Genomic DNA, 132028 nt, shown 5'->3' on the forward strand with positions numbered 1-132028 from the left:
ATGAATATGATTGATTATCTTGCCCACAGTTTGGGGACTCGTGTGTCTCACCTCAGCTGAACAGTCACCTTGCAGAGAATGAGCTGTGTCCAGGTGTTGTGAGCAGGTAGAGTCAGACTCAGTGAAAGTCACACCGCCCTGTTAAGTGAAAGGCCAGAGATATGGTCAAAACAAACGAAGCACTGATGATACATAAACTCCACCACACACACACACACACACACACACACACACACACACACACACACACACACACACCACCATGCAGCTCACTGCTCTGCCTGGAAGTTATTAGAATGTTTGTCATTCATCCAGCTGCACAGCTGAAAGGAATACTTTCATCTCAAAATCTGCTGTGTTTGTTTAACAGGAGGAAAAGTGTTACCTGAAGTTCACTGATCAGTATTTCATCACAAACATCTGGAGTCTCTGAAATGCTGATAGTTTTTTTTTTAAGCGGGTTGCGTGTCAGCGTCATGGCAGACATGCTTGAATATAAATGCTTGGGAACAAAGAGATGCAAAATTACCACATAAACAACACAAAACAACCAAAAAATAGGTGTAAAATGACCAAGAAGAGAGAAAAAACTACAAACAGGCAGAGGACACCTACAAGACAAGAAACCTGCAAAATTATTGCAAATAGACAAAAATAAAGTCACCACAAAGAGACACAACCCAACCATGATAAGATGCAAAACAACCACCAACAGACATAAAACTACAAAGAGACACAAACTGACCACAAATAGCTACAGATGGGAAACAACTACAAAGAACTGCACAATGACCACAAAGAGACCTAAAACAACAAAAAACAGACAAAACAGCTACAAAGAGATGCAAAACAACTACAAAAATACACAAAACAACCACAAATAACTGAAAAGAGATGCCAAATGACCACAGACAGCTGCAAAATAAGTACAGAGAGAAGCAAAACAACACAAACAGATGGAAATCAACTACAAAACAACCAGAGAGTTGTGTAAAATGACTGCAATGGTACACAAAACAATGACAAACAGGCTGAAAACAATTACAAAGAGACACAAAACAAATACAAAGATGTTAAAATGAACCTGGAGAACCAAAATGATTCAAATTACAGAGTTCAGTTCTGAGTTTGGAGACTGTTAGGTAGGTCTACTGGTAGAAGTACTTCATCAATGTCACATCACAAAGATGATCTAAAATATACATTATAAAGGTGGTAATGTGTATAATATGTGTGTAGTTGGAGTGATAATGTTGGCAGTTTGATATTTAACAGAATACTGAAGCAGCCTCTTCATCTCTCTGTCCGTCTCTTGATTGGTTTCCTTCCCTGGAAATGCCTCTTCATCACGAGGAATATCTCTCCACAGAGTGAACCTGATGAACAGAGGTGATACATCAAACCACCAGCCTGTTGGCATCACACACGTTTTCTTCTCAATGTTCAATTCTACAGTGAGTTAGAGAAATGACAGACAGATGAAATAACCAGTGACTGTGGACTCGACTTTATTTGCTTAAACTTTGCCTGAAACATAGAGCAGACATTCCCGGGCTGTGTGGTAATTTAACATGTGTCTGCAGACTGATACTGAGGGTCACTCACCTCCTGATCGGTATGGATGACACTGCAGGGGTCCATCTGCAGACCTGTTGATTTAGACGTGGTCACAACAGAAATAACTCAGGGGGTCAAACCTGTGGCACACTTCTCATCTTACCGTGAACTGAGAGAGGACGGAGCAGTCAGACAGCAGGAGGACGGACGGACGGATTCTTTTTCATTATTTAACTGGAGACGTGGAGAGTTGCTGATCATTTTCTTTAAGTTTAACGACTAGGCAGATATTTTAACCCTTGATTTTTAATGCATTACACCCCATGGATGGAGGGTGGGGTTTGTGTTTGGTTTGTGTAATCTGTTATTAAAGCTGTAAGGTACATAACATTATGTGAGTCATATGACTTTTGTGTCACGACTCGCTTCAGTGACGTAACATAGTTACAGAACACTAAATATGGCCTTATCCTAAACTGAACCAAACTGTGACCACTTCACACAGTTGATAATGTTATAAAGACTCTTCATATCAGATACGGTCGATAAAGGATAACTTGTGCTTCAATATCAGATGCAAGATGACAATTTGTCAGTATGAATGTGTTGCCAAAACCTGTCCCTGCTGTCCCCTGCAGCTTTATGGGGTTTATTTTGTCCATATGTCCTGGTTTTATTGGCTCGTTTGTGATCAGATCACTGGATTGGCTACTAAAATGCAGATGAAAGGTTTGTATATTAATTCAACTTGTACTCAGTACTCAACTATGATTTTGAAAGTAACCAAGTAGATTACATGGTGAAATGACAACTTAAGCACAAGTAAAATTACAGACTTGAAAATCTACTCAAAAGTACATGTACCCCTAATTTGAGTATTCGTAATTAGTTACTCTCACCCAAAAAATTAGTCTGAAGTTGTGTAGAAAAACAACATGTACCAGCAGAATTACTGATTGATACAATAATAGGATTGGAATGAGTCCAGTAAATCCAGTGAAAAGGATCAACAACAATATATGTCCACTTTCACTATGTCCCTGTGTCCCTCTCATTCAGTTTAAAGCTGTGGTTGGTACACAGTCACATGCTGCTGTAGTAGATGGCAGTAGCTGTGCGTTGCCATAGCAGCAGCTCCACAAGACATTTGGGAGTTTAAGGTTCAGTATGGTTCCCATGCCAACCCCCAACAATCTCCCCTGTGGCTGTGTGCGCACAACGATTGTGTACTAACACACACACACACAAGGCACACTCCCATCCTTGCAACAGTTGCCCACAGGAGGACACTCTTGTTAATTTGGCTCATTTTTCCTTTTATTGATGGATGTAGTAGAAACACACAGGTAACATGGAGGGAGAGAGAGAGAGATGACACCCCTGCTAGAGCAGTGACATCACAGTGGCGTGGGATAACCTGTCTTTGTTAAAATATTTAGTAAATTAAAGGAGGGCTGTGGCTTCACCCGGTCTCACTGTTGGGTGTGACTGTGATGTAAATGGCAACAACAGAGGTGTTGTGAAGAATATTGAACACTTGTTTACAATGAAAACTTCACCAGGTTCAGTCGTCATTCATCCAAAAAAGTCTATACACAGTGCATGTGAGGGTTACTTCAAAAATGTATTCTGATACAGTTACTAATTACCTGTTAAAATGTAGTCAGTAATGAAATCCAAGTATCACAATATTAAAGTAAGCAACTTGATTATTTTCCTTTACTTTTAGATTACCTCAGCATAAATGAAAACGAGTAGAAGTCCCAGGAGTTTGAGAACCAGCTGCAAAATGTATGTTATCTGCTTATCGGTGGAAAAGATGGCTGATACCGATAACCATAAAAATGCAGAATATCGGCCAGGGTGATTATCGGTTGACCCCTAGTTGAGATGACTTGTTTTTCTTGGTTTCCATGATGCAAGATCAGGTCAGCATCTGAGGAAACAAAAAATTCATAGGCCCATGGGGTCTATCTTGCCCGATTAAGCTAAAGGCCACTGTAATATATTAGTGTCATGTTTAACCTTCATGTTTTGTTTTGGATTAAGGTCAAAGTCAGTGTCACATATGGATTCCCCCAGTGTTGCAGGATCGCATGATATCATAATGCACATGATACATAATGTGGGCAAGGCATAAACTTTGTACTGACCGAATCTCAGATGAAAAGCTTTAAAATTGACCAAGTTATTGGCATAAGTGTGTTTTTAGAGACAGGTGTGTCAGGCGGCCATTTTGCAGCCATCTCAAAAGCGTTGGTCTCCGAAATTTAATCAGTTCATGTACCTGTTATAGAGTGTTAGCACACAAGAATCCGTCCACCCGTTCAAAAGTTATCGCGCAAACAAAAATCTGTGACAGACGGACAGAGGCATGGACTCACATACGTAGCCCTTAGTGCTACCAGCCTACACCCGAAATGGTGGAACATGGATGGCCAGATTAAGGTACTGTGTGTATACATACATATATAATGAAAACAAGTAAAAGTTGATGCTAAAGCGTCAATTCTGCAATCGCAACAGTTTCATACAACTGTGACTTTTTGTGTTCCCTACACCTGATTGAAACCATTGATTCATTATAAATCCTATTTGCAAGTGTCCCAGGAGTTTGAGAATTATGGCTCTATTGATACAGTCTACAGTTAATGAGAAAAGATTGCAAGGAAAGAGCTATTACCTTTATTACCTAATAGTATCCAACAGTTATTGAAAAATATATCAAAGTCAATTAATCAGTTCATGTACCTGTTATAGAGTGTTATAGAGCACACAAGATTTGGTACAAATCCGTCCACCCGTTCAAAAGTTGACACGCAAACAAAAATCTGTGATGGAAGGACAGACAGATGGAAGGACGGACGCACGGACTCACGTACGGCCGGACAACCAGAGAACAGCACCTTCGGCGGGCGGAGGCATAAATATGGTGAATTGTTCAGCCCAATATAGGTTTTTAGGGCTGCAACTAACAATTATTTTCATTCTCGATTGATCGATTAGTTGTTTGGTCCATAAAATGTCAGAAAATGAAAAATGTTGACCAGGGTCGGGGTGGGACTCATTTTCAGCCCGGGGATTTCACCAGACCAGCCCTCATGCACGCGCGTGCGCGTAAAAAAGCGTTTTTCCGTTTCTCCGATACGGCATTTTTACTAGAATAATGGCTTGGTTTTTATGGCGCCGCGGCCGCCGCGGCCCAAGAGCACAGCGGCCGTTCGGTGATTTCCCCGGTACTCCCTATGGCCACCCCGAGCCTGATGTTGACCAAAGTCCAAGATGATGTCCTCTAATGTCTTGTTTTGGCCACAACTCAAAGATATTTGGTTTACTGTCACAGAGGAGTAAAGAAACCTGAAAATATTCAAATTTAAGAAGCTGAAATCAGAGAATTTGGGCATATTTTCTTAAAAATGACTCAAACTGATTAATCGATCATCAAAATAGATGCAGATTAATTTATTAGTGGATTAATAACAGATTCATCATTGCAGTATTTTATGGTCATTGCTATGTTTATTAGTTTGTCCAGCTGTTCCTTCCTTTATTTTGTGCAATTGATTGATTGATTGATTTAAAGATTTAAGATTTAAGTAAATGTTTTCCACCCAGTGAAACATTTCTTCACTAGAGGTCATGATAATGAATTGGCAGCTGTGTGCACTGTGCATGGTAGGATATTGTTCTTTATTTTAAATTATTAATCTGACTAGTAATCCCCATTTTTACTTAATGTATCTAATTGCATCTTGTTTCCATAACTCTTATAGAATACAGTTACCTTTTTTGTATCCAGATTACATAATCCCATTAAATGTAATCTGTTACTCCCCAAGCCTGAATGTGATATTTTACCTGGAAATCCAAAATGTGTCAAAACATATTTTTGTGAATGATCTGACCTTTTTGTCAGTGTTCTGTAGCGTTTCTGATGCCTGACTTTGGCAGACTTTTAGCTGATTTGGCAGATTCGTCTGGTTCCCAGGCTAATGAAGCCTTACCTTGCAAGGCAGAATCCATCTTGCCAGGCTCCAAGCTATTTGTTCGTGTCCAAACAAGAGGTGGTACAAGCCAATCAGCATCCTCGGAGGGACTACTGGCAGTTGTGGGCATTTTAGACAGCGAGAAGTGTCCATGGAAAGTGACTTGTGTCAAAAAAAACAAAACAATGGTGGCTCCTGAAGAGGTTAGTGTAGATACTGTGATAGCATCAGTTCTATCAGAATGGGAGAGTATTTCTTCACTGAAAGAAGAGCAAAGAACGACACTGAAGGCTTTTCTCCCTACAGGCTTGGTTGAAGTTAGATTTGACAGACAGATGGTCCATCCACTCACCTGCCAAGTATTTTTTAAGTGCCTGCCCTTTTCCAAGAAGTTTCTATGGACAGCTTCCCACATGGTTCTGTGTGACAAACCATCTGTCATGTCAGGTTAAATGAATTCAGCTTCTTTCAGATATTCTCTTTTTTTCCTTCTTTCGTCATCCGTGTGGCTGCCTTCCTCCAGTCCAGGCACAGGAGTGATAATCTTGCTGATTTTGTGAGAAAAACAGGACAAACTGTGATTTGAAAGTCCCAGTACCCACTCTCTCTAAACGCTGCCACTTACCTAAGGCCCAAAGCAGCTGCCAGCATTTCCTCAACTCCCTGCTCCACTGAGACCTGCCCAAAACTGAGGAACAAAACAGCTGCCTGCTGGCTGTGTGAGACATCACTCCATCATTATACCTGTTTACTGGCTGTGGATGTTAATAAGTGTGTGTTGCACTGCTGAAATGACACTGGTGTGTGTGTGTGGGGGGGGGGGGTTCAGTGTCATGTTTCAGAGTGTGAAGCTGAGGGGCTGCATGAGATGGATGATGTCATAATTGGCTGTGTCTCTGTTATTCTGTCCACCTCCTGTAAATCACATGTGCCGCTGCACAGGTGAGTCACATATGTATTACCATGGTAACACACAGATAGTTATAAGGTCTAAGTGAGCCGTCTGTTAAATGATGACAGTGAAAGCAGTAATGATTCTGAATGTGTGTGAACAGCCAGCAGGAGACGGAACATTTAGTTTATTTATTTCAACACAGCATCACCTCGTTGTTCAAAACTGGAATAAATACTTTCAAGGAACATAAAGGGGTAGTTCACCCAAACACTGAAAATTTCATGTAAATCTGATGATAACTGTCACATGAGGCTTGCTTCCTGTTGCCAGTAGGTGGTGCAATGAGTAGAACTCCTGATTGGGATGTAAATGTAATCATGAAGGGACTCTTATCAAACATGTGAAGGGGCTGATTGGATCATTTATACTCAAATTACAGTAACTTCCTGTTTCATGGTGAGATGTCAAAACTCAATGCCACACCCTTCAACAGAAGCCAAATCTTTTAATAACTTTTGAGCACAAATTAGTCTAGTTGGCACACACCAATTTTGAAATCAATCTGATCAGTTCTCTAGGAGGAGTTTGTTAAAATACAGTGCGTGGAGAGCGCCAAAATTGACTATGAAACTCAAAAATGGCCGACTTCCTGTTGGGTTTAGGCTGTGGCTCCAAGAGGCTTTTTTGTACACCTGGACATGATACATAATACTTCATTTAAATATTGTAAGGGGTGCGATGGAGCCATTTTGCTACACTGACCAAATATTGTCCCGTAGATGTGTTTAGGCCAGGTATCTGATCAAACATGTTACGTTTTGGGTGGATTCGACCACGAGGTGCAAAGTTACAACTTCCTGTTTTATGGCAAAACATCAAGACTTGACACCACGCCACAGTGATTTCCTTCAACATAGCTAAAACTTTTAATAACTTAACTGTGTAACTGTGTAACTGGTACAGTGACTGATACAGAGCAAGGGGGACACTCACCCCCCAGCAGCTGCCTCAGGAGGTGCCCTCAAGCTACCGGATTTGCTCCTTGATTGGCTCCTTCGAACATGGAGGCCAGGCTCAGTTCTTCACTCCATAATCTTTCAGACCTCTTTCACAGCAACTGACACAAGTCAGGTGCTATTTTTGACATCAATGAAACATGCAGTTTAAATACACTTATGCAAACAATTCCGATTACAGTTATATTCCAATTGTTATGTGAAGTCTTAAAAAGTCACCTCTCCTCAATTTCATTTATTTATACATGATTCAAGACTCAGAAGTGAAATTATTCATTTGGTAAAGACAAACTTGGCAATGTTTAGAGTTAACTATCAACAATTTTATGTTCTCAGCAGTGTCTTTAAAAACAGTTCAATTTGCTGAATGTGCCTCACACATTTACCTCAGTCAAAGTTACTACAGCACTCAAAGGAATGGAGGAGAAATGGCAGAAATCAGTAGAAGTAGAAAGAGACATTTGGTCTCACTGGTTTCAACAGGACATTCATGTAAAAACCTGCTACAGCTGATGTGGGCATTGTGGACTACAGGAAATGGTGGAAAATGTAATTTTTTTTGTTGTCATTAGAGTATGATGAAGTCTGTCTTGTGCAGACTGGACAAAAGCTTTAAATACACACGTGAGTTCAGGTCAGAGCCACAATATTTGGGACAGCTACAAAAGTAAAAGAGGTTATCCTCCATTTGTCACCTCTAACATTAACACTCAGAACATTTTATTTAATTAATTCTGGAACGTACCTGTGCGTCCATAAAGTGTCTCTTTCATGGAGCAGCTGTCTCTGTGGCTGAGGAAGGAACACACTGTTGTGGAGGCAGCAGTGAACAGATATAGTGACCAAGTCAAACCAAATAACACACAAGGGGAAGACAAGATGAACGACAACTACAACTAATACAAGGCAAAAACTAACTAAAGCCTGACCCCCCCTTCTGACTCAGCAGCACATGGTTTGGTCTGATGAGCTGGCTTTCATATTTAAGAGGCTCCACCCCTCAGACACACCTTTTGCTCAACCAGGAAGTGAACCGCCCCCAACAACCACAGTAAGTCAAAGACAAAGAAACACGTGGTTAATATAAGAGAAAAGAGCTGGTTTAACCCCACAGTGTGAGAATGTGTGTACTAGCAATGGGCAAATTAAGCTTTTGTGAATTCATTACTTGAAGCTTTGGTGAAAACCAGTGACCTCACATTCATATTATACACCTTGTCAGTCTTAAAACATTTGATCTAAATAATTATCTATCTCTATCTAGCTCTCGCTTAATGTGTGCATTTATGTATTTGGGCAACATGGCAGAGTGAGTGCTGGACAGGAAACAATCAAAGATTTATTTAGAAACAAAATTTTATTGACTGTTTTTGGACTGAGGTGGTTTCTTTCACATGCACAACTACTAAAACACACGCATGGTGCATTGTTTTGAGTGCATATATAGCGGGGAAGCCCTTTCAAAATTCAAACCCTTGTCTGTCTGTCAAAATCGATATGTGTACAGAAATGTACCAAAACTGGTCAAACTTCTGGTGTTAAAATGTTTAAAGGGACATTCATCCCCAAATCCATTTTTTCCTCTCATCTTTTCATCCATCCAGACAATTTTGTTGAGTTGCAGAGTTGTGAAAATGTCTGTCTTCTCTTGAATATAATGGAACTAAACGGTATTAAACAGCACGATCTCTTTCTCCAGTTTCATGTAGGAACTGTTTTCTTTCAGCAGGCGTATCTACAGGTTTTGGTAGAGTTATTTTAAAACTGCATTCCAAGTTACTAATTACCTGTTAAAAAATGTTGTCAGTAACCTAATCCAAGTATCACAATATCAAAGTAATGTAATTTGTTTAGCATCAATATAAAAAAGCCCTCTTTAAAGGGCTATGAATGTCATATCATATGTTCACGCCTGGACTGTTATCAACCATATGAAGTTTCAGGGAGATTTGAACATGTGCACCAAAGTTAATACAACTTTCTGTGTTTTCTTCATGGCAACACTGCTTGACAATATGTCACAATCTTCACAATATAGCCTTACCAAGGTCTTGAGGCCTTTCTGACCAGATTTGAGTTGGATATGGTCAAACTGCTAGGAGGAGCATGTCGGAGCCCAAAACATGTCATTTCCTGTTGCCAGCAGGAATGACTATGCAATACAATGCAATGACTATGACTGAATATGTCATTTAGATGTGTTCAGGGCAGAACAGTGTGAAGTTTGGTGTAACAAAGCTACAGCAATTTCACATGTCATGGTGAGACATTAAAATCCAATGCCACACCACAGCTACACCGTTCAACGATAGCTAAATCTTTTCATAACTTTTGATCACAAACTAATCTGGACGGCACACACTGATTTTGAAGTCATTATGATGAATTCTGTAGGAGGAGTTTGTTAAAATACAACACATAGAAAATGCCAAAGATCACCAAATTCAAAATGGCCAGCTTCTTGTTGGGTGTAGACTGTGGGTCACTGTGGACATTTTTGTGCATCTGGACATGATACAAGTGTGTTCTGATTTTCGTGCAGGTCGGTGGAATGTGCCACAGAGGTTGCTGTTTAAAGGGCATGGCCAAGTCATTTGACCATGACCACTGCCAAATGTTATGTCAGACATAATCTTTCACCGCGACTAACATGTGTGCCAAGTTTCATGCACCATCGAGTATGTTTAGCCCCTCAAAAATACAACTGAAGAGGATGAAAAAGAAGAAGGTGCTCAGGCCCTAATTAGGCAGCCCCTCCAGGATTTTGCAGATTTTGTGATCTTTTTTCAGATTGTTGCAGCCTAAAATGTCTGATTTCATTGCGGCTTTTCTAAACAATTGTGATGCATGTTGTAATGTTTTCAGACATTTTTTGCAATGAATTTGCAGGAGCAAGTGAAAATTGCAAAGAAAAGTGTTTTTTTTTTTTCTTGTTATAATTCATTATTAATCAAAGACAAGTTATTCTGGCGAGAATTAAAATGCAGCCTGTTCTTAGTGTTCTAAACAACCTTGCCTAAAAGTCTTAGGATTAAAAAAAAAAAATCCAAAAAACATATTTTTGGAGCTCAAACTCAGTCAAAACAGCAAGCACAAAATGATAACATATAAAAGTGCACAGAACATTAAAGGGATAGTTCACCCAAAAATGAAAATTCAGTCATTATCTTTTCACCCTCAGGCTGACTGAAAGTCAAGTTTAGTTTTTTATTCCACAAAACACTGCTGGAGTTTCACAGGAAAACAGCACTGCAGAATCTCCCAAACAATGGAAGTGAATGAGCGTTTCACTGAGATGTAATTGTATGTTTGCACAGGGGACTGCAATTATTAGTTGACCTCACAGGAAGCGGTCAAATTTGTGCACAAGTTGCAGTATTTGGATAAAAGTGCAATGTTGTACAAAATTCAGTTCCTCCAGGAACTTGTGATGTTGTGATTGCAACAATTCACACAATTTCAACCAATCCCCATGAATTCTGTGTGGCCTTGCAATTTCATCCAAACTCTGCAACTTTTCCGCAAATTTGACATCAGCCATGTACATCTCATGAACCCAGTCAATGTTTTGTTTTATTACTCGATAGTTTTTTGCATTTATATATTTTTATTTTGTCACAGAAGGTTTGTTGTTGTTACTGACAGTTTATCAATGCTTTGTGCACTTCGTCATCTACAAATGAACTTGTACTTGTGAGTGTTTTTGGTGAGGTTACTTAGAACACTCAGAACAGAGTATGGTTTTGTTCTCTCTAGAACAAGTTGCCTTTGGTTGTAATGAATTACATATTCATTATTTTGCAATTTTCACTGGGTACCACAATTTAATGACAAAAACATGCCTAAAAATATTGCAACATGCAGTGCAATTTTTTAGAAAAGCTGCCATGAAATTACACATTGAAGGCTGCAACAATCCCAAAGACAGCCCACAAAATCCTGGAGGGACTGATCAGGACAATTATATTTAACCGAGTGTGTCAGAGTGACATACAGTTTGCAGAGGGGGGGTTAGCTGTTATGTGCTGACTCAGAGAGACCACCAGCCTGGGTTTGACCTGCTGTGTCACGCTGACATGTTGGGTGGAGTGTACTGCTCATCTGCTCCGTACAACACTGTAGGAAGTGCATGTCTTTTTTTGATACAAACACTGGGGATGCAAACTGATCTTGAATCAGGTGGAGTCGGGGAACAGACATGATGGTGTGTTTAATGTCACTGCAGCAATGTGACATGAGAAGGAGCAGGTTTCATAAATCTGCTGCGTGTTCACTTCACTGACAGCTCGATGTGAGGAATTCAAGTGTTTGCACAACAGCTTGAAACATTCAGCTCGAGTCAAATCATTCATTAGTGCTAATTAAGAGACGACAGGGATTATTAAAGAGGGAGTCTGAAATGATGAGGAGGGAGGTTTGAAGTGTCACTGCGCACAAGAGGAGGGAGGAAAAGATGAGGAGGTGTTTGTTTGGAGACGGTGAGTCATAAATTTAGCATCTGTCAACAGATAATCACAATGGCAGGGGGCTGGAGTCAGTCCCTGTTGCAGGAGACAGACAAAGACGAGGAACACCCAGGAGAAATCCCTGATGACTCATAGACAGACTGACAGACGCTCTGATCCCATTCACACCTGTACTGGCTACTCAGACGAACCAATTCACTTGTATGTGTTTGGACTCAGGAGAGCAGACCCAGGAGTTTCACACTGAAAGATGTCAGTTAGAACCACTGAGCCAGCTTACATTTTCTTCAATAGTTTTAAAGAGGTATAAATGTTTATTCATCACAAACCTCAAGGATAAACACACACTGTGATCTGTGCAGAGAGGCAAAATATCTGCCACGCAAATGTTATAGCACGATGAAATAAATGTTTTTTAAAATGAAACAAGGCATTTTATGATATTTATAAGAACCTTATGTGCAATTCATCTTCATTATTTTTAAGATTGCCATCTAATCATGAGTGTAGCTCTCTTCACAGCAGCACAGACACAGGCTGATTTCACAGCAGCTTTTCTAAAAAGTTGCAACACATGTTACAATGTATTTAGACAAAAAGTTGAGATTTTTTTATTTTATTATTTATTTATTTATTTGCATAATTCAAGTTGCAAAGGCAGCTTGTTCCAAAGAGAACAAAACAACACTCTATTTTTAAATAACCTCACTAAAACCACGCCACAAGAAGCAACATCTTTTCAGAGCTATAAACAAGCACAAAATTAGAAAAACAAGTGCACAGAGCATTCATGAACGTCAATAACAGTCACAAATGTTGTGTTCTGTTCAGTACCTGTAATAAAATAAATAAATTTAAATGTGAATTAGATTGAAAATAATAAAACAAAACAATGATTTGATTCATTGACATGTATGTGTGATGTTTTGTGTGGTGGACTGCTGTGATCAGGAGAACCTGCAGGAAGCTATGATAATTGGTCAAATTTGAAAAAAAGCTGAGTTTGGGCAAAATTTCAGGGTCACAAAGAATTCACAGGGATAAACTGAATTTGCATGAACTGTTGCGATCGCAACATCACAACTTCATGGAGGGACTGCTTCGTCATGCCATCTCACCATCAGGCCTTACACTGTGAGAACTATATTCATGAATAAACACAGTATATATAGCTTATGTTAATTTTTACCAGGTACATATCAGATTTTACCAGGTCAGTTTTCAACCTTACATCAAATGAATTATTTACATCTTCAGCTGACTGGGAATAAATAAACAAACATGACACAACAACTCAAAATTCTAGAAAGAACATTCATGGAAGATTTTAACTCGATATTTTAAGATGTCACAAATTCAAAGTGAGTATAAAGAAAACTCACCCTGGAGACGTTGGAGAGAACGTGGCGAGCAGACAGCAAACCACAGTCACATACTTTGGTCAAGTGATAAAAGCACGTACAAATAGGTATGTGGGTATTGTGTGTGTGTGTATTTGTGTGTATCTGTGGTATCCAGTTGTTATATAATAAATCCTCCAATGTAAATTTAAATCTCTTGGTTTATTTAATTATATGCTATAAAATAAATACTTTTTTTTACGAATCTTATTTTTTATCATTACTATATATCATTATATATTATGGATTATTTTCGGATGTTGTTGTTGCTCTTGTGTTTGGTTTTGTTTAATTTATGTATTTATTCCCTTCTTTACCCTTACTTTTTCATTCTTGATGTGTATGTTTATCTTTTAAAAAATGCAAATAAAAAAAATGAATTATTTATTTATTAATATATTTATTGGATGAAATTTCCTCAATCAGTTGTTTTTTCCAACTTTTCAAAGTGTCATGTAATTAGTAAATTCAAAATGTAGTTTGGGTGTAAACAAATATGAATACTTCTGTTTCAGAAAGAGCATGTTGTACATGACATACAAGACCTTTACGATCCAGAACCTTTTATCTGTGGATAGAAATACAGGTCAGAGTTTTCATATTTAGTTGCACTATTCAATGTGTTTACATCACACATAACATTTTGTATCTATAGCTTCATAGTCAGAACTAGGCTTGCCAATATTTATTATTACCTCTTCCAAGGCAGTTTAGTGCCAAACAACTGTTCCAGTTTCCAGGAGACTTGGTGGAAGGGTGTAACACAGGCCGAGGAAGAACCGGCGGATCTGAATAGCTTACCTTGCGAGGCAGCAGGATTCACATGATCATGCAAGAATCCATCTTGCCAGGCTTCAAGTTATCTGTTTGTGTCTGCAGCATCCTAGGAGGGACTACTGGCAACTATGGGCGTGGTTTCAGGTGTGATGACAACGAGAAGTGTCCATGGAAGTGACTCGTCTCAAACAAACAATGTCAGCTCCTGAAGAGGTTATCTTAGATACTGTGATAGCATCAGTTATATCAGAACTGGAGAGAATTTCTTCATTGAAAAAAGAGCAAAGAACAACATTAAAGGCTTTTCTCCATGGAAAAGATGTTTTCACTCTTCTCTGACCAAGTTCAGCAAGAGTTTGATCTGATTGGTTGAAGTAAGCCCATGTTAGATGTGATAGACAGATGGTTCATCCAATCACCTGCCAAGTGTTTTTTTTTTTTTTCCAAGTGCCTGTCCATTTCCAAACAGTTTCTAAGAACAACTTCCCAGATGGTTCTGTGCAACAAACCATCTGGTGTGTTGGGATAGATTAGTGGAGCAGATACACAAATTAAATTTCAATTTACTTGTTGTGACATAAGTCATTTGGCCTTGGTGGAGGTGTGTGCTCTCTGAGTGCTTCTAGTTTGTTTATGAATTTGACCTTTTTTCTGAGGTGGATTGGATTGGATTGAGGTGGAATTGCAACCCTATACATGTAAATACATGATATACATACAGTGCATATCAAGTACAGACTGGATCTTCACACATTCAGTGGTGGAAAGAGTACTGAAAATCTACTCAAGTACAAGTTCTGTCACACTGTGAAAATAATACTTAGTTACAAGTACTGATGTTAGAAGTATTTCTCACAAAAACTACTTAGAGTATTAGTTACTTTTAATCGTTGATGTCACAATTAGTTCTCCAAACTAGGGTTGCAAAATTTGTGGTTTTTCCTTAAATAATAGTTGGAAACACTTACAATCGATTAATTATTAATCTATAAGATACAAAACATGTTTCTGTTTTGTGTCTTTTTTTTCTCATTTTAAGTCTATGTTTAACTTTCCTTATTCAACAAATCTATCCCAGACAAAACAAAGTCAGATGAGGTGCAGTTATTGCCATGAATATTGATTAAATATCCATGAATACATCTTTACTTGGTTAAATTTCTAATTAATTAAATTAATTGATTAATGACTAATCATTAACATCCTCACTCCAAATGTGTTTTGTTTTGTTTTTCTCATTTATGTCTTTGTTTTCATTGCCCTGTTTGTGATCAGATCACTTTATTAGTTATTAAAATGCTGATGAAAGGTTTGGATATGAATTCAAATTGTACTCAGTACTCAACTATGATTTTAAAAGCAACTATGGAGATTACATCTTGTAATGCATACGTAAGTATGAGTTAAAAGTACAAGTACCCCCAAAAACTACTTAATTACTGTAATTTTAATATTTGTAATTAGTTACTCCCACCCCTGAAAACATTATATTTTAATTTGTTATCACATGTCACATTATTTCTTTTTCTTATTTTAAAAAAACTGCCACTAAACTCATAATGTAACAAATTGTTACAATATAAGCATAAAGTTATTGCAATGTTATTACATTACAGGCAGACTATTCAGTTATTATCACATATGATGATGATGTTCAGGAATGATGGCATCTCATATTCTCAACAGACCCTGTACCACTTTATGAATCAGTTGAGAAACTGGAGGTCAGGGTTTTTTTTTAATTCTTAGTTTGCAACACTGTAGAATGGATGCCTTGTGCTATCCAAGTTAAATGGATTAGAAGTGTTATTTTTAAATAAAAGATTTGTGTGTGCAGTGTGGAGGCAGTGAGAGCTGCTCAGGACTGAGTGTGTGTGTGTCACAGTAATGATCTCCTGCTGCAGAGAGCAGCATTAACTGGATTAGCAGTCCTCCTGGCTAATGAGCAGGAGGAACTATCTGGGGGGTCTGACCTTCCACGCTGCTGTGAGTAGAGCCCAGCCTGTCACAGTGTGATTATCAGCATGACACCCTGCTGCAGACAGCCAGACCAGGCTGGAAACTTTACACCTGATGGAGGATGTCATGGAACCACAGGAGCTGCATTTCTGCCTTCTTACTTGTGTGCTATTCAAGCAATCAAAAGTGTTTGATGTATTCTTGCTCCTAAAATTAATCTTTCATATGTATTTTTGCTTTCAGATTTACTATATTGTATTAAACAAACAACAAGTTCTTGTCCCAACTCCTCACATACCTATGTTTTGTCACCACCCCTCAACATGTCATGCTGAATGTACACTTTAGCAGCTGTAAGAGACACTGCCTGAAAGTCTTTTTAAGAAGTCTGGGGTTACATTAGCACTTTAACCGTGCCTGAAACTTTGAGCCCATTGAGGCCCAATAACAACAAAATTCTGTCCAAAACCCACCTGAACCCAACCCTCATCAACATATTTCTGCCTGAACCCATTTACAGCCTGACATTCCCTCTATGCACCAAACAGTAGGAGTTTTCAGTGAGAATACATGCAGGGAATTGGAATTGGCAATGTCAAAAACAAACAAACAAACAAATAAATAAATATGTACTATATTTATTTATTTGTTTGTTTGTTTGCCCGAACCTGACAAGAGTCTGTGAAATATGAGAGAAATAAGGCCCGACATGACCTGACCCAAACTTATCAAGTTCGGGCAAAGATCAAGAGATTAACAAGTCTCAAATGGGACTCAAACCTCTGTCTCCTGGATCAAAGTCCTGTGTTCATTTGAGGCATCCATCCATCCCACCTCTTCCATGTGTGGACTTTCTCCCTCTTTATACTTCATCAACAGCCTGGTGTGTCTCATACATCCATGGATGGGTTTACACTAAAGTCTACATTGAATATCTTATTAAAGGGATAGTTTTCCCAAAAATTAAAATTCATTCATTATGTACTCACCCTCATGCCAATTGAGGATGAGTTGATAATGCTTGAGTGTGATGCATGCAGTGTTGCTGGTGACAGAGAACAGAGAGGAGATGTAGAGGAGCAGAGTGGATTGATAAACTTGTTTTTAGTAAATATACACTGAATTTGATGCCTGAGACATGTTCTAAAAAGTTAGGAGAGGAGCACATTGTGACACTTTCACCCATTGATTGTTCAGTTTCACCTCAAGATGTTTCCACACCCTCCTCTGATGCAGCAGGCTGTTTGTGGGTTGTTAATGTAATAATACCATTATTCATGAGTCCCTGCTCTGATTGGCTGACAGCACCATTAGTCCCCCCTCCCTCCTTTGACAAAACAATAGCTGCTTAACCAGAGAAAAGATACTTGTGAGTATACAAACAAACCTGGTTTAGAATTATTTACACACTAAATAACATGATTTGATCCCAGTGTGACGTCAGGTGGAGGGGGTGGCAGGTCAGAGCAGTGAGCTCAGCTGGGGGAGGACCAGTTTCATAACACGTCTGACACCAAAATAAAAAAAAAAAAATTTGGCATGTCAAGATTTAAAGAGATTAACTTGCCTTCACTTCAATATAACTGGACTAAATGTTACTCGGAGTGTGTTGCTCAAACTTATTTTGAGTAACTGGGTCATGATTAAATATAAAATATAAACACTGTACGTGTTAAACAAGCACAGTATATTACACAGCAAGAGGAGTTAAAAGACACCAAAGAAAATATCTTTCAGGAAAAACAAAAAATGTAAAGAGAATAAAGTAAAGAATGTTAGAGTAAAAGGTTCCACTGTGGATAAAAGATCAAGACAGATGCAACAGATGTTGTTTCAGAACAGCTGCGATAGATTTTTTCCAATTATATGAGCTCAGTCTCACATAAAATAAACATTTCTTTTTACTTTTTACAGAGCTAAGTGCCCAAGTGATTCCACTCTTCAGGCTAAGCTAGGCTAAACCTGTTTTGGACTTGTACTTCCTACTCATGTATGGATTAACCTATTAGGGGGATCTGGGACAAAAAAATGTCCCCCTCTGTACATTGTGTGTGTACCCAGGCTGCTCCATGTTCCCATCAGGTACAGTGCACAAAGACCCAGACACCAATTAGTGTCCTAGGCTGGAATAATACAACATGACCCCAAGTTTTCTCTGTGTCATTTGGTCTGTACTAATTTAAACAGATATACATGTAGAAATATGAGTTTTAGGCCAGTGGTTCCCAACATGTTTTCCTCGGAGCCTCCCCGAGTTATTAATTTCAAAGCTTTATTGTCAAAAATTAGCATAAACTAGAATTGTTTCCATTCTTAGAACATTTACCTTTGATGTTTCTTTTCTAGTCTAAATTTAACATTTTCTTTTCTTTTTGTCTTATAAACACTCATCCTAAGAATAGTAATGGCTATTTATCACAGAAGTATGACCTACTAAGTAGCCTACTATTTTTGAGTGAGGACACATCACATGCAGGCCACAACATCAAGTAAAAGCTGTTTTAGCTGAAATAGCCCCTCAGTGCTTTTATCATCAAAACAGTGAGCCCAGGGCTTCTGGGGCTCCTGGGGTTCTGAGGTCTCAGGGCAGATGCTCACTTTACATGGCTATTAACTCAGCTCTATGGACATAATCTGAAATGTTACTCATGTGTAATGTTTAGGTTATGTGTGGTTTTGTTCATGTCTGATAAAATAATAGCAGGTCAGGTTGATGTGTCGCTTAAGTTACTCATCACCAAGCAGTGTGGAAACCTCAGTGCCAGTGTGGCTGCGGGTTTTTGGGTTATCGTCTTCTGCAAAGTTAACAAGGTTTCCCCATGTGACCTGATGCACGTTTCTGCTGTTACAAGCAGAAACCTGCATAAGGTCACATGGGGAAAGATTTTCATAAAGACTGGGGAAAATAGCATGTTTTGATTGTTTGGACTAGAATACATAAGGAACACTACTGGGAATATACAGGATAATGTAAAAACCTGAAATAAATTCATAAATAAATAAATAAATAACCCTTTAATTGTTTATTGATCACATTTTGGTAGTCAGTATAATTTCCAGCTGTACCTCAGAAAGATGCTGGTCTAGTTTTTAGCTGTGATCAGACTGTCAGATGTTTGGGTGTGTAACCACAGTTTTCATTCTGATTTGGAAATACTTGACACCACACACTCCTTCTGTCCTTGCTCAGTGTTGGCAATAACCATGAACATATATGACATCATAACTAATATGTTGACACAATAGCTGTGAGCCACAAATATTCACTGGGCATGACCGTCTGTGTAAACTCACTGTTTAAAGAGCAACAAGCTGGGTCTTCAATGAAAAGATCACAGATGACAAAACATGTCTTTTACAGTTACTCTGCCACCGACATGTCTTATTTTGACAATAGCAAAACTCAACCGAGGGTAAACCTCATGACTAGGTTGCACCAACAAAGACTGGATTTAGATAATTAGAGAAAGGATTTAGAGAAAGAATTTAATATAAGGTTAGTTCTAATCAGAGTTTAGCAAAACTAGGTTTAAAATACACTGTTAAGCAAAATTAAAAGTTTAATCCATTTGGACATGCTTGTTTACCCAGATTCAAATGAATGAATAAATAAATAATGCATTTGAGTGCTGTCAGGAGGGGCTGCTCTGTAATCCTTTACAAAATATTGCATTGCTTGCTAGCTAGCTACAAAGTAAAAAAGAGCTATATTGTTCGCTGACCAGCTAAAAAGTTAAAAACAAAACATTACATTGTTTGCTAGGTAGCTAAAAGACAATGTTATATTGTTTGCTGGCCAGCTAGAAAAAACTTGCGTTGTTTGATAGCTAGCTAAAAAGTTAAAAAAAAAAAGGGGGTGTTAGGGGCTATAGTGTTTACAAGCTGGCTAAACAGTTAACATATTACATTGTTAGGTAGCTAAAAAGTTTTAAAAAGAAAAAGTTATATTCTTTGCAAACAAGCTAAAAGACTTGAATTGTTTGCTAGCTAAAAAGTGAAAAAAGCTATGCTATTTGCTAACTAGCTAAAAAGTTAACAAAATATTACATTGTTTACTAGGTAGCTAAAAACCTTTTAAAAGACATTGTTATATTGTTTGCTAGCCAGCCAAAAAGTTGAGATGTTTTCTAGTTGGCTAAAAAAAAATGTTTAGGCTAGATAACCTACTCAGGATGTCTCAGCAGACTATTTGGCTCAATCTGTCTCAAAAAAGTTCAACCTCAAGCCTAAAACTGAAGTTAATCCTAGATCACAATTTAAACTGTAGGTTAAAGTTTTGTTGCAACAGAGTTCAATTTAATCTAAGTTTACAATAAAAGCAAAACTGAGGTTTAAAGAGAAGTTTAAATTTAATCATTCTTACTTTTAAGCTAGTTTAAAAAATTTGGTGCAACAAATAATTTAAAATTAAACAGTTATTTAATAAGGTTTAAAAATCAATCTGGTGTAAATCAGCCTTATGAATTTGGAATAAATAATACATTTTGAGTTTGATAAGCTGTTGCAGTGTTTGAGCTGCTTTTCTCTCTACTTTTACTAACTGACATATGCAGTAAGATAATGCTGGGGCGTGCAGGGATTCAAGTAGTTTGTATGTACAAATGCTGTAAAGACACTGTGATTCATATTAAAGGTGTTTACATGTTACAGTATCATGTTGTTCCATGTGAATGAAGTCACTGATCTGTCCCTCCGCTAATTTTATTTATCACCAAAACAGCCAAACTTGATTACTGTGATTCAATTTGTGTGCACAAAATGGAGCAATTATGTTTGACATGGTATGATTATAAGGTCAGTGTGATCAATATGTCAATGTATTATCAGACACTGGAGAACCCTGGTCCTAATGGTTCCTTAAAGTGGTCTGTTTGGGTTCCAGCTGCTCTTTGCTCTATGATGTCATAACATCAGATTTAGACTCTGTTTTCAGTGACACATCTTGCAATTAAACGTTAATGATGGTGAATTAAGATACAGTAGCTAGCAGTCCCAAGGCATAAACAAAAACTCTTCTGCCTTCAGTCTTTCCATCAGATGTTGAAACCTAGCTGCAGCGATTTGATCCCATTCAGCAAATAGTTCATCCTTAAAGGAGAAATCTGTAATATATTTACTGTAATAAATAATAACATGACCGCAATGTGTCATCAGAGATCAAGAAAACATGTTAAGTTGAAATATTCGTTTCACATGACATAAATGCTGCAGACATGGTGTCCTCCTTTAAAATTTCCATTCTGGACTGAAATAACAGTTTCGTATGTCTATTTCACATTAATCAGAGTTCAAATTGATGCGGAATTTTTTGTTGAATGAGTAAGTGTCTGCTTATGAGTCATAAGAAATCATAACTAACCTTGCAGGAGGAGTAGATGTTTATAACTATTAAACTGATCAAAATGTTAATGGAGTTTGGGCTTCACTTTGACAGACAATATTGCTCATGTGTTGGCTGGGGTTCAGAGTTGTTCTTCCACAATAAACTTTCTTTATGGAGCTGGCTTTGTGTGCGGGGGGCACTGTCATGTTGAAACAGGATAGGGACAAACACAAAACAATATATTTGTGAACCAGACAGCTAAACAATGAGCTGAAACTCACAATAAAGCTCCATAACCCTGAGAGGGGCTGCAGATTCACACTGGTTTCAGGTTGTCATTGACACAATACTATTATAAAAACACTGTCACACTGACAAACACCTTGTTTGAGGTGCCATTTTCACTGCACTACTCCTCATATCTAAGCAGTGGAGGAATGTAACTAACACCTTTAGTCACCAACTAACTACAACTAAAGACACAACATGCTAAGAGGCTAACAAAATGGTATTTACACCATGTTTTTAGCCTGAATTTTCACTGTAGATCCTTAGCTTGGAGCCACATTCACATACAAACTGTCTGAACTGTGTGTGTGTGGTGTGAAGGTTGTTGTTTTTTACATTTGAAAACTGGTCACCATTCACTTCCATTGTTTGGGAGATTGTGCAACACTGTTTTCCTGTGAAACTCCAGCAGAGTTTTGTGGACAAACAAAATAAACCCGACCCTCAATTGACCTGAGGGTGAGTAGATAATGACTGAATTTTCATTTTTGGGTGACCTATCCCTTTAAGCTTTTAGAGGTTACTTAAATTGCTGGGTGTGCACTACAGTTTCTGAGACATATGTTAAAGTGTGCTCTGTCGGAGTGATCACACATGGGGCCTAGAGGGCACAGGTGTGGGGAATAAATCACATAGATGAGGGCTTTTCAAAGTCTCAGAGACTGTGGGCCTCAAACAGATAAAACTTGCAAAAAGTGCTCCTCTTAGTTTACATGCTTAGTTAGTTTTGTTCAGTTCCTGGATGTCTGGGATCAGTTATTCTGACACTCAACAATCCAGCCAATACAACATGATATTGCTGTCTGACATAACTTCAGACCACACCAAATGCATTTACGTCTGTCTAAAGGCGTTTACTAGTTTCTGACTCTATAAAAACGGTAAAGTCCTTAATACTGTATCTCTGAATTATCTTTTCAACCAAATCACACACATTTAGACTATTGTGTGTGAACTTCCATTCACTGATCCTCCCCTGAAACTGAGCCCTCCTGAGGAGGCCCACTTCCCACTTTCAAAACCTCTGAAATACACCTTTAGTACGGCAGCCATATTGATATGAAATAGTAGGCTAAACACAGGTGTTAACCAATGATACTAATTAAACTCCCATTTCATTGAATGTGGGAGAGCCTTTCCAGTGAGCATAATAGCAGCACTGTGTTTGACCTGAATGGAACAGAACCTCAATTAATATCACTGGCAATACCTGTGCTTACTCTACTATTACCAGAGGTGGCGAAAGCACACACATTCTGTACTCAAGTAGAAGTGCAGATACTTGTTAAAAATAAGATTCTGGTAAAAGTAGAAGTACTGATCCAGCTTCTTTACTGCAGTAAAAATGAAAAGATACAGGATCTATATTATACTCAGAGCATAAAAGTAAAAAGTCATCTGCTGAAGGACATTTCTACTGACTGTTTCTGTGCAAAGCTAACTGAACATCAACTTTTCTCCATGATCTTGTTACGTCTTTCATCTTGTTACCTCTTGTTACATCTTGTATGTAGTTTTCATCTGGTCATGTAATTTTCATCTTGTTACATCTTCTTGTGTCTCGTTACATATTGTTACATCTTGTTTCATCTTGTTACAGCTTGTTATGTTTGTTACATCTTGTACATAGTTTTCATCTGGTCATGTCAGTTTTGCCTTGTTACACCTTGTTACATCTTGTTACGTCTTATGTCTTGTTAGCAGAGGACTGACAGCCTCAGTACATGGAGCAAATGCTTCACCAACTGGGTTTTTTTTTCCTTGGAGCCCCCTCTTCTTCACTTTATGAAAAGCTGAGCCTAACAACCTGCACACACGTGTATATATGGCAAAGGAACAAGTGATTATTTCCAAAGCTTTAGCATTCAGTTATAAGTGTGCCCATGTCTTCAACCTTTACCTTTGATAAATGTTGCTTTTCATTTTTTCTTTTAACAAACCAACAGAGTAACCTTACATACACTCATAATGATGTATTATCACAGAGCTTGAGAGGTCACAGAATGTATCCTTTAAATTGTTTTGTATACAGACATTTGTATGAATTGTGATTCTAATTAACATGCAAATCTAATTTTGGCAATGTCAGATCAGAGAGAGCCTTGGGGACCCCATGTGATTTTTGGCACCCACCTAAGGGGGGCCCAGACCCCAGGTTGTGAACTGATGTTTTACGTAATTTTCATCTTAAGTCCGGTACATTGTATTTGTCTTGTTACGTCTTTTTATGTTGTGTTTGTCTCGCATTAAAACTAAAGTAACAAGCCTGTTTTGAAAATGTAAGGAGTACAGATATTTGTGTTAAAATGTACACAGAAAAAGTAAAAAGTTTACAAGAAATACTTGAGTAAAGTACAGATGCCTGAAAAATCTACTTTTGAACAGTAATGAATATGGCTGCTGTGATCAGGTTCTATTCTGTTTTGGGGTTTGGACCACCTTGACTACAGCACACTAGACCTTTTAGGAGAGAAGTGTGAAAACTAACTCAACCTAACCTGGTATTAACTGTTAGACCCCACAGCATGGCAGCAAACACCGAGTCACAGCTTCCCCACGTGAATACAGGAAGCTTCCATGCAAACACACAGACAGGCAGACAGACAAACAGCACACACAAAGAGTATTGGTTGGCCTGTTGGTGCAGTTTCACCCACCGCCCCTCCCCTCGCCGTCCCCTTCTCTTCCTCCCAGAAGAGCCTCTAACGTCACGCCCTCTGTTTGGGTATTGTGATGTCTTCTCGCGACATTTCACTCGCCGTCAAAAAAACTAGAGAGACGCGATCGATGACATCTCGCGAGGTCCCCCTCGGAGGGAGCCCACCCTTCAGTGATGCCGACTGCAGTGTGTTTAATAGCAGCGAGGGAAGCTTTGGGAGTCTAGGAGGAGCTGCGGCAAGGTCGAAACCAGCATCCTGCTCTGAACCACGGACACACAGCGGAGGTGGAGCAGCGGTTAGCGAGTCACGGTAACCGGGGGGTTCTGGATTTACTGCCGCGGAAGAAGAGGGAGGAGAGCGGCTCAAAGTTTCCAGCTGTAGCCTCATGTTCGGAGGCAGCTAACGAGCAAACCTCTCCGTCACTGTATTGCCGCCGCTCTCCGCTCGGCTCACCGGCCACAGCAGCGTGTTCTCCCGCTACATTGGAAGCTCCTCCCGGGCTTTCACACTTCCTCAGTTAGTTTAGCGGGCCGAGCCATAACGTGGCTGTTCTCCTCACGGTTTCTCGTTCACTGGTGTGTTTTGTGCCATGTCAGCGCCATCCTCCGCGCCTTCCGCTCCGGCTGACAGCGCCGCCACGGAAAATGATTTTCTCGCCCCGGATCCGGGGCTGAGGCCGCCGGGTCCCACGCCCAGCCAGAGCCGCTTTCAGGTGGACCTTGTGGCTGAGGCAGCGGGCGCCGCCGAAGATAAGTCCCCGAGCTCCGACGCCTCCACCACCGTCCCATCCAGCGATAAGGCAACCCCCACCGCTCCCGCAGATGCTGAGCCAGTGGTCGGCGGAGAGGAAGCCAAAGGCCGGTTTCGGGTGGTGAACTTTGCGGACCCGAGCGGAGCGAGCGGCGCGGCCTCTCCGGAGGCACCGCCGGCAGCCGACGGGCTGCAGAACGGGGACACGGTGATGAGCGAGACCAGCCTGCATTCATCCACAGGCGGCCAGCATCACTATCACTATGACACCCACACCAACACCTACTACCTGAGGACTTTTGGCCACAACACTATCGATGCCGTGCCCAACATCGACTTCTACCGGCAGACAGCAGCCCCGCTGGGGGAGAAGCTCATCAGACCCACCCTGTCAGAGCTGCACGACGAGCTGGACAAGGTAAGACAGCCGCCACACATGGCCGTGAGAACGCGGACTGAGACAGTGGGGTTTAGCGCTTATAATATCATTGTAGAAATCAGCTTATAACGTTAATGAGTATGGGTAATAAGAAGGAATGCACAGCATGTCTATCAGAGGACGATCAAGTTCTCACGTCCTTAATCCATCCATTCAACCACAGCCTACTATAGATCCATCCGTCTCACTCCAGCTCATGTGTTTGCATTGATATTGTCAGTCTGTGCACATGTGCGCACAGAAACAACATGTGCTCCTTCTAGGTCACAGCGAGCCTCCACACTGCTTTGTTTTTTCACAACATTGACAGATGTATGTATTAGGAGAGAAGCTCAGTCTTACAGCAGGTTAGTGCTTTATCTAAAAGACTGGAGGTCAGGTGGTGCTAGACGTCCAACTGCTGTTTATATATGTCTGCACTGGCATTTTCTTTCTATTATGAACAATGAACTCATTAAAGGAGCAGTTTCAGCCAGTTGTAATTGGTCAGGTGCTTCTCTTGTGAATGGCAATCTGACTGAAAGACATTTTTTGTTATAAGCAGCCACTTTGTAGGATAATATTGTGAAAAATGAAAGATTCCCTCTAGGTGTGTATTAAGACATACATAAATAGTCTGCTTGGAACAATAACGTGTGCCTGGGGCTGTGTATTAGCAGGCATAAGGTGATATGACTCATATCTCCATACAAAGGACTGGATTCAATATATTATGATATTATGTTGCTATTTTTAAATCAATTTTAGGAAAATTGCTATAGTATAAAGGACAAACCCCTATATACATAACATCTGTTAAAGAAGTTTATTACTATGCAATCAGGACAATGAAGATGAATAACAACACTGCTCTGCAGCAGTTGGAGGTTTAAACACAACACAAAATGAACCACTGCCATGAATCTTTGCATGTATGTGTGCATGTACAATGTTTTTGAGAATCAACACAGTATCAACATAATATCACAATATTTAGGTATATTTATATTTTCTGACATTCCTGTGTTTGTCTGATGTTTTTACACACAAAAGTATGATTACCACGTTAAAGTCCCTCCAAAGGTATCAACTTCTTCTACCTAATTAGATTCCTGAATATATAAATAGGCAAGTTTTGGTAATTTCTGAAGTTGTCCTACACAAGATGTCTCTTATTTGACTGTGAGGTCCATTCTCAGTGTATATACACTGGCATCTTCACATTCCTACATCAGACTTGTAGAAGTTATAAATTGGTTTTTCAAATTGATTTTTCAAACTAGTTGTGATGTCACAAATCATGCTCACAGGCCCGCTCCTTAAAATCGGATTTTCAACCAGCTCAGAGAATGGATGTAAAACAGTCTCCTGTTTTAAAGCTCTATACATACATCATTCTATAAAATGAAGCTCAAACATCCAACTGAAGAACAAGATGAAAACAGAATTTTTGAGTGGAGGGGGACTTTAATAGCTTCATCTTAGGTGTTTTTTCTCTCCTGAAATGTTCACCAGAATTAGCTTAACCTTGTTTGTGTTGGTGCTTGAACATTACCACAATATGATAGTTGGTAGTCACCACCATGGACATTCATGTGCTGCTATAACAGCTCCTACTCTTGTCTGAGGGTTTTTCACCAGAAAGTAAATGTGGCTGCTCCCAGTCAGCCACAAGAGCATTAGTGAGGCGTTAGTGATGTTGAGGCAATGAAATTTAAAGAATGTTTAGCATGAAAGGGACAGTTCAGATTGTTTGAAGTGGAGTTGTATGAGATATAGTCAGTGTATTACCTACTGTAGATGGCGGTCGATGGGTCCCCAGTTTGGAGAAGCAGCAGGAGTACCAGTGTAGGAAGCTAAGAAATGTACTGCTGTGGACAGGGTCACCGGTGATACTTATTGTATACACCTAAATAATCTATAAGAGTTTAAGTGTACACTATATTTAGGGTATTTTTTACTGCTTTCATCAGGAAACAGTCACAATGTAAGCCAGATATTGCTTTTTCCAAAGCAAGCAAACTCCATTGACAAAATCAGTCATTTTATCTCACAGAACACAGGAGTTGCCTCAATCAGTTAGTTTGGTCATGTTGTGCAACTTTGGTGGATATAAAGTAACCCTTTAAATTGCTAAGGTTACACAAACAAATCAACCAATTGAGGCTGCAGTGGACAAGCAACTAGGGGTGTCCCGATCCGATATTGATATCGGATATCTGTCCAAAAAATGAGTATCGGATTTTATCGGACTGCATCTAAAATCTCTGATATAAGCACTCCGATAAGCAGTCCATTTTCTGCTTCAGCACTTCTATCAATCGGTGACTCTGGTTGCTGACTATTGTTCTTTGTTTGAGTAACATCACTTGATCAAGCCTTTTCTAACATTCCACACTACAAAATAAGTAATAAAAGTATGAATGATTCGTGCTGATATCGTATCGGATTGATATTGGTATTGGCCAATACTCAAGGCTGCAATATCGGTATCGTATCGGAAGTGAAAAAGTTGTATTGGGACATCCCTACAAGCAACTCTCCTATTCTGCCAGGTTAAATGACCGGTTTTATCAAATGAGTTTGGTTGATTTCAAGAGCGCAATATGTGGCTTTTATAATGGTGGTTCCTTTCAGAAAGGTCTGTCTGACCATGAGGTAAAATGGTGAAAATATAAGTATCTCATACAACCACACTTCAAAACATCTGCACTATCCCTTTAAGTTTTCACATCAGCAGAACTAAGGAGGTTCAGACAAAACAAACCAAGACTGAGAGCATGTGGGCCGGCATGTCCACATACTTTTGGCCATATGGTGTAAGTTGCCACTTCTGATCCATCTTCTATGTGGGCCTCAAATAAACTCTAAAAGAGAAGTAAAAATTTAGAAATTTGCCAGAAGTGTGTGGAAAGTGTGTGTGTGTTGCAAAAGCATTACCATGCATGATTTTTTTTAATCTGTCAGTTTGTCTGACTCAGTTTGACATTGATAGCCTTCAATCATGTGCCATCATGCAAGCGGTTCCCCCAGGCAAGCTCAACGGCCACCAGCTCGACTGATTGGTTTCTCCTCTGTGGCTGTTATTTTCAGTGAAATCAGATGCTGTGTTTGGTTGGAAGGACACTCGGGTCACAGCTGCATGTGACTGATGACGAGCCGGCTCTTGGAGATGATTTTTAAGAGTCATTTCTGCTGGAGCACAGTGAACTGGAGTGTGTTTATCTGACCCCAAATAGCCTTTAATTGTCAAGGTTAAATTTTGATAAACCTCAGAGTGACTGTTGGCAGCAGCAGCCTGGCTAATACATCACAGCCCTGATGAATTTGCACTGGTAACTCACTGTGGAATAGAGAGCCTGTACTGTAAACATCAGGGCTATGAATAGAATACATTCATCAAGTGCAGTGCGTAATACATAGCAGCCCCTTTTTTTAACTTTATATCCCCGAGTGCTTTTTCTAAATTAGAAATACAGTTCTTTGATGCAGCTTGAACAGATAATTATCATGACTGATACCAGATCTGCATAACAGGGGCATTGTGTGTTGATGGAGCTGCTTGACCGTGTTCTCTTACATGTGTCATAGTTAAGTCTTTTTCCACAAAAGAACTTTGTTTCAGAAGTTTGAAGAGTTCACGTTCATGTTGTCGATTGCCATTTCCAAATACAGAGTATAATTGTGTTTCTCACAGCCCAAGGTGCTAACAAAGACATATATCTAAATATAAAAACAGAAACTTAGATATTTGGGGTTGATACCAATATGGCCTTGTTAAAAAATCTGATAACTGTTTATTACAACATTATAACACAAAAAAATAATAGAACTGCCATGATTAATCAAATACTGATAATAATTAATAAATTATTAATTGCTTTTTAAACTGATTGCCAAATATTTGGATAATTGATTAAGCAGTTTGAGTTTTGAGTTTTTTTTTTAAGTAAAAAAAGGTTAAAACTTTCTAATTCTAGCTTCTTAAATGTGAGTGTTTTCTAGTTTCTTTTTGGTTTCTGAAGAGGTCATCGTAGGCTTTGGGAAACACAGATCAACAATTTAAAAATTTTCTGACATTTTATGGACCAAACAACAAAATATTAATCAAGAAATGATCAACAGGTTAATTGATAATAAAAATAATTGTCACTGGAAAGACTTGAAAAATGGGCCCACAGGTCAGCATGTGGATGGATCTATTTCAGTGTTTCCTCTACATTCATTTAGGAGTGGCGGCCCGCCACTCCTAAATCCTAGCCGCCACTCCTTCAAATTTCTTTTTTTAAAAATTATTATTATTGTTGACGCAAATACACCACCGCCGCATCTCTCCACCTTCAAAACAGACTCCTGTCGGGTACTTGCGAGCACTAAGGTAAACTGCAGATAACTATCTTGCTCAGTATGGAAATATACTTGCGCGTGCTCATTTGCATGATGCTAGCGTTGTTTGGGGAGCGTGGTCGTCAAGCACCTAGGCGACAGGGCAGAGTCAGAGGAGCGAATCCCCGAATTTTAAATGAACAATAAAGCAGCGAATTACCGGCCGGAGAAGAGGCAGACGTAAGTTATTAGCTTGAGATAACTCGACATAGATTTTGCAAGTTAAACAGACGTTCACAATATGTTGATGACCAGCTAACATTACGTAACTTATCGGTACTTTAAGTTCATTTGGCCCGGTGCCAACTCAGTGTCGCTAACATGAGTAAACTAATTGATAGTATTAGGCTAACGTTAATATCTACACACCATTATGTAACAACTGACTGCATTTTTCAGATGAGTTTATTGAAATATTTCTCTAAGAAGAGAAACGGAACGCCTGCCCCCACTGCTGAAAAAAATCCTAGAGGAAACACTGTATTTTTTGCTGAAGTGACAAGATTATCACAGGGTTAATTAATTGATTAATCAAGACAATAATCAACAGATTATTTCAACAATGAAAATGATCATGAGTTGCAGCCAAGAACTTTTTAGTACTGAAAGCTGGTATAGAATGTCTGATCAGATTGATATTCTTGTTTTTGTATTCTTTGATTAAAAAGTTACTTATATGAATCATAATATTGCCAATTTTATACAGGATTAGGTATATATTATATAAGTATAGTTCTTGTATAGCCACTTGTGTAGAAAACATTTAATAATTCATGTCATATACTGGTGTCGAGCTTTCCAGTGTAATAAAACATGTCAGTGAGGCCATTTTGTAGCTGTAAGAAGGTGTGTTTTTTTTCAGTCTTGATGAAGTTTTCTTCTGGTCTTCTTGCTAAGCTAGACAAAACAATTCAGAGAAGTGTCTCTGTGCTGAGCGTGCAGAGATCAAACTGATATCAGCCCTCTTATCTAACTCAAAAACCCTGTCAGAACCACAAAGAAACATGTTCAACTCTGAGTATTTCCTCAAAGTGAGTCTGTTTTTCTTTGTGCATTTTTGTCAGTAAACTGGTCGACTATTGCAGCTACTCCTCCTACTAAAAGACATTCATATTTATATGCTGCTGTAGTTTAGGTGCAGTGTCACATTTATTGCAAAAATCATGTGCTGGTGTGAAGTGACTTCCTCTTGATACATCTTAGAGTCATCACTAGTTACCTGATTGTAATGCATGAATAAAATGAATAATGATAACAATAATAAAATAACTGGCTCCCTGCACTGTTTACAGTTTTCATTATGTAAACCCCTGATGTTTTGGAGTACCAGTGCTGCATGTATCCTAACGTGTGAGTGGACAGATGAACAAAATGCAGTTCTTCAAGGGATGTGAATGTTGGAAAGTCGCCCGTTCCAGTAGACACATTATTTTTGTATGACAGAAAATCAGCCTGTACAGGCTTGAAATTGGCCTAGTTTAGGTCGTCAATCACAGTGAACAACATTGCTTCTTTTATTGTGTTGTTAACTTATGACTGTGAGAGCACATCAATTTCAGCATTCTATATTAAGTTACCAAACAACAGAACAAACCGGTTTGATGATCACTGTGATGGATAATCAAATGTAGGCAAGGATCATGTCTCTGCAGGCTGGTGTTCATAGTGTGAAGAAACAGTGAAAACAGATGACTGTCTGGATGATGAGAAATACATCTTAACAAACAGAAATGGATAGATGTATAAAGGGTCACTGGATACAGTGTTGGAGACAGGCCTCTGTTAATTCCTATGAGAGCTGCTCGGTGGCGCATGAAGCCAAACAAGTTCAACTTCCAGGTGTAAAATTACCTGGATCTTCTGCATATGCTTCCCTTGAGACTTCCCCCAGCTCAAGTGCTCAACTTCCGGTTTAGCCCTCAGGGGATAACATGTTTAACGTAACAGTCTGAATGTAATTAGACCCAGTGGATCAAATTCTGATAGTGATGTGAGTCATTTTACAGGGACTTAGACACTCAAAAAATGTATCCACCATTTTACCGTAGCCTTTTTCACAACTAAGCTTATAGAAAAAAGTCTTTTTGGGCTGCTGTTTCTACCACTACATTTGTCACACAGAACTATCTGAAGTTGTTTTTTACAAACTGTTTGGAAAAGGACTGGCACTTTCAAAAAAACACTCAACAGGTGATTGGATGAACCATCTGTCTATCACGTCTAACATGGGTAAACTTTGACCAGTTAGGCCAGACTCTTGCCAAAGCCAGTCAAGAGAATGGTGAAAACATTTTTTCCACGGAGAAAAGCCCTCATCATCGTTCTTTGCTCTTCTTTCAATGACGAAATACTCATCTATACTCGTTGTCACACCTAAAACCATGCCTGTAGATGTCAGCAGTCCCTCCTCGGCCACTGATTGGCTGCATCGCTTTGGTGTGGACACAATCTGATAACTTGAAGCCTGGTGAGATGGATTCTTGTGTGATCTTGTGAATCCAGCTGCTCTCGCAAGGTAACAGTGCACCTCCAAGGGGCTTGGATTGGGCCAGTCCAAGATCACTGCAGTGCCCCAGCAGTCACATGATGGTTTAGTCCACATGGCTCACATTCCAGTGGCAGCAGCAGTCATGGACAGAGGAGAGTTAAACAAAGAAGCTGGCTTCATGCTTTACATTGGCACAATTACAGCCAGTAGAAATAAAGAATGGAACCACTTGAACTAAATCACAAATACTTTCTGCTTTTACATGAACCATTCATGCTCCTTCCCAATGTGATGAATCTGATGAAATCATGCTGAGAAAAATCATCTCAACAATGTTTAGTAGCTGTTCTGGATCTTCATCAGCCAATAATATGCTCACTTATCACAGAACTGTAGATTTTCAATACCATTTTTCCTGAGCACCTCAAGACTGTGTCAAAGGTCAAGAGTAAACCTTGAACTTCATTCTTTGAGTCAACATGTATGAGAAGTCCTTTTAAACTGGTTACAAATGAAAAAATGTCTTTTGAAAAGTTGCAGTTTGGTCTTTTGAAGTTATTTCAGATGTATCCATGAGGGGTTTACAGTATTTACTCCACCCACTTCAAATCTGTATGGACAGAACCAAAGAAATGGATTTAAACATAACAAATGAGGTGATACAATGACCAAGACAGTTTCTTTTTATTAACATGTCATGAGTGCTGGTTTCCATCCAACCAGAAGTGTTTCTTGTCAGGATGTTGAGGTGATTTTGAAAAGCGACGACTAACTTGCTTACTTGAGTCCACACCATTGTGAAAAGTGATTATTGTCAGTAAATCATGAGTAGTTCATGTAGTAGTAAAGCAAAGTAAGTAGTGATGATGTCACTGACCTTGTTTTCAGTTTATCAAATTAGTGAGGTGAAATATCAGGCTGTTCAAGGGAAGGCCATCATGTGGAATGTCGTGTTAACATTCCACAGTGAGATATGCCTCTCGTTTTCCACTTAAATTATCTTTCTTACAAAGCCATCACAATGAAGTGTGAAATACTGTTAGTCCTGAACCCCCAAAAAAACAAAACGACAGGGCCAATGTAAGAATTATTGCTCAGCTGTAAAATATAATATTTTTTTCACAACTCACAAACACATTTGAACTTATCAACATGTTTAACAGCCTCAAAAAATAGGCATAGGAATCATCGATACCAGTGCCCTTAACGGTCTGATCAGTTCCCTTATTGATACCTGTTACATTCGAGCTGACAGTCCACTAGGACTGATGATATATTGATAAATCTATATAGTGTGATAGAGGCTAGATATTCTCTCAGATTTTAGATTTATCTTTGTATTGCAATATGGCTTATGTGCTGTCTTTTCATGGTCTTAAAGAATGCATTACAGTAAAGTCCATGTCATTAATGATCATTTATCAAAAATCTGATTGTGTTAATATTTTGTGAAAGCACCAACGGTCATCCCTACAGTGTTGTTGCAGTCTTGATTGATTTTTGCCCAGTACATCCAGCCCTAATTAGTACAGCTTGCTTTTCCATTTAGGTTTTATTGCTGGTGTTTCCTGTTACTTGAAAATCATTTTACAGACATTACAGCCAGCACTGTTGTGATCTTTGTGTAGACAAGTCACGCTTTGGACCATTTCTTCCTCTCCACCATGGCTCCTTGCTGAAAGTGTCCAGCAGCGTAGACGCAGGAGTTTGATGTTGTTTTGCAATGCCAAACTGTCAGAAAAATAAAACATTTTATAAACTGTGACACTGTGGTCACAGTGTCTTTTAAATGCCTCTGTTGCCATAGTTGACTACTTAAGTTTTTTGACATGTGGTGGAGAGAATATATAGATGTGGCTGCTGCTGTTCATTGCACTATGTCTCCATGTTGTCTCCATGTTGTCTCCATGTTGTGTTCATTATTTTCCTTTTAAACACAACTAAGTTACGGACATGTGGTGCAGAGATGAAGACCCTTTTAGACTTTTAGGCAGTGATATCATTGTCCATGGTGATGTTTTACTGTGGGCATCGTCACATGCTGATTAGGTAGACTTAACCCACCCTTATGTCTGACTGGTGCTATACATTCTGACTTGCATGCAAATCTACAAAGACATTTACTGCCCTGAGCCATCCTGCTATGACTGGAAATGGTATGACCATTAAACCTATCGATACACAGGATATGATGCAGAGCCCAGTGGATTGTGCAGGCTGTTGCTGTATTGAGAGCAGTAAAAAACAGCCAGCACAAGTGTGTAAGTAGTTCCTGTCATGGGCATTCTGTAAGATTGACTCAGTTATAAAGAACTGGGGCTATTTTCTAGGTCTTCATCAGTGAATTTATCAAGATAATCCAGTGAGTTTGCTCCCTGGAACAGATTAGATCTGGAGATGTCGAGTTCTTCTAGTTTGTCTCGTCTGTCCCTCAACATGAGCAGGATGCCTTTCTCCAAGATTGCTTCCTCCAGTCAGTTGTACAGTAAATGAAAAATGGTGAAAAGTAATCTCCCTTCTCTTAATCCCTGAAACAGCTGATGAGCTGTTCCCATATCCAGCCATCAAGTAGTTTGTGATGAAAAGCTGCTCTCATATTTTCTCAAGGTTGTGTAGCTGACAGAGGGCTGCTATTGTGTTCCACAGTCAGAATATATTGGGTCTTAATGGCAACACAGAATCAGGAGTGGGGCCTGTTTCATCACCACTAAATTACTGCTGCTAGCAGATATGCATGATCAACTGATGGGCGGCAGGATTTAATTAGCCGCTGTGCTTGGCTCACATTCATGGACCGTTTGGCTCAATATCTGGGAAATAGCTTTTGGACTTTGAAATTCAGGGGGTTTGTGTTGGTTTGAAGGTCGTGGTGACCGTGGTGTTTCCACTGTATCATGTCTAACAGTGAAGAGTTTCCCCTTCGCTGTCCCACACGCCCAGATCGAAATCTGGGATGGAAATTCCACTGTACCGATTGACTGCGGCCCATGGACTTTTTCACAGCAATCAATGAGTCATCCAGTGTGCTCTCAGGGTGGTTAAAGAGACTGAGTGCTGCTGTGTTTCCCTGATCACTGCTGGTCACTTCAGGTTCATCATGTAACCTGATAAGGGCGGTGATGGTTTGCTCCACTAGAAGAATATTGGGTGTAAGTGGTAGTTGGAGGGCAGGATGTCTCACTGTCTTGGTGTATCGGGCCCTTGATCAGGCAGCAGCAGCCACTCCGGCAGTGTGCTGTGGGTGACAGGGCAGATTTATTCCATCCAGAGCAGCCAAGCAGAAATGCGTTGTGCTTAAATATTGATGCAACCCTCAGTGCTGCTCCAGTGTAGCAGCTCCACTGTGTCTGAAAAGGCTGCAGCGTCATGTGTGGTGATAGCATGATCTCAGCTTTTTGAGGAATTCAGCTAAACTTTGTTTGAAAGCATCATATCAGCTGTGTGATATACAATAAAAACATTTCTTTGACATGCTCTTATGGCCCATGCACACATGGCACAGTTCTTGTGCCAATTGATTATTTAACCAATAGTTTCAGCTCTGTGTTCAATATCCAGCGGAAGTTAGAGGCTGATTGTTCCCTTGTTCAGCTGAGCTGCCACTCTTGCCAGGCAGTGGACAGTCTTGCACTTGCTCAGTTGATTGACACATTGTCCCTGGAGCCTTTGACACATGCACTCTGTTCATAAGACTGAGGAGGCTCCACCACACAGCCCAGCTGCCATCTACACCACCACTTTTTAACTGACAAATGATTGATATGATTGAGAAATTTTAATCACATCGTTAAGTACTACAATGGCACTGTTTGATTGTAGAGTGATGACTTACTTGATTTATTTTTTTAATTAATATCAAATTACTGTCACAGAAAAGTTCTTGGTTTGTTTTTCTGCCACAAAATAATTAGTCATCCATCAGAGATTTTGCCATATTGTTCATACTGTGGGTGCCCCCCCCCCTTAATATCACTGGCTGCATTCTTCTATTGTGGGAAATGTGGCAAGCCAGAATAATGCAGTATTACTTGATTGCTTTACATTTTTTGCACCAATAATATGAAGTAGCTATCTTGATTTGTCAATTATTTAATTCACCAGATGCAGGGTTTGTACAAGTGTAGCAGCTGGATTCATGAGATCATGCAAAAATACATCTTGCCAGGTACAAGTTATGAGAGTGCCTGTCCTTTTCCAAATAGTTTTGAAGGATGTTGGTTCTGTGTAACAAACCATCTGGCATGTCAGGGTAGGAAATCCTTGAAAACGTGAATTTTAATGTGGTGTTTTCAAGGTTTGAAAAGAGTTTGAATTTTGGATAACGTGCTTGAAAACTGCTTGAAGTTGTAATTGCATTATTTTCGTAATATATTGCTACCTGATTGAATAGTTGCTACTTTAGGTAAAGAAATATGAGTCGGATATTGGCTCAGCTGGGTTTTATAGAGTGCCAAGTGTACTTATACAGGTGATACATTTTGAAACTTTAAACAAGGGCTGCAACTAATGATTATTTTCATTGTCCATTAATCTGTATGTTTGGTCTAGAAAATGTTGATCAGTGTTTCCCAAAGCCCAAGATGATGTCCTCAAATATCTAGTTTTGTCCACAACTCAAAGAGATTCAGTTTATTGTCATAAATAGTAAAAAAAGCATAAAATATCCAGATTTAAGATGCTGGAATCAGAGAATATTGACTTTTTTTTTCACAAAAAATTAGATTAATAGATTATCAAAATAGTTGGAAAAGATTTTATAATTGACTAATAATCAATTAGTCAAGTAATCATTGCTAATATGAAACATAATTTTAGTTGTTTATAGCACAATAACATCAGATTTAATGTGTGAAGGAGTGAAATAATCATTTTAAGTATATGTATATAAATATGTAATTTACCACAGCTGTAAGGTGCTGGAAAAGCTTGAAAATGCACCTTGAAAATTTTTGATAAGTGCTTGACTTTGTCTTGGGAAAATGCGTAAGAACCCTGTAGATAATTCACTGGCCCTTCCTGTTTTTCTAATGTGTATGATGCTATATGTATCCATTAGAAATTGTAAGTTACACCAGTCAGCTAGTATAAAAAGAAAACACTCAAACGAGCAATCAAAACTGAGCACAATTTATTAATTGATAAGGTTAAACATTGTCCAAAGAATATTGCATGTATTGCAAATCATGTTTTAAAAGCAGATGAAAAGTGTGAAACTTTACACCATTATGAACTTTGTACGTGATCTTATAAATCATGACAACAGCTCAATAAATGGGTTAACTCTCAGACTAAGCAGGATCTCAGCATCTGCAGTTTATGTTTACTTGTAGCAAATGTTTGCTGCCACACAGTGTGGTTAATGTTAGTAGTGTTAGCAGCAGCAGCCTGCTCTCTTTTCAGGTTAACGTCCACGTGTCTGTGCTGAATGTGGTTACACATTACTCCAGCTGAGGGGTTGTATGCTAGTTTATTTTGAACTTGACTTCATACAACCTTATTTTCATTTTCTTGATAAAAATGCTGCCAAGCTGCACTGGTTTTACAAAATGTTATGTGCCCTACTAACTTCTAATAGAGGTCTGCAAATCATTGAGTGAATTCCCTAAAATGAATCTTATTTATTGCGTTAGTCCCATTCGTCTCTGTCTCCTCAGGTCTCCCTCACACACACTGCGGGCTAATGCAGTGCACACTAACAGTCTTGTGATTGACAATTTAAATGAATCATTTGTTGTAAAACAGCTTTGTTTTAATATGTGGATACAGTTTTGTCTTTGCACAAATTATGAAAATGTTTACCCTGTAGCTGCCTGTTTGACACCTGTAGCTGCTCTGTTTATGCAGATTATATTAAGATCAGATATCATCCGTGATGACCGGGACTATTGCATTTTCTGTGTTTTACAGTCGCTAAATTTCCAGTGTAAAAAACACAACACAACACACAAACACAATTCTGCACATTCTTTGAGTTTGTCTATACATCCTGTCTACATATGGCAGGTGAAACAGTCCCTCCAGGAAGTTGTGATTGCAACAATTAATGCAAATTCAGCCGATGCCGATGAATTGCGTTCATCCAAGTTCCACCAATCATAGCAGCCCCACTTTTTAAAGATGACAAACCATCCTGACCCAGTTCACAACAGGCCTTATCAATAAACCATTTGACCATTTTTACTGCCATTTCCACATCACCTAATATTAGATTACGTGCATATACACATTAAATATTTTATCAATGACACATAAGTGGATTAAAGCTGAGTTAACAGCCAAGGCAATTTACTGTAATAGATTTTTGAGTTTTGAATCAAACATATCTTTTTAAATAAGCTAAAAAAAAGTTTTGCCTACCTAGTTCTTCTTTAGATAAACTTGAATCTTTGATATTTAGAAACTCAAAAAAAAAGAAGACTCGGACTCAGACTGTAGTGCGGTTTTATTCTCCAAGCATACAACTACAGTACATATTTTTATTGCATATTTTTTTACTGCATACACTACAAAACACAGCTGTTTTAAAAAGTCTGCAAAATCCTGGATAGACTGTTGAATGCAGCCTTCGTTCTTGGGTACTCCTATTGTTTTCCCTCTTGTGAACTGGATAGAACATCAGACACTGTATATCCTTCCTGTTCCCGCTGACACTGATTGGTCAGATATCACACACACACTGCATGAATGTGAATAATGTCTGATGCCTCGTCTGTAACTAAATGGAGCCTCAGATTCTGTTTAGATTCCACAGTTGGACTTGATGCTGAAATTAATTAATGCCCTTCTTCGTTGACCCACATTATTGTTACACACACTGTACAGTCAGCCTCCAGCAGTTTACATCAGCAGCATTTGGGTCACCTTTAAATATGTGTGTCCCTCATTCACACACAGGGGCTTGATGAGTCATGGTGAACATGGTGTGATCTGCTACATGTCAGGTTTTACTCTAACATCGGTAATTAGCAGTGATCCAGTGAAATTTAACTGTTTCACTATCAAAAAACATCTGAAACGGTTTTCATTAAGAACTCTTTTCATCCAAAGAACGTTTATAAGAAGAAAGTGTTCTTCAGGGATTGTTGAAACCCTTGAAGAACTCTTTCATCAAGGGTTTGTCAAGGGTTCTTTGTATCATAATATAAAAAGGTTCTTGGTAGAACCCCCTGGTTGGATTCTTCTTGGCACCCTTAGAGAAGTAGAAAGTTTCTGGATAGAACCTCCAGAGAGGGTTCTTGGTGGAACCATTGCACCATAAAAGGGTTCACTGTAGAACCTCTCACAGGGGGTTCTAGGTTATGCCTTTCACAGAGGGTGTTAGATATAACCCTTTGTGTTGGTATTTAGGTAGAACTCTTTGAAAGGGTTCCAAGTGAACTTGAACCTTTAACAGGAACCAGAAATGGTTCTCCTACGGGGACAAGCTGAAGAACCCTATATGGTTCTAGTTTGCAACTTGTGATGCTGTGAGAGAACATGCAATATAAATAAAGCTTTGATTGGAGGTGGGGGCAGGGTTGCATTTGGTGTTGTTTGGTAAATGCCAGTTTTTAAGAATTTGTAAGTATGATTAATTGATTAATTGATGGTTAATTTTACCAATGATCGATTAAGGAAAGAGTTAGCTTGCAACCCTAGCTGGTATAAATGATACAGTTTTTTCAGTAAGTGATCAGCATGGCTAACTGTTTTCATAACTTGAACATTTTTTCAGTTTGTGCAAGCCTTCTACTACAACAGTCTTATTGAATAGGTGACAAAATAAAAGTTTTTTTTTAGACTGTATTCTGCCCTGAATACATGTTTGATAATCACTGACCTGTGCCTGCAGCACTGAGTATAGCAGGGCAGTAATTTTTGTGAATTTTAGAATGCTCTTCATAAAGCTCTTGGAGGACAGCTGGTGTTTACACACAAACATCTGAGACTTTTGTGTTTTTTGTGTAATTAAAAAAGAGAATTTGTGGAAGGTTTTGGTTATTTGTGTAACCTCAGTTCTCAGGAGGTACATTACATGTGCTAATGTGCACAGATGTTGTAATCCTGGTGCAAAGCTGATAGTGGGATGACATGTTGTCAAACCAGTGTGGTTTGTCAGTATTTTGATGTATAAAATGATAATCAGGTTGTGTGCAGGCTGTGTCAGCCTTCCAGTAAACTGGAATGTAGCCATTCGGCCGAGGCAGTGTGTATAACCTCATTCAGCTCAGGCATGTGTGTGTGCAAGGAGAGCTGCTGCTGCTGCTAGCGCTGCTAATGTTAGCTACACTTACGAGACAGGTAGCTAATGTTAGCTGTGGAAACACATTTAGTGAGTTGTTGACAAGTTCTGTTAGATAATGTTAATGCACGATACAAAGTTCTACAGAATCATTGGGTTATTGTAGAATGTAGAGCTGCAATGATTAATTGATTATTAATCAATGTATTAAATTAACCAGCAACTATTTTGATAATCGATTAATCATTTTGAGTCATTTTTAAATTTAATTCTCCGATTTCAGCTTCTTAAATGTGAATATTTTCTGGTGTCTGTACTCTCAGTAAACTGAATATGTTTGGGTTGTGGACAAAACAAGACAGTACAGGACAACATTTTCTGCTTTGAGAAAAACTAATCAACATTTTATGAACCACACAACTAATCGATTAGAGTAGTTACAGAAAAGACTTGGAAAAATAGGTCCAAACATGTGGAGCACATGGGTGTACACTGACAAGATGGTGACAGGATTTATTAATCAATTAATTAATTGAGAAAATAACCAACAGATGACTCAACAATGAAAATAATTTTCAGTTGCAGCCCGAGTAGACTGTGATAAAGAGTTTGTAACGCCTCTTAGTACACACAGTATTTTTCAGACAGTGTTTAACCTTACAGGTTAAAAATAAATTGTCTCAACTTTAACTGTTTGAGTGTTTTTTTTTTTTTTTAGTTTTTCACTAGGTGACTGGTCTAAACTAAAGTTTCTGTTTAATCAACAGGGAAATAAGTTGCCAGGAACATTTACAACTACTTTAACCTGTATTTAGTCTTAAAGTCACAGAGAGGTTGAGGCAGGTTGGTACATTACAGAAAAGTTTGTAGTCTTAATCATAAGTTGCATTAGAGCCTCTTCAGGCCAGTCAAAGCTGCGTTTGTTGCATAAAGTCTGATAAATAAAGGGTCTTGCAGTATTGCGTTATACCTGTTAGAGGCTGACTGCTGAGCAGCTGAACAACATGTCCTGATATTTGTCCAGTGGACTGATTAAATCAGTTAATTACTACTGAAACTGGAGTTCAGGCTCACACCCCTGTGAATGTTTATGATTGTGAAATTTTAGATTTTTCTATATGAAAAAGAGGAAAAACAGGGTGTCAGCTGCTCTGCTGTGACCAAATGCTGCCTGACAGACGGTGAGCTACAGATGTTGAGTTGCTGCTCTTTACAGGAGATGTTGTGAGCGTGCACAATGGAACCTCTGTTTGAGTGTTACAAGATCTTTTTTTTTTTTCTTTTGAGCAAGTCTGTCCCTCCCCCTGGTTCTACTCTGCCATGCTCCCCCTTCTCTTTGTTTGCTGCACAGATCAGATCATCGTACACAGAAACAGGAAGCAAAGGACGCCCTGGGCTTCTGCTGTGGCCTTTGACAGGAGAGGGAGTCCTTTTGTCTCAGCATCAGCCATGGCTGATGGCCTTACAGCTGTTGTAACACACACGCACACATGAGCAGTTTGCCAACTGGAGCTGGACTGAATATCACTTTTTTTTTTTTTTAACAGTCAAAGCTTGTATTGCAGTTTTTGAATGAAGCTTTGAATGTCATATTTTATGACAGTCTTGTATTTGAATGAAGTGATTCATCAGATTAAATGTTAACAATAAAGTTAGTCTTCTTTCTTAGAGCCAAAATAGGTTTCCTCTTATTGTGGTTATATAAATGTAATTCATAGTGCTTTTAGATTGCTGCTAGACCTCCCAATTAAAGGGACAGTGCACCCTAAAATCAAAAATGCATATTTTCCCTCAGGCCTGTAGTGCTGTTTATTCATCTAGATAGTTTTGGTGTGAGTTGCAAAGTTTTGGAGTAGATGTTGCTTGAAAAAAAAAAACTTTTGAAAAATTTAAAACCAGTGTCTCTTTCCAGAAATGATGGCCTACTCAAGATAATCCACAGACCTTGTTGTGAGCACTTTCATGTAGGAACTGCTTTCTTTGCAGTAGAAAGAAAGAAGTTCTGGTAAATTCTACTGCAAAAAGTAGAGAGAGAGTGAGTAGTTCCTACATCAAACTGCTTGTAACAAGGTGTGTGGATTGTCTTGAGTAACTGGGTCATAATTTCTGGAAAGAGGTGCTGCTGTTGAGTTTCTCAGCTGTATTTTTTGGTGCTTTGAGCACCACAAACAGAGTGCCATTTAGTCCCATTATATTGGAGAGAAGGAAGACATCTCTATGGCTAATGTCTCCTAAACTCTGCACCTCACACCAAAACAGTATAAATGGATAAATAGCACTACAGACCAGAGGGAAAATATGTATTTTTTGATTTTGGGAAACTGTTCCTTTAATACAGGTGTATGTCTCCCTTTGTGTGCAGCAAGCAAGAGAGCAAACAGTTTTTAGACTGCAGTAAAACTGCTTTTTTTGAAAGGCTGAATGTCAGTAAATATGGACTGAAGCAGAATATTTAATTAGATAAAACCATGTTGTGAAATGTTGGAAATGTCTTTTTGGACTGTACAACACTCTGGAGTTACTGGATCACATGAGTCAGTTCCAATCCTACGCAGCCATCTGTGGAATCTAATTCTACAAATAGAATAATAGTAATAGTATTAGTGTAGTCTAATATTTAATTGTGCAGAAATACCAGTTTTAAACAGAATGAACAAACATGCAAAAAGAACCTGCGCTGCATTCAAATGTTCCTAGAATCTAGATCTAGAATTCAAATGTCAGTGTGACATGAATGAAGCTTGGAACTTTTCCGTACAGCCCTGTTGGCAACAACTCGTAAAAGTGTGTGTGCTTTTTGTCTGCCGAGGACCTGGCTTCCTTCTTATCCCCACATCCAAGTGCGTCACACACAGCCTGAGCTCAGAAATAGCACAACAACCCCGCCCCCCCTCCTGAGACCATTTGTACCAGCTTCCATGTACAATAATTAAACTGGGAACATATGGCAGTTTGTTTTTTTTTTCCTTCTTACCTTACAATAAGGTGAGGTGTTGGCAACACGGACAGATTCAGTGTAAAGCAGGCAGAATTATTCAGACATGAGTGTGTAACTGGTGAGTCTTCAGGTCATCCAAACAGACGCTCTGTTCAGTATAAAGTCTTATAATCAAGTTTTAACAGGACAAACAGGAGAGGATCAAAACAAGGCTTTGTATGAGTGACAGCCTACATTTCCCATCATGCCCAGGGTTGGACTAAGTACTTCAAGTAGCTGTTTTTAGATGATGATAAATTGGTTGATGGATTATTAATTGAACATTACTACTATTTTGATCGATTAATCATTTTGAGTCCTTTAAAAAAATGTGAATATTTTCTGGTTTCCTCACTCCTCTCTGACAGTAAACTGAATGTCTTTGAGTTGAGGACAAAACAAGACCTTTGAGGACGTCATCTTGGACTTTGGGAAACACTAATGGACAATTCTGACATTTTATACAACAAACAACTAATTGATTAATTGAGAAGAAAATCGTCAGATTAATCGATAATGAAGATAATTGTTAGATGTAGCCCTTGTATTTAATTCATTATTATTATTATCACATTTGCTGAGTGTAATGGTAATGTTCTCACCACCTCATAATGAATTTGCACTGTCCACTGAAACACTTGAGAGCTTTTAATTTGAAACCGATACAGGAAGTGCACTTTGATGTCCTGATTGGCTGGAAAATCAGTTTATACTGTACATGTAATTTTGAGTGGTGTTGGTGCTTCAGATGGAGTGGTTGGTAGCAGTAGCAGCAGTGAGAACAGATTAGCTCCTGTCAAATGTACTCCAATTTAGCACTGTGGTTATATTGACTCAACCAGACATGCCAGGGTTTAACTATAACGGTTGCTCGCTGGCCTGAGGCCAGTAGAAATCCACTCTGTGACAGTCCATTCCAAAGCTTACTGTCCTGATTAGACCTGTGCCAAAAAATTAATGAAAACTTAATGTAAGGAACATATTTAGGCTGTATGTTTAGCCTACATAATGTCATTCCTGACTCGACCCTGACACTTGACACCAAACTCCTCATGTTAGTGACCGTTGGGACATGCAGACATTCCAACCAGTCATATTCACAGCCCTGTCACTGACACTGACATGCAGGAATCTGGATTTGAAAGTAATGTTGAAGAATAATTAGAGTGCTTACAGTTTTTTGTGGGTAGCTAACCCAACACCCAAACCCCCAACACCTAGTCCTTACCATTATCAAGCTGGTGAGTAAAATCTTACTGCAACTGATAGGAATTACAGACAAAATGACAAAAATAACAGTCTTCAAAGAGTTTTACTTTAATATAGCAATAAATAATCATTATATTTTGTCTGTTCTATTGCATCAGTCTGATTTTATAAGTTGAATTTACGAACTATAGTTAAGTACAGTTTAGCTGCTTATAATGATACAACAACCAGGGCTGGGAGGGTTACTTAGAAAATACAGTTACTTATCTGTTAAAAATTGTAGTCAGTAATGTGATCCAACTGTCACAATGTTAAAGTAATTTGACTTGATTGCTTTCTGTTATGGTAGGATATCGTTCTTTATTTTAAAATTGTAATCCTGCTAAAAATCCCCATTTTTACTGAATGTATCTGTAATTTGATTACAAATTTTTTATCTTTAACTGTAAAAGAATACACTTTTCTTGTATCCAGATGATGTAATCCTGTTATTTGTAATCTGTTACTCCCCAAGCCTGTCAACGATGTAAAACAACTTATGAATAGAAATATATAAGTCCAGTTGATTTAAAAAAACATTTGAAAAACTGACAGTATAGAGCCATACATGCTATAGTCCACTTTGCATGTTGGAAAATGTTGAGTTCAGTTGTAATGAATCCTTTTCAGTGATGCACATTTGATGAATCTGAGATCCAAATGGAGCATGTGGAGAATGTGTGGAATGTCTATGAAAACACTGAACAACAACACATATTATCAAAGTTACCCATTTCATATTTCAGGAATCTCCACACACTGTGGCCACATTGAAAGTGGCAGAAAAAAAATGTGGGTTACAATAATATTTTTTAAGAGCGTCCACAATTTTCCTTCCTCTGCTTTCTCACAACAGTGGAATTTTGTCCCCTTCAAGGAGCATGACAGCGACGACCTTCATAATCACATTTCCTGTTGCCTGCAGCCCTTGCTCACGCAGCCCTCGGCGCGGCACGACAGATCGACTGTCCTCTCCCAACACTGCAGAGCTCAGCACTTCACACGGCACATGCACTATTTTCACTTAGGGGCTCAGTCACAGCATGAGGGATGAATGTTGACATCACTTTCTCACATGATAACACCCCCCCCCACACACACACACACCTCACCCCCACCTCACCCCCATAGAGTGGCACAACAAGCTCACTACGGCTGCTATGAATGGGTGGGACTGTGATACTGGAAGAAAAAAACAAAGAAATGTGCAAAAATAACTGTCAACAGAATCGACCGCGATCCGGAGCAAATAGTGACCATGGACGATAACAATGTGACCAGAAATGGTCTTTCCTGACAAAAACATCATGCTGAAAGATCAAAGTGTATATATATCTAATGTTTACTCAGGGGAAATTAACTGAGCACTGTCTCTTTGACAGCAATGTCCTGAGTTCACATTCACACATGCTAAAAGAATATACAGTGCAATGTTAAAATATCAATAATAACAATGAAATGATGAAAGATCAGATAAAAAATACCTCGCAGACAGTGTCAGACATTGCCAACTCCTACTGTTTGGTATAAAGAGGGAAGCTCGTCAAGAAAAATGTTGGCCTGTTGGCAAATTCAGGCTGTAAATGTGCTAATGAGGGACAAGGTTGAGTTGGGGCAGAATTTTGTTGAGCTTGGGCCTTTTTGGGCTCAACTTTTCAGTCACTTTCAGTTCTATCATTTTGATGGAATAACAGGATCTAATTTTTCCTCTCAGTAAAACAGTATACAAATTTCAAATGTTTAATTTTTGGAATTTACATAGTCTTTATTCGTTTGGTGTCCCAAATAAAATCTCCTGCCACCCTAACCCAGTCTTTGGGAACTGATGTAGCAGGCACTTAAAATGATGTATTGACACATCTCAGTCCAGTGTCAATACCTCTTTTAGTCCATTTATTTGGTCCTTAAAAACCCCACTAAAGGCTACTTTACTCAGTTCAGCACTGATCTGAGGGGTTTCATGGGGTGTAAATTCCTGTGAATGTGTCTGGTGACAGATGGATTTGGGTTTTAACAGCAGAGATTTACACACATTTTTAGTTGTATCTTAGTTTTTGTACAGCTCAGCTACTTGTGTAAAAGGTTAATTTAGGTATTTTAGTGTCTAAGTGACCAGTCTGGACATCAGTTACTGAACTTGGTCCAGAGAGGGAGCACTGCAGCCATCAGCTGTTAAATGGGCTGCAGCATCCTTAGGGGCAATTTCCAATAAAAGTGTTTGTTTTTGCCACTGACAGGTTCAGATTGTTATTCTAAGTGTATAGCAATATTATGCAAAGGATCCCTACAGAGATAGAGGTTTTTGTAAAGAGTAAGATCTTTTTTTTTTTTAACCACAAACAGCTGTTTTATTGCTCTCACCAAAACCACCAGACTCCATTTACAGAAACGGCAATCTCAAGTCAATAGAAACAAATGATAAAACTCACCAAGCCAACAATCAGCAGCTCTGGTTTGATTGAAATAAACCCTTGATTTAAAGCAGTCATTTCCAAACACTGGGTCGTGACCCATAGATGGGTCACAGGTGATTATATTTGGGTCCCCAAATAAACTAAAGATTATGGAAGAAATTCTGCAAAATCTAAGATTTAAGTAGCCAAAAGTGTCCGGCACTATGAAAACAAAAAAAGCTGAGAAAAGTCAACTTTCAGGGTAACAGATTTTTGAGTTTTGAGCCCAACTCAAACTTTTTTTTTAAAATATTCAGCAACTAACAATGCTTTTGTTGAGATAATTTGCTCCCAAAAATAGTACTGATAAGTGAAAGTGAATAATGGTTTTTAATTTCTGTATGTGCATGTGCTCCACCTCTTTTCACGTTTGGACCTATTCTTCTATTGACAAGATTGTGACAGGATGAATTAATTGATTTTCATTGTTTTCTGACATTTTATGGACCTGACAACTAATTAATAAGTGGAAAAATAATCAGCAGATTGATGTCTAGTTGAAAAATAGCTCCATACATGTGAAAACAGGTGGAGTGCCCAGACGTACGTCACACCTGCTCCACCGGTTTTCACGTTTGGACCTATTTTTCAATTGACAAGAGTGTGACAGGATTTATTTTTCCATTGACAACCTTGGTTCGCAATATTTAACTCATAAGTTTTGAAAAAAAACTTGTTCATGTATGTACACCAAGACTTGGGTATCATACTGGCAAGGACAGTATCCATCTTAAGGAGCGCTCTTCCCTGTCCTGTTTTGTCTCTTGTTCCTTTCACTAACCTCCTGAGAAGAAGGTCAAGGTTCCCAGCCCTTAATTACTCACCTTGAGCTGAGGACACTTTGACAATACGAGCTTTTGTGTGTGTACATCAGTTAACATACCACAGTCTGCAGAGCTGACATGTGTGTGTTGTTCTGAAGGGAAGTGTTTGAAGAACAAGTCAAAGATGTTTGGAGGTCAGTCCGACGTGACGGCGGTAGCCCCTCTCTCTGCTTATTGAGGCAGCCTGTTTCAGGGGGAGGGAGCTAAGATCAACTTCCTGTGAGCTTGTGGTTAGCATCATGGAAAATTGGCAGACATCCTTTATATACATGTTTACAAGCCGCCACATGTGTGCTTGTGTGTACACATGCAAGCCGTATGGCAGGATGTGCCAATCCGGTTAATTTGCATTCAGTTGCAAAGTTAAGTCTTTCTCTGTGGCCCACTTCTGTAAACACATGTATGCAAAGCACATGGGATGGAAAGTTAGACGTTAACAGGACATAGGAGCTAAAATACCACTGGAATGTTACAGAAAACCACATTAATTGAACTGAGAGTTGTGTTTATTGATGGCAAGTGTTTGTGCTTGTTGTGGACACGATCTTCTGCTTATAGTCATAAATTAGTGGGCACTCTTCTCAGAAGGACTATGTCCAAGTAAAATTTTTTTCTTAGCACCAGCATCTTTTTTTCCGTCGATCCTAAAGAGGACTGAGCGTATACGGCAGCACATATCCACCGGGAGAAAACTGTTGTGCCCAGCATCTGACTTTTTTGTGGGGTTGCTCCAAACACTTCTAGTGGAAAATATCTGAACTTTTTAAAAAGGAGCCTTTGTTGTCACTGTCTCTTTTTCAGGCAACCAATCATCACCCTGGTAACCAAGAAACTGAAGGGTATGCTTGTAGGGCTGTGAATGGGCTAACGGTTATTTTCATAATTGATTAATCTATTGGTTTCTTGATTAATCAATTAGTTGTTTGGTCCATAAAATGTCAGAAAATGGTGAAAAATATTGGTCAGTGTTTCCCAAAGCTCAAGATGACGTCTTGCTTTGTCCACAACCCAAAGATATTCATTTTACTATCAGAAAGGAGCAAAGAAAGCAGAAAAAATTCAGATTTATGAAGCTGAAATAAAAGAATTTAGACTCAAACAGATAATCATCTATCACAATAAATGGCAATTAATTTAATAATTGATTTATAACCATAAGCCACTGATAATCAATTAATTGTTGCAGCTCTAGAGGCTTGTTCTGGCTGTGTCTGTCTTTCCTGAGCTTTATTTCAAACAGACATAACAGAGTCATTTGTGGCACCAGATCAGTGTTTTGGCAGTTGTTGTGCTTTTATCACCCTCCACGTTCTAAGCTTGTCATCAACCCTCAGTTAATGGGGCGTTAAGTTACCTAGCCAATATCAATCATAAAGTCAAAATCGTGTGCATTTTGTCTTTCTTTCATCACAGGAAAGCTTCACTTTTCTGCCAGGAAAAATGCACTGTTTATGAACACAGGGCCTAAACACACAAAACTAAGAACATCATACTATGAACAGTGTGGTGAGGCTCAGTGTACACACCAATAAGGATAAAAACAGCCTACAGATAGATCAGAATTAATGATGACGCATAACAGGAACAAAAGGTCAAAATAGGTAAAACTTTCCCCTGGCTAAAAGGAACTGAATAAGATAAGCAAATAAACTTGACTGCTATTGCCAGCCTTTGTGTGTTCATTGTTAAATCTGTCAAACCAAGAGCAAAGACTTGATGTGTAAGATTTGAACATTTCTGACGTGGAGACCCCTACTAGCAGTTTCAAAAAAGACAACGCAGCAGACAGATTTAAATAAACACCAATCGATTAATCATTTAATTTAAACCATACTGATAAGAAAAAAAACACTTGAACAAGTCATCATCAGCAGGATAAGAACTACCTAAAATGACAGTTCAGATTCCCCCCATGTGTTGTCCCTGACACTGTCAACTCCTAATGTTTGATATGTAGATGGAAGCTCATTAAGAAAAAATGTTGGGCTGTAATCAGATTCAGGCGGAAATATGTTAATGAGGGATAGGTTCGGGGTGGGTTTGGGCAGAATTGTGTTGGGCTTGGGCCTTTTGGGGCTCAACTTTTCAGGCAAGAAAACAGAGTAGAGTGTAGATCCCCACCAGGAAATGCATGGTGATACAGTATCATGACATGTTTTTTTTTAAATCAGTACTTTTGCCTACAATATTTATAGCCTGAAAATGTGATACAGTCACATCAAGTCTCACAAAAAGTCTCCACTTCAGATTCACCAGCTTCGGTAAATCCTGACACTAATAATGGGCCATCGTGCTTCCCTCATTCTCCTCCCTGCCAAACTAAAACGGTTAAATCTGTGTTCCCAAAACTGCCTCTCTGTCCAAGCCATTCACAGATGCTGTTACCTCTCTGAACAACAAAGCTCCTCACTGTTCACAGGTGCCTCACTCGTCACTTCTTTCACGCTCACGCCGGAGTCGAATAGTAATTCGACACAATTCCAAAACAAAAATCTCTGCAGTGTGAGGCCAAGCCATTTTGGTTCTATCAACAGGCCTCAGTGGGCAGCAGGGAATCCAACTCTGGGAGAGTTTCAGCGCAGTAAAAGAATAATGAACTGAGTGGTGGGAGGTTTTTCCAAACAATGGTGAGACGTCTGAGATGGTGGACATCCGATCGTTCCTCCCCATCACTGATAGAGTCATGCAGGGAGGGCGGGGGACTGACAGCCTGAAATAGGTATCTGAGAATCCATCAGCATCAGGCTGCCTCAAAAGATGCTTACCACTGCAATGAAAACTAATATGTATATCGGACACAGTGTACCAGCAGACAGTCTTATTGAGATATTATTATCAAATGGTCAAAGTCTAACTAGCCAAGCTAACAGCTAGGGCTGCACAAATAATCACAATATGGTCAAGTGCAATATCCAAATCACAGAACCAGAACCAAATTGGACACTTGTGAAAATGTGTGACAAACAGCATTATAATGAAGTGCTGTAGTGCTGCAGAGATGTCCTGACCTAAAAATCTTGTTCTCAGAATGTAAGAAAACATGTTTATTGGGTTCAGACTAGAGCTGCAACGATGAATCAATTATTAATTGATCATAAAATAAAATTTTATTTGCCAACTATTTTGATCATTTTAATTTGATAAGAACAAGAGCACAGAAATGAGCAAATTAATCATCGTTATATATGAATCACATAATAACAGTCTTATCTTTTGTCAGGAGCAAAATAAACATGAGTCTTTCAGCTCCTGTAGTAAATGATGCCGTGCAGTCGGTTACCTTCAGCATGTGGCTTTTGCTTCAGAGGTGCTCGACTCTTGCGCAACCCAACACAATCCTCTGTTGAGTAAAGCTAAGTGCCTGTAGTGATGTCTGTTTTTCCATGTGGAGTTCAGAAGGAAACTGGCAGTTCCAGCCTCACTGACATAAACAGAAGCCTTATTTGTTTTTTGATTAGGCGTGTTGCGTCAGTCCTGATAATTTATAGGGGACGAATTATGTATTCAGCAGAACAGTGTTTCCTTGAAATGAAGCGTTGTGATTCATTGCTCATCTCATGTCAAGTCACACTGAGGGTTTGTAGTAGGTCTTGAAAGGTTTCTTGAAACATCTTTTGACTTTTTGGCCATCTTTGTCAAAGGTTACCTTCTAATCTAATGACTGAGATCTAATTGCAACACGAGGTTCTCTTTTTTGTAGTGATGTCCTTCGTGGCGAGTCATGGTACAGTTTGCACTGCCGTGCTAAGCTCTCGATGCTTTGTCATTGTTGTGCAAAGCCAGCCTTTGTGTTGCTTCAGCCATGTAGATAATGTTCACTAACTCATCCTGTGTCGTCTGCACTGTTCTCTGTGCTGTGCGTTCAGCAGTGAGACTCGGTCTCAGATACAGTACTTGAGTTTCAGTCAGAATGAGCAGGGTTTTCTCACTTTTTAAAAATTTTGACTGTCTAAGCCTTGAAGTGCAGGTTCCTTCCAATTAAAAACACTCCAATTTCTTTGCACAAAGAAGTTATTCAAAAATGGCTGCACCTTACAGTTTGTAGGACTTATAATTAGGACTAATTATTAGGACTTATTATTAGTGGATTGCAAAACCATAAAAGATACAAGAAAGAAATCTTTGAAAAGGGTTTCCAGCTCCGTTTTTGATTTGAAACTGGTCTGGCTGTAAACCTTTAGCAAGCAAAATGGATTTATCTTTATTTGTGTTGCAAGTAACGATTATTTTCACTGTCAATTAGTCCGCTGATTATTTTCTAGATTAATCGAAATCATTAATCCTCTCACAATCCTGTCATTTGAAATATAGGTCCAAACATGCAGACCTATTTTGTCAGGTGTTTCCTGATTATTTTCACGATCAATTAATCAGTCGATCATCTTCTTGATTAATTAATTAGTTGTTTGGTCCATAAAATATGTCCATACAATGTGTTTCCCAAAGTTCAAGATAACATCCTCAGAAACCAGAAAGAAACTAGAAAATATTCACATCTAAGAAGAATCAGAGACGTTTATTTGAAAAAAGAAACAAACAAACAAAGACTTAATCGATTAATCGTTGCAGCTCTACTGTGTTTCAGCTCCAGTCACTCTGTTTCTGTTCCAAATAAACCCAGTGGACTAAATCAGTCATCATTTTTGACTGATTTACTGTTCTTACAGAACGTCTACTGATCATGAACATGATACTGAAAAGCCAGTACTTCCACATTCCTGATCTTCAACATCATTAGTGTCAATAAAATACATCAGTTAAAGCATTCTTGCAATCCTCTGGAGAATAAAAAGAGAAAATACAGCAGAACAGCTCAGCTGCTCCTCCTGTGAGGAACAGTGAAGAGACAGAGTCAGGCTGGAGTTGACATCAAGTCTGACCTGCTTCTACAAATCAACCAAACAGATGCTCCCTGGTTGACAGTGTCCCTAATGCCACACAAGGGCGGTAGACCTTAATTTCTGTGTTACATAATGACATCAGCAGCATGACCTGACATCACTCTTAGCTAAGAATGTAATGTCCCATTGCCCAGCTGTTTCAATCATTTGTGCCAGGAGCAGATTTAATTGTCTTTGAAACCTCATGCCACAAAAAGGTACGCTACAGCCCAGTTTGCTTTTCAAACAGTTCCAAAAGCCACAGTCATTTTAACAAATTTCATTAAATCACACATGTGGAACCAAGCCTGGTTGTTATTTTGTGGCTTGGTGTTCAAACTTGGTACTGAAGCACCAAAAGCTGTCATCAAAAGTCTGGTTTTAGTTATAGCCTCGTTTACTCATTCATTGGTCAGGTAGTCTCTGATTGGAATCACTATTCTGCCTGCTTTATTTAGTGTTTCATTCATGTTACTTAATGATTGACAGCTGGGTGTCATCCTACAATCACTGACAGATTGTGGTAGGTTTGGTAGGGATGTGAGAACTGAACATGTTCTAAAACAATCTGATAAAAGAGGCAGAATTTGAATTATCTCTCGATCTTTCCTTTATTTCATACTTCCCACAACACATTTGTCACTTTTATTACAACCAAATGCATCACCACGGATTGCTTTGAGGAGAGACCGTCTCTATGATGACAGGCTTTTCACCATGTCCTCGACTGTGACCATTCAGAACTAGTGACTTTTGCTTTTTAAGGTACTGGGCAACACGTTTTACAACCCAGTTCAGTTTAAACACAATGAACCCTCAAGAATCAGACCAACCTGCAGACCTGGATGGTGTCCACATATTGGACATATATTGACAGAATTCAGTCAGTGCTGAAATTAAGTTCAATATTTGATAAACTGACATGAAATGAGTCAGTGATTATGTGTCTTCACCTGTTCTGTGTGAACATGTGTGTGTTGCTTGCCTGTAGATTTCTTTGTAGCCATTAGGCCAACATCTGTATCTGCTGGAGCCCATTAACGTAGGCTGTGCGTCATTACCCAGAGCTGGATGATATCATTACTTCACTTTAGAGGGTCACTGGTCTCCGGCCTCCGGTCTCTGGACTCTGGTGAGGTTTCTTCCAAAGAACAATGAGGTAGACGGCAGAAATGTCAAATTAAAGCATGGACGTATGAGTCATGTAGAGTCAGAGACTTACAGTTAGTACACACTGTCTGTGTCATGGCCTGTTGGCTGTTAAGAAAGGAATTCTTCCTTTAATTTCCTGCTTCGTCCTGTGTGTCTGTGTACACTGGCTATCTTTTGGACTGATCCCAACACAGCTGCTGCCAAGAATTTTATTTTTAACTTGACTGATCTCTGTTTGATCTTTGATACCTGGCATTTAGTGTGATTCCAGCAGACTGTTTGCACTGTTTACTCTGTTGGCTGAACTGATAATGAGTGTACTGTGGGGCTGGGCATGGTGTACATCCTCCTATTGTCTTAGTATCTCCGTAAAAGAGGAGGGTGGGACGGTAACTAATGCAGGTACCACATGTTATCTGAAGATACACACTGTCCCTGCTAATAAATTCATGAGTTCCCCCTGAGAAGTGTTGATAAAATCTAAAAATGTTTCACCTTTGATATGCTTTGTCTGTTGTAGTTCTTCAGAGTGATACTGTGTTCTCTTATCAAACTTGCCTCTTCAGAGTGAATCAACCTCACACCTGATTTGTGTTCATTAAGTCAAATTATTGCAATTATTTTGACTGATATTGCAATATCAGCCCTACTTACAATCATGAATCACAACTCATCTCAGGGGGCTTTACAACCTTTACAGCCAAATTACTGCTACAAGCTGTGCAACATTTTTTATTTGATTTTTTTTCAGGGATTGATGCAAATATTTTAATATATTGCTGGCCCCACAGGCTACCAATCTGCTAAATTTGGTGGCCAAAGTACATTTACCATGATGCAAATCAAAATTTGTGTAAAAACAAAATAGAAATACACAATTAAATGCAACTTGTGATGGTGTTTTTGATAAAGAACCAGCTAAACTTCTCAGCAAGGAAACTGGCAGCAGACACTGCAGTACATTTGGTCTTTAGATGTGTCGGATTCTAGCCAGTGCTTCCATCACTCCTACATTTTCATTGCCATTTTGTTTTTTTTTATCATCTGCCTTTTGTGTTTGCTTGGTGAAACCACACTTCAGTAACCCTGACATATCTGTAGCTAGCCTGTGATGACTGTTCACCGTTTGAATTAAATGTTGAAGTAAAAGGCGCAAAGGAATCAGGATGTTTGTGGAACTGTGACATGTTGGCTCGCAGTGTGGAGATAAAACTTGGTGGCCACTTACATGGAACATTTGGTGACCACAGAGTAACTGTTTGTGGCCATGGGGCCATGGTTATGGTGTCATGTTGAACCCTGCCTTGGATAAAAATCCCTTCAATAAATTTACCAAATAAACAGATCATCGTTTTCACAAGACCTTAGTCTACTTTAATATCAGCAAAATTATTATTCAGGACATCTCTAATCTTAATCCTATCAACCTTTTGATGCCAGCCTTCAGTACTTGGTAAATGTTGGAGCAATGGAAATATTTCATTCCATTCCTCAAAAATGTTGATGCTTTGATGTTGTGCCCTAATTGGAACCTGCAGCACCAGGAGTCGGTTATTCTCTGATAAAGTGTGTAGAGAGCCAAGTCCTCCTGCCCCACTTCCACACTAGCTCCTGGCCCCTGGCATCAGTTCCATATTTTTTTTTTCTCCACAGGTTTTTATGCCTCTTGCTTAAATGATTGATTTTAACTGTGCAGGGATAACAGAACATCATGATTACTCAAATATTGAAAAAAAAAAAGATTGCTAATATCTTTATTGATTTTATTTGCAAATTTGACTGTTGCCCCATTAATGGAACAGAATTCCCTGACATCATGTTTTGGCCTTTAAGAAGGCTGATGAATAAAACCCTCAGTGGGGAGAGGGCTCCTTTTTTAAGTGTAAAAATAGATTTGGAACAGAAGCTTTCTCTGATGTGGCTCTCTACAGCCCGTCTAGCTGCCATGGCCAGATCACAGCAGTGTTGCTGAGTCATTGAGAGGACACAGGCAGGGTGTTCATGTTGACAGATGGTCCAGGTGAAGTGATGCTGAGTGATGCTCAGGCTCTGCCTCCCTCAGCTCAACTCTGCACATGCCAGAAGCCCGGCGCTCATGGATAATTTATAACACTCATTTATACACCCAACAGAGCGTAACAGAGCCACTCTACTGAGAGACGTTCATTTACATGTCTGTCATGTTCCTCTTTATCTTACACAAACCTTGATCCATTTTCTACACATTGTCTCACATCAATAATTGTCAATAAATTATCCTCGAGATCATTTCCTCTGGGTTTTTCCTGGCTCAGAATGGGTCTTTGAGGGGGTGACTGCACATGGCAGCAAGCATGATCAGTCCATGAACAGTAAAGGCAATGAGTGTGTTATTAGACACAATTACCCTGGATGGTAAAAAACTAAAAAATACTACAATACCAAAAATTCCTGAGCACAGGAAGCACTGATGAAATGTGTTCATTTGCATGGTCAGTGTTTGACACTCTCGGGATATGGACAAGGCCAGAGCTGCGTCACCACACTTCCTTCCTTTCCACTGCTGTAAAATGACACAGTGGAACAGGATCCATAAATCCAAGGTCATCCATCTCCAGAGGAAACTGCTGGAATATCAAATGAAATGCAAACATAACATTTAAAAGACACACTTTCAAATCGAAAAGTAAATATGAAATTGCTAGCATTTTCCAAGAACTTTATTTTATTGGATAATATGCCACATATATTGTTTTTAACGGGGTTACATAACCTGCCCCTGGCATGTCAAATCCATTATGACCGCATTGTTCTAAAAATACAGCAGGTATAGACTCTGTGCGTACTTCTGTCTGTTGGCAGTGGAACTATATTGAACATTAGCAGCATGTCGATGGCCTGCACAGTGAATAAGTGAAGTCGATGCTCCCTCTCACTCCGAACCACAAGCGTTTCTCTGACTCTTTTGAATGGTGATATCTGCCACTGTTAACCAAAATCTTCAGTCATACACAGCAGTGTTAAGACCCTTTTTAGAGAGAGTTTTGGGAATATTTTCTATGAAATTCCACTCCACATTCCATTCCAGCAATACCTGGCCAAAATTGCCAATCAAACAGGCAGATAAAAGACTGGCAAATTTAGTCATTCCACAACCAGGGCTACATACTGAACTAGTTAGTTAACTAGTGACTAGTGAAGTTATTGCCTGCGTTTAGACAATTATTTAATTCTGAAAGTATCCAGAAGACTATGGTTTTAATATGTGTACAAAAATGAAGGGAAAAACATGCAAATGATTCACAGCCATGTCTGCAGTGATTTCCTATAGCCCAACTTTGTAGACAGTGATGGCTGTGTTGATATTAAAGATTCACTGTGAAGTATTAGACGTCCAGTCACGCTTTGGAGCTGTTTTTTAATGAGAGGGTCCAAAAGACCCACATGCCCACGTGCACAGTCCTACCAGTAGTGTCACACTATTCCACTGATCAGCATGCAGAGACATGCTGCAGTGTGCCAACAAAGACTGTGAAGAAGAAAACTGCAGGCTTATAAACAATGAAGGAAACGATGAAACTCTGCTGGATTTAAAATACATAAAATAATCAGGAGCTACTGTTACTTTTGCCTGACCCTCACTAACCTAAACTAAACCAAACTAAGTAGCTTTGGTGCCTAAACCTGACCAAATAGCGCTGGTGCCTCACATAACCAAGCTACAACGGTTTCACATAGCAATATGCAGGTGCTAACAGTGCGCCCATGAATGAGCTTCATTCTTATGGAGCTCTCAGCATTATGTTGTCAACAACAACAAACAAACTCAAAATCAGTTTTGCGGATGTTTTATGAGGAAGGAAATGCATGTTTATTAGACTTAAAGGATACACCCAATATGTTTTGGTGAGGAACTCTGAATATAAACAGAACAAGAAACCTCTAAAGCATCCTAAACAAGCAGTGGGTGTTCATTGTCCCCACAGGTTGAACCATTTTTGGTTTGGTGACCCAGTGTCCTTTCCTTTGGTGCCATTATGTACACAGCTTGTACACATTTGACATTTACTGAACACATTCATGGTTCTCAGAGGGAAAAAAAACAAGATGAGAAATCGTTAGCTTTCTAAGCAGTCAGACTCTAATAACAAGCAAAGCAGTTTTTGGCTCCAACCCTCTCTTCTACTGTGGCGTGCAATGAGCATTACAGCCCCTGGGCCAACTAACTGGCATGTAACATCATGCTATGAAAATTATGGTAATGACTCACTTTTGTTCAGCTGATGTCAGAGCTGTTCTGAAGCCATGCTGTTAAGTGTGTACAATGTTGTTGCCAGTGGGGGGAGGAGAAGCTGTAAATAAGTACAAAGGAGCGGTCTGCAGACGTCCTGTATTCATCCTGAGGTCATTACAGGAGCTGTAAATGCAGCATGGACAATATGTTGTATACCCTCTGAGTCCTGGCAGGGAGGCCACCAACGTCACAACATTGTGTGTTCACAGGAGGGAGGCTTCCTGTGTTTTCACTGCTGTAGTAGCACATGCTCTGTCTATCTGTCTGTCTGTCTGTCTGGTCAACAGAAATGTTGACCTGAATGACCTGTCAGCCAGACGGGTGACAAACCGTTTATCATATTGTTTTATCACTTGTAAGTACAGTCAAGTCAGTCATATTTTACCTTTTTCAGAATTGCCTACACAGATGAGTCCTGTGAACATTCCACAGTACAGTATTTATTCTCTTCCAAGGTCAGATTTAAACCTTGAAAATCCATTTTCCCTCTCAGCATGTACAGTGAAACCAGAGACACCAAACCAGCTCTAATCTCACTTGCAGTCAAAATGAATCAAGTATTGAATTCCCAGCTTTCCTTTAAAAACACAATAATTTCTCACTACAATTTCCAGTTCCATTTATGAAGTTACCTCTACTTCTACTACATTTTGACAGTAATCACTCTGTTAAGGTGATTGTAAGGTTGAAAAGACAGGTATGTTATGAGGCATGTTTGCTTGATTGACACTGGCCTCAGCCTGTCATACTGATACTCAGTGCATCTAATCCATGGGGATTGCTTCCTTGTGGCACCACAGCTTGCACCCCCTTTGAGTAAATTTCAATGTTCTGGCTCTAAGGTTACCTCGAGATGTCCTGCTATGGGATTCCAGCTGTCTGTGAAACGGGTTATGAGTGACAATATTAATGTCTGATTTTATTTTCTGTGCTTTTCAGGAGCCGTTTGAGGATGGCTTTGCCAATGGTGATGAGCTGACCCCGGCTGACGAGGCTGCTGCCAAAGAATCAGCTGAGTCCAAAGGAGTGGTCAAGTTTGGCTGGGTTAAGGGAGTGTTGGTGAGTCAAGATGCTGTGATTTTTTAAAAATGCTTCTTTTTTACTTATTTGTTTTTCAAGATTTTTTATTTTTTACTCTTTATTCTTCAAGGCAAGTTACCTGCTGAAAAGACAATTAAAATCATAATGTAAAGGCAGGGAGTATATAAAAGTGTTAATGTTACTGTTAGAATTAGTGAGGACTGACCCAAAAATCTACTGCTGTCCACTGTGACTGAGTGTCCATCTGACAGCAGACAACAGTCTGACAGCTGGAGTTTATAAGTGAACTATGAGAAAGACACACTTACTTTATCTGACTGTGTGGAAAGAAGAAATATCTAATTGCATTTATTTTGACTGATACTGCAATTGCGATATGATTTGTGTCATTAGAGGAAAGGATAATTTTGACATCATTATTCTCATTGTCACTGAAAAATACATTAAATTCCCCAAGATATAAAAGATAGAGATGGATATTTAATGGGTGTGCTGCTGGCGGCAGGGAAAAGGCTTTCACTAAAAGCGGGAGAAATGGCTGCAGTATGTCAAACAGATTTTATTAAGATTATTTTAGACCAGATTTTATTAAGATAATGAGTTAAAGGAACTTTAACAAGTCTTACTAATTTGTTATTTATTGTGTTTCTGTTAGGTGTTACAATATCTAACCATAGATATCTAACCATAGCATTTATGTAACAATGTGAAGCCAAATGTGTGTGTGACTCATTACATACATACATATGTCAGCATCCTTGACTGTCAGCCAAGCAAACGGCAACTGCTGATATATTCATGCATTCATTATATACGCTATGTACGTTTGCTACATCCATAAAAAAAAACAAACTAAAAATTTAAGATAAAGAATGCAGCTGTACACTTTCTGAAATAAAGTTTCTGTCTTTGTTGAACTAAGATGACAATTCACACAATCAAAATGATGATAAAGCTCATCAAAAGTGTCTGTCAGTCTTTGCACTGTTCTAACAAACACCAGCTGTGGTTTGGTCAAAATAAAACTGTAATTCACTGACTTGCAGAAAATATTCTGCCTCTACAGGCTGTTTCCCTCCCACTTGTACTTCGTCATAGTGCAGCTGAATGAGAATTTGTCACAAAATAAAATGTTGAGGATTTTGGAGCAGGAGTGTGAATGACTGGTGGCTCATACTGGTTGTCAGTGGTTAAACCACTGAGGAAGAAATCACTCACAGCATCTTAGACCTGTTTAACTTCATTGAAAGTACAGTCAACACAGGGTGGATTTTTCACGTTAACACAAGTCTGCATATTATCATCCTGCTTTTATTTTGACATGAGATATCCTCACTTCCTCTCTAATATAAACCTTACACTCATTCTCGTGTCTCATTGTTTCTAATGACTTTTATCAAGTGGTGTTGGATGTTATCTAAATATAGGTGTCTTAAAGTGTGACACTCAAGTGATCCCTGCAGGGACAGGGGGGCCTGAGGTCAGGACAAGGACTACAAAAACATAAAGCAGCATGCCGTCGGTGTGTAGACCTTCCAAGTAGACATGCTGGTTTTTGTGGCAGCACACCAACACCAAGTCAGCCCTGAACTGCATCCAAAAAGAGCTGTATTGAATCTATAGTCAACAGCATTCCATCTTTTCCTCTCATCTGTTGGAATCTGCTTTTATCACAACAGACAGGAAATACGTCCCCTAACAGGACATCAACGTTTTTGTGTTTTAAGCATGAGCCATATGCAGATTTTACTTGTTTCACAACATTTTTCTCAGGCTTCCCCTCATGGATGCACAATTAAAGATCAATACAGCTGATATTGCCTATTACAGCTATATCAGTCTATATCATTATAGGAAAATATATATATATATATATATATAAATATCAGCTATAATAACATCTGATTTTACAGATTATGTCAAAGTATTTGAATTCTGAAGAAAAATGATCTATAAAAGTCAAAGTGTATTTGTACAATTTTTGATGAACTAGTGTTGCAAATTGTAAGTGCTATTCATAATTGATCATTGGTAAGATCAATGATCAGTTATCAATTAATTGTTATTAAAAAACATAAAAACTTTGCTCATACGGTGGTCTGGTAGCTCAGCTGTTACAGCGTTTGCCCCATGTGTGGGGGCTTTGAATCCTTGGCAGCTGCTGTGGGTTTGACTCCTGCCTGTGGTCCTTTGCTGCGTGTCATCCCCCACTTTCCTGGTATATCATCAGCTGTCCTATACAATTAAAGGTATAGAAGCCAAAAAAAAAGCTCATACCAAACACATTTTCTCCTCCTCAGCCAACGCTTTTTTTCTACGGCAACATGTTGATTGTTCTCTAAGAGCATTACACAGGCGATGAAACACATAAAAGCCTACATATTAAACACATATTCTTAAATATCTGATAACATGCTGAGGGTGCTCATTAAAAAAAATCTTAGATCTTTATTTGATAGTAGATTGATCACATTTCCTTGATCAACCAAATTCTTACTGTTTTCATCCCTCCTCAAAACTGTAGAAATTACAGGTTATATGAACTTCTTTATCAAATACAAACATGAAATTATCACTTGTCTTATTCGTATAGGTCATGAGAAGCAGATAAATATTGGTTATCTTATTGGCTTAAATAATCCATATTGTGCACCGAGGCCCCCCTAAAAATCTGTGTTCAAATCTTGTGTTGCAGTGAGTTTTCAAACGTTCACCCAGATATTCACATTATTAAATAATGTTGGAAAGCTCCCTTGATAAAAGCCAGCAGTGTTCATCAGTAGTAAACTGAAAAGCTAAGTGTCTGTCTGAAGAGCACCACAATAACTGTCCCTTGTCTCTGCAGGTCCGCTGCATGTTGAACATCTGGGGTGTGATGCTCTTCATCCGTATGACATGGATCGTGGGTCAGGCTGGAATCGGTAAGCAGAGATCACCTGAAGAGCTGACCATCTTAATCACAATCATCTGCTTTCAGTTTATTTACAGTGTCCTGTGTTGTGGACAGGGGAAGTTGTGTTGTGTTTGTGTAATCTGCCTGTGGTTAAAGGCCTGAGAACACTGTTACCTCACAAGAAAAAGTAGATGGTGTAAGATACCTGCTTCCTTTTTGAAAATATGGGGTAATTTAGTTCTCTATGTTGCAATAACATGCTAATGAACAACAATGTTTAAAACATCACAGCCACTGCACCATTAATCACATTAATCACTACATTTTACTACTTGTTTAAAGCAGTCATTCCCAAAGACTGGCTTGTGACCCACAGTTGGGTCATAGATTTTATTTGGGTCCCTTAAAAAATAAAAGTCTTTGGAAGAAATTCTGCAAAATTCAAGGCTTATATATCAGTACATCTTATATAAAGTATTTAAAAATGTGTTTTACTGTTGTTTTACTGATGAGAGAAAAACACAAGAGCCTGTTAATTCTGCCTAAATTTTGTCTCATTTATGAAGCAGGCTAAAATGTTCTTTACTGTAGAAACAAAATGTTGAGAAAATTCAAAATTTCAAGGCATCTCACTTCAATAGATTTTTGAGTTTTGAGTGCAACTCAAACCCTTAAGTTTAAAAAACTTTTTTAAAAGTTTTGTAAAATTAAGAGGAAATAAAAACATTGAGATGAGCTGTTAACTCAGCCTATATGCTTTTTTAAAAAAATAAATGTATGAAGTAATATGTATTATAATCATAATATGTAAGTAATATATATATTAATATATATGTATATTCATGTGTCAAGATAATATAAGTTAATGTTGAAATAGCAGTAAAAATTGTCAGGAACATTAATAAGGCCTGTTGTGAATCGTGATGGTTTAATTTGTTTATAAAAACTGGGTCCCCAGAAAAACTGGTTCAAAGGGACAGATCAACTCAAAATTCAAAATGCATATTTTTCCTCTTACCTGCTGTGCTGTTCACCTATCTAGATTTTTTTTAATGTGAGTTGCAGAGTTTTGGAGATCTCAGCCGTAGAGATGTCTGTCTTCTCTCCAATCTAGTTGGAGGCCTGTGGATGGCCATGATTTTTGAAAAGAGATGCTGCTCTTGACTTTTTCAGATGTATCTTTTGGTGCTTTGAACACCACAACTACTGTCCTGAAGTCCCATCATACTGAACAGAAGACAGACATCTCTACGGCTGAAAAAGTTGGCCAGGGAAAAAAAATGTCATTTTGATTTTATGGTGAACTGTCCCTTTTAAAATATCTCGGTGATGTGAAGTACATGTGACTTGTAGTAAATTGTGTGTAATGTGTAAAGACATTGTGGTCTGAGCGTGGATGTTATTTTTTGACCTTTTTCTGAAAAACCAGCCTGAAACCAACAGACAGAGTGTAACCAGAGTAACAGGCTCACTGCCTCTGGAGGGACATGCAGCCATTTTAAATGTCATCTCACAATTCAATTCACAAACTAAATTCCATTTACAGTAATGTTCTTCAGTTCAAAAATAAGACTGCAAATTAAAGTCTGCACATGATGAAATGGGAATAGAGTAGAAGAAGGGGATGGGGCAGTTCAGGATGGGAGTGGAGTGGAGGGGAGAGTCTTGTCATGTCAGAAGAATTCAAATGTAAAGAATAATTTAGAATAACATCACATTGTGACTCTGCTCTGATCACAGGTTTGTTACAGTCATTTTAAATGTCTTGTAAGTAGCTAAGATTGTCATTAAGCTGTAGGAGCTTACAATACGTTTATTTTTTCTCACTGATTCCTCTCACAGCGGTGACTGTCCTTCATCTGCTTTAAACTGGTCGAATGACATCAGCAATCACTTATTTATGACATCCTGATCAGTGCAATAAATGAATGACAACATATCAATAATATTCTGACATTTTACAAAAACACTTTTTTAATAACTAAAATAAGGGAAATGTAGCCTTTATAGCTGATTTTATCTGAATATTTTCACAGATTCTTGATCATGTAATCTATTGCTAAATTAGGGCTGAATGATTTTGAAAAAATATGATGATAATAATGATTATTTTTGTAATCATTTTTTTTACGTTGTTTGAAAAACATGTTAAAATGATTATGGTGTGATGATGACTGATGTGTAGGACAGGCCTTACCACATTCATTCATTCAAAAGTTTTTTGACACATTTTTGTCTTTAACAAATGTTGCACCGCCGGCAATTTGAAAACTGCAGAAAGCCATATTGTGAATTCGATCAAGTTTTGATTTATTGTGCAGCCCTAACTATCGAACAACTGTTTTTGTAGTTCGGGACTGTCCTCAATTTTTCAGGATATCTCGTCACCCTAAATTGGACACAGTAGAAGTAGTAGTAGAACAGTTACTAATAGATTCATTGAGAAAGTTATCGACCAGTTAATCGACTGAAAATAATGGTTTGTTGCAGCCCTTGTGTCTTTTAAGTAGAAGAAAAGTGAGAAACTGTGTTTTGTTATGTGGGTCAAGCGACCCTTTAATGCCTCTTTATTCCTTCCAGATAATCCTGGCTGGTCAGGAGCCTGTTTGATACACAGCCAATGTTTGACTTTGATGTGACAAACACTGCACACAACTGACAAATTCAAATGTCCCCATCCAGAAAAGTTAGTGAGCAGCGTGGCACGCGGCCCATATTTACTAACACCGTGGTGCTCACTGAGTGGTCATCTCAGACCTCCCCTCTATGCCCCTAACCCCTCTCCATGTCGATGTGAAATCTCACCACTCAGTGACACCTGTGGCCGACAGCTTGTCTGTGTGGCCGTGCTGTTACTTTTCACAGGGCGCTCTCACTGATTGGACGACCTGCTACCAAACTGTTAACCATGCTGCACATTCTTTTCATTCAAGCATCTGTAATATTAAGTTTATAATGTGTTTTCTTCTGCAGCTCTCACCTGTGTGATCGTCGGCATGTCTACTGTAGTGACCACCATCACCGGCCTCTCCACCTCTGCCATCGCCACCAACGGATTCGTACGAGGAGGTACACATCACTTTTTTTGCTGATATAGGCTGTCTGTACTCCATTTCTGGCTCTTCAAAGCTTCAGTGAAACTTAACTTGAAGAATATTCAAAGCTTCAACAGGGTTGGAGGGGGACAGAGCTGTCATATGAGGGGTGGGAATCTCTTGGTGCCTCACAAGTCCATTCTGATTCTGAGGGCTGAGATGTGATGTTCAAATGATTATTGATACATCAGAATTTTAAGCCTTTAAATCAGGGTAAGCCGGTCAGATTGTATCCATCTGCAGTTTCAGGGATGGGAATCTTTTTGTCTGGTTTAATTCTTGACTGAATGAATAAAAAAGAGGGCGCAATTTTCAGTCTCCTGCTTCACTTCTACTGAAATACAATATGAAAGATAACTGGTAATGAAATAGTCCACAGCCTTTTTATTTTCATAAGTTAACATAATTAGAAGCATCCTAAAGTCTAAAGTCAGAGTTTTTTCCACCACCTATATCATACTGTTCTCAAACGCACAGTCATTATTTACTTCTATACTGTGCAACTGTTGTAGTTACGAGCTGGGATGGCTCCATACCACTCTTAACATGTCCAGTATCACAAACTTGTGTATCTATAGATCCAATCTGATCATGTCTTTTCTCTCTTAAGCTGTTAATAATACATTTGTAAAGATCGGACCTGGGCAAACTGAGACCTGGTTTCATGTGACCCACAAGGTCATCATGGAAATACCAAAAATTAAAAATCTAGCAGAGCTGCAACTGTCATTGCAACCTGCAGGCAGCATGCATGGTACACTGTAAAACACTGGTCCCTTATTAGGACCTTACATATTTGTGTCTGGCCCACAGCAGCCTGATCACTTTCTCATGTGGCCCCCCTTGATAAATAATTGTCCTCCCCTGGTATAGATTCTTAATCTTGCCACCTAAAAAAAATCAAACTGTGAAACAAATGTTTTAGGTGAGAAATACATTGCCCACAATATGACTCTGTTATTTGATCCTTCTGCTTCTTTTTATTGATTTCTTTTCACACACACAACCTTCAGCCACACTGTGATTGGTCAGCACCATTCAAACATTACAAATCACATTTAAATAAAATGCATAATTTCATAAATTGCACTCAGCTTTTGTTTTGTTTTTTTCATCAAATTATGACCTGGATACTCAAGATAATCAACAGCTTACTGTAAGCAGTTTTATGTAGGAACTACTTTCTTTCTGCAGTAGAATCAGCTGGAACTACTTTCTTTTCTACTAGAAAGAAAGTAGTTCCTACATGAAAGTGCTCACTACAAGGTGTGTGGATTATCTTGAGTAACCAGGTCATGATTTCTGGAAAGAGATGCTGGTTCTGAATTTTTCACATGTATTTTTTGGTGCCATTTAGTTCCATTATATTAGAGAGAAGGCTAGTATCACAAACCAAACATGCAGCATTCAGATAGTGACTTGGACATCACTTACCATGGCAACAGAAGATGCTTTGAAGCATTCAGGTCGGCTCTACTATACTCTTTATCTGTCACAAAAGCAGAAGAGTGCAGTGGTTTAGTTGAATGGTCCTCTGGAGCAGCAGAGTTCTCATGTATCATTGGGCGTCCTCCTGCTGTTTGGTGTAAAACGGAGTCGTCCACGTGTGTGATTTTAAGCAGCATGACCAGCTATCAGTCATCAGTCACAGTGTCATGTTATGTGTGCGGCTTTATTTGGAGTCAGATGAAAGAAGGGGTAAGCACACATCTCTCCCAGCTGGCTCAGTGAGAGCCAACATTCAATGAGTTTCCATGAATGAAGGCAGACGTGGCTCTGGTTGGGTGGTCCGACACGGATATGAACACATTTCTTAGTTGTAATTATTTCACAATAGATTCTTCTTCTACTTTGAGGTCCATCCTCCCCCCTGACTCAGTCATATGCTAATGAGGGACATTTACGTCACCATGACTTTTTGATAAACTAAGCATGACAATTAATTGTTGATGATGGAGACAAAACAAACCGAAGTTAAAGGGACATTTCATCCCAAAATCAAAAATACATATTTTTCTCCTGGCCTGTAGTGCTCTTTAGGGCTAAACGATTTTGAACAAATATCTAATTGTTATTATTTACTTATATTTATTTCTATTTTTTATTGTTAATATTTTTGGAAAGAGACAGTTGTTTAGAATTTTTCAAATGTACTTTTATGGTGCTTTGAGCACCACAAACTGAGTACATTTTAGTTCCATTATATTGAAGAGAAGGCAGACATCTCTACAGCTGATATCTGCAAAACTCTTCATCTCACACCAAAACTATCTAGATGGATAAATAACAGTACAGGCCAGAATGAAAGAGTAAATTTGACTGAACTGTCCCTTTTAAGGTCCGCTTACTTGGGCCTAGTTCTCACCCCTGGTACTTCCTCCTAGTTCAGTAGGTCATGGTGTCCTCTGCTTCCCTCTACAGACACATCCAGGTTTGCAAAAACGAGCCACTCGGCCACTTTAATGTCCTGCGTTAGTAAAGATTAGTGCATGTGTTAATCAAACTCTGTGTGGAATTTGATAGTTTCTTTTGTCAACAAGGCCAACTGGGCAGCGAGGTGAAACAAAAGTCTTTTCTGCCCAACACAGTGTGAGGGTGGATTTAATCACATGCCTTGGGACTTACTGTAATACAGTCAGCCAGAGCTCTGTTTGTTTTTTAGCCCACTTAAAAACCCCCGTCTTTACAAGTTCTCCAAGATTTTTGTCCATTTTCTGATTTTATTGATCTATTTTGAACATTTTAAAGCAATATATGTATATATGTGTGTATATTACATGTATCTGTATATATACATATGTCAAATAATGAGACTTTCATTGAAAAACATAAATTAACATTTCACGTCCATAAAGAAGTAGGAAGAAGCAAGATAGTTTTCCAGTCTTGCCCCTCTTCTGTACTTATCCATCTTAAATCAGTCACAAAGAGCCAGACTAGAAAGAACACTTTCAAATATAATCAGATTGTCTGTTTTAAAGGTATAGTTCACCCAAAAATGAAAAGTCATTATCTCCTCAACCTCATGCCAACTGAAGGTCAGGTTTTGTTTGTTAGTCCACAAAACACTGCTGGACTTTCACAGGAAAACAGTGTTACAGAATCTTCAAACAGTGGAAGTGAATGGTGACCAATGGACTAACACTGTTTTCCTGTGAAACTCCAGCAGTGTTTTGTGGACTAAAAAACTAAACTCAGCCTTCAGTCAGCATGACAGTAAGTAGATAATGACTGAATTTTCTTTTTTGGGTGAACTATGCATTTTTAAGTGCAAAAAAAATCTGCCAGTGGGATAAGCCATTTTTTCTTGGCTAGCATTCTTAAAACTAGCTTATAAATCTGGCCACTTAGAGACTGTAATGGGTCCTAAAACTAGTAAAAAATGCCAAATATGAGACTGATTTTAAAACAAAGTGAAAACGTAGTACTGTAGTGTGGATGTAGCCTTAATGAACAGCAGTCTAACACGTGTCCAGTGTTTGATGTGTGAATGGGGGGTGATGGATGACTACAGCCGCTGGACTCTTTACACTGTGCAACCCATGTAGGTAAGATGTAAAGGGGGTTTGAAAGAGTGAGGGTGAATTTCTTACATGTAAAAAGACCTACTGCAACAGTATGTCTAAATTACACGATGCTGACCCTGTCCACATAAGGACATTTCTTAGCTACCTACAACAGTACTGCTGCTTCTCTAAACTGGGTGATGGTCATCTACTGTAGGTAATACACTGATTATGGAGAAGTGCCTCATACACGCATACTTCAAATAATCTGAACTATCCCTGTGACACTTGACACTCTGAGAGGTTAGTGTATAATTGACAATTGATAATTGTGCTAATGAAGCCCCTGGTGCTCCAGGTCTGAGGAGGCTTTGTAAGTGGGTGAATCAGGCTCTAACTCTGGTCATGACACTGAGGACAACTCAGGGGACCAACAGTTTGGACTATATTTATGCTTCACACTGATTCCCCAGTGCAGTACTTTCAGATTGGAAAATTCAATATCATCCTACTGTAGCTGTATAAACAGTCACTAAAAGAACAGTTATCCAAGCTATCAATTTAATTAAGTTCTATGTTTTTGCAAGTTATCTTTTATTTACATGTTGTCTCTTGTGTTTCCAGGTGGAGCGTATTACTTGATTTCGAGGAGTCTGGGTCCAGAGTTTGGAGGCTCTATCGGTCTGATCTTTGCCTTTGCCAATGCAGTGGCTGTAGCCATGTATGTGGTGGGCTTCGCTGAAACTGTTGTGCAACTTCTTAATGTAAGTCTCTCTGTCTTTTGTGTTTTTTTTTGTGATTATTTCTGAATCTGTTGTCCACCACCGCAGCTCTCCTGGCAACTCGACTTTTCCTAAGCCCTGCAAACAGACAGCATGTAATCACAAAAAACATTCACATGCACACCTACAGGCAAGTTAGACTCACTAATTATCCTAACCTGTATGTCCTTGGACTGTGGGCGTAAACCAGAGCACCCGGAGGAGACCCACAAAGGCAAAACGCACACAGACGCCTCAGCTGGCTGGCAGCTCCAAGGGCTCCTCTGTGCTGTCCATACTGGATCATTCAGCTAATACCAATACTAATGTGCTTTTAGGTCCTTCATCGTTTTCTTCTGTTGGGATTCTGTGGTTGCCTTGGTCACATGTGGAACTGAAAAATTCAATCATCTACTAAAGGATAGGTTCATAATCTGTCTGAAGACCATAGTCAGGCCCATATGAACAGTGAAACAGGGTACTTTTCTAATGCTTCTTACGAAAGTGATGTAGGACAAAGTCTACATTTTAAAGTTTATCCAAAGTTATCTGGGAAGTGTGAAGAGGGGATTCTGTTTCTACACTGAAACAGAATCTACACTCACTGACTACATTAACATGCACACTAACTTTCCACTATTATTCAAAACATGACAATATTCTGAATTTGACACAGGTCATGTAAACAGCAGACTCTGTTTGGATGTTCTGATTCAGGCCTTATTCTCAAAACCTTTTTTTCAATTAAGACACAGGGACTATGCTGGTATTATTAAGGTTTTGACAGCATTCTTTGGACATGTGTACACTACATTCAGGTAAATCTGTGTCTCAAATGGGGTTTTTCCACAGCCTCTGGCCTTTGTACGGTCAACTCTGTGCCAACTATCAACTGAAAATACACATCGAAGAACTTGTTGTTGAAAATGTTTGCATGACATGACATTGGCATTTCATTATTATTCCATCTAACAACTTGTGTTTTTCCTCAGGCTGCCAATCTTCTCATGACAGATGAAATCAACGATATCCGAATCATCGGCACCATCACTGTAATCATTCTCCTGGGCATCTCTGTGGCAGGGATGGAGTGGGAGGCCAAGGTATGAACAGGGTCTCATCTCTGGAACCTACAAGTGCTCAAGTCCACAACAGGCCACACACAGTATGACTGATGGGTTAAGAGATCAGTGGTGACTAATGAATGTGTTAATGTGCTTCTCCGCAGGCCCAGATCTTCTTGCTCATTGTCCTCATCACAGCCATCATCAACTACTTCATCGGAAGCTTCATTCCTGTCAAGTCCAAGGAATCTGTGGGCTTCTTTGGCTATGATGGTACAACCACACACTGAAACTTCTTTTAAGACAGATTTGACATTTGTACCACCTCATATCCTTGAGAGCTATTAGCATAAAACAGTATTGACGCTGAAGGCTCCGCCAGCTGCCTTTTTGGTGTTTAAAACTCTCTTTTCCTGTCAGGTTCAATCCTGTGGGAAAACATGGGGCCGAATTTCCGAGAGCAAGAAACATTCTTCTCCGTCTTCGCCATCTTCTTCCCTGCAGCCACTGGTATTCTGGCTGGAGCCAACATCTCAGGAGACCTTGCGGTAAATAACCTGTTGCTATTAGCACAAGCCTCTTGAAAAATTATTATAAAGCTGACTAAAGCTGTCAACCTGCTACAAGATAAATATTAGTTCTGCTTTTATTATTTTATTTACTCTGTTGGAAATAATGAAAACTGAGATTTGGCTGAGGTTCCTCATACTTGGAGTCAGAGGATTATCATCATCTTAAAAGCCCTTTATTGATAAGAATTAACAATATAATAAACTTTATTTACACTGTATAGCACATTTCCCACGCAAAGTTATAAAGTGGTTTATAAGACAAAATAAAAAACAGCATTGCAGGTATAAAAGCATGCTGATTGATGTTTTTAAAACAGATTTAAAAGAGGAAAAAGGATTTGCCAGCCTCCTCAAGGATGTTGTTCCAAGGAGTGGGGGCCCCAACAGAAAAGGCCCTGTCACCCTTGTTCCCCAGCCTGGATTGTGGGATAGCTAACTGAGAACCTCAGGTTACAACTGGGCACATATGATGTCAGAAGATCAAAGATGTATTGAAGTTCTAGTCCAGAGTCAATTCAAGTCGATTCTAAATTTAACTGGAAGCTAATGAAGAGTAGCTAAAAAAAGACTAATGTGCTTTTTATTGTTTGGCTGCTGCATTTTGGACAAACTGTAGTTAATGTAAACTCTGTTGACTCAGACATGTGTAAAGAGAGAAGCTACAAACACGTATCGTCTCAAGATTTCTACTGAATAAAACTGAAGTGATCTTGGAGAGTTTTGCGAGCTGCATAAAACAAGACTCAACAACTGCATTAACATTGCTCAGGCTGAAGTTGTTGACAAAAATAATTAAATGGTTATAATTAGGGGCAGAGCCACGATGTGTTGAAAAATGAGTGATTCCAACCCAGGGTTTTTGCAGTTAGACTGTAGATTGCTTGTAGTCTGAAGTCTGTGCTGTGGTCATTTGTTGCAGGACCCCCAGATGGCCATCCCCAGAGGAACCCTTTTGGCCATATTGATCACAGGAATAGTCTACCTGGGTGTTGCCGTTTCAACAGGTGCTGTACTACAGTATATGTGATGTTTTCTGCATTTTTTGAAGTGTATCAGGCTTCTTTACTGAGTTTCAATATGTGCATAATCCCTTTTTCACACCAGGCGCCTGCATCGTGAGAGATGCCACTGGAATTGAAGCTAATGACACAATCTCGGCCAACTGCACTAAAGCTTCATGCAAATTTGGCTATGACTTCTCTGTTTGTACTGAAGAAGGAAACTGCCAATATGGACTCCATAATGACGTCCAGGTATGAGGCAGCTCTATCAGAAGATGATGTTTGAAGTTTAAAAGGAACTTTTCACAAACAGAGGCTAAAATAAAAGTCAAACAATTCAATTTCTGTTTAATCTTCTGTTCAGGTGATGAGTGTGGTTGCTGGTTTTGGGCCAATCATCACTGCTGGAATCTTCTCTGCCACTCTGTCCTCAGCTCTGGCCTCTTTAGTCAGCGCACCCAAAGTTTTTCAGGTAAGATCAAACAAACTAAATCAAGGTATGGAGCGAACTACACTAATAACCAATGAGCCATCTTTCAGTTTGGGATCGTAGTAAATTTAGTAGTTTTTAAAATAGAAGAACTAAAACACTGATTTTCCGTTTCCACAGGCGTTATGTAAGGACAACATCTATCCCGGCCTGGGCATGTTCGCCAAAGGCTATGGCAAGAACAACGAGCCCCTCCGAGGCTACATCCTCACCTTCGGTATCGCTCTGGCCTTCATCCTCATCGGTACGGCTGCACACACTGCTCATTTGTACTCCAATAGTTAAGATCAGAAACATAAAGTCTAAAAGCTTAGAGGCTCATGCTGCAGTATTCAATACATTGCACTGGATTAACAACTGGTCTATAATTTCAGAATTATTTCCTGGAAATAACAATGTAATTTGGTACTAATTATGGGCAAAATAAAGGCAGTCTTCAACCAAATAATTTAACCTATTTGAACAGAAATTAGCCACAATATTTCCGCCCCGTGTACTGAGGCTGAGAGTCCTCTGAAGCCGTCTTGAAACTAAAGGCATAATAGCCCCCAAAATGTATCAAATATGATGCTGACAGTTCTTAAACATTGATTAAATAATGAACATTACTTTTATAAAGTTGGATTAATGTCAGTCTCACTTTTAAATGTGTTTTGGTGGAAAAAAAAAAAGAGTTTGGAATCTTTTTGCACCTCATGATTAGGTTCAATTCTGATTCAGAGAACTGTGATGTGATCATAAAACGATTATTGATGCATCAAAATATGAAACTTTTAAGCCAGGGGGTGCCAGTCAGATTGTATCCATCTGCAGCTGATCATGCTCAACCATACTCACCAAAACTCAAGAAGTAATCTAGTTTAGAACTTAAACATGACACACATTTACATCTGTTACATTTCACTGTCTGTAAATAACGTACAGACGGTCACAATGCTGAGAACTGGGTTGTAAATTTCTGATTATTGACTTTTCAGCATCAGTTCATAATCTTTCAAGAGAGAATTGTGATGCATCTGAGAGTCACTTATTTTTTCCATCTATATATTGATCATGCTTTAAGAGCTACACAACAAAACCAACACTGGACCAATAACCCTTTCAGGCAAACTGTGCATGCACTTTTTTGCCAGTATGGATGTGAAATAGGTCTTAAATTGCATTCATAATGGTCTTAAGGTCTTTTAAAAGTCTTAAATTTAACTTGTTGAAACCTGCAGAAACCCTGCAGTGTGTGTGCAGGGGAGCAGAGAGAAAGAGGTTTTTAAAAGTCTGTGTTCAACTCTCAGGACTTTTGTAGCTTCCAAATGAATCTCTGTGGTTTGAAGTTTTATAGTCAAACTCTGCAGCACAAACCAAGTCTAGCAGCATGTGTGTTTGAGACTGGAGCAAAACAAAACTGGAGCAACAAGCTTTTCTTACTTCCACTGAAAAGGGGTGAAAATAGTTTGTCCACCTGGGTGTCAGGTCACCCGGAAGTGAGTGCTGATTGCACGCTTTCCCACTGAAGAAAAAGCTAGACGTTAGAGGATATTAGTGGGTTTTTTGTTCAGTGTAAAAGGAGCTCAAATGTTGGTGATGGTCCAGCAAATGGACTGACTGACACAGATCTCAGCAGGGTAAAGCCAGTGAATGTGTCTTGCTGAAAGGACTGGAGGACATGAGACTGCAGGTCTGACTTTTGGCTCTGTCTGAGTTTACTGTTTGATGTTTTCTTCTTGCAGCTCAGTTGAATGTAATCGCCCCGATCATCTCCAACTTCTTCTTGGCGTCCTATGCCTTGATCAACTTTGCTGTGTTCCACGCATCACTGGCCAACTCACCAGGTAAGATCAAGAGCCAGAAATGTTAGAAAATAAGAAGGATGACATGCTCGATCAAGACGTTGAGACACCAGAGGAGCTCATCGTAAGAGACGCCCCCCTGCCTGAGTGTAAAAATGAGCAGCTGTGATAGCAGAGTCACGAGATGTATACTGAACAGTGATTGTGATGGGAAATGAAGGGGTTTCAAGAGGAATTACCTGAAGCACTCAGACATGTCCTGAGCTCAGAGCTGCTGTTTTACAGCTCACAGGACCAGCCGGTCTTCTCTCACTGCAGCTGGAAGAGCTGACAGGAAATCAGAGGTTTTCTAGGTGCACTGCAGCAGCAGTCACATGATCATTTACACCACTTGCTACTTTTTCAACAGGGATATTGATTGTAAATATAGTGTAATTTGTTTTCTGTGTCAGGGCAGGCCACACCAGGAACAAGAACTCTTACAATAACAATGTGAGCATCCACACTGATGAATGATAACACTGTAAACATGCATGTGCTGTGTTTGATGCTTAGGGAAGGGATAATGATGAGCAAAAGAACACAGTTCACAAAGTCCTTCAAAGATGAGAGGAGCTAGGAGAGTCCAACACTCTGACAGAGGAGTTGTCTTATGAGGACAAATTTTCTTCTTATTTTTGAATGAGTCAACATCAGTTCAGCACATCAGCAAGGACAAAACGATAGTTCACACAAAAATGAAATTCAGTCATTATCTACTCACCCTCATGCTGAATGAGGGTCAGATTTATTTTGTTAGTCCACAAAACACTGCTGGAGGAAAACAGTGTGGCAGAATCTCCCAGACAATGGAGGTGAATGACGACCAGTTTTCAAACGTAAAACCCAACAGGAAAAAAGACATAAAATGACTCCATACTGGTCACGCATGCACATCGTCACACCACACACACCCAGTTCAGACAGTGTGCTTGTGAATGTGGCTCGAAGTGAAGGATCTACAGTGAAGATTCATGATAAAAAACATGGTGTCAATAACATTTTTTTAGTCAGCTTGGGACACAGTAGTTTCAGGAGGAAGTTATGAAAAAGTTTATGAAAAAGAACATTTCCCAGTAATATTAATGCATTTAATGTGTACTTGTAGTGTGTAATTATTATATGTAGTGTGATATTTTTAGAAACGAGGCAAGTGAACTCTCCCATGTCCAATCACTATGGTGTATTGAAATATGTTTCTGTGTGTGTGTGTGTGTGTGTGTGTGTGTGTGTGTGTGTGTGTGTGTGTGTGTGTGTGTGTGTGTCAGATGAGTCATTTTACATGATTCTCTGGGTGATGATGATTCTGACTGACAGTTTTGTTACATTGGGACAAAAAGCCTCTGGCACTTTGAAGCCTTTTAAATGTAGTGAGCATCATGTCAGTGTTGTTTGGTTTGGCTGAGCTGTTTAATGACAGATGCAGATCAGAACAGTTTGTCAGAAGCTTTAACACTCCTGGAACAAAACACGAGCATGAATTATCTCCTGGCTCACACACACTGACTTCGGTCAGTTTACAGTGAGCAGAGAACCGACCTCTGCTCATAGAACTGCATCAAAATATCTCAATGTGTCAGAGGTGATATACAGTGTGCAAAACATGCTACCTTATATATTTGCTAGTTAATTTTCCTTTAAAGGGTCAGTTCACCAAAATTATAGAAAAGCATCATCTTTAAACCTTCAGTGGCATACATCTATACAGAAGGTTTTGTTTTTATTTGTCCAAATTTCGAGTTATTGGATACAATTTAACTAAGTTTGTGAATTGAATTGAAAAAAGACAGAAATACGTCAACAGACACACATTTTTCCAGAAACAATGTTACTCTTTTTGTCCTTTTATTAACAAAAATATACATTCAGGTAATGATAGCAGACTGGTCAGTTTATTCATCAGTTGAAAGAATTAGCTTTGATTCCATAAGTAACTTAACAAAAGGCCAAAAACAAACTAAACTAGAAAGGATGAGGTTTAATAAGGGACTGCTATTCTATATTGAGATTTGTAAAATAATATTGAACACTAACCTTAAAGGGAAAATTCACCACATTTAATATGGATGTCTAGTCAGTGTTGATCGTAAACATAGTCAATTAAAGGAATAAATTCCTTAGTGCTGCTATACTTACTGAGAGAGCTGAGTGCTCCTGCTGCAAAAGCAGCTGTTCTTCCTGCATCCAGTGATGTCAGAATGATGTCACTGGTTTTAAGGAAGCACTGCGGGCTATTGCAACTTGGATTTTTAGTCTCCTTCTGCTCATAAATTCATCCTGATATGTGTTTGCACTACTGGTGCAGCTCTGAGAGCAGGAGAAATTTGTTTTCATGATCAGTGTAGCAGCACTGAGGAATTTATTATTATTTATTAATTATGAGTCTCGCTCCTTTCAGAACCTCAGCTGACCTTCTCCTTTCCTGTTTCCTGTTTCCTGCAGGCTCCTTACATATACTATGTGCTCAGCTTGTCTACACTAAAAAGTCCAACATTTTGGAGAGGGTTAAAAGCCGTTGCTGTAAAAGGACTCATACAGTACCTATAATCACGTCTTAAGTTAGCAACACACTAGCTAACTAGCTAACTAATCTACAGCTACATCAGTTAGTGGTATTTTTTTATTTTGCTCTGTAGCAAAACTAAGTACCTAATTTATATCAATTGTTAGCCAGCTAGTTACGTCTGATAGCTAATGTTAGCAAAACACTGGCTAACTAGTTAGCTAATCTACATTAGCTAATTAAATCTGATAGCTAGTGTTAGCAAAATGCTGGCTAAATAGCTAGCTAATCTACATCAGTGGTTCACTAGCTTGTTACCTAGCATTTTGTTAATGTTAGCTAACTAAGATGTGACTATATGTTGCTTTTACAGGTCCTCCAGCAGCTTTGAACTACCTTCTAAATTAGTTTTTCTTTTCAACATATATTAGCCTAGCACATAGCATATCTAAGTATAGGAAACGGGAAAAGAGACCAAACTTGCTCAATGGTTATTGGAGCACAGAGCAAAAAGAGGCAGGACTTAGGACAGGTAAATTCAACACTGACTAGACATCTGAAATAATCAGAAATCTCAAAACGTGGACAAATGAAATCTAAACTAAATGCATGGATAGATACCACTGTATGTAAATGAGAAAATATTTACATTTTCTGTCATTTGGGATAAGTGTGTCTTTAGCCTGTCATGAACAGCTGAATGAAATGTTTTTTATATTGAGTTGTGTGCTTTCTTCCCCCTCGATACCAAAGCTCTAGCAGAACTCCAGGTACAGATTCTCTGTCTGCTTCTAATTCCTCCGAGCAGGTCATGTAATTACATGGACTTAAATGGTACATGAGTCAATTAGAGGCAAGCAGTAATACACACATTAACTAATGGATTTTACTGCCTCTGCAACCACAACACTATAAAACCCCATTCGGTGCTCCGGCCCCATCAGGGCCAATCTCTCCCCACTCTCGGGGACACATAAAACCCCTGCATGGGCCTGAGAAGAACAGCACCATCAATGTACCCTTTATGTCCTGTCGTTTGTTTTAGATTCCGTCATTGTGTAACCACACACAGTCTGATTATATCCCATCACTAAAATCTTGCTAGTCTAGATTCTGTGGTATTCAATAAATAAATCTGGTCCCTAATAGCTGGTGTAATCCTCTGGTCTCCAGTCTAACAGGCTGCTAACTCCCATTCTTTAACCCTGGCACATATCCAGCTCCAACTTTAACTTTATCCATGCTCTTTAACAGCAACATGTCATATCTGCAGACCATGTTACTGATGAAAATGTTCCCTTTCACGGAGGATGACCACGGTTCCTCCTGAGTTTAGTCAGCTCTGACTTCATTTGGTTCCAGTTAAGGAGTCCTCTACTCAACCTTAACATGAAGTGCATCTCCTCAGTTTATATTACTTATTAATTTTTTCAAACACCCTCACAGTCTGTTTGTCCTTTGCCTTTTGTTGCGTGTTGTGACTTGTTTTCCTGGGTGCTGCAGGGTGGCGTCCCAGCTTCAAATACTACAACATGTGGGTTTCTCTGGCCGGAGCTGTGCTGTGCTGTGTGGTGATGTTTGTCATCAACTGGTGGGCTGCTCTCCTCACCAACGTCATTGTTCTGGGTCTGTTTATCTACGTCAGCTACAAGAAGCCTGGTGAGTTTTCATCGAACACATTGTTCATGATGACATTTCTTGTTGAATTCTGGAATTTCAGTCATTGGTGCAAAACACATGTAGACTAGATTGCACCAACAAGGATTCATTTTTAAATGTGAAGAAATCATGGTTTTACTTTGAACTATTTTACACTATACTTTCAAACTGTCTTAAAATGAACAAGGATGAAATTTAAACCTTTCATAGTTTTTTAGCAAAAATATAAATAAAAAAAATAAATAAACATCCCCAAAGTATGAGAAACTGCTATTTTCACTCTTTTTTTACTTACGTACTTACTTACTTACTTTACTTCCTGGGGACACAATTTCTTGAAATGACAAAATTGCGACCCAAGTAACAATGAATAATGAATTCAAAATTTAAATGTCTAAATTCTGGTAAGAGTTAATTTGTGCATAAATGAATGTTCCTGACCATTCTGACTGCCATTTTTGCATCACCCTATATTATGTTCATGCTCACTCATTTTAAATGCTTTATAAAATGTGTTCTGCAGATATAAATCTTAAATTTGCAGAATTTCCTTCATAGTTGTTTATTTATTTGGGGACCCAAATAAAGTCTCCTGTCTGCGTGGAACAATAATGTATCTCTGATATGTTTTCTCAGTTAAAAAGTATAATTTCCACATTAAAATCCTTGAAAAAGTCTACTCCTTCTACCTCATTAAAAATTCCACTATCTGTTAATATGCAAATGATGTTAATTTACAAAGTTTTCCTGTTGAACACGTGACATCTCCAACTTCACTGTGAAGTCCATTACCAGTGGATGTGCACTGGTGGCTTTATGTTTCCACATCACACCAAGATTGACTTTCTAACTAGTTGGGATGTCACAAATCCTGCTTGTAGGCCTGCCCCTTAAAATCAGATGTTCAGCGAGCTCAGAGAAACTTTTCACTTTCAGCAGATGGATGTGACAACAGCCTTCTAATATAAAACTCTGCACAGACATCAGTCTGCACAGTGAGGCTCAAACATCCAACTGCAGGAACAAGATATAAACATGCTTTTGAGGGGAGGGGACTTTAAAGTTAAAATCATTCTATGTGGAATGAAATAAAAATGTAAAAGACTTGGAACAGATGAAAATGTTAGCTTAGCATCACCAAAAGTGAAAAACATACACTGTCTAGCAGGTTGTATTTATATATCGTATTTCAAGCTGATACTGAGCTGTCAAGTTGTTCCACCCCCAACACACTTCCTTTGCACCTCTTCAAACACACGGCCAGCCCTGCAGCTCTGCACATGCACCTGTGTGCACACTCAGTTTGACATGCAGCTACACACACATGCAAGGCCTTCTCCATGCCTGTAACACCGCATGGGTCAATTGACCCATAAACACAATTTCTAACTGCACTGTTTGTCTCTGCCTGCATGCGTCCTCCGCTCCAGATGTGAACTGGGGCTCATCCACCCAGGCTCTGACCTACCACCAGGCCCTGACCCATACTCTGCACCTCAGTGGAGTGGAGGACCACGTCAAGAACTTCAGGTACCAAGAAGCACCCTACTAACTAACCAACTAACTAACTAACTAACTAACTACACATGCACGATTAAAGCTCTGAAAAAATCCAGCAATCTTGTGTGGATGGTCAGAGTTATGACCATGTATGCTAATATTTTACCATAGACATTATCATGCTAATCAGACCTATATCGTTATTTTACAATAACGAGTTTTCAACAGAGCGATGTAATAATTCCTGAAATTTTATAGAGCTGTTCTATATATCAGTGCATGTTAAGATACCTTGGTAAGCCTACTGGGCGTTGTTTGAAAATGTTCAATACCCAGGTGTTCTAGTACCAACACTAAAACAATGCTTTTTTGATATCTTAGTTTGGGGAACATTACCATGTTCTAACCCTCTCAGTTAAATCACTCTTTAAATACAATTGAAAAGATGATTCACCCCTAAATCAAAAATACACATTTTTCCTCTGGCCTGTAGTGTTATACATCTATATAAATAGAATTGCAGAGTTTTGGAGATATCAGTTGTAAAGATGTCTGGCTTCTCTTCAATATAATGGAACTAGATGACACTCAGCTTGTGATGCTCCAAGTTTGACAAGTTTCCTGATTTGGGTCAGGAACCATCTAATCAAGTAACAAGTAAACAGGCCTAAGAGAAAACCAAGAAACCATGACAAATCTTGCAAGAGGCTTGCAAATTTGGGGTTTCTTTCTAGACCCAACCAGCAGACACTGTGATAGACAGATACAATGTTCCACAGCAGTCGCCGGATTTGTCAACAAAATGCTAAATGATAATACTGAATCATTAAGCCTTATCTGTGGCAATAAGTAACCAAGTATCCAGTGTGAACCAGACACTGAACTTACTTCATCAATCAATTCTGCAGTTTTACCACTTCACAGTAAATGAAGCAAATGGCCCTAAAGCAGCTGCTATTATTCAGATATCCGCCATGTTCCATGTGTTCATTCTCTGCATGCTTGCACATGTAGCGCATGTAGCACATGGTGCAGTACTGCTGCGTATTAGTGATAGTGTGTCTTTGGACGGTTCCCATGGCAGCAAACCAAGCAGGAGATTAAAAGGCATCTGATGGTGTCTTCAGAATGACTCGTGTGTTCCTCTGAGCTCCCTCTTGTCTCCTCTCAGTGCTCCATTAAATCCCATGGTGCTTAACATATTTGCTTTGATGTGCGCTACTCTGCTCCTGTTTTTCTTTGTGTCCTCCGCTAAGACGACTAGAGGCCGCAGTGAAGGTTGGAGGGAAAACTGGCTGCTCATGTAACAGATGAGAATGATTAAATAAATGACATGTCCAGTAAAAGCTGACACTAATGCTGACATGTTGGTGTGTTCTCCTGGATGTGTGTGACTGCAGACCCCAGTGTCTGGTGATGACCGGTTACCCCAACTCTCGTCCAGCCCTTCTCGACCTGGTCCACACCTTCACCAAGAATGTGGGTCTGATGATCTGTGGCCATGTTCGCACAGTGAGTACACGCTCTGTTCTTGTTGTTCTCCTGCCTTCTGTGATCATTAAACAGAGTCTCTAAAACCCACAAATGGTCCTGCATTACTTCAGACAACCATGAAGCTGCTGACTCAGATAAATAACATTACTGATGATGAAAGCGTTTCATTAAATTATGCAGATGTTTTTGAAAAGAAGCTTTCAGACAGACATTGAGGATGTCTGTGTGATAGGAACTTATATATGTATATTGGGCTGTAATGAAAGATTATTTTCATTATTTCTTGATTAATTGATTAGATGGTCTATAAAATGTTAAAAAATGTTTCCCAAAGCCCAAGATGTCTTCTCCTTCTTTTTTTGTCTTTAAATGACAAAGACAATGGTGAAAAATGTTGAAGATAGCATCCTCAAATGTCTTGTTTTACTCACAACTCAGATATTCTGATAACTGTCTTAGAAGACTAAAGAAACCAGAAAATATTCAGATTTGAGAAGCTTAAAACGGAGAATTTTGATATTTTTTCTTTAAGAAAATACTCAAAATGATTAATCGAGTTGATAATTAATTTAACAGTTGATTAATAATCGATTAAGCAATTAATGGTTGCAGCTCTACACAGTTCTTCTGTTTGTCTGTCTCCCACAAAGGCTGATGTCATTGACCAGTAACTAAACTGAAAGAGAGGTTCAACTATCTGTGTGGCCTCCTGGATCAGATTACACCAGCTATGTGTTAATCCATCACTTAGTGAGTCTGTTAAGTCTCACTAAACTCTTCACAGCTGCTAGGTAGTGTGAGAGTAGTGTGTCCCACCCAAACATAAGTATGGTTTTAATTTGGACAAGGCTTAGCAAAGTGTTGATTGTAGGATATGACACATCTGCACCTCCCAACAGAGGTGGGACTAAGTCATTGTTTTGCAAGTCTAAAGTCTTAAATGTTGAGTTTTGTGTCTTAAACAAGTCATAATATTACTTTGCAAGGCAGCCTGAATCCATCTTGCCAGGCCTCAAGTTATCTGTTTGTGTGTATACCAAAAGTGGTGCAGCCAATCAGCATCCTTGCAGGGACTACTGTCAGCTACGGGCGTAGTTTTTAGGTGTGATGACAGCGAGTATTTCTTTGTTGAAAGAAGAGCAGAGAATGGCAGTGAAGGCTTTCCTCCGTAGAAAAGATGTTTTTGTCCTTCACCTGACCAGCCTCAGCAAGAGTTTGATCTAATTAGTTGAATTTAGGCTGTGTTAGACGTGATAGACAGATGGTTCATCCAGTCACCTTTCAAGTGTTTTTTGAAAGTGCCTGCCCTTTTCCAAACAGTTTCTAAGGATGCCATGTTAACAACAGAGCCTCGACTTAATGTTCTTTGTGCAACTTCAGATGTTGAAAAAAGTTGGATGCAGTTTTGTTTTGTTGACCACCTCGTAATTTTAGTAAACGAAATGATCTTTGGTCCCATTTTTTTTTTTTACGAACTTGAGCTCAATAGCGTAACATTAGTTTTTCATGGTTCTTTCCTGCAAATTGATTGGATGTTGTCAGACTGATTCAAACAAAGTGGATCTGAAGTATTTAGTGTCCACTTGCTGAGAATGAATAATGCTATTGTTAGCTGATTCAGGAAATTAAGGAAAATGGTTTGTTGGTTTCACATTTTATAAATAGCAGATTTTGCACTTCTACAGACTGATTCTAGACTGATATATATCAGTCTAGAGACTGTCTCTAAAATAACATTCTGTAAATTAGATCTTTTAAAAATGATATGATTTTTAATTCCTTGCTGTAGATCAGGGCTGAGCGATATGGACAAAATTATGTATCATGAAATTTTTGACCAAATACCTCAGTGTTAATATTGCAACAGTATTGTAGCAGGGTTAAAATTAAGACAGCTGTGAATGAATTTCAAGGCCTTTTTCACATCCATACTGGCAAAAAAAGTACATACACAGTTCACATTAGTGTTACTGTTCAAAGTTGGTTTGCAGTTGTTACAGCATAATCAATACAATTGTTTCCCAGAACCATATTTAAGAGCAAGACTGAAGTTAAATCCACATTAATACTTCATAGTTTTTAAGACCTGTCAGAATCGTCTTTAAGACATTGTAAGACATTATAAGGCCTTAAATTCAAACAGACTTTTTAAGACTTTAATGAAACCCTGTAGGGTTTGACTAAAATATGAACACAAGATTTCTGATAGATAATCATCGGAAATGAGGATATAATGACTAAGTGAGGAAAGAAAAATAAAAGAAGAGCTAGAGCAGTCTGATAAATCCATAAATTACACCACCCTACTGTAATGTGGCCTTTAAAACCAGGAAAAGACAAAGCTAATGCCATATCACAATATAACAATATTCAAAATCAAAAAGACAATATCTAGTCTAATATCACTATATTGATATATTGCCCAGCCCTATTGTGCAGTCCAATCAATATTTTCTCCTCCTACTTTAAGTTAATTCACTGTTTATTCATTTGATGGTAATTTTCCAGTTAAAACATCATCCAAGCTGCGTGTGCTCAGACTCTCAGCACAGAGCTCAGAGCTCAGTAATGAGCACTTCAGTGGTGATAGGGTAGAAGCATTTGTTCCTCTCCTGTTTGTACAGTGTAAAAAGCCTTGTACAAATCCCCCGCCAGGCATAACTGCTACACAATGGAAAGTCCATTTTGATTGGATGAATGAGGCTCTGTGCAGTCCAGCAGCTCTCTGGCTCTACAAGTGGCCTCTGATCTGCCCTCCTGCCTGCTACTGCTGCTTCCATTAGGCCTGAGAGGGAGCTCAGCTCAAGTTAACTGGTGTAAACATTTCCAGCTAATGGCACGACAGCTTCCTGACTGAAGAGCGTCTTTGTGAGCTCTTTTCTTCAGAAATAAACAAAGACCTTGATGATGAGATTCAGAGCAGGACTGTGGTCTACATGTTTAATTCTCCAGCAAAAGATCCGGTTAAATTAAGCATCCTGTGGTGGAAATGTGGACTTTTCATTTGTGACAAAATTCCAGCACTGCTAAATACAAAGCTTTGGGATTAGTTATATTTTCTGTGTGTGTGTGTGTGTGTGTGTGTGTGTGTGCCTCCCCACAGGGCTACAGAAGGCCAAACTTCAAAGATTTGGCCACAGACCAGGCACGGTACCAGCGCTGGCTGCTGAAGAATGAAAGCAAGGCCTTCTACACGCCGGTGTTTGCCGAGGACATGAGGCAGGGCACACAGTACCTGCTGCAGGTGGGTAAAACAGCCCCGACACACCGGTGCTGGATCAGCCTCTCTAATGCATTCAGCCTGTGTTGCTCTGGAGGATATCACTGAGTAAACGGCAAACAGTGAGGAAGCATTGTTCAAACCTCCTGTAGACTCAACAAGCACCAACAGCCAGCAGTGTTGGCTCAGTGCTCTCTCTTTTTGTTTTTATTACTGTTCAGCATGTTTGAAATGATTTGTCCTGGTTGAAGGCAGTTCTATTTATTGTGTAAGAGGCTACAGACTTTATTGACTCTGTATGTCCTTTAACTGCCTCAAAATATGTTAAATCAAAGTAATTTAGTTTTATAGCCCAGAATCAAATACAAGGTCTAATTAAGCTATGCAGAAATATATAAACAGTGGTTCTCAAGGGAAAAAAGAAATAGGAAACAATTCAGCAGAGAGACTCCCTGTGAAGTTTAAGATAAGACCAGCATGAAAAGACCTACAACAACAATGGGCCTCATTCAAGAACATGTTGACATTCTTATCTTAACAATCGACACATATGAACATTAGCTCAATCTTAACTTCAGATACCTGTGTAAAGGATCCACCTGTGTGTATCTGAGTGCACATGCATGAGACTTGTAAATTAGCATAATTAAGGCCCCAATAATACCATATAAGGTTTATTCATGAAAATGGCATCAAAGAGTAAAAAAGAACTTTACAAGTTTAGAGATTCATTCTGCTTTCAGAGATCTATAAAAGAAAATCTGTCATTTTAACAGCAGATTGATTGATTGATTGATTTTAGACTGATGAAATGTTAAAGATTTGAAAAAATAAAATTCCTCCAGACTGATTAAATTTTACTTGATGGATAAATGAACATTCCTGACCAGTTTTACTGCCATTTTTGCATCAACCAGTTGATCGTTGGTGTCATAAATTATCGGTGAAGGAAAGTGCTTAGTGTTTGCAACCCTACTTCCTTTTGAAGATGTAATTTCATTTCTATAAAGAATCAAGAATTTTTTTAAACAAATGTTACTCTAACAGGTGGTAATAGGGCTTTTTCCAGGGACTATTTTGAGCAGCGGATGAATCCATATTTGGTGCTCTAGTGAGTATTCGAGGCAGCAGGACAGTGTGTGTGAGATTGAGTCAAAATAAACTCCAGTGTGTTTATGGTAATGAAGGAACATGTCAACCAGCGCAACAGTATGACTAACTGATGGGTTTTTCATGCAGGAAGAAGATATATCAGGCTTGATACACTTTACTAACAATACATTTCAGTAAGAAACAATCATTTGATTTGTTAACAAAAAGGAGAATACAGAATTTGTTATTCTTTATTCTGAATATGGTGTTAAACATCTGAAATTGAAATAGTTTTAAAACCCTTAAACATTTTGTTCTGTCCTTCAGGTGAGACATGCTCTGAAGGCACAACAGGTTCTTTCATAACTTAATAATGTTCATGGCAACAAAACGAAGGTGAGACTTGCAGGCACCTGTGAAACTGAGCTAGTGCTCAGAGTGTTCACAGAGGTGAGTCATGCTCAGTGCTGCCAGCGTTTCCATCTCAAGTGTTAGAACTGGTCGTGATAACGAGCCTGAGAGTGAATGAAGTGAACCTGGTAAGAACTGGCACACGTAACAGACTCAGCAGTCCGACCAGAATGTCTCCATTTTTGTTTGCTTCTCTTGAAGGACAGAGTCACCTATTGTTAGGCAAGTTAGTTGGCTTGTCTCCAGCAATTCTGTGGAAAGCTGGTTTGGTTAAGCAAAAAAAAAAAATATATCCCCCATGTCTCTTGTGAAAATATAGGCCAACTTTGTAAGAGCCCCCATGCCCAAAAATTGGGTCTTAATTTATGTTGTTTTGAGGATTTAACCTATTTTTGACCTTCTAATTGAAGACAGACACAGATTTTGAGCTCAGTTTTTCTTACTGGGGGCTTCATGTTCCGCTCTAATAAAAGCTTATCTTAAGCAGTAAAACAGCAAGAAGCTGCTGCTGCTGAAGATGCTGTAGGTCATCTAAGAGGTCAAAAGCTCAACTAACTGGCAAGAAATGAGTCGTGTGAATTCATGTGATTGTGATTTCTCCTATTCTCCCTCTCAGGCTGCTGGCCTCGGTCGCCTCAAGCCGAACACGCTGGTGATGGGCTTCAAGAATGACTGGAGGGACGGAGACATGATGAACGTGGAGACATACATCAGTATGATCCAGTAAGTTGCTTCACAAAAACATATTAAAACCTGAGTGGGAAGAGTCAGCAGTCATATTATTGTCTCCTGTACAATGTCTTCTCTGCCAGAGATAACGGGAGACACAACAATCACTCACTCACTGAGGTCAAACAAATGGAGACTGTTTTTTTTTCTCTGCTGGAAAATTAGATGTGAAAAGGTCAAGTCAGCTGACTTTTGTGGACGAGATAAATTTGATTAAAGGTAAAGGTCAGCTGTATTGTCACATATATTATATATATTATATTATATATAATATAATATATTGTAGAGAGTACAGTGTACAGTTGCAGGGGGAGAAGGTCCACACTGAAAGGCTGTGTCTACAATGTAATTCAAATCCACAACCTTCTTCACAAATCCTGTTTCTCATGATTATTTTTATTATCAGCTAATCTGAAATCGCGTTTTCATAACACTTTGCAATAAGTGTCCATTCATTAACATGAGGTAATGCAGTAATAAGCATTAATTAACAGTTAATTAACAGTTAAGTAATGTGCCAAATCATTTTCTACTGGTATTTATGTCAACTAAGGTATAAATTTATATATCATTGAATAGTTTATAAAGATGCCATAAACTAACAGTTAAATAATGCATTAACAAGCATTAAGTAATTGTTAAGCATTATTAGAGGTTTACATGTTAATTAAAGCCTTTATAAATACTAGTAAATATTTGATAGAGACGGTAATAAAAAGTCCAAAGATACTCACTTTACTCTGATAGAAAACAGAAAAGCAGAAAAAGAATGTTTGACATTTTTGCTTGGAAAATGACTAGAACTATTAATAGAAAATTACTATTGCTGTTTTGTTGATTTCAACTGTTGACTGTTAATGGGAGTGTGTTTGCTTGTTTTACGATCTCGGTCTGTAACACTCAGCCTCCCCCTCGCAAACATATGAGTGATGATGTCACAGACTTGGGCCGGATGAACCTGTTTGGGGGCCCGGGGGCAAGATGCAAAAGCAAAAATGTTCTCATGTTTATGTTCCATATAAGCACAACATACTGAAACATTAGAGCTCTAAAACAAGATTTAAACTCATGCCTCATGGTTATAAAATAATGCAGTTTATATATGTATATGCTAATAATATGTTGAATTATCAGCTAACATATTTTCAGTTCATTAAACAAACTCAGAGTAATTAGTTTGAACCTGGAGCCTTCAGGCCATATGAGGGCCAGGGGCTACAGAGCATAGACACTTCAGTACAGTACAGTCAGACCTGGTACTGCTCCACACACTCAGTGTGTACTTGTATGAATACACAAGTACAATGTTTGTGAAAGTGTGTGTGCCTGCTGAACCCTGACTCAGTCATGTGAGGTTGTGAGTCAAGGACTTAAGCTGAGTGAGTTCCTGGTTGTAAAGTTGTGAGGATTATGGCATTTGAGCTGAAGGTCAGAGATGGTTCAGCTCTACGATATTAAAATCACAGCTAATACGCTCAGTTATGTGCCCTATTAACCTGCACGGCTCAGAGAGAAGCTGGCATGTGTTGTGTTCGCTTCTTCCTGTTTAAATGTCTGTTTGTTTGTGACTTGAGTGTGTGTTTAGTTGAGCTTCATGTCATGCTCCATCCTGTCCACTGCTGATGTGAATCTTTTATTTATGTGTCTTTCCCCTCAGTGATGCCTTTGACTTCCAGTTTGGTGCAGTTATCCTGCGACTGAAAGAGGGGCTGGACGTGTCCCATATCCAAGGACAAGGTATAAACCACATGAACACACACAGCGTGTTTCTACAGATGTGTTGAAATCAGTCTGATGTAGGGCTGCAGCTGTGGATTATTTTCATAGTCAATTAATTGGTCAATTATTTTCATGATTAATCGATTAATAGTTGTTTGGTCCATAAAATGGTGAAAAATGTCAATCAGTGTTTCCAAGTCCAAGATGACATCCACCAGTGTCTTGTTCTGTCTACAACTCAAAAATATTCAGTTGACTGTTAGAGAGGAGTAAAGAAACCAGAAAATATTCACATTTAAGAAGCTGGGATCAGAGAATTTAGACTGTTTGTCCTGAAAAAAATATTCAAACTGGTTATCAAAATGGCAGTTAATTTAAAAATCTTTTAATCAGTTAATCGCTGCAGCTCTAATCTGATGTTTCCATTATTAATATGTAACACAATATGGCAGATGTATCCAGAAACTGATCAGTGAATTTTGTTCTTTCCACATATATTAAATCTGAAAAAACCTTCAGACGTGTGAAGCAAAAAGTTAAAATACAGACAAATAAATAAATTCTCTAATGAATCCTGATATTTGAATACTGGCTGAGTCTCTAATGCTGGCATATAGAGTTGTACTCAGAAGTTTGAATTTTGAGTCAACATTTGAATGCTGCACAAGTTGGTTGTGGAAGAAATTGTCAGCATATTGTTATCATAGAGACAAAACCCTTTTTTATTCTCTCACCACATCTGTGCTTCTTCCCAGCGTCTTCCAGTGCCCTACCACTGCTTCTCTGCCAGAGAAAAACAAATCACTTTATTCAGATTGAGGATTTTGTTTCCTTTTTTGGGCAATGACATCATAGAACATGCCGTCAGTCAGCTTCATTGGAAAACCTCAACAGTAGCTTTGAATGTACTAATAAGAATTACTGATTAGAGAAAAACAGTGGTAAAAAAAAAAATCATAACAGCAGAAGGCAGGTGTGGGGCAAGATCCAAAAACACGAGATCCTACAGTTCCCATAATGCTTGATATTATCTTTTGTTGATGTTGCATTATAATGCAAAGTCTGTCTTATAAACAGGGTTGACAGGGTTACTTTAAAAAATATATTCAGTTACAGTTACTAATTACCTGTTAAAAAATGTAGTTAGTAACATAATCCAAGTATCACAATATTAAAGTAATGTAACATGATTTCTTTCTGTTACTTTTGGATTACCTCAGTATAAAATATGGTGATATTGTTTAGCCTAATATAGTTTTTTAGGGGTGCAACTAATGCTTATTATTGTAATTATTTTCTCAATTAATCGATTAGTTGTTTGGTCTGTGAAATATCAGAAAAGTCCAAGATGATGTACTCCAGTGTCTTGTTCTGTCCACAACTCAAAGATATTCCGTTTACTGTCAGAGAGGAGTAAAGAAACCAGAAAATATTCACATTTAAGAAGCTGAAATCAGAGAATTCTGACTTTTTTAATTGAAAAATGATTGAATGATGATCAAAATAGATTCAATAAATAATAGATTAATGATTGCAGCCTAAGCAACCATGACACCTAAGTGTTTTATGTTCCTTGTTAGATTTATTAGTTTGTCCAGCTGTTCCTTGATTGATTGACTGATTTAAAGACAAAACGTGTTGAAATTTCCACCCAGTGAATCATTTTTTCACTGGAGGTCATGGTTATAAATTGGCAGCTGTGTGTACACTGTGCATGGTAGGATATCCTTCTTTATTTTAACGCTGTAATCTTACTAATAATCTTAATTTTTGCTAAATGTGTCTGTAATCTGATTGTGTCTTTTTTTTATCTGAAACTGTAATGGAATAAGGTTATGTTTTTTTTGTATCCAGAGTAGATATTCCTTGTTATAAACCTGGGGTGTACCAGAGAGATCATAGAGATTGTACAGTCTAAAACAAATGTGTTTCTAATAACCCACCATCTTGCTTTCCCTCTCTCCCTCTCCATCCATCCTCTCATTCCACTTCCTCCCAGATGAGCTACTGTCCTCCCAGGAGAAGTCCTCAGGGATGAAAGACGTGATTGTGTCCATAGACACCAGCAAAGACTCTGACGCCGATTCGTCCAAGCCGTCCTCCAAGGCCACCAGCTTGCAAAACAGTCCAGCGATACAGAAAGGTCAGCAGCCACACTGTGACGCCACTACAGTCATCTGCATCACTCTTTATGTTCACACACAGTCTGCTGAGTGAGCTGTTCACTGACATCAGGAGAGGAAATAACACAATGATCATTCATGAACTTACATGAATATATTTATATATTAAAGCTATCGCAGCATTTCTATACCATAAACTTGTAATGTATACATTATTCAGTGTTTTTGTTGCTTAAACACCAGTTCAGGAAGGCTTTTCATCCAGGAAATCAGTTTAACACCATTCTCAGTGAGCCCTCTTAATCCATCAATAGCTTTCTTTATTCTGCCTCCATACACACAAACACAGACACACACACACACACACACACACACACACACACACACACACACACACACACACACACACACACACACACACACATACACACACACACACTGTCCTGACAGGAAGTAGCCTCAGTGACCCATGACCCCAGTCTTCCCACTGGGCCCAGTTTGTTAGTCTACAGATGTCTTAGGCCACATTGAGTGAGTGAGTGTGTGTGTGTGTGTTTGTGTTTGTGACAGAAAGATCTACACCATCAGTGTTGTCGTGTACAAGTTCCACCCACAAAACTCTGAGGAAGCAAACTGTAATAGATGAGCTAGTGTTACATCTTTTGATCAAAGTTTAGCAACAGTAAACAAAACCGGCTTTAGAGAGCACCTTTCACGTTTTTTGTGAGTTTCGCAGCAACAGTAGGTTCTTCAGTGCGATTGGAAAATGAGAGTGAGATGAGGAGCTTTGAGGACCTACAGACTGTACCCCCTCAACCCCCCCCCCCCTCCGGAAATACCACTCTGTGCCTGTGTCATACAAAGAGATTTTTTATTACAACTTTTGTACAATATTTGTGGTCTTAACCATAATGTCTATCACTATGCTTACCGAAATAACCAGTTTTATTTCTTGTATTTCCCAAAGACCCTGTTTGCTGCTCAGCTCCTGTTTTAATTTGCTACTGACTTTATGTGACATTAATGTAAACTGTACAGCTCATCCATGTTTGTCTTGATAAATATATAAACATACATTTCCACAGCACTAATTCCATCAATACATCATTATTGTGTCATTTTAACAGACATGTTCTAAGTCTGTTGTAATTCACTTTTTTTAAGTTGGTATTAAGTCGCAGATGTTTCACATTAACATCTTTAAGTTTAGCTTGGGAACCAGCCGAATCTGTGGGCTGATTAATTTGCTCTGACAGTAATGTCTGGCCACCCTAGATTTCCACCAGTCCTGGATCTTGTCAGGCCAAGCACACAGTTCATTTAATGTGGATTAGGTTTGATAGGTGATTGACAGAGGAGTGTCATTGGTCCAGATTTGAAGAGTCAGCAGGTTCACAAAACTTAGATCAAACTGTCAGACCAGGCAGTGTTGATAAAATATGATTTTCACAATTTAAATGTTTGCAGAAACACATTAGGCATTATCATCAGTCTGGGCTACATTTTATTGACTCATAGAGCATAATCCACTGCTTGTAGGCTTTTAACTTGAAACACCTCCAGGAAGTGTTGAGTTTCACTGGCAGTAGCTTAACAGCAGTAGAAAAAAGTCAAAGTAGAAGCAAATGGAACTAATTAGTGAATGAAAAGAGAGTTTGTTTTGGAGTGGTGAGTGTTGTTGGACTGATGGAATGAGTGCTGTGGAACTGAACATGCTGACTTCACCATATGAGCCATTATAAACACAGTAATACCACCACCACCACCCATCAATGTATTATGGCAACACTCTATGAAGATCTTGACTATAATGCATTATAGGTACATTCATAAGATGTAATGTATTTATAAGGATTTATAAAATTCTTAATAATTGTTTATAATTATGCTTGACAGCTTATTACAAGGTTTATAATGTATTATAAGTGGTGGATATAATGCTCCATGTTTAAGTGACCTCTGTGTTTGAAAGAAGAATCCTGGGTTACGCTGCACATTATAACTACCATGATTGTAGCCTGTAGTTATAAAGACACATTATGTATCATAATGAATTAATAATTATATGTTTCTGAAATGGAATGTCTTATAAATGTCAATAATATGCTTTGTGAACTTAAAGGGACAACACTGCTTATTAGAAGTTGTGTGGTGCTTATAAGACATTATTCCATTTCAGATAATTAGAATTTCTAGTCTGTTCTGATACAAGTGCACAAATGTATCATAACAAATTTATAAAATCGGTTTCTGAAAAAACACAGTTCATGACCGAAATTATTGATCTTTATAAGGTATTATTTCAGAAACATTACAATGTGTTATGACATGTTAGAGCAGTTCTCAATGTGAATCATAACACTTGATAAATGCTACTGATCTGAAATGGAATAATGTCTTATAATCACCACACAGCTGCTAATAAGCAGTGCTGTCACTTTACTTAAAGCTCACAAAGACATGCCAGTGTATTATTGATGTTTATAAGACATCATTCCATTTCAGAACCATATCATTTATAATCTGATCACAATCTAATCACAGATTTTTATTTTTTTATTGAATTTTTTGTGGCTTTTGTACCAGCTGATTACTCTCTTTTCTGAGATATATGATTATGAGTTGTCACATTGTAATATAGAAATAAACATGTATTTATGAATTGTATGCATTCATTCAGTATGTAGCTGGCTGTAATGGATGTACCTCAGCTGAGGATGCAACACACAATGTGAACATGTTGGTTAATGAAGTACAAAAAGCAGTGAAGATGAAGATGAACGTGTTGATTTGGGTAATCCTCTTAGTCTCATCCAGATCTCCTACCTGAGCCGTCATTAGCACAGAGTCTCTGCCCCGTCCCCCTCCTCTTTATAGAGTTCATTTTCATTCTGAATCACCTCCTCACTGTGAGATTTTCATTTTAATCCAGGCAGAGTCTCAGTGGAGTAGCTCAGCTCTGAGAATTAGAACTGATTCATGCGTGTTTAATGCTCTCACATGTCCGTGAATGCTGCTGAACAAATGGTCAGTGGCAGCCAGATTGATTTAACTGCCGTGAGCTGGCTCCGAGCCGCTGCCTTTATTGTTCAGGTCAGGACCAAGAAAGTTCCAGAAAAAGTTAAAACTCCTGCCAGTGGAAAAGTTTCAGAACAGCTTCTTGTTTTTCCATGAAGCTGAGTGCTGGTGTGTTAGAATGCAGCTCACAACTAATACTGTATGTGTGTCTGCTTATTTTATATTTTTTGTGACTGTACATTTTCTGTTGTAAGTTCATCAAATCAACATTTCACCTCAATTATGATTTTTTCTCTCCTTTTGTCTCATATTTCCCAGATGACGATGATGATGGCAAAGCTACAACTCAGCCCCTGTTGAAAAAAGGCAGGAGATCCACTTTACTGAGTTGCCTTAAAACTTCTCTCTGCTTTGTTTTTATCCCACTCTTTGTCTCTTTTTGTTATCCTCTGTGTGCTCCTTTCCTCTTCACTCATATTTTCCTCTCTTGCTCTCCTTTCTCTCACCTCATTCTTCACAGTATATTTGTATTAACATACCGTCCTGCACCCTGCTGTCTCTGTCTTGTGTCCTGTGTTTCAGTCTTGGCTTTGGGAAATAACATTTTGTCTCCTCCTCTCTTCCTCCTGCTCTCTAGCTCGTAGCTCAGGCCCAGTCTCTGAAGCTATGCTGTATGTGATAGTGCCTTTAACTCGATCCAAGTCTCGAGTATTTAATGTTGTGAGTTGTGTGCCAACATTTCAATTTCCTCCAAAGCGTCTTTGGGTCTCTCCCGCCTGCTGCTTCTTGTCTCTCTGGAGGTGACAGTCTGTCTGTAGCTTTCTTTTCCAGGATGAAAACTGCTCTCCTGTTTTCATGTGTCCAGCCGTGTCCAGCTAACTCTCAGCTTCTCTCCTGTTTGTTTGCTCTGTTAGTGCTGACGGTGTTTCCCCTGTCAGCATCAAGACTAAATCAAAGAAATCATCCAGACATTAGAGAAATTGTGCAACTGTAACTTCTTGTAACACTTCCTGTGAAGCTCTTCATGTCTATAATGCATTATAAGCACATTTGAAAGACATTATATTGCATTTATATGGCTGTATAAATCTTTATAATCATGCCTGACAACTTGTAAAGTATTATAAGTGGTGGACATAATGTATTATAAGGTCAGCATTCATAATGCTCCATGCCAAAAGAAGAATCCTGAGTTACACAGCAAATTATAATTACCATGGCTTTAGCCAGTTATAAAGATACAGAGAATTGCTCTAATGTACCATAACAGATTATACATAAATTCTACTGATCTGAAATGGAATAATGTCTTATAATCACCACACAGCTGCTAATACGCAGTGCTGTCACTTTACTTAAAGCTCACAAAGACATGCCATAGTGTATTATTGATCTTTATAAGACATTATTCCATCTCAGACACAGAATTTCTAATCTGTTAAGATATATTAGAGCAATTCTCTGTGTGTCTTCATAACTGTTTATAACAACAGTTATAATGTGCTGTGTAACCCAGGACTCAGATTCTTCTTATGCATGAAGCTATAAAGTATTATGAATAATAAATGTATAACGCATGATGTCCATCACTTAAAATAGTTTATAAACCTTGTTTTAAGTTGCCATGCATAAATGTAAACATTTATAAAGTTTCATAAAGCTTTATAAATGTCATAAATTATAATATATGAATGTGCCTATGAGGTGTTACAGATGTGATGACCTTCAGTGTTCCCAGAAGCCTCATTATGAGCGATAAAACTCACGCCTGCTTCAATCAATACATTGACTTAATACTCAGTGTGGAATCAGCAGTAGCTTGTGCTAATGTTAGCTGATGTTAGCTACTCTTTAATAGATATTGCTGTGAGTCAGTTCACTGATGGCCATTAACTACAATTTGCTTTTTGATTCTCATTCAAACATTTTCCAAAACATATTTTCATTTTATTGTCAGTTTTCTAACTTGAAGGCAGCCTTTGTTACTAAATAATGATGAAACGATTTGCCAAAAATGTTTTCATAGCGTCACTGATGTGGAGAAGTTCTGGCCAGTTCTGATGGGAATTTTCCACTGCTCTCTGACACGTTAAAGTTAATTTATTTAATTTAATTAAGATACTTTATTGTTCTCAGACTCATGTTTATTGCCAAACAGATTTGCACATACAAGGAATTTACTTTGTACTAAATAGAAAACAGTTGAGTGGGTGATTCTGAGACACATTGATATGCAAACATAAATATCATCAAATACCAACAGTAAATTCATTTTACACATGAAATCCACATTTAAACAAAATCTAAACTATATTGAAATGAAGATGAAAATAGTTGGTTGTCAGTGTCTAGAAGGTAGAAAATCAGTCTATAAAGGTGTAATGTAGATGCTCTTGAGAATAAAGATCTCAAGGCAAATTCACACCAAGTCTAATGAGGCTCTGGCTGGAAGTCAGAACAGATTGTCTCAGAGTTTATGACTCAGAGTTTGTTCCTCTGACACTTTGAAAACATACTTGTGATTTTTAAGTAATGCAACATTTTTCTATAACAAGCAAAACTGCTGTTGAGTTTAAACCCCACAGAACTATGAAAATCCACACTTTTAAGAACTACAAAACAATCTACAGGGGAAACACTCATCACAGCTGTAGCGCTTGATATGATTTAAGTGCTCACCATCATACCTTTTTAAAAACCACTGTAGTTCTACTATCATTCAAACTCAAGGCAACATTATTCTACAGACACAGTGAGCACAACCAGCACTTTACATCCCAGATTTGTCCACCTGGGATGTTTGGTACCACGCTCAGGTCTCTGACCAGACCAAAAAATGATATTCATTAGTTAAATGTTGCTATCTAAATGAGCTTTTGCTGTGTTTGTGTGTGCTATGGTGTGTGTGTGTGTGTGTGTGTGTGTGTGTGTGTGTGTGTGTGTGTGTGTGTGTGTGTGTGTGTGTGTGTGTGTGTGTGTGTGTGTGTGTGTGTGTGTTTGGCAACCATCCGTGCAGACAAGAAGAGCCCGACTGTCCCACTGAATGTGTCTGACCAGAGGCTGCTGGAAGCCAGCCAGCAGTTCCAGAAGAAACAGGGGAAGGGCACAGTGGACGTCTGGTGGCTGTTTGATGACGGAGGTGAGTCTAGGACGAGGAAATAACTCTGATTTGAGGAGATTAGTCCAAGTTATCCACCACATGCAGTAGATCAGAGTGCAAATATCTGTATGTGGCAGTGCACTAGTTTCCACTACATCATCTTCAGAACATACATGTACTGTTCTGAAGAAGCATGAAAGCACAAAAATAAATAATGAGAAGGTAAGTTTATGTATTCCATTCAGACACAAGGCAATTCAAAGTGCTTTACATGAGCATAGAAATACATAAAAATAATACGTTAAAAGAACATTAAAATTGCATTTCAGATCATAACCATGATCATCACCAAAAGGTAAAGCAGAAATTGCATTTAAAAGACATAAAAGCAATAGCAAACACATGCTACAGATTAACTTAAGATCTTAGCTACAAGTATCTATCACAGCTCAATATTTTCCCTTCCTTTTGATTTCTATAGTTTGTAGTTTGTTTTGGGAAAATAGTTCAGATTATTTCATGTGAGTTTGAATGAGGTTCTCCTCCACAGTCAGTGTATTACCTACAGTAGATGTCAGATGACAGTTAAGAGCAGCAGCAGGGGTACTGGTGTAGGAAGCTGAGCAGTGTACTGTTGTGGACAGGGTCAGTAGCAAGACGTATTTTAGACACCTGAAAAAATCAGTATCAGTTTAAGTGAACATTATATTTAAAATATTTTCACTGCTTTGTCTTGCTGTCAGAGAGACATTTCTCACAGGAAGCTGCCGTTATATAAGCTGCCCCCTCCAAAGTCCGTAAGTCGAAATCAGTCATTTTGCGTCACAGAACGCAGAGTTGTTGGTCTGCCACTGCCTTGATCTGACAGTTTGTTTGTGTTTTAATTTGACTTTTGTGTTTGACATTTGCGTTTTGGATTGACAGCAACACAAACAAACTGACACATCAAGGCAGTGGTAGACCAACAACTCCTCTGTTCTGCAAAGTAAAATGACAAATTTCTCATATGGACACTGATAGATTTGGAGAGAGTGATTTTATATATAACAGCCCTTTCTCATCAGAAAAGTCTGTCTGACAGCAAAGTAAAGTTGTGAAAACATTCTAAATGTAGTGTACACTTAAACTGATATTGATTTTTTTTAGACATCTAAAATACATTTTGCTGCTGACCCTGTCCTCCTACTTAGCCCGCTATTGTAGATAATACACTGTACCTCATACAACCCCACTTCAAATAAACAAAAAACAAACAAACAAACAAAAGAATGATTCTCTTTAATGTCCAGAAACATTGCATGCAAACCGTTTTCCCCTAACATCCATGAGCGGTATGCACAGATCAGTTTAGATTTTCTCAGCTGTCAGCAGGGCAATACAGACACATGGACCTGAATTGATACTCAAAATTACAGAGAAATATCAATCAATCAACAGCTGTTAGAAAGATGAAGTGGTTTCAGCAATGTGTTGATCAGAGGAGCTGACAAAGCCAATATGTCAACATGACTAAGGCTTTGTTGGACAAGATGATTTTGGGTGTCTGTCTGTCTGTCAGCCCAGTGGGTGTAAAGAAGTGAACCAGGCCAGAGGCATGACTCGTGTTCAAGACACTGTGACATGTGACACTTCAAATCTGCCTCATCACCATCAACATGTCACACTCTTCACTATTGGCAGCAGAAGTTCAGGCAAAACTACAGTGATCTCACTTGTGGCTTAGTGCTGAACTGCTGTTTATAGCAGATTTTTTGGATGACAATTTCCATATTCTGCAGTAAAATTGACTGTATGGATTTTTTTTGCCCTGATGACAAAGAAATATATTACTGTGGGATGGCAGTTTGCAGCATGGAGGTTTACTAAGACTGCCTTAATAATTAGGATTTATTGGAAAGCATAACTCCTTTAAGGAATAGGGCAGTACATAAGTGTGTGCAACTGAGGGCAGCAGGTGAGTGATGATGCTGCTCATAGTGGAGCAGAAACTTAAACTTAACACTAAGTTGTCAGTGTGACAATAAATGTACAGTTCAGGTTACAGTGTGTCAGTTAATAAATGCTGCAGTTTCTTAAGAACAAGAACAAATTCTGTTTTTTCCCAACTGCTGAAACAGTGATGGGGTTAGCCCTAGGTAAACCTAAGTAGAAAAGGGTAACATTAAGCTAAAGCTAGTGCTAGTGTTGTTCCTTAGTTGTGTGTGACAATGCTGATCCTCAGATGTATCGATCGATGTGCTGGTCTCAACATGAGACTGACCCTTCAAATAAAATCTGCAGCGATGACGGTAATGAACTCAACCCCACGGTAAGCATAATGTGACTGTGGTAATGCAGTTATCATCACAAGCCTATTCAAGTGTTTACATTTTGTTTCAATATTTTACCAAGTATGCAATGAAAACTCAATTAACACCAGCACCATTTTCTGAAGTGTCTGAAGTACAACATTTGTGGGTATGAAGCCAGTTAGGGATCACGTTTCTGCTGTGCCACAATAGTGGCTCCTGCTGGTTGCTCAGAGGGACAGGGTGGTCTTATTCGAAAAACAGAATATACATTGAAGCATTTATAATGTGTCACTTTTTCTTTGTGTTAAATATCTGTCTTATGTTCCTGTCCAGGTCTGACCCTGCTGATCCCCTACCTGCTGACCAACAAGAAGAGGTGGAAGGATTGTAAGATCCGCGTTTTCATCGGAGGAAAGATCAACAGGATTGATCACGACCGCCGAGCGTAAGCACTGATCGATCTTCCCATCCATGCGAGATTAATTCACTAAATTTATCAAAAGCAATGACTGTTGGCTTGCTTTTTCCCAGTATATCACACTTTTGCTTCTACTGTTGCCATGGTAGTCAACATCCACATCAGTATTTGAATGCTATTGGGCGAGGTAGGAGATGATGCATCAGCTGCACTGAAGAATAGGCAGAAGACTGATTAAGGGCGAGAATAGGAGCTTGTCTGTGGCATTTAATTAGTTGCAAAACCTGCGTACATGAAAACCAGGATACGAACACACAGAAAGTATCTGTTGTGTTTGCAGATAACTACTAAAGCTTACATTACTATTACTCACACCGTGTGTGTAACTGTAGGTGGAGCAGACGTTAGAAAGCAGCATGCAGCTTGTTAGCAGTGAACTGGAGCCATCTGCTTTCCTTTCAGCACCACTCTGCTGTCTCCTCAGCTGCTGCTGACAACACAACGCACTGACACTGCATAGTCTGCAGGCACATATACACACAGATTAACATGTTAGCCATAACAACTGATTTATTTATCTACTAAGATCATTCTACTGGCAGATGCACTCTAAATACTAATTCTGACTCTGTCTTGTGAATGTACATTATGTTCTATAGAAATGGGAGCATGCAATCTGAGATCACTCAAATTTTAAATGTGCAAAACTAAGAAAATTTGGTTGCAAATCATAAAAAATGACTTGTGTTTCTTACCAGTGAAATTTTCAAATTTGACATTGTTCATTCCATGTTTGGTTGATGTCCGTTAACAGTGAAATCAGGAGGTAACAGTTCTGTAAGACAAATGGCCAGACTTTGGCTGTTTTTATTTTACTTTAGTTTTTAGTGACCAGAAATATAAAAGCTTTGATAAACTTTAATGTGTCTTAATTAACACATAAAATGTTTTTTTTTAATTACTGTTAAAATGGACTGGTTAGAGACTGGGAACCAGCTGCAGATAGCTAATCTACCTGTAACTAATGATTAACTTGATTATAGATCAGTCTGTCGGTTATTTTCTCGATTAATCGATTAATTAATCCTATTTCAATCTTGCCAGTGTGCTCCACATGTTTGGACCTAATTTTCAAGTCGCTTCAATAATGATTCTTTTCATTATCAACCAATCTGTTGATCATTTTCTCCATTAATCAATTAGTTGTTTGGTCCATACAATGGGGAAAAATATTAATTAGTGTTTTTCAAAGCCCAAAATGACATCCTGAAATATTTTGTGTTGTGCACAACTTAAAGATATTCAGTTTACTGTCAGAGAGCAGTAAAGACGCTAGAAAATCTTCACATTTAAGAAGCTGAAATGAGCTTAAAAATGTCTCAAAATGATTAATCAGTTATCAGACTAGTTGGTGATTAATTAAATAATTGATTATTAAGTAGCTCTAGGGAATGCATTTAATTTCTGTCACTGCTGTGTGGTTTTGTAAGTTGAGTAAAAAGTCTGCTTTAACCTTTCTGCTGTGGTGCGTTTAAGGACACCAGAAGAAGACAAGATGTTCAGGCAATTAAATATTTACTGAGAATATTTCAGCAAGCAGTTTTCCTAGTGCAGTGAGATGAACTAAGACTATTCTCTGCCTAGAATGAATGAAATAAGTCTAAAATACGATGACTCATTGTGGAAAGGGCTCATTAGCAATGTAACACAATGTAACTTTGTGGTTAATGAGCAAGAACACAGAGAAACCATCAGTATGTTTCTTTGTAGCTGGCTTAGTGGCTGAAAACTAGACAAACTAAAGAGTGGAGAAGCCATCAGCACATGCTGTGAACATCCTGTTTGTGGTTTCATTCCTCCTGGGCTTTGTCCTCCTCACAGTCATTAGTGTGCGACCACGAGCGGTCATTTCCTTGTTATTGTGGAGCAACCTTTCTCATCATGTCTCATTACTCTGTTAATTATCTAACTTTGCTGATATGAACAAACACTTTGACTTTCATCACTCACACACACTGTAACTCACACATTAGCTTCCTATTTTTGTTCAGTATTGATATTATTGGAAAAGAAAGATAAGAATATTGAAATCAATCTTATGTCTGTGTTAAAGTTTAAAATGTGGGCACTATTTGCCCTTGTTTTTGTGTCTAAGTGACCAATGGAGACAACAGATTTTTGAACTTGTGCAATGCAGCTGTCAACCATGAAACATGCTGCTATGTAAACCTTATGGGAAACTGTGCCTATCAAAGCCTAAATGTGTTTGTTTTGCCACTGACAAGCTCAGATTATAACATAAACCTCACCAAAACCATCTTGGTTTGTTTCCACTGTTCCAACCATCACACTGGTTGTTTGTTGCAAATAAACCCTTAATTCTCAGAGATAGATGTGAAAATATTCTGGCTGTACACGCTGTTTCTCCACGCTGCCTCTTGCTGCTCTGCTGATATAATTACATCTAACTGAATTAAGAGTTTGAATTTCAACCAGAGTTTCTGATTGTTGGAACAGTGGAAAGATGAACTAAGGTGGTTTTAGTGGGTGTTATTTTGTTTCTGTTTAGTTTGAATGAAGTGTGTTTTATGATGATAAAATAACAGTTTCTGTAAATGGAGTTTGGTTAGTTTGGCAATAAATCAACTGTTTCTGGTTAAATAAAAAGGATCTTCCTCTTTCACACAAAGCTCTCTCTCTGCAGGGATCCTTTCCATAATGTTGTCAGAGCCATAATAGCTGCTCTGAGCCTGGCAAAACAAACACTTTTAGTTGACAGACACAATTGACCCGTTTCACAGCTGTCGGTTGCAGCACTCTCACTCAATACTGGAGCAATTTCAAAAATTGTTGCCCTCTTTAGTCACTTAGACACAGACACATGGGGAAATAGGTTCCAGGTTGAAAAATACTGAGTTACCCTTTAAGCACAGAGCTGGAGTCAGGATATGGTTAGCCTAGCTTAGCATAAAGCCTGGAGGAAGAAGGAAAAGCTGTCCTTGCCTGACTCTGTCTAAATGAAAAAAATAACCGACCAAGGCCTGTAAAGCTCACTGATTAGCATGCTGTATTTAGTCTGTTTTACCTGTACACAAACAAAAATTAAACATGTGATTGATATCATGTTCTCATCTGACTCTCTAAAAAAGCAAATAAGCCTGTCACATAATGTGGAACTATTCCTTTAAGGATGTTATGTTTCCAGTATTATTTATATCTGCACAAACCGAGCAGACCGAGTCAGCACAAACACGTCTCTCAGCCTCTGCTGCTTACTGCCCCCCCCCCAACACACACACACACACACACACACACACACTCTTCCCACCCCATCTCTCTCGGTCTCTCATTGTCCCTTACAGCTGCCTCCTACCTCCTTTTGTTGGATAAAATTAGCTTGGTGCTAGCAGCCGAGCCTTTTATCTCTGTGTGCGAGCGCACAGCTCTGTGTGCACTTTGAAAATCCTCTTTGTGTTTGTTTACTGCAAAACTACAGACTGGCCACTTCAGCAGACAGACACACACTTCACTGTGTCTGTATCCAACTATTTTTGACCAATACTGACATAGATTGCAGTATACAATCTATTTCTTAAGATAAATATAAGAAACTTTTAACTGAATTCTGCTGTTATTTTATTAATTAATTTCAAAGGATCAGTTAACTGAAATTAAACAACAAAATAAATCTTACTAACAGCCACAGAATGCACTTTTAATAGTTTACGAAGGGAATGTTTCATTGGAAGAAGGTAGTCCCTGTAACAAAGCCACCTGTTCTCTGGATGTACCCTTTCTGTAAAAAGGGTACATCCACACTGACAGCTAGCAAAGAATATAATTTGTTTAATAAAATTCTTTTCTGTATTACAGAAGTACATTGTCCATAAACTACATGTCCCAGAATGCATCCAGACTTTGTTTTCCACACACTAAAGATGTCTAGCTAGCCACTAGCTAGTAATGTTGATGGTAACAGTCGAGCAAAAAGCCAGCATTTCATTTTGAAGTAAATAAACAGTTTGTACCTTGCTCATAGGCTACACAAACTGAAACAACCCTTATTGTTATTTTGACTTTATTTATATTACTTTGTATATTTCATTGTTTAAAATAAATTGTATAATAGTTGTACAAATGTAATATGATAACAAGTACACACATGTATATAGGCTAGTTTTACATTTAAAACTAACCCTTTGGGATAACCATAATGCTGATGTGGCCTGGAATCAAGTTTGATATAGACTGTCAAGCACGGCTTTATTAAACCGCAAGATTTTTGAAAGGGGTTTGGTGGGAGCCAAGTTAGCCCTCTGAGATAATGCGTGGTAACTACACTAACAACAGATTGGAAATGTGTAACACTAGATATTAAATAAAAGCCTTTAAGACTATATCATCAGCAGATTCACCACTTCTAAGTAGAATGCAGAAGACTGCAGTGCCTCTGTCTCAGACCTACTACATATCCATAGTGTCTGCAGCTGTCTCTTTTTGGGAGTATAGTCCAGACTTCACTCAAACTCATTCTGGGTCCTGGTCTGCAGCTGACTGTACCTGGACAGGCAGACTTGACATAGTGAAAAGATTTTAAATCCTGGAGAGTGAGACAAATATCTAGAGATGTACACTGCACACTCACGTGAATAAAACCAACAACCTTGACTTGAAGAAACTCAGTCGACTGAGGAGTCACAGGGGGCAGCCCTAACATTTATTCTTTTTTAAAATCTCTCCATCTTCTAAGCCAGAACTCACACACATTTGCATATCATTGCTGTCTCGTGAAAACTGTTTATCTCCAAATTTTTAATTTTTCAGTCCTTCTTTGTGGGTTGAGACAATTCTTATTTGTATTTTTTAAGCCAAATAACCCATTTGCAAAGCCATCCAATCATCTGAAAAATGCACTGCCACTAAGCTGAAAACATGACTGTTTTTAGTAGTTCCTGAATGGTTGACATTTTGGACATTCATTGACATTTTCATTCATTTTCATCTGGGCTCTTTAAAAAGTGAGCATTTGTGTTAATTTGGAGTGGTGTTTTTGTCTGCCTGGTATAAGCAGTATGTATTATCCTTTTAGCTCTGCTTAGGTCTCCACCAGCTCCTGAGGGAAAGATCTGCCTCTTTAGCTGTTAAATGCTTCATTATGGTCATGAGCCAGTCTAACTATGTGTGTCTGCTCCTGTTGGAAACCAGGTTGATGAGAGCACTGAGACCGAACCTAACTGTAAAACTGAGCACCGTAAAACCAAAACAACGAGCTGTGACTGGCTATAAAGCTTTATAGAGTTGCAGGAACTGAGGAGCTGCTGTTAATTCTCTGTAGGTTCATCACTGAGTGACACATTTTTCATTACATACAGTGGTTTGCAATATAAAATATCTGATCAGAGAAGCATTTATTGGGGTTTTCACATGTGAAGTAGATAAACCAAAGCTCTCCTTTGTGACAGATAATGCTCTCGAGCTCTCAGCTTGTTTGAAGTTGAAGCTAAAGGAAATGAGTCTCATACACAGAATGTCTCAGTTGTCCATCTAAATCCTGTCCCACCTGTCTCCACCCTCCACAAGCTCCATCTTCAAACAGAGCTATTTAAAGCAGCTTCTCCTGGCCTTCACCGTGAATCAGAGCTCTTATCTCTGTCCACAACTCCTTGGACTGAAAATGTCTTGCAGCTGCTTTCCAGCATTTATCCTAAAGCTCTGTGTTTTTTGCTCTTTCTGTGCAGGATGGCCACTCTGCTGAGCAAGTTCAGGATAGACTTCTCGGACATCACCGTGCTGGGAGACGTAAACACCAAGCCCAAGAAGGAACAGTAAGTCTTCTTCAATAAACTTCAAAGATCAGCTCAGTCACGTTTCACACTTCTGACCATCATTACAGTAACTTCTTACTCACCATGCACCTTTTGCTGGATATGCAACACTGATTGCAAATCCTCAAATGAAAGCTGGCCAAATAAAGACCAGTTATTTCGAAAGGCCATGTAAAAACACTTCAACAATACTTTTGTCATACCACACTTTTACTTTGTTTTTTTCTATCACTGTTAATCATCACTTTCTGCAGACATTTCAAATTAAAAACCTGCCCAGAAAAGGGAGGGATTCTTCCCACTGATCCACTGGAAGTCATTTCGCTTAAAAACAAACTGCAGGAAGTGTCAAATGTCATTCATGGTAACAGCTGAAAAGCTGAATGGACTTGAAATAATTTGGGAATGAAAACGGCATGGAAGAAGAGTTTGCATAAATCTCGGAGCAGGTGGAAATTGAGAATGAAAACTTGACTTCACAAACTGCTTCACTCTGCTGTAAATTCAGACCACAGTCACTAGAACATACTCCAGTGGGATTAGACAACCACACAGGTTTCAACTGAGGACAGTATAAAGATGGACGTCACACCTCCTCTTCCTCCCACCGTACAAGAATGGAGACAAAATATCTGATATGAGCGCTTCCATGTGCTGGTGACGTCATTTAGAGCCAGAGTCTGTAGCTGGCTTAGTGGCAAGCAGAGCTCAGCTGTCATGAACCAAAAAAAACAAACTGATAAGAAAAATGAACATTTGAGCAAATATCAGTGTGATAAGTACTACCAGAAGTAACAGATGATGTTTTTAATTCGGCTCATGCCCCATCTGCTAACATGGAGGGGACAGGGTTTAAGACCTGTGCTGCAGCCAGCCACCAGGGGGACTTCCAGATTTTCTGGCTTCGATTTTGGACATCTGTCATGTTGTCGATCTCATTATATCAGCCACTTCTTTAAAAGAGAAAGCAAAAATAAATGTCCATGGTAATAGATGTCTGTGTCTGTTGTTGCTATTCACTTCAGAAAAAGTGAATTTCATAACATGATTAAAACTAGTCTTAAATGAGCGTTAAAGGGTTCTTGTGAATGAAATGCCATATCATGCAAGTAAATCTAGCAACTCACTTGCTTGACTGGGCAAGTGGTAAAAAAGAAAGAATTAAACTATTAAACTACTTTGATATTTGATTAATTATTGAAGTCATTTTTAATGCAAAATGGCAAAAAATTCTGTAATCACCCTCTCAAATATAGAGATTTCATGCTTTTCTTTGTTTCTTATCATATCAAACTAAAGATCTTTGGCTTTTAGACACAAAGAGAAATTTAAAGACATTACGTTTGACTCTGGAAAACAGGGATGGACATTTTTTTGCTATTTTATAGACGTTTCAACCACAGATTATACTTGATAATCAGCTTTAGTCTTTGTTGTTATTTAATAAGTGCTAATGAGACAACGTGTACAGGGGCAATTAAAAATGTACTATAGGCAAGTAAATCCTTGACCTACTTTGAACCCTGCACAAAGTCCATCGTTGTATTTACTACATTCTACAAAAGAATCTACATAATTCTCAGCATCATATAGAAAATTCTGCACCAGCTAAAGTCCAAATGAACCCATGACTGAATCATTAACCTCATCTGTATCCAGACACTTGTTAGTGGAATATTTGTGTAAAGATGATTAACATAAAAAGCAGTAGCAATTGTTGATTTTCATTGATAGGTTTTGGCCGGTGGAAGAGTGAATCACTGCCACCCCCATGTGGTGTGTTTGTGTAAAGACATCAGTAGAACACTGACCGTCACAGGCTCAGACACATGACTTTACATTATGGTTCACTTTGTGTTGAACAGAGAAAAGAACATATCTCTGTGACCTGATGAGATAAAGACTCGTCTCTGCTTTACTTTTGCTCATGTGGGTGCATAACAATGTTATTTTGTCATTTCCTTTAATTTAAATCATCATTCCAGCTAATGACAAATTTCAGGTTTCATTTTTGTAGAGTTATCCATCATTAATAATAATAATGATAATGATGATAATGTTGTACTTACTTAATTAATATCTGAGATCTAACATCATTACATCCTCCAGAGAATCAAGAAGTAGTTCCAGTTGAGAAGCAGTTCCAGATTTTCTGATCCATCAGAACTGTATGCCTCTGAGCTGGTTGATTTCTTTTACTGATGTCGACAGTTTTGCATTTACATTTCACGTGAAACTCCTGTGTCACACTGAAAACTTTCAACAGAGAGTCATAATGGAAAGTCTTTTTTCTACTCTGTTTTTACACTGTGTTCAGAGTATATATACAATATCAGAAGTTTTAATATTTATACTGTACAAGTATTAAAAATGATACTCGATACCTCTTTTGATACCACAGCAAGTCTTGATCATATTTCTTTATAGCTTCTGTCCTTTTGATACTATCAAATATTAGTATTGTATTGATTTTAAATTTGTGGTATGGAAAAAGTATTGATACTCTGACACTTTTAGCAACCATAAAACTGTTGCATTGACACTGAAAACCTGCATGGGCCTACCTTTTTTCCACACAGGAATCAGTAAGAGAATTAATAAAGAATCGGACTGATAAACAGAATAAATAATGGTATTTTGTATCAGTAAAATCGTATCAGTTCCTACTTAATTACATCACTAAAAAGAAATTAGAAACAGATGATCAGACAGGTTGGAAATGTCAGCGAACCTTTATTTGAAGAGACAATAAAGAAGAACAGTAAGATTATTAATCTGTAAACATGCATCAGTTTATAGATTGACTTCCTGCTTCAGCTGTGGCTAACTGTACTAATTTTACTTCACATGTCTGCAGTGAGGGATTATTAGCAATATTTTCAGTTTGACATCCAAATGAAGTGTCACTGTTCGCGTTTCTAACCTGACAGATGTGCTTGTATCAATATCACCTCTATAATAGATAAAAAGGATCGCCAAAGCCGGAGTTATGCTTTAAATCTCTGTTTGATTGGACCATATAATTGACAAGAGAAAATATGACCACTTAACACAAGCCCATCCACTCATATTGCTGTTTTATCACATTTTCAAAGAATCCAGTGAAGGCCTAAGGCTGTCTGAGTGCTCTTTCAGTGTGATGTTGTGTGCTGGTTTGTTAAGGGGATTAAACATGAAGCTTCTGTTGTTGTTCTCACGCAGAATGTCAGCCTTTGAGGAGATGATTGAGCCGTATCGGCTGAAGGAAGACGACATGGAGCAGGAGGCGGCCGAGAGGCTGAAGAACAGCGAACCCTGGAGGATCACTGACAACGAGCTGGAGCTGTACCGCGCCAAGGTCAGCACACTGCTACTCACTAAAACTCACTCTATACTGTTTCATTCTGTGTGTCTTCATTTCCAAACGCTCTATATCCATATGATTACATCCTCTTGTCTTTGCAGCACAGAAACAGGCCAGAGGAGTGAACAGTTTTCTAATCTACTGCTGCTCACTTTAACTGGTTATATAAACAGAGTGGTGAGCCAGCAGTGTGCAGTGTGAGCTGTCCTGCTGGCTCAGAGTCAGTGCTGTAGCAGCTCCTGATAGTTATCTGTAAACTGATATCTGAATGTTTGAACCTGTTTGTTTTGCTCTGCAGACTAATCGTCAGATCAGACTCAACGAACTGCTGAAGGAGCACTCGAGCACAGCCAACCTCATCGTCATGTAAGCTGCTGCTCTATCTGTCTGTGTGTGTGCGTGTGTGTGTGTGTGTGTGTTTTCATTGAAACAAGCTGATTATACCCATTGAGTTATGTAGTGTTCTTATGTAGCAGCTGAGGCTGTATCAACTCTGCTGCTCCTTCAGGGGTGCTCTATATCTGGACATTTGAAAAGACAGATGGACTAAAACCATGTTGTATAAGATGTAAGGGCAGCATGGACATAGGACGACATGGGGACTGACAGATGGTTTGTGTTGGATCGTGCCCCGCCTCTCACACCTTTCCAATGTCAAAATTTGAGGAGCTGTGTCTGACAATTTTTGTAACTTTCCAAAACCAAGACTCAACTGTGCAGAGCATCTCTCCTAAGTACTGTTTTTCTTTCTTCACACTACTTCTGTCAGCTTTTGGTAATGCTTCAATTTCCAGGTCCCATACTTTCATAATAAATAGGTGATAATTACCAAGTAATAATAATAATAATAATAATAATAATAAAAATTTGAAAATTCTTAGAAATTACCCACAAATTACCCACAAATTACCCACAAATTTCAGGGTAAGTATCGGATCATTTACAAGTGTATACTTACCGTGAAATTTGCAGTAATTGATGAGTAAATTCAGAGACATTTCATATGTATTACTTGGTAATCACCACCTATTTACTATGAAATTATGGGAAATTGAAGAGTTACACTTTTTTTTGTGAACAAATGAGTGCAACACCATGAATGTCTCTCAGGAGAGATGGGCTGTAGTCTGTAGTGTTAGACTAGTCTTAAAGATTAGTCTGTTGTAAGTCAGACCATTTAACAAAAATAAAGACTGACTAACACTTAACCCCCAGGCTGACTCAGGCTTAACACCCATGTTACCATGGTAACAATCAGTGCCACCAACTGATCAGTAGCACCCAACAGCAAAAAAGAGTAAAACATGGCATAATTTGTGGTTTGCTAACCTTGTTATGGAGAGAGCAATGATTTCCTTGCATCTTGAATCTTATTTTTGTGTCTTTTTGAACATCTCTGATACTCCTCTCAGCTTTGGGATTAACACGGTTTATTGTCGCTGACATTTTTTCCATATCAGATTTTGTCATATTGTTATACTCTTTGCAGATGTCCTCATAAATGTTGAATTCCCCCAAAGGACACACATTTTCTGCTGGGGTGAACTGAGCTGAGCAGTTTGATGCGGTCAGCCATTTTTTAATGTTGAAAAAGGTTTTAATTTACCCAGAATTCATTGTGCCATAGTTCTTAAGATGGTCAAGAACTAAACTGCTTTGTGCGATGGATGAATTTAGGCATCTGTCTGAAGTCTGACTATCTGTTATTTCTAAGCCATAGTCACAGGCTGTCTTTGTGAAACCACTGTTGTACAAAAAGCTGTGTTCAGTAGGGATGTCCAGATCGATCAGACACCAATCGTTATTGGCTGATAGTAGTAAAAATATCTGATTGGAAGATCTACATGAGGAAACAAAAATATAAGCCAACTCTCAGCTGAGTCGGTGTCATTGTTACATGGTAACTAACTTAAAGGAGCACTTCACCCCCAAATGATTTGTACATCAATGACTCACCTCGTGTTGCCTCGTGTTCCATCCACGACAACATGAACTGAATCCAAAACACATGATCCAGACTTGTTGAAGTTGATGGTCCTCCCATTTTTTTTAAATGGCAAAAATATTTCAAAACCATTTTAATAATCGATTAATCGGTTTGAGTCATTTAAAAAAAAAAAAAAAAAGTCCAAATTCTCTGATTTCAGTTTCTTAAATGTCAATATTTTCTGGTTTCTTTACTTCTCTCAGACAGTAAACTGAATATTTTTGAGTTGTGGACAAATCAAGACATTTAAGGACATTGTCTTGGGATTTGAGATTCACTGATAGACATTTTTCATCACTTGCTGCCATTTATAGACCAAACTGTTAATTGATTGAATTGCCCGATTACTCATCTATGAAAGTAATTTTTCGTTGTGGCTGTAAAACTTTCACACAACTCATGTAGTATGAGTCTCATTTATCTTGTCGTATGTTCAGAATTTCAAAAAAATCTGCTAATGAAATCATTTCCAGCAGAAAATCCTGAAGGCAAACTAGTTCTACACATTGTGGTTAAACCTCTCATGCATGCAGCTGAGAGCAACAAGAGCATAGATGTGTATGTAACATTGGCTCATATAGTTCATAGATGATTGGCTGCAAAAGAATCCCGTGTTCAGACCAATATTCATTTCAATGAGACCACTGCACAGCAGTCCGGACACAAAGAGCATCTACGTAAAAACAATTTATCTGGAACAAAAATCTGAACCTGGCTCAACTATTGCCCCCAGCACACATTCCTGCTAGATCACTGTGTATTAGACATGTTTCTCCTGTAAATGACAGTCTTTGAGACAGAATCCAGAGACTGTGCAGTGTCTTGATGTCTGTAAGCCTTCAGGGATTTACAGTACTATGAAACAGGATTTTATTGCTCTGAAAAGGTATCATGGTCACAAAGTCCTGAATCCTTCTTACAAACTGGAATCCCTTGAACTTGTTTCAGCCTCTCACTGGTACATCACTGCAGCCGTTGGCGTTTTGTAACACAGAGCTGCTTTTAATCTGAGAGAGACGAGGTACAGCATCAACATCGGGGTTTTATAAACTCACCCACAGAGTTTTAGCCTCAGATGTGTTCATCAGAGCTGCTCTGATGATGCTCATTAATCCCTACGTCTGGGTATCAAACCTTACTATTTTAAGTTTTTATTATTATTTTCAGTTTTCAGTCACAGTTTGGTTAGATTTAAGAACAGATTATGGTTTGTCTCAGCCATGCAGTAGCCACATTTACTATTTACACCTTTGGGTGCAAATAGCATTGTTGGCTACTGACACCTGGGTGCTAATAGCATCTGCTTTTATGTATTTGTTTTATTCAGTTTTTGAGCATCTGCCCATTTTGAGACAACAGTAAACAGTTAGGTAACACAAGTTACCTCCAGATTACCCACAAATTTCATGGTTATATGTGATAATTTGCATGAAAATGACACTTGTGAATTATCACATGCTTAGCATACTTAGCATTTTCATACTGCATATTCTTAGCCCTGGGCTATCCTTAATCCTGGACTAAGAGTTAACCTTGGGCTAATTTAGCCCCTTTTCACACACATATTGCTAAATCAGGGTTAAGCTAAGCATGGGGCTATGTGTTTCACACTGCACTTCATCTAGCCATGGGGTACATGTCTGCTGGTACAACAACTGATGTGAACATTTTAGAATGATTACTCTGCTCTGCTCCTGAAACTTTTTAGCCCTGGGTTTAGTCAGTTTTTGAGTGGATAACCCCACAAACTCAGGGCTAACCCTGCTCTGCAGCAGGGCCAGCAAGCCCTGAGCTAAAGTTAGGGTTAGCCCACTTTGAAATGTTCCAGAACTGTGCCAGTGTGAAAGGTTTCATAGCCTTGGGCTAACAGCTCCTTTAACCTAGGGCTAAGTGCAGCATGAAAGGTCCTATAGAGGAGTAAAGATGATTTTTTTCCTAAAAGATGACTCAAAACAGTTATCAATAGTTGATGACTAATTTAACCATTAATGAAATCAGATCAGCCCTGTTAAAAACTGCCCTCCCTTCTTCTGTGCAGGAGTCTGCCGTTGGCCAGGAAGGGCGCGGTGTCCAGCGCTCTGTACATGGCCTGGCTGGAGGCGTTGTCTAAGGACCTGCCGCCCATCCTGCTGGTGCGTGGAAACCACCAGAGCGTCCTCACCTTCTACTCTTAAACACGCACGGAGGAGAGGAAGAAGAAGAAAAATCCAAGTTTTTAAGTCTCACATCCACTTCTGCTTCTGGGAGCAGAGCCACATACACATCCCAGTACCAGTCCAAACCTAAAGGTGCACCACATACACTCCAGAGACGGTAGAACACACAGCCACTGATGGAAACAATGCTGGGAATCTGAATAAAGATGAAGGAGGTGATATTGGATGAGATGTGTAAGAGCCCTACAAGTGATGGAGGAATGTCAGGGTTGGGGTGGGGTTGGGTGAGGGAGGGTGGTTGTTCGGTTGCCCACTCTTATCCTTTCTTTCTATTTATTCCAAGATGTCTGGGTTTTCCTCTTGTAGCTTTAGTTTCTTCTTATTTTCTCATGAAAAAATTCATTTTTGTCAAAGTTGATTTCTCTCAGGCTCCAAAGCAGTCGTGCACAATGTCCACATTGTTCTCATGAATGGAATATCCTGATGTCATACTTGTTCAGCTAATTGGACCAGTTGTTGTGTTTGTGATGCAGCAATAATCACCCCGTTGTTTTCCTTAAATATTGGGAGAGAACCATGCAGAAAGCTTTGCAACACCGTCTAAAGCCTTATGGATGTGCCTTCCAGTGAATCAGATAAAATAATTATAATCTCTATCCAGATTGACAATATTACCTATTATATTGGTGGATAATAGTTAGTTTTATTGAGTTTTAAATGTGATTCTTTCTAAGTTGGAGCATTGTATTTATGCGAGTGGATTGCATGAATTTAATGAAGGGTGTCCACTTGATTGCATGAAGACTTTCTCTGTCATTTCTCTCTTTTACCCTAATCAGCGTGTTTATTTTGAGTTCTTATTTTTTATTCACTTTTGAGTCTTCCTTCTTAAAAGCTGCTGAACATTCAGCCTCAGCTACTCAACACAAGACACAATTTATCTTGTAGGCACATTGCCTAAAAACTGTTTATGTGGGTCTTAAATTTTAAGATCTTGTTTGTTTTGTCAGAAAAGATGTGAACGTAGTTTTCCATGAGACTCGTCAGGTGGAAAGACTTTCTGTCCCATGTAGCTGCTGATCAACTAAATTAAGTATTTCTTTCATCAACTGTTTCTGTGTCCACATGTATGGTTCTTCCCCTGAAAAGAAACAAGCTAGTTCAATCCTTGCCTTAATGCTAGAACTAACGATTGTCATGAGTTCCTTTTCTCTATAAGCCATACTGGCTGGACGGTTTGTGGGTAAATGCAGATAGCGATCCATTAGTCACATGTTAGGAGAAGCGTTTCAGCACAACAGTGTTCTGTACTGTATATGCATCTTAATTTTCTTCCCATAGTCAACCTGCATTAGTCTCACTGTAGGCCTGCGTGTTGCTGGTGAAGTGACCAATCAACACATTGTAACATATTCCACTTTGCCAGCATTGGCGCCGCAGTAGTCTTGAGTTTAGCACTCGTGCCGGTCTGGGCGTATGATGGACTGCTGGTCTCCCATTCCCATAAAGCCTATATGGGCAGAGAGAATGACCGACAGGCGAGCTCCACACTGGAAGACTTGCTGGCAGGAAGAATGTGACATTAGAATGTGTCAAGCCTGAGTGAAGATATACCTCTATGCATATGAGCTTGTGTTGCGTAAGTACTTGTAATAAAAAAAAAAGTCCATCGCTCCTTCATGTGAAAGGATCGACTGCCTCAGTTCATTTATGGAGCACTTTAGGCACGTTCCTTTCCTTCACACTAACTCTTTTCTACAAGAACACCTGCTTGTAGTCTTTTAAAGGTACCATGGCTGGAAGAAAGGCCATGTAGAGACCATTTCACAGTTTAACACTGATGTTCTAAATGGGTCACATGTGTTCCCCTGTTCTCACACGATCATAGAGAATGTCGACATGGACAACTGTTATTCACACAGCTCTGAAAACTGGTTTCTGCTGTTATTGAGCGACAACTGCAACTTTTAGGAGCGGTTAAGTTACATTTATTCTTGAGGTGTGTTCAGACTGAACGCTGCGTGAATTTTAGAAGTGTTGCTGTTGGTTAGGAAAGCAACGAAAAGACACAAGTAGATGCAAACTGACACAGGGCAGCGCAAAATTAGGCAAGAACCAATGAGTTCTAAATGTCTCAACAATCCCAATTTATGGAAATAAGAAGACAAAAACCAAGATGAGTCTTGTTTTTGGATTTTGGATTGATTTTGGATATAAGAAATCCAAAATGACATCAGGACACTGAAATGGTGAGCTTTGTTGGTATTTCTAATAATTGTTAATACCTATAAATTAAGGAAACACAAATAAAACAACTTGACTCAAGAAAAAGGATCAAATGTCCATCAAATGCTGCCTATGAAACAAAAAACCACAATCTGTATTATGTTTTTATTAAAATAAAAAGCTGTAATAAGCTGAATTTATCTGTCTCTATGAGTGAAACACTTCAGCAGTCAGGTTTGATGGATAACATGAGTTCAGTCTGAACACACCTTAAGGTTGCCCACATAAATGTTCTATTTGAGTGCATTGCCCTGCAAAATGCGTAATTCTACATGAATCGTGTATAATTTCATAGATCATGGTATACTGTAAGCAATGTGCAGTTTATCAAAAAATAACTGCATGGCTAGTTGTTGATTATCCCTCTTTTCCCACTTTATCCCACTTTTACGGTTAACAGGAACGTGAACAGGTCTGTGTGAGGCCTGCTGGGGAGTCTGGTTCTAATTTTAAAAACTGCCACAAAGCTAATGGAATAAAACAGGGTTCTCTGTGTTTGTAATGTCCTTCTCTTTCTCTGTGTTTCCCCAGAGACAGGCAGGTTTAGCATTTAGCTTCATGTCCTTTACTGTATGCAATTTGAAAAGAGAATGTGACACGATTCTTAGGTTAGCTGAATGTACTGTATAATACTGAACACTACCGCTAGGAGTTAGCTTACATACTGTAGTCTCCTTCTGTTTTCCGTTCTCATGTATATGAACTGTTTCCTGCAGACTGCAGTCAGCACAGTGCAGCGGACTGTGTGCTGTTAGCATTCATCCAGCTGCATCCCGTCACTCATCACTCTGTGCTGTTGTTGTGAGTGTATAGAAGCATCAGTACACATGAACTGTACACACTGTCATGGTCACCAGTGTATTAATATACCCGGAGTACTTTCCAACTATGTGAAAAGCATGTACTGGGTGAGAAACTGCAAACCTTCATAAAAGTCAAAGACTGACCCTGGTTCAGTTATAGCACATGATAGTGCTCTCTAAATGTCACAGTAACTTCCCTGCTCATTGTTAGTGTTAGTCGAGGTCTTTGGGTCTGTGGGAAAACTCCCCCAAACATGATAAAGCACTTTTTTTTTTTTGCTGATATGTTTTTGGCCGCTTACACTGTAAAACAAAATAAGTGAGCAATACTTTAAAAAAAGAATGAGGCAATTGATTAAATATAGTTAATGTTACATCTACTCTTTTATTACAATTCAATTAAAATATTTAGTTATGCCAACTCAAATATTTTCAGGAAAATGCAACTTCACACCTCTCACTGCAACAAGTTCAAAAACTCACAAGATTCAATTTTATCTAAAGAAGAATAGTAAATTATCTCAACAAAAGCTTATATGTCAGTAAAACTTTAGTTTATTTCAAAACTTTATCAAAGTTTTAAGAGTTTGAGTTTGATTCAAAACTCAAAAATCTAGTGAAGGCAACTGCCTTGAAATTATTGAGTTTTCTCGACTTTTTCTTTTCACAGGACAGAATAAAAATTTCATCATGTTAATTATTCATGTTCAGCAAAGCTTAAACCTCAAAGTTTAAGTTTTGTAGTACTTATTACAACTTATTAAAGTGAGCATTTGTTTTGACAGTGTAGCTCGGGAACAAAGTGCATATATCAGCAGCACTTGAGAACATCCAGTCTCTCCTGTAGTGAATGAACACATTATTCTGCGTGCTCTTATTGTGATGGTCCACTGGCAGATGCACACATAAAATGCACTGCTTTTAAAAAAGATGGAAACTGGATTTATTTATCGTTATACAACAGGGTTACATAATGAGATTTAGATTTAGTTCCCCCTTTGCTACTCATAAAAAAAACAAGAAAATTGCATGGAGCAGATTGGTTTAAGAGATAAAAATAAAATTATTTTACATGGTTTAGGATGGATTAAGCAGTGTCATACAGGGTGAACAGGAAAAACTACTGCTGACACATGTTTGAACTGTTCACATATATAAAGATGGACAACAGGACAGCCCCTTAAAAGTGAAGCCAAAATTTCTGGATGGCCTTCTGGTGGCTGGCTGCAGTATAGGTCATAAATCGCACCTACTCCATGTGAGCAGATGGGACACAGGCCACACTAAAACATCAAAGTACACGTCAAATAATTTCTCCCACAGATGGTTTCTGTCATTTTAGGTAGTTCTTATCACACTGATGTTTATTCAAGTGTTCATTTTCTTCATCAGTTTGGTTTTAATTAGTTATTTATATTATTAGTTTTGTGGGGACCTCAATCACTGCTGCACAGACTCCGTCTCCAAATCACAACACCAGCACAACATGGTGCTTGAATGTGGGATATTTTGGCTTCATTTTTGTACAGTGTGAAGAAATAGAAATGCAGTGTCCATCTTAATTTACAGTCAATGGTTTAAAGTGTAAAGATTACAAAACAAAGTATATTTGACACAAAATAAGGAGTAAAAGTCGAGATATGTCTCCCTCTGCTGCTGTGATTTTGGACATTTTTTTTTTTTTTTAAATCTTGTTTCTTGACAGACTTTACTTTCTAGTGGCATTCCAAAATCACAGACGTCTGTCAGTGGGAGTATTGTATCATGTCTTGTTAGTACAACATGTTCAAATAGTACATACTATGGCGATTGGTATAAAGCACATACTGAACTTTAACATGTGTCTGTGGTTTGCGTTTTGGCCAGCAAAAGGTTTGAGTGAGCCAGAGGGAGATCCTGACATTTGGGGGCACTATTGTGACTATAACAAAATCAAGTGTATCTTTAAACTCTGTTCATCGTTCTGCTGTGAAGCACTCACTCTCCTTTACTGTTACAGAGCAACAACATTACAAACAAGAACACGGGTTACTCTATATTTGTATAATAAAGAATATATATACAGTATATGCCTATATATACACATATATAAATGTATCAGTCCGACCTGGAGGGGATCTTTGTCTTTGATATGTCACATTAAGTGAAACAAAAAGACCTCCTGTCAACATTTTACAACCAAATAACTAGTTGTTTGTGTGTGTGGTTTTCTTCATTTCTGTCCTGGTAGATAGATTCTGAAGCCTGTCGGACAAAACTACTGTGTTTTACTGAAGAAACCAAATTTCACCATGTGTCAGCCACCATGTCTTCATTTGACATCTCCTAATTCTTGTATTATTTTGCCAAAGCCCCCCTCCTCCTCCTCCTCCTCCTCCTCTCCGGCTCCCATCCGTCACGTGTCGAGCCATGATGATGGATGATGGTGTAATAAAATCATTAACTGGTCTTTATATCTCATGGTGGTCGAGCTCGTCCACACTGCAAACATAAACTAACCTGTAAATAAACCTTGTAGTCTAATGGCATAAATTAAGGGAGAGGAATAATTATGTCGAATTTCAATACGGAGAAAGATATTTATTTTAGTTTAGAATTTTCTCCGCTGTTTTTTTTTTTTTTTTTTTTTTTTTTCTTTCTTGTCTTTAATATCTTGGTTTTGGTTGTAAGTTAATTTGCATGTTGATTTTTTTTCTTTTATTATTTTGTTGCCTTTTGATTTTAGCAGATTGTCTTTTTCTCTTTTTGAGTCTGTGTATTTCTATCTTTTCAATGCCTTTTGAAGAAAAGACACGACAACAGAAGCAGATCAAACCTGTTTTCTCCTGCTTTCACACAAACGTGGATGGAATCGACCCAGCTGGTTGAAGCAGTAATGTTTTGATACACTGTACTGTTAACAGTCACAGATATGCTTTTTCTAACATTTTAACATTTATGATTACCAATACTTTGTACATCTTTATTGCAATAAATAAATCAAATGAAATTAGTTACATCTGAAGTCTCATTTTGTGCTCTGTGTTAGTCATCCTGTTACTATTACTAAAATTGTTAAATGAACATCATGTGAACAAAAACATTTAACCCCAATTCAGATTATTTCATCATTTCTTCTTGTGTGTTTTTATGTTTTTATTCCACTTTGGAATGTTACAGAGAAGTTTTAGGGCTGTAAGGGAAAGTATTTCAAGAATAAGGTCAAACTTTCAGTATTAGTCCAAGGCACACAAAATAGAGAAAAGAATAAAGTTGAAATATAATTTTGACTTTCTTTCTTGAAATCTAATTTTAACTTTAACTTCAACTTTTCAACTTTATTCTAGATTTTTTGACTTTTTTCCTCAACATTTTGACTTTATTTTCAACATTCTGACCTTATTCTCAACATTTTGACATTTCAACTTTATTCACAAGGTTTTGACTTTATTTGAAATTCTTCAGCTTTATTCTGCACATGACATTTAGATTTTATCTACACTTTGACTTTATTCTAGAAGTTTCAGCTTTAGACATTCCAGCTACTGTAGTTTCAACATTTCAACTTTATTTTCAAAATTTTGACTTTATTCTCAAAGTACAAAATGAAAACGGTTCTTTCTCTCTTCATCCTCATGCTTTGCTAAATGGATGTAAAAAAAAAACGACACCAAAAAGTAGACATTTCAACAATATTCTCAACATTTTGACTTTATTTCTAATTGTTAGACTTTGTTCTTCATATTTTGACTTTATTATTGACATTTTGACTTCATTATCTATATTTTGACTTTATTTTAGATATTTCAGCTTATGACATTCTGACTAGTTTCAACATTTTTAACTTTAGTCTCAAATTTTTGACTTTATCTTACTTTATGTTTTTATTCTCATCTTTTCCCTTATGTCTGACCCCAGTACTCCTCAGGAATGTGAAGTGCAATCATTGAAAACAATACAAAGAGGCAGACATTTCAACTTTATTATTGACATTTGAAGTTTGTTCTCAACATTTCAACTTTATTCTTGAAATGCCAAATAGAAACAATTCTTCCTCTAATCTTACACCTGACCCCAAAACTCTAGGTACAAGTAAGTAAAGTGCAAACATGAAAAACAATACAAAAAACCCTGAATTCACTCATTTAATAAATGATTATGGTAAAAGTGAAATTTACAAATATTTATAAACTGATTTTGTTTGTGGTCCATTAGTAGTGAAATATCTCACGCAATGACATGTCCTGTTAAGACTAAATTCATTTATTTCTTATTTATAAAGTATTTGTGTGTATGTTTATAATAACCTGCATCAAGATCAGGGCTGCAGATAATTTATTGCAGATCAATCTGTCCATTATATTCACCACTGATCAATCAGTTGTTGGTGAAAAATATCAATCTGGCAATAATTTTCCCCACTAATTGATTATTTGTTTGGTCCATAAAATGTCAGAAAATAATGAATTTTGATGAATTAATCAGGAGGTCAGTGTGCTGACTGATGACACTGCTGATGAAAACCAGCCTTTATCTTATTCAGGTGCATTTACATGTGTTTGAATGATGATTCATGTACATTGTCCCTCTACAAATGAATAAATGAAAAAATAAAAACCTTTTATATTAACTTTATTCATGTATTTTTGACCAGTGTTGACGGAGCCAATTATCCTTTCTGTAAATGGAGTCTGCTGGCTTTGGCGAGGACAATAAATTGGCTGTTTTCTGATTAAACAAATAATAATAATAATAATAATAATTTTATTTATATAGCACTTTTCAAGCTTATGCACAAAGTGCTTTCCATATTAAAAGATTTTCAGAATAAAAGGGAAGAAGGCATAAAGATCATACTGAAACATTTAAAAACGCATTTAGAGCAGATAAATAAAACATATTTTCTTAAAAACAATAAAACAATAAAACATTAATTATAGTAGGCCGCTCTATAAAAGTGAGATTTAAGAAGTCGCTTGAAAGCTTCAGTGGAGTCTGCTGATCTCACATTAAGGGGAAGACTGTTCCAGAGCCGAGGGGCCAAAGCTGAAAAGGCACGGTCACCCTTAGTTTTAAGTCTGGTCTGAGGAACAGCCAGGAGATTTTGATCAGCTGATCTCAAGGGCCTGGCTGGACTGTACAGGGTTAAAAGCTCCTTAATATATTCTGGAGCAAGACCATGAATTGCCTTGTATGTAATTAGTACAATTTTAAAATGTATTCTAAAGTTAACTGGTAACCAGTGCAGGGATGCTAAAATTGGGGTGATATGACAGGACTTTCTAGATGTAGTCAGTAATCTGGCTGCTGAGTTCTGGATGAGTTGTAGTTGTGAGACCAAGTGACCAAGGTAAAAAGAGAGTTACAGTAGTCCAGGCGTGACGATATAAAAGCATGTATGACTTTTTCTGTGTCATTAAAACTGAGCATGTGTCTAATCTTGGAGATGTTTCTTAGCTGGTAGAAACAAGACTGTGTGATCTTCCTGGTGTGCTGTTCAAAGGACAGTTGACTGTCAAAAGTTACTCTAAGGTTCTTTGCTACAGATTTTACATTGGTGGAGAGTGGACCTAGAGAGGACTGTATCTGTAATTTGTGACGTTCTGGGCCAAAGATCAAAACCTCTGTTTTATTGCTGTTGAACTGTAGAAAATTCATTGCCATCCAGTCCTTGACACTGGATAAACAGAAATAGAGTATGCTGAGACTGTGTAGTTCTTGAGGTTTAAGTGAAAGGTATAACTGCGTATCATCGGCATAAGAGTGGGAGGAGACGTTGTGTTGCCGAATGATATGTCCAAGGGGTAGCATATAGAGGGAGAATAAAATTGGTCCCAGAATTGATAGGATGAGACTCTTTTAAAGAAGGTGATTCTCTGTAGGGATCCTTTCCATCATGTTGTCAGACACTTAGAAAAACTGTCTCAGCCTGCCATGGCAAAAACAAGCACTTTTAGTGGACACAGTTTGACAGGACAAAATTGCCATCACGTCACAGCTGATGACTGCAGCGCTCTCGCTCAATACTGGACCTGTTTCAACATTTGTGTTGTCATCATTAATCATTTAGACAAAAAAATGAAAAAAATAAGGTCAAGGTTCAAAAATACCAAAGTTAGTTGTTGTTGTTTTATTGTAAGTCTGAACAGTTCCCAGCTGCAGTCTTTTCTCTCTGCTGCTCATCAGTCTGTGTTTGAGAGCAGAGACAGATATTTCATCAGCTGTTCTCCAGGTAACCAGAGAATCTGCTGATATTCATGGTCCTCAGAGAGACTGTCCACCATGACTGTTGACTCCATATGAAGCAAACTAGCAAACTAGCCATGTCCTCATCAATCAGTTCTTCTTCTGTAGAACCACGACTGGTACTATGATAACAATAAGCAGCACGCAAATGGACAGAACGATTGACCACAGAATTTTACAAAGTCTTTTTCTTTTCTGTTCGGCTTCTTTCTTCTTCAGTAAAGAGTCAAATCCTGGTGTGTAGAGGTCCTCGAGCCAAAAGTCCAGATCTTTAGGAGTCTTCTCTTCTTCCTGCAGAGGACATGAAAATAAACTCTGTAATTCTTGTTGTTAGTATCTATGCACAATATACGCATCAGTTTGTATCTTGCCTCTTCCACTTATCTTTGTCATCTTGCAGCCAAAAATGAGGTTAGGGAAAGCTGTTACACTCTGTTCTTTGTAAGACTAATGGTTCCATTAAGAACCCTTTTCATCCAAATAACTAGCTTTTTTTTTCTACCAGAATATGAAAGGGTTCTCAGTAGAAACCCTTGGGATAAAAAAAGGGTTCTTTGTGGAACCCCTAGATGTGTTCTAGATAGTTCTTGTTAACGTCCCCAGAAGGTGGAAATATTCTGGAATTACAGAGTCACCAGTATCTTTTCCTGTCTTTGAAATGTATACACTTAAGCACATATGAATTAGAGGCAGAAGTTGAATAGGAAAATAAAAATCCAAAATGTTTGTATATAAATGTCTGTCATTATTAATGTAAGGAGACCAATCACCAAAAATTGTCATTTATTTGTACCAAAGACTGTTATCTTGTCATAAAAGTAGGTTTGTTGACTCTTCACTTCACCTTCTGGTGTAACCAGCCTCTAACAGACAACCAGTGCACCTCAAACAGACAAATACAACAGGTAGTATATATTTCTGTAAATGTGGACAAAAGCAATAGATTAAGACAAATTAGTCTATACATTTAATGCAAACAGGTTTAATGGACCTTTCTTCACCATTTTTAGACTCTTTTTCACACCACAGCAGCCAAGGTGCTCATTTTGATTATTTTCACATTTATACATGCAATAACTTCATTGAATTATTAAAAAATAAAATGCTGCTGGTAACTGACTTTTCCTAAAAGTGTCTGTATTTTTGTTTAAATTTGTAGTATAAAATATGTTAAAATGACACAAAAGACAAAGAAAATATGATCATTTTTATCTTTTTCAGTCATAGGAGGTCATATTGACCACATGGAAATCGCCACTGTTGCAGTATATTTTTACTTTTTGCACAGCTGGAGATGCATCTTGGTTGCTTAGCAACTATCATTGTCTCTGTCATTAAAACTTCACAAGTGGTCTCAATTTCCAATTTCCCGGCATTAGAATACAAATAATTAATTGATTTGTCTCAATTAAAAATAAAGTAGGGGAGACCAGGGACTGTTGTAACACTGAACTTTTGTGTTAAAGGTCTAAAATTTTGAAACAAAGTATCCTTACTTATTACAAATAGCAATGTTTCAAATTCTTTTTGTTTTTTATTTTTGTACTCGTTTTCCCACAGGCTATGGTTATTTTTGGGGGTGGAAATTTATTATTAATGTTAATTAGGGTTAGGGTTCTTTCTAGATTTGTCTAAAATTTGAATCGGATCACTGATGGTTATTATTCTATAGAAAAACACTGCTGTGAATATATGCAAACATTATGGCATGCATATCGATAAATATATAAATACATATAATAAAATGTACATGTTGGTGTTATTTCAGTTTTTAAAAAGACATACTAACAGAATAAATGCATTAATCTCTCAGTCTGGCATTTATTGTGAGAGATAATAGAGGTTGGAGGTCAAAAGTCAAAATGACTTGTGGCCATTGTAGTAGTTCAAGAACTCTGGCACTTGTAATGTTAATATATATATTAATTACATGCATCGATAGTATCTTTAATAACACTGGTGTATATGATCATATAATATGAGCCAACAGGCTGCATGAAGCAATACTTTTTCTATGATTTAACAAAAAAATTGACTGAATGAATTTGAACAATCAGTGATGAATCATATGGATCCTAAATGAATGAGCAGATGTCAGTCAGTTAAAATAAGGTGTGTTGTGTCTCAGGCAGGGTTAAGAAAGTGAACAGAGGGTGGCAGTGCTGCATCAAGATGTCAGACTGAAACATTTCATCACAACAAGCAGAGAAAGAATTCATCCAGCAGCTCACTAACATAGCTGAGTACTGCTGGACACAGTCATGTCCATCCTTCTGTCTTTTTTGTCTCTGCACCATCCACCATCCTTCATCCCATCAGTCATCCACAGCCTCTCCTCCTCCCCACAGATTACCTTTAAATAATCTGCCAGGTTGCCGTGGACTGTCTGCGTGTCGTACTCTCTGACGGTCCAGGAAGGCTTGTTGGACTTCTTGTTGTCCGCTATGTCCATCGATCGGTCGATGGCCATGTACAGAGGGTTCCTCTTAATGTTGGACTTGAAAGTGACTGGAGTGATGTGCTTCTCCAGGTATCTGTCCACAAACACCACAGGACTGCCCTCTGGGGACGGAGGAGACCTGCTTTCAGTCTTCACCCGTCCCTCCCTCTGTGGACACAGTGAAGCATAGGTTAGAATTCTCACCACATCCTCCACTTTCTATAGACAGAGAGGACATGTTGGACGGTATACCTACATCAGAATTATTTTACATTAAACACATAATGATATTATGAATTTCATTTGTGCAAATTTTCTTTCATTTCCACAGGATGGTGGCTGCTGGCCTGCAGCCCTTTTCTCAGTCTTCTCTGGTCACAGGCCACCAATTTTAATTCAGAACTGCACATCTCTACAACGATGTGACCTAGTTTCTAGTGTTGAAATTCCTCTTTAACTCCTCTCCTCTCCTCTCCTCTCCTCTCCTCTCCTCTCCTCTCCTCTCCTCTCCAACAGATTATATTTTCAACATTTGACTTTATGCATGAAATGCACAATAAAACACTTCCTCCTCTTCTCTTTCCACATTATGACTGACCCAGTACTTTTTACTAGGAATGTAAAGTGCAAATATTTCAACTCTTTTTGATATTTTCACTTTATTCTCGATGTTTTGAATTCATTTTTGATATTTCAACATTTTTGACTTAATTTCTCACATTTCAACTTTATTCTCAATATTTTCACTTTATTGTTGACATTTCAACTTTGTTTCTCACATTTTGATTTTATTTTATGATGCCAATACTCCTCTGTAAAGTGCAAACATTAGAAACAACACAAAAAGTGAGATAATTCAATAAATGATGAAACTAAAAGGTGAAATATCTCATTATCTCCAATAACACAGCAACTTTTGTTTTTGTCTGTTTTCTAGTGACTGAGTTTATTATGAAACAAGGCAATTAAAAATTTAAATGCCCAGTGTGTGAGTTTTATCAGTGTTCATTCACCTGAAAATAAGACTTGTTGTGATTTTGTTATGGTTGAATGAGTCCTGTAGATATAAAATCTATAGGGGGAGCAGCTCCTCTTACATGGAGGTCACCATGTTGCACTGCCATGTTAAAAAAAAATACACTGGAACCTTGACTGCTCTTCTACAGACTACTTAGAGGACTGCAAACACCTCGTCTCACTCTCCTCTTCCAAGCATGTAGAAGAAGCTACAGTGGCCCCAGAACATGCACTAAACATTTTATATGAACAAAAAATGCCTTACAAATCAGATTCATTATTTAATGAAGGGCGATCGTACCTAATACAGATACACGTGAGCACTAATAGATAGATTTTATGTAGTGTATGTAGTAAAGTGGAGTGTGTGAGCAGCAGCTGGGGTTGGGTGTGGGGGGTGGATGATAGGATGAGAGAGGCTAACTTGGTATATTTAGAGTCTTCAGTCTTCAGCAGCAGTGGGAGGTGATGGAGGCTGCAGCTCTGGGGAGGAATCTGTTCTTCAGTCTGTTAGAGCGGGCATTGATGGCTCTGTGTCTCTTCCCTGATGGCGGGGGGACAAACAGTCTGTGACCTGGCTGGGTCAAATCCTGACTGACACTGCTTGCCTTTTTGTGTAGACGGCCAGAACTCATTGTGTTTGGGAGCACAGTGTTTGCCATTAGGGCAGAGACCTCTCTGTTCTCTGTAGTGCAGCTGGCGCACTGTAGCACTCTGTGGCACGATGGCAGAGGATGTTCTCTGAGCTGCTCCTGTAGATGTTTACCAGGAGCTGAGAGAGACGTTTGGTCTGTTGAGCTTTCTCTAGCAGGTGGGAGGTGTTAGGGTCTATGAGAGATCTGTGTTATATGGATGGACACTCTTCACCTCCTCAGTGTGCATGTGGAGAGGGGGATGTGTGGTCTCCTGGATCTCCTTATGGCTTTTGCATCACTTCTTAATATTCAGAAATGATTTGTAGTCTCTACAGCTGAAGTGTCAAACTCATCTAGTTCAGAGGCCACATACAGCCTCATTTGATCTGAAGTGGGTCAATCCAATAAAACCATTGCATTTAAAAAAAAAAAAAAAAAAAAAAAAAAAAAAAAAAAAAAGCTTTTTTAGTGTATTCTGAAAATGTTCACAATTAATATTTCATCCATTTACAAAATAGCTGATCAGTTTGAGATTTCCTGAGGAAAGAAAAGAGATGCAATTTCAACAATATGTCTCCACATTCTCAGTCTCAGTCCACTGTCAATACACAGACAAAGAAACCCAACACTTTGTGGGGCCTTTTCCACCAAACTTTACTCAAGTTCTTGAACTGGTTCTGTTCAAGATCCGTGGAACCTTGGTGCTGTCTATTTCCACCAGTTTTGAGCTGAACCTTTGTAGCCAAGGATGTCATCAAAGAGGGCGCTGCAGAATGCACAACCTGAAGAATATGACACGCCCACTTTGGATATTTTGTACTCCCAGCTCAATGTTTCAGGTTCTGAACCAATTTATTTTTTGGTGAAAATGCTCAGAACCAGTTCGAAATTAGGTGCTTGAACTGGAACAAACTAGTTCAATGTTTCAGGTCTATGTATCCACTATTATCCTTTTTGACAAACATCTTCCACCGGTGGCTCCTGTATGAACAGTAGCGATTGATTGACAGTGTTGAGTCACGTCGCCTTTATGTAAGCACCGGGGGTCTATAAAAACATATCCAGCTGAGGGCTGCTACTCTTATTATCAGTGTGATTCTCTGTGGAAAAATCAGGGACAGCACTGCATTTTTGATCATGTAATGTGTGCGTGAACAACGGACCTGCATCTTGTCTGCAGCTAATCTTTAATACGACTGACTGGACTGATCAGCCTAATTTTTTTTGAGTACATTCATGACTGTATGCTCAAGGACCTCTGTGATTCACAATTTTTGAAAAACCTTAAAAAAAAAACTCATTTTTTATGGCTCCACCTGGCAACAGTCATAGCTCCTTGCATTATGTTTTCAGGCCATTGCATTCTTGTCAATGATATTTCAAGAATGTATTAAAGGAATGTCTTCAAACTTGACACAAATGTTCACTTGGACTCAAAGATGATCTGATGAAATTCTGGTGGTCAAACATGATGGTGACCTCACCAAACACATTTTTGGCCATAACTCAAAATGTCATGTGGTAATTCTGACAAAACTACATATAAATATTTAATAAGATAAAATAATGTAGTAATGACATTTTATATCCACAAAGTAAAGGTCAACTTCACATCATAATGTTCAGCTCTCTATCAGTCCTCTGTCCTCCTCTGTAAAAATAGTCTCTAAGTGAAGACAGCATGTTTCTATCTGGGAATTATTCACTGGAGTTTTGCCCTCAATACCTTTTATGAAATTCCTTCAAAGACTATTATCTGTAACTTGACAGGTTGGTGGAGACAAACAACTGTGAAGCAGTGATTCTATTTTTTTGACTGCTCTGTTTTATATGACCACTGACAGCTGACTTCTCACTCTTCTTAACCAGCCACTACACAAGTGATCATCGACTGCTTCAGTTTGAAATCTTGTTTCAGCTCAGGACAACGTATGTATGAGTCATGAAAAATGTGAAAATCTCAGCTGGTTGCATCTGGCAGTTGTGGTGACATTGCAGTAGGTGCTTCACCATCTGTTCCCTGGTAAGGATCTGCACTCTAATGAGTGCTCACTTGAATATCACTGTTTGCTGTTGTCAACTTTCCCAGCAGGTATCATCATTTGATCTCATATCATATGAAGTACTTCATTCATGGTTCTGATGATGATGTGGCTGTGATGAAGAAAACAGAAGTCTGTTTCACATGAACACACTGCTGGCAGGGCTGATAAACTTGGAGTTAGCAGTGAGTTGGTAAAGAAACTTCAGATACTGCTGATCCAGGATCAGTGATGTTGTGGCTCAGCCGAGAGACAGACTACATGTGACACAGGCCCCAGGTGTGAAAGTGACTTTAGTTAATATTGTGCTTAAAACAATCTGTTATTACTCAGGATCTCTATGGTGTGGTATGTTATACAGGTTGTAAACCCCCAAGGACAAACTTTATGATTTTTGTATTACATAAACTTCACTTTATTCACTTTACTTTACTAACAACTCTGAGTTCAGCCCTCACTGTGTTGTTATTTTTCTGGATTCATAATCAAAAATGAGCCCATCCTCCTCCTGTTCCCTGGACGTGATGACTGATTCATTCTGAATAATGTCCTGTCCTGTTCTCCTGTTTCACTGTCGCCACCCTGCTCCAGATTGTTATGTTCATTTCTGCCAGAAGATCATTCATGCAGACTAAATGCACATCATAAATAATGTATCTGGCTTTAATGTGGAGTAACATTTAACAGGTAACTTCAGTATTTTTCAACCAGGGTCTACTTCCCCACATTTTTCTGTCTCAGGGACTAATGGGGACAACAATTTTTGGTCCAGTACTGGGGGAGACACAGCCGTCAGCTGTGAAACAGGCTGTGATGTAATCCTTATGAGCAACAGTAAACTGTCAAAGTGTGTCCATTGAAAGTTTTGTTTTTGCCACTGACAGGCTCAGATTGATATTCTGAGTTGACAGCATGATGGAAAGGATCCCCACAGAGACAGAGCTTTTTGTTAAAGAGTCAGATTCTTTTTGTTTTACCAGAAACAGCTTTTTGTCGCTCTCGCCAAACTCACTTCATTTACAGAAACAGCTAATTTCTCATTTTAAAACACACTTCATTCAAACTGGACAGAACATCATCAACAAACATCTTGGCTTGTCTTTCCACTGTTTCAACAATCACCAGCTCTGCCTGTGTGAAATTATTTTACCCCTGATTCCTCCTGTGAATTAAGGTTTTATTCTGACTACACCAGAGCTGGCAATTGTTGGAACAGTATAAAGATGAATCAAGATGGTTTTGGTGAGTTTTGTTATGAAGTGTGTTTTATGATTTAAAAAAGCAAAAACAAAGTAAGCATTTAGTATAGCACTTATAAAAAGTTGTAAAAAAAAGAAAAGAAAAGAAAAAAAGCCTCCTTATATATAATCCTTGTATATAATCTCACAATGAACATGTTTACTGTGGAACTATTAACACTTATTAATGTCAATAAGCATCTTATAAGACCATATTACCTATTAACTATTGCTTATTACATGCACCTTCATATAAAGTCTCCCCATCATGATAAAATGACTGTTTCTGTAAATGGAGTCTGGTGGCTTTAGTAAAAGCATTAAGGCATAAAATGTCTGGTTCTGGTTTAACAAAAAGCTCAGTTTCTGTAGAGATCCTTTGTATAATTAATTGTAATATAATGTAACACTTGGAATAACAAGCTGAGCCTGTCAGTGGCAAAACAGTTTGTAATTAATTATAAGGATTACATTGTAGTCTGTTTCCCAGCTGACAGCTGGACCAGTTTCAAAAGTTGCTGTCTCCATTAACACAGAAACATTGGGAAATAATTACCAGATTGAAAAAATACTAAAGTTACCCTTTAAGGAACCAAATCATATTAAAGTATAGAAACACACTGAGATGAACAGACACAGAAGTTCATACCTGAGAGTAGACTCTGTTCTGCCAGTGTCTGTGACTGGACATAACCGCCCCGACCTGGAACATGCCGTGTGTGGCCGGCAGCATCCCAACGTCCAGCTGGAGGAACTTCTCTGGGTGGTTGTTGTTGGGCAGAACAGAGATGTCCATCCTGGCTCTGCTCTCTGTCGCTCCATCCACATCGACTGACTGCTTCACCTGCCGGCAGCCCGGTTGGATGCACACGCTCACTACGACCTGCAAGCTCTGTAATAATTCATGAAGAGCAAGATATTTATGAGGCTGTATCACTTGCAGGTGTGTGTAACCCAAGCTGACCATTAAGAGGCTGACGCTGCCAAGGAGCAACAGTGCAGAGTAGGATTGATAGGAGAGGAGAGGGAGAGGTGGAGGCCTGGTGCCTCAGTTTACGCAAGCTGCATCCATACTGAAGTCATCTGAGGATTGTGTTACGTAAAAACTGCCAGCGGTGAAATGTAAGTAAGTATACACATACAAACATACAACATACAAAGACTAACCAACACTATATAGAAGTAGAGCTCAGACAATTGATTGTATTTGTAATAATCTGAGGAGGAGGAGAGGACTGAAAAAAGTGAAGCTAACACAGTAGTGTCAAAAACTGCAGTTCCTCGCATGGCCACTTGAGGCTGGATCCTAAAGTGAGTCAATCCCCACAGAGCTCCATATTAACATGTCCAACTTTACAGCAGAAATAAACATGTTTACAGTCTGCTTCAAAAAATGGTCTTGGCAATGGCAGACTAAGGCTATCTGGGGGGCAGGGGCAAAAAACATTAAAAAGGCACCAGCTGTATGTGGTGGGGCACCAGCACACTGAAAATCGAGATGCAAGTGTAGTGAAATATAAATAATATTCCCCTTCCTCCCCTGAGTCCATCAGTGATCTCTGTAGCTAATTTCCTCATTCATGAAAACTGTATGGAGTCTGAATGTTTGTATAAATCACCTGTTACACTGTATGGTGTAAAGTTAAGGGCGTGGCCACTTTGAGTGTCAAATCTAAAAATACATCATCAAGAAGCTTCATAAGACAGTCTAAAATCCCCTTGATGAAAGTCCTGCACTCAACCCATTCATCCTCCCCAACCTGCTATTGATGTCACACATTATACAATGTCACCTGGCTTGTTTAAAGCCTTTCTTACAGAAAGCCCAGACTGACATGTTCAACAAAAAAACTACCACGGCTTTGAGAGGGGGGTGGCAGGTTAATAAGGGGGTTGCTTTTTGGTCATTTTGCAATAAAGGTGATGGCATCCCCCTAAAACCACAGACCACCAACCAAATAGAAGCAACTAAAAAAACAATGAACCAGGTGTGGACAGGAGCTGCTCCCTGGACCTGAACCTAAGTATTAGCAGTTTCAGTAAAGGATCTGAATTCTCTCTTCACCAGTGAAAGATGCAGCCACCTATAGAAGACTCACACCCTCTCTGTG

At 38.6% G+C, this 132028-nt stretch overlaps 2 protein-coding genes across 2 annotated transcripts; one reads left to right on the forward strand and one right to left on the reverse strand.

Moving 5' to 3' along the window:
- The first annotated feature begins 24509 nt into the window (after positions 1-24509).
- Positions 24510-114918, forward strand: slc12a2 (solute carrier family 12 member 2). The gene is made up of 27 exons (XM_084745326.1): positions 24510-25495; positions 59337-59456; positions 62284-62359; positions 65305-65400; positions 69557-69696; positions 70686-70796; positions 70922-71030; positions 71178-71305; positions 72249-72333; positions 72434-72582; positions 72695-72802; positions 72941-73064; positions 74545-74646; positions 78650-78805; positions 80236-80335; positions 81706-81817; positions 84903-85043; positions 87139-87245; positions 88909-88988; positions 90970-91113; positions 94430-94477; positions 97128-97250; positions 99836-99947; positions 105659-105745; positions 108947-109082; positions 109387-109454; positions 113114-114918. Exons 1-27 carry the CDS (start codon positions 24917-24919, stop codon positions 113247-113249), a joined length of 3477 nt encoding a protein of 1158 aa, XP_084601452.1. The 5' UTR covers positions 24510-24916; the 3' UTR covers positions 113250-114918.
- A 7717-nt stretch (positions 114919-122635) lies between these two features.
- minar2 (membrane integral NOTCH2 associated receptor 2) lies at positions 122636-130873 on the reverse strand. Its single transcript, XM_084746624.1, has 3 exons — positions 130567-130873; positions 124899-125204; positions 122636-122827 (listed from the first exon to the last, which is right to left on the reverse strand). The coding sequence occupies exons 1-3, from the start codon at positions 130711-130713 to the stop codon at positions 122636-122638; spliced, it is 645 nt and encodes a 214-aa protein (XP_084602750.1). The 5' UTR covers positions 130714-130873.
- Positions 130874-132028: the final 1155 nt, after the last annotated feature.

This window comes from Lutjanus erythropterus, chromosome 20, assembly GCF_056507025.1.
Source record: "Lutjanus erythropterus isolate fLutEry1 chromosome 20, fLutEry1.hap2, whole genome shotgun sequence".
Lineage (NCBI taxonomy): Eukaryota > Metazoa > Chordata > Actinopteri > Lutjaniformes > Lutjanidae > Lutjanus > Lutjanus erythropterus.

Coding starts and splice junctions, on each gene's coding strand:
- slc12a2 (XM_084745326.1), top strand. CDS start 24,917: ATGTCAGCGCCATCCTCCGCGCCTTCCGCTCCGGCTGACAGCGCCGCC. Junction 99,948..105,658: donor ATTGATCACGACCGCCGAGC/GTAAGCACTGAT, acceptor CTTTCTGTGCAG/GATGGCCACTCTGCTGAGCA. Junction 109,455..113,113: donor ACAGCCAACCTCATCGTCAT/GTAAGCTGCTGC, acceptor TCTTCTGTGCAG/GAGTCTGCCGTTGGCCAGGA.
- minar2 (XM_084746624.1), bottom strand. CDS start 130,713: ATGGACATCTCTGTTCTGCCCAACAACAACCACCCAGAGAAGTTCCTC. Junction 125,205..130,566: donor AGAACAGAGTCTACTCTCAG/GTATGAACTTCT, acceptor CTCTGTCTATAG/AAAGTGGAGGATGTGGTGAG. Junction 122,828..124,898: donor ACCTGGCAGATTATTTAAAG/GTAATCTGTGGG, acceptor CAGGAAGAAGAG/AAGACTCCTAAAGATCTGGA.